This window comes from Chlorocebus sabaeus, chromosome 23 (genome assembly GCF_047675955.1).
Source record: "Chlorocebus sabaeus isolate Y175 chromosome 23, mChlSab1.0.hap1, whole genome shotgun sequence".
NCBI lineage: Eukaryota > Metazoa > Chordata > Mammalia > Primates > Cercopithecidae > Chlorocebus > Chlorocebus sabaeus.
Genome location: NC_132926.1, coordinates 45,893,107 through 46,028,282, shown reverse-complemented (window position 1 = coordinate 46,028,282; position 135,176 = coordinate 45,893,107). Strand labels below are relative to the sequence as shown.

General features: G+C 41.9%; 2 protein-coding genes and 1 long non-coding RNA gene across 10 annotated transcripts; 2 read left to right on the top strand and 1 right to left on the bottom strand.

Moving 5' to 3' along the window:
- The first annotated feature begins 62,313 nt into the window (after positions 1–62,313).
- On the top strand, positions 62,314–111,298 carry SMAD5 (SMAD family member 5). Of its 8 annotated transcripts, none has more exons than XR_005243511.2 (8): positions 62,315–62,452; positions 82,238–82,809; positions 89,539–89,790; positions 91,993–92,112; positions 101,102–101,323; positions 103,005–103,261; positions 105,930–108,243; positions 108,359–111,298. XR_005243511.2 is itself a non-coding variant. In XM_038007540.2 (8 exons), the coding sequence occupies exons 3-8, from the start codon at positions 82,407–82,409 to the stop codon at positions 106,071–106,073; spliced, it is 1,398 nt and encodes a 465-aa protein (XP_037863468.1). In that variant the 5' UTR covers positions 62,315–62,448; positions 76,575–76,670; positions 82,238–82,406; the 3' UTR covers positions 106,074–111,298. The 8 variants fall into 8 exon arrangements, 7 of the variants coding, with proteins under 7 accessions (XP_037863471.1, XP_008012729.1, XP_037863468.1 ...); XM_038007540.2 differs by adding an exon at positions 76,575–76,670 and having other exon boundaries at positions 62,315–62,448; positions 105,930–111,298; XM_038007537.2 differs by adding an exon at positions 76,575–76,670 and having other exon boundaries at positions 105,930–111,298.
- A 9,303-nt stretch (positions 111,299–120,601) lies between these two features.
- Positions 120,602–121,667, bottom strand: SMIM32 (small integral membrane protein 32). The gene has a single exon (XM_038007528.2). The coding sequence runs from the start codon at positions 121,026–121,028 to the stop codon at positions 120,717–120,719; it is 312 nt and encodes a 103-aa protein (XP_037863456.1). The 5' UTR covers positions 121,029–121,667; the 3' UTR covers positions 120,602–120,716.
- A 101-nt stretch (positions 121,668–121,768) lies between these two features.
- LOC140709917 (uncharacterized) lies at positions 121,769–134,782 on the top strand. The gene is made up of 3 exons (XR_012090697.1): positions 121,769–121,937; positions 122,766–123,013; positions 133,854–134,782. It is a non-coding gene; the product is annotated as an uncharacterized lncRNA (long non-coding RNA).
- The last annotated feature ends 394 nt before the right edge of the window (positions 134,783–135,176 follow it).

Genomic DNA, 135,176 nt, shown 5'->3' with positions numbered 1-135,176 from the left:
ATATGAAAACTTGGAAATCTACTCGTTCAGTCTTACCCTTCATGTCAGAATCAGCAGCTCCTTCTAAACCCCCATGCATGTGCTGCCATAGCCCTAAGGACTTATTTGGGTTAATTCCCCACTTCTTGTTTGGTCTTCCCTGCTAGGAGGTGAGCTGCTCAGAGGTACGTAGGGCCTCCACCCAGTGCCTAGCACAGGGCCTGGCACACAGTACGTATTCAAAAAGTGCTATCTCAGAGCCTGGTTTCCAGAGAACAAATGGCTCCTTCAGTCAACAAGGTGGGTTCAGGCCCCTGTTTCTCTCTAAAAAAAAAGGAAGAAAAGGCTTCTCCAGACCCTTGAGGTATTCTTCTGGGGTCTCTCATGCATGTGGGCTGGAGGAAGCCTGCAACTGGAGCTCTCCTCGGGTCTCCTCAGGAAAGCAGGGTGGCTTGTGGGCATCACCATCCCCAGGGAAGCCTCCTGCCCAGCTATGTGTGCCTCAGTCCTCTCTGGCTAAGACGCCCTAACTGAGAAAGGGCACCCCTGGGTCAGCAGGCCCTGGCTCAGAGAGAACATCTGGGCCCAGACAACAGGTAAATGACTGCTGAGTCACACTGCAGAAGGGCTGCTTCATCTTAAGCAAGTGACTCGACCCTCTAACCCTTCTGGGGAGGAAGTTTCATGCTTGGAGGGTTTCTCCCCATTCCGAGTATCCTAATTGTGTTAGAAGAAATTCTGACATTTGGTAGTAGCAGAGACAGAGGGGAAAGATTATGATTAAATATCCTCATTTGAGCGGAAATGAGTTTTTGAATGAACAGATGGAAAACTACTCTCTTCTCCTGTCAGTGGGGCGGGTTAGTCCCTGCGGCTTCTTGGCAACAGCTTATGAATAATTCAAGTTCAAGAAAGCCATCTGCATGCAGGGACCTTTTCCTGCTGACAGCTCTCTGTTGGGCTTCCAGAATCGGAGAGTGAGGGGAAAAGCCCTGCTAGAGGGGCTGTTTTCAGCCAGCTTTGGAGTGAAGAAGGCTTGGTCCCTCCTATAGTGGAGGGAGGAGAAAAGAAGGGGTATACGAATAAACACTCCTGAGTCCTCAGTTGTTCAGTGATGCCTGAGAACTAAGGAAGAACATGGTCTTTGAACAGTCAAGATGTAGCCTCAAATCCCAGCCCTGCTTTGAGAGGAATCACCTACAATCAGATCCTGTTCACTTCTAGACTAGAACAGGATTCCTAGTCTTCCTTAGGCCAGGGACTCCTGATAAAAGCCGTGGATGTCTCCTCAGGAAAATGCACAGGTATAATAAACATGATTTTGATGACCACTCCCCCTTGAACCCTGTATTACTGCATTTTCATATTGCTGTGAAGAAATATCCAAGACTGGGTAATTTATGAAGAAAAAGAGGTTTAACGGACTCACAGTTCCACATGGCTGAGGAGGCCTCATAACCATGGCAGAAGGTAAAGGAGGAACAAAGGTAAGTCTTACATAGCAGCAGACAAAGAGAGCGTGTGCAGTGGAAATGCCCTTTATGAAACCAACAGATCAAGTGACACCTGTTAACTATCATGAGAACAGAACAGGAAAAACCCACCCGCATGATTCAATTACCTCCCACTGGCTCCCTCCCGTGACATGTGGGGATTATGGGAGCAACAATTAAAGAAGAGATTTGGGTGGGGACACAGCCAAACCATATCAAGCCCCTACTCAAAATACATTTCATACAGACGTGAGTTCCACAGCACCATGCGCTTCTTGCTTGCAGTCAACAAGTCCTCTACCCGCAAAGCATCAACATTAGACATTGCACACAGTAGGTCATGCATAAGCATAGAAGAAGTAGGCTATCCAACTGCAGCCCAGTTTCTTTGCCTGCAGCAGGGCATAGAGGCTATCCCCCAGTGGTGCAGTGGCAGCCTAAAAGCAAGATAGAAAAGAGAAGAGCCATAGCCAGGTGGGCTGTGGAAAGGCCCTCAGAGCTCACGGCACTGCTCTGCTTAGTAAATCATGCTGCAGAGGAGAAACCCTGTGATGTCAGGAATGTAGACGACCTTTACTCCACAGGCAAAACTGTTTCAATATTGGAGAATTCATGGGCTGGGAAACCCTGAGAGCTTAAGTAACATGGAAGCACTTTCTTTATGGTTTGTTATTTACATACTCGAGAGAACTCAACCAGGAAGGAAATCTTCAAACACATTTTTCAGTAGCCTATCTCTTGTTTGAAGAGCATAGAATTTACACAGGTGAATGATTAAAAATAAAAGCCTTTTTGTCATCTTTCTAACCAGATTTTTAGAAAAATTGTATTTGTGAATTTAGTTTTATTTCCTAATGTGTCTATTGTGTTATTTTTAACTTTTAAATTCAATTTGAATTTCATTTCCTCTAAGATGGAAATTCAGGGTCTTAATGAATTAATTTCACCTCAAAATTTTTATTCCACCATCAGAAATGTATCAATTATTTCCCTATTCATTGTATTGTTATGCCTTTTTAGAGATATGTTTCATTATTCGTATCAGCTTGTGTCTCTGGGCTACAATATCTGTTCCTTTGATCTACATAACTGTGCTTGCACCTGGATCACACCACATAAATTGGTGTTAATTTAGTATCTTTTAATGTCTCATATAGTCAGATCTCTTTGCTTTTGAAGATAACTTTTTTCTTTTTACAAAATTGACACTTTTTCCTTGTGGAAGTTTTAGAGAGTATAGGCAAGCAGAAAGAAAAAAGTAAACCATTATCAAATCACTAGAGCAGATTCTTTCAGATACTGTGTTTGAGGAAAACATAAGCATATATAATATATTGCAGTCTTCCCCTATTGTGCTATAAGTTTCAGAATAAAAAGAAGATAGGTATTGTGGTAAGCAGAATTTTAAGATGGCTGCCATAACTTTTGCCCCACAATGTTACTCCCTTGATAGCAAAAAGGAGATTATCCAGGTGGGTCCAATCAAATAACAGCCTTTTAAGCAAAGCCTTTTCTCTCCCGCTGGTGGCCGAGGTAGAAATCAGAGAGACTTGAAGCCTGAGAAGGACTTGGTGCAAGGTTGCTTGTTTGAAGAAAGAGGAGCATGAGAAAAAAGAATGCAGGCAGCTTTAGGCCGTCAGCCAGTGAGGGAATGGAGACCTTGGACCTTCAGCTGCAAGGAACTGCATTCTCCAGTAACCTAAATTAGTTTGGAGAGGGAGTCTCCTCTCGCACCTCCAGAGAAGAGCCCTGCTGTCACTATGCCTGTGAGACCGTGAGTAGAGAATCTGGTTGAGTCCACCCAGAATTCTGACTTTAAAAATTAGGAAATCATTGATGGGTATTGTTTTAAGCCACTAAATTTGTGGTAACTTGTTAGGCAATAACAGAAAACTAATATAGGCCTTTAAACCAGTGGATGATAGAAAGAAATGCCCTTTGTCATGTTTCTTACTATATTCCTAAGAAAAATCATATTTGGGAATAAACCTGTGAATTTTGTTTCATTTTCCTCACTCTGCCTCTGCAGAGACCTCTGAGTATATGGAAAGTCTGAGTCCTGGGCCTAGGCATCAGGGCCAGGCCCTGGGAGGCATTACTGTGAAGGAAAAGACCCTTAGGAATCAGGGTGATTCCCCAGCCCTCAGATCCACAGGGACCTGCCGAGAGCTAGGGTACAGAACTCCCCTGGGGCTCTGGCTGCACCTTCTACCACATGTGTTCCTGGGCTTCTGCCCTGGTAAGCTAGCTGACAGCCTGAGGACATCCACACACATCAGGATGACATTGACTGACAAACTGTCATCCCCATCAGCTGGGCCTGTGAGATTCCACAGGGTCTTCTGGGAATAAGTGTCCACTTTTGTATTTTAACACACTGAAGTCTTCAAATTTCTGCTCCAAAGCAGTCAAGGGTGACTCTAGGGCTGGCTGGAGAGAGAGAGAGAGACTGTGTAACAAAGGGCCCTGGAGCTCCTCACACCCTCCAATCAAAGCCATCTCTTATTGAAGGCCTGGTTTGCACAAAGTCTCATTCTCAGTAGTTTACACTCACGTTCTCATTTGTTATAATTTTTGTTTCCAGTTTACAGAGGAGAAAACTGAGGCTCAGAGAGATTGAGTAATTGCTATGGACTGAATGTCTGTATCTTTCTAAAATTCTTATGTTGAAAATGTAATCCTCACTGCGATGGTGTTTGGAGATGGGGCATCTGGGAGGTACTTATGTGATGAAGGTGGAGCCTTCATGATAGGATTAGTGTCCTTATAAGAAGAGTGGAGAGAGCTTGCTTCCTCCCTCCACCAAATGAGACTACAGCAAGAAGGCAGCAATTCCCACATCAGGAAGAGGGCCCTTTCCAGTAACCGAACTGGCCAGCACCTTGATCTTGGACTTCCTAGCCTGCAGAACGGTGAGAAATACATTTCTGTTGTTTAAGCCACCCAGCCTATGATATTTTTGTTATAGAGGCCTGAACTAAGGCAGGAATTTACCCAAGGAAGCATTGTTATATAAGTGATGAAGTCAGGATTCTAACTCAACTCTGACTCTAGGTTCTTTTAACCACTACCTTGGGTGGCCAATGACAGGGTGTGCATTCAGCAACAACACACAGAGAAGTGGTTCTCAATCCTGACTGCATGTTAGAATACTCCAAAGAGCTCATTAAAATTCTGATCCCTAGACCAGAGATTCTGATTTTAATTGACCTTAAGGAAACCCAGTACTCAGCAGTTTTAAAACCTCCCCCAGGTGATTTCAATATGTAGAGCAAAGGCTCTCCAATATTACCATGCATCAGAACCCCCTCAGAACCTTGTTACATGTACAGATTTCTAGGCTGTACCTTGTCATCCTGTTTCAGTTATGTAGGGAGGACCCCAGGAATTAGCCTCTTTACCATACCTCCCAGCTCCGTGTTTCTCAGACTTGTTCAGATGAAGATTCTGACTCATGAGATCTGGGATAGAGCTTCAGATTCTGCATTTCAAACCAGTTTTCAGTTCACACTGCTACTGGTCTAGGGGCCACACTCTGAGTGGCAAATACTTCAACAGGTGTGGAAGAGCTTCCCTAGGCTAAAGTTTCTAAAAGAGTAGTCCTGGGACTGGCAGCATCACCTGGGAACTTGTTAGAAATGGAAATTGGGAGACCCCCCTCAGCCCTACTGGATCAACAATTCAAGGAGTGGTGCCCAGCTGTTTGAAAAAGTCCCCACCCCAGGTGATACAGGGTACAGTTTGGGAACCACCACCAGGGGAAGGGACTACATCTGCTGAGACAGCCACTCAGGGCAAGCAGAGTGCAAGGGTCTTACAGGTCTCTTCTTTGCTCAAAGGCAAAACTCTGTTTCCCCAGGGGGCCGAGTCAGGTTGAGTAGTAAGAAGATTAGCGTCCTATCAGCCACATCTGGAACCCAGCATGAATTCTCCAGTTTCCTGACAAGGTCGGGGCAGCCATGTTGGTATCATTATGTAAATATGCAAAAAGCAACATTCTTGAAGGAAAGTGCTTGACTTTGATTTTAATGAGATCTGGCTCAGTCCTCTCTCCAGATGTCTATTTACTGGCTTACCAATAGCTGCCAGGGAGATGCAATGCAGGGTTGATTTTTTTGTTTTCTCTCAATTTAATGCATCAGTTTCTGGAGCCTAAATACCCATATCTGGAAAGCTGTGGGATTTCCATGGCCTGGGAAAATACAGAAAGTTAATACCTTCTTGAAAGGAGGAGTAAGATTATCACTCTGAACATGTATTGATTTATTCATTCTTTCAGTAATCGTGTATTGAATACCTGTTGTATGCCAAGCACTATGCTAGGGAGAAATGATAATACCCTTTATTGTGTTAGTCATATCTTTATCATTTTCACATCTCACTTCTATGAGGTAGACAATATTATTAACCTCCCCTTGATTTTGTAGATCAAGGAGTTGGGGCTCAGAGAAATCATCACTTGCCCCCCAGTCACAGGTTGATTGTGGGGCCATGAGGCAGGGAGGAAAGTGGGAAGTAGGGTGGCTTTATCCATTACCTTTGGGCCTGCAAAACTGTGGATTGAGGCACTTGTTAAAGATCCTAAAGCAAATGGCTACTTGTGCAGAATTAGCCAGCTTGTGTCTGCTAGGTTGGCACACAGTGACTCCCTGTGCCACTGCCCCATACAGGTTTATACCATCCCCAGGAGAGCTAGAGAAAAGAAGAGCTATTGACTCTGAATGTCCTCCTGGGACAACCGCCATTTGGTAAGCCGTCTCTAATTTGTCCATTTATTCACTGTCTCTTCATTGGCCCCTACTTCATGCCAGCAGTTTCTCATCACAGGGGAGTGAGAAAAACAAGAGAGGGATGGAGAAGACAGGTTAGACTCACTGGTCCACTTCTCAGGATAGGTGGGATCCCACAGCATCCTCTTCCTTCTCTACTCTGAAGAGATCCATCCCACCAAGCCCAAACCCCGTCCAGGGTTCAGGTGCCAGGATCCCCTCCCCCAAAGGTCATCAGGTACCCTTTTCAGGGGTCTTTGGCCTGGGCAAGAAATCTAAATAAGCTCCCTTAAAAAGCAGAACCAAGAAAGGCTGTGCCTCTCTGAGTTGGAGCCCTGGCCCTCTGAAGACAGCGTGCTCAGTTACAGTTGAATGTGGAAGGAGAAAGAGAGCTGGACCTCAGGATGGGGGTCAGAAGTGGTTCCTTCTGCTTTCTCGGAAAGTGGTTCCTGTCCTCCAGTTTCCCACCCATGGGCTCTGGGGAGATCACATGAGTCTCCCATTTGAAGCTCAGCTGCTCTGCCTGGCCCTGAAATGGAAGCTTTCAAAATCCAGGACACCTACAAGAGGAGCCAAACAGGCAGCAGGGCACAACCCCACCGAGAAGTCTCTTATAGCTGAGGGATGAGTTCCGCACTAAGAAGTTGTGTTGCCATAATGCTGTTTCAAGTCTGAAACAAAGGGAGCATTAAGAACCATACATCAACAGTTTCAGAAGGCAGCCAGTTAGAGTTCCCTTTGAGCAGGAAGAGGAGAGTGCTGTCTCCGTTTCATCTTCTGCCAAATACATGCATTTTTCATCATCCACTGGTTTCCTGCCTGAGGCTCTTTTGAATTAAGGTGGGGTGTGTCTCCAGCCAATCTCACAAGGTTCAGATGTAGGGATTTAAATAGACTCAGAGCATCTCACCACATCCCTCTAGGCCAGCTAGCTTCTATATCCCAATATGACCCCAGGAGCTTTGAGCATTTCCTTGCCTTTTTCATAAAAGAAAATTAGAAGGAAAGGAGGATCAAAATGGATCATCAGTCCACTCTACTGTGTGAGGAATGGGCCAAAGGGTGCTCACAGAAAGCAGGGAGCCCAGATAAATGGCTGTTAAGTAGTCCAGGTGAAAAGGAATGGAGTCAGAATTTATTTGGACCAGGTTGCGGTGGCAATGATAAGTGATTGAATTCAGGATGTATTTTACAAGTAGAACCAACAGGACCCATCCTCCCCTCCCAAAGACCTCTTGTCTAGAAGCAAGTAGTCACCAGGGTAAAGGAATATATGTCCCTGAAAAGGGAATGTGGTGATCTTATGAGGGAAGGGATCCTGGCACCTGACCCCTGGAGTAGGTGTGGACTGGTGGGATGGATCTCTTCACCGTAGAGAAGGAAGACCATGCTGTGGGATCCCACCTATCCTGAGAACTGGACCAGCGTGTCCAAGTTGTCTTCTCCATCCCTCTCTTGTTTTTCTCACTCCCCTGTGATGAGAACTTGCTGGCACGGAGCAGAGGCCAATGAAGAGATAGTCAATACATGAATCAGGTAGGGACAGACAGGCTTTGCCATAAAGGGGACAAAGAAATAGATGTTGTCAGGAAGGGACATGGGTTAGGGGAGTTTTGTTTGTGTTTTACTTCGTTTTGTTTTTGCTGTGAGGGGGACCATATTAAGGCGAGTTTGAAGGTTGATGGGAATATTTTGGTAGAGCTGGGGAGCTGGTGGTGTGAGAGGTTAGGCAGGGGTGTCCAATCTTTTGGCTTCCCTGGGCCACATTGGAAGAAGTAGAATTATCTTGGGCCACATGTAAAATACACTAGCACTAATGATACCCAATGAGCTTTAAAAAAATCGCAAAAAAAAAAAAAAAAAAAAAAAAGAAAAATCTCATAATGTTTTAAGAAAGCGTATGAATCCGTGTTGGGCTGCATTCAAAGCCGTCCTGGGCCACGTACGGCCACAGGTGGGACAAACTTGGATTAGGGGCTGGGATCTGGAGTTGCAGGAGGCGTCTCCTGTAGTGATGCCCGTACCCCTCCACTGGAAATGGTGAGAAGGCAGGCAGAGAGCCTAGAACCATTGTGGCAAAGATATTGGCTTTGATGGTGGGAAGGTGAGGAGACTCTCAGGTTTACACAAATTCATTGCATGAAATAAAAGGCAGATAAATCAGTTTGGAAGAATGTTTGAGGAGAGGAAATATGAAATAGTCATACTAGTGTTCTTTAAAAATGCAGGTTCCTGCGCACCACCCAGTGATTCTGATTCAGCTGTCTGGGATGGGTCGGGGGAGGAAGCTGAAGTTTTTAAAAGACCCTCAGTTGGTGCTGGTGTGGGGCTTGTCCCTTTCCTACCCACAGCAGGAAGGATTTGGTGTTGGTTTTATTTTACATTAAGTAATCTGTGTTCTTTCTGGTAAACTGGAAAATGAGGATTGACCAAATGTCGAGTTGAATCCCCCTACTCCCTCACTCCGCCACCACCATCACCGCTGCTGATGTCTCGGCTTCCACCATAGGTCTAGCTCAGTAGTTTCCCCTTAGCTCAGTTTCTCTCCCTTAAAAGGTTCAAGTTTGGGCTCTTCTTTCTGTGCCTGGGTTGCTTCTCTCCCAGAGGGAGGTGCTCGCTCCTGATGGTTCGCTCTTCTGAAACCCCAATAAGGATCCTTCAGTCAAACCTCTTGGGTGGGGAACAGAGGGGGTCCGTGAGTCTGCAAAGGCCTTCTCCTGCTTGCCAAACTGAGGGAGGAACTCCCACTAGCCCTAGGTGTAGCAGGGGGCCTGCCAACAGTCCCTGGGGCTCTCTGCTTGGGGGCGGGCGTAGGAGGGGAGGCGCACACTGGAGGGGAGGCGCGTGGGACCGGAGGCGCACACCGGAGGGAAGGTGCCCCCACCAAAATTTAAGTGCGGCACAACGTGCACCACAGGTAGGGGCATTACCGGGCAAAAAGACTTGGTGAATGCGAGGGCCGGGCCTTATCAAAGGTGCCTGTGGTGGTACCAGAGCAAGGCAGAAGAGCTGCTCAGTGGTCCCCAACCGGGTCAAGGGACAAGAAGACAATTCTGGATTGTAGGCCGCCCGAGAGCATCCCCAGGAGTCCATCACTGTGAACACCCACTGCCTCTGGACTTGCATTCTCTGCCTCCCTAGAGACGCAGGCATTTTCTCCCCTGGGAAAGACCCCTCCCCATACCAGCCCAACCTTTCAAAAGCCTTGAGTATAGGCAAGTTGTGTTCCACAGTTCTACTTACAGGAATTTAATATGAAAAACATGTGTGCTTGTCCCTGTGCATTAAGCTACTTAAGTCAGCTAATACTCAAATCTGGTCAACAATGTACTAGATGCTGTGAGGACAGCAAGGGCAGAGGCCCCTGCCCTTGTGCGGCTTCCAGCGAAGAGCCCCCACACTAAAGGTAAAGAAAAATTGCATAAAAGGTGTGGACACGATGCAAACAGGTGAGAACAGCGTAGGCACAGGCCACCAGGGAGGAAGAAACTTGGAGCTTTCAAAGATGTAAAGAAAAATTCCAAGCGGGTCTCACTCGCTGTGGTCCAACAGGCAAGTCCTGGTGGGCGGCAATATATGTGAAGAAAACAGTCGTACAGATAAAATAATAGACGGCAGCTATTGCTGTTAAACTTCCACTCTACTTGGGACGAAATCCGTAACGCACTCCGCGGTCCGAAGTTGTGGGGTCTTGGAGCTTCAAGGTGTGTCTCGTGAACTGCACGAGCATTTTTTTCTCCCCCTGCATCCCACCTGGCAGTACAGGCCGGTCACGCACGCCCTGTAAGACCAGTGGCCCATCTCCATACTTTCTGTCGCACCATCAAAGCGGCACCAACTTATGTTATCAACCTATTAATTTAGCAAAGTTAAAAGAGACAAAAAATAACAAAGTCTTCAAAGTGACAGAGTATACCGAATTTAGTGCATAAAAGGGTCAGTAAGCACCCGCGGGTCTCGAACCCCAGCACAGAGATGGACAGTTAGAAAGTCCGGCATGGGGAGGTAACCGCTTGAGCTAACTCCGACCCGGTTAGAAGTGTGCGATTGAAACTTCTAAACCATAGAAGAGTGACGACGTGGAGAGGGACGGGCTGCATGTGTTCCCCGCCCCCAAGAGGCCTGCGTCATGCGGTCCCGCCCGTTCTGCGCCAGGCGTCCTGCTAGCGTGTCCTGGAAGGCCTCTCAGTTCCTCCCGCTCCCATCCTGCGCAGGAACCGTGGAAGGGGGCACAATCCATCGCAGGAGGGGAGGCGACGAGGGCGCAGGGGAACATGTGGGCCGCCTACCTAGGTCCAGCAGCCAGGCTGCTGAGGAGTACCACCGCCAAAGGCTTTTTGGGGTTCTCTCCAGCAGACCGGGGCAGCCTAAGGCCTCCATAAAACTGCCCCCAAGCAGCCTATGAACTTGCCGAAGGCAGGGATTCTGTGGTTTCATTTCTAGCCAGGTCCTGGGCTGGACCCTGGAGACGGAGTTCATGATCAGCAAATCCTCTTTGGATGGGGAGTTGAATGAATTAATGAGTGATTATCAGGGCGCCAGGGCCCAAGGAGTAAGCCCAGAATTGAGACCACAGGCTGAAGACGTAAAAGCTTCATAGCTCAAGATAAACGCTCTGTTAAGGCTGAAGGAGAATGAATCATTCCTCTTTTTCCCCAACCCACCACCTTGTCTACACTACTTTTCTTTTGAAAGATTCAGGAGCTGGATGGAGACAATTGCTAACAAAGAAAATGGGACCTTCAGGATATTAATAATGTCCCTGTTTGCTGAGCACACACACACCATGTGCCATGCTCTGGGTTAAACATTTACCTCATTTCATGGTCAGAACAACTCTGTGAGATCCATAATGTTGCCCCCATTTTGCAAATGAGTAAACTGAGAATCAGTGGTCATAAGTAACTGAAATGTTAGGAATTACAAAAAGTGACATATTCAGGAACAGAACCAAAATTTGAACTCTCAAGAAAAAGAGTTGCCTGTAGTGTCTGTTTGTCTGCCTGTCTTGCTTAAAAGTATCTCAAACAACTGGTAAACTGCACTAGACAGGGATCTTCCATTCTGTCCTTTTCTGTCTCTCTATATCCTCCTCAGTTCCTAGCCTGGTCCACAGTGGACACTCAATAAACATTTAAGTGAGTGAGTGACTGGGAATAGTAGGACCCCATTATACTAGAAACTGTGCTGTCCCTACCTGGATTTGAATCCAGCTTCTCCTCTTCCTAGCTGTGTTTCTTTAAGCTTTTTAATAATTGCTTATCATATTCATTTTGTATTAAACAAAAACCACGAGTACAGTAAAAATTAAAACAGTAAAGGTAGTGAAAGCCAGCCACCCTTGACCTAACTGCAGCTTCCAATCCAGATCCCTCCCCAGAGGTAACCACTGTTTTTTAAAATTTTGCTGTATCTCCTTCTAGTCCTCTATTATATAAAGATAAATAAAAATATATAGCTTTATTTGGATTATGGCTGTGTTTTGATATGAAGGACTGCACTGTACACATCGTTCTGCATTTGCTGTGTGGGAAATTCCACAGCATGCCTGGGAGGTCTCTCATTATTTATAATGGCTCCCAAGAGTGCATAAAGCGTGATTTGTTTTGCCATTCCCTGTTAAGGCTAGACATTGAAGTGGTTTTTGTTTGTTTGTTTGTTTGTTTCCATGAGTTTACCAATAGCGCTCCAATGAACACCTTTGCACAAGCCTTTCTGTGAACATGGGCAATTTCATGAACGTGAGGATAAACTCCCAGAAGTGGAATTGCTGGGCTGAATAGCATATACGTTAATTGTAATTGCCACTCAAAAAATTGTCATTCAAAAATGGGGCTATTGATAACACACCGCTGATGGAGGGAGGTGTGAGAAGTTATGCTGAAATAACACATTTTATTCAGGCGAGGTACCTAGTAGTCTCGGTAAACAATTACAAAAATAACTGCCAATGACCGTTTTCCTGCTAGCTGTTTCCAGCCCCTGATCTGATCCAGCCCTGGCTTGGTTGCCTGGAGCCTGGGTTTAGGAATGAAAACTGGCCTGCAGAAAGGAAAGGACCCAGCGGGTGCGTTCCAGGTGCTCCCCCTGGTGGGGAAATGTCCCTGGACAGTAAGGAAAACCCCCGTCTTTTTACACTCTAAATCAAATCGCACCCCTCCCAGCTCAGAACCTTGAAAGACCTCCTTTCATACTTATAATCCAATCCAGACAGGATTTGCTGGATGATTGGGTGCCCACCTAACTTTCTGACGGTACCTGTTGCCCCTCTCCTCTTTCCTTGCTCTGCTGCAACCACCTTGCCTTCTCTGGTTCCTCAGGCATGCCCTTTCCATTCTGTTCACTCTTTCTCAGAGATTCCCCACCCTCCAGTCTCATTCTTTAACACTCAATTCTTATGTCACCACCTCAGAGAACTCTGTTGAACATTGTCTAAAGGGCCAGGCCACCTCTCTCCTCTCCGCACACCCTCCTTACTGTTTGTCACATCAGCCTACGTCTTTCCATCATTAACAAGACATTGACCCAGACATTGCCAAATGCAGTAGAGACAAGTCTCGTGAAGACAGAGACCATATCTGTCTTATGTATGCTCCTTGTCTCCCAGTGCCTGCCACAGCACCTGGTAGTAGAAAGTGCTTAACATTTGTTATATGAATGGATGAATTAATTAATAAATGATACCAACAAGCAGGAGTAGAATTGAAATTGAAGGCTAGCAGCGGATGAGGCAGGACATACCTCCCGGGGGTTTGTTTCCTCCCCTTCATATGCCCTTTCGTGATCAATATAATAATTTTTTTCCTGGGGTAGCCTTTAGCCAGAGGCATTATCCTGAGTGCCCTGGAATAGTGAAAAGAAGATAGAGGAGCTTTCCACACCTTGACTTCCATAATCTTCACCAAAATCTGCAAGGTAGACCCTTTTATTTGCTGGATGAGTAAACTGAGGCTCAAAGGCGAAGTAGCATGTGCAGCTAGTGTTGCGCTCAAAGAATGGGAGTACCTAGTGAGGGGAAGGTTAGGAAACAGTCTCTTCCTCTAGTCCAAAAGGACATATAGCCCAAAAGGACATATAGCCCAAAAGGAAGTACAACCTCATGCTTGTGGAATGGTGGTACTTCTTCGCAGGGAAAGGTATACTGGCTAAAATTCAGTGGCAGGCTATTCAGCACATCTTTAAAGATCATCTACTTTGTGCCAAGCCCTTCAGAGTTGATTAAGGGGGTAATGTCAGCCTTCAAAAGCCTTACAGACACGACATGTAACAGATCATTGTTCTGTAGGATGTCAAGTGATATGTTTGGAGTATGTACAGGCAAGGCTATCACACATGGCCAAGTTGTGCATAACTCAAATTTGGGTGTTGCCCTTCAGAATGACTGTGATGTGAGTGGTACTCTGTGGAGTTATGCAGTGTACAACCTGAGCAGACATACGTGGCTGCCTGTGGGAATGGCCTACGTCATCTGGATTTAGGGGCACAATCTGACGAGTGAGAAGAGAAGAGAAATGAAATCTCAGAGGAGTGTCAATATGTAGGGTTCTATGGAAGAAGCAAAAGTTTAGAACCAGGGCGTTAGAGAAGTCAACAGAACAGAGACCAAGATGGAGGTGAGGCCAGCAGTGCCAGAGACTGCAGAGAGTCAAGCTCCCAAATGACTGGCAACAAGGAGTTTGTTGTTCACCTTGGCAGGAGAGGTGAGACTGAGAGTCACGTTTTGATGGTTGAGTAATGAATGGGACATGGGACAGAGTGAGCGTGTTCAGCTGTTTCTGGAAGTTGGGCTGTGAAAGGAGAGAGGGAGCAAGGGTTGTAAGGATCTTCAGGACTAGGGAGAGCTTTGTTTTGTTGTAGGTTTTTCAGATGGGAGCCTTGCGCATGTCTAAACATTGTTGAGAAGGAGCAGTAGCAAAAAAAAAAAAGTTGAAAATACATTAGAGAATATTTTAACTAGCATAATTCATGTAGGAAGGTTGCAGAAGAAGTGGAATTCATAGTAGGCAAGGATTCCAAATGATAGCTAGTCAGGATTCCAGAAGGCTTCATGGAGGTGGCATGCCTTAGTCCTGGGCAAAAGGGCCCCTGCCCTAAGCCTAATGCTTTAAAGACCCCTCCCTGTAACCCTCTCCACAGTGCAATAAGGAACTGTGAAGGAACCAAGGGAAAGGTTTGAACTATATCTCCTACCATATACAAAGTGCAACCATTTAGAAAATAAAATTTAGGTAATGATAGAGCATAGATTTAAATGTATAACCTAACCCAGAAGTCTTTTAGATCATGCTCTACATAACCAGAACACTCAAATCACCTGCCAGAATGGCCCTGTGCCTGCCTGCTTTCAGCATCTATGTGGGCCTTTTTCTCAGGGCATCCTTCCAAAGACAGAGCATGCCAACAGGGAAGCCAGCTCATTTTATGAGCCAGACAAGCTCATTATAAGAAAACAGCAGAAAATGTCCCTCATGAACATAGATGCAAAAATTCTAAATAATAATTTAGCAAATAAATCTAACAATCTCCACAAAGGATAATACAACGTGACTAAGTGGGGTTTATCCCAGAAATGGAAGGTTGGTTAAATATCTGAAAATCAACATAGTTTGCTATATTAAGAAACAAAAAAAGAAAACTCATATTATCATAACAATAGATACAGAAAAGGCATTTGAACATTTTAACATCAGGAATGCCTGATTTTTTTAAAAAACCTCCCAGCAAACTAGGAATGATAGGAAACTTCCTTAACCTGATAATGGCATCTACCAAGGGGATACCGCTAATACCATACTGAAATAGAAAAGATTAACTGTTTTCCCCCTATGATCACAAACCAAACAGGAAAGCCTGCTCTTACCGTTTTTAAATATCATATTGAAGGTTTTAGCCAGTGCAATAAATCAAGTAAAAGAAATAAAGGTTATCCAATTGAGAAAGGAAGAAGTAAAATTGTTGGCAGAATATAGAATATCTGATGGAATCTAGAAAAAGCTGCTAGAACTAGTGAGTGAGTTAGCAAAGTTGCAAGATACAAGATCAGCATACAAAAATCAATTGTATTTTCATTTATTAGCAATAAGCAATTAGACATTGAAATTTTTAAAATACCATTTATAAAAGCCCAAAAAACTTATGAAATACTCAGGAATGGATATGACAAAATATGTGCAAGACCCATACACTGAAAACTACAAAACACTTCTGAGAGAAAGTAAAACCTAAATAAACGGAGAAACATCTTGTTCATGGGCCAAAACACTCAATATTGTTAGGTTGTCAGTTCTCTCTCAATTGTTCTGTAGATTCAGTACACTCCTGATCAAATCTCAGCAGGCTTTTTTGTAAAAAGTTGACGAGCTGATTCTAAGATTTATATACAAAGTAAAGGACCTGCCGGGCGCGGTGGCTCAAGCCTGTAATCCCAGCACTTAGGGAGGCCAAGACGGGCGGATCACGAGGTCAGGAGATCGAGACCATCCTGGCTAACACGGTGAAACCCCGTCTCTACTAAAAATACAAAAAACTAGCCGGGCGAGGTGGCGGGCGCCTGTAGTCCCAGCTACTCCGGAGGCTGAGGCAGGAGAATGGCGTGAACCCGGGAGGCGGAGCTTGCAGTGAGCTGAGATCCGGCCACTGCACTCCAGCCCGGGCTACAGAGCAAGACTCCGTCTCAAAAAAAAAAAAAAAAAAAAAAACACACAAAGTAAAGGACCTATATTAGCCAAACAACTTTGAAAAAGAAGAATAAATATGGAAGCCTATCACCACCCAATTTTAAGACTACAGAAATCAAGACAATGTAGTATTGGTATAAAGATAGACAAACAGTTCAATGGAACAGAATAGACTCCAAAAATAGGCTCACACATATATAGCCTCCCACATATATAGATAACTGATTCTTGACAAAGTTGCAAAGGTAATTAGATGGAGAAGGTGTAGTCTTTTTAACAAATGGGGCTGAATCATCTGGTTATCCATATGCAGAAAAATAAAGTTTGAACCACACTTCCTGCCATACACAAAATGAAACCATTAAATAAAAATTAAAAGTAATGCTGAATCACAGATTTAAACATATAACTTAAAAAGCATAAAGCTTTGGTTGGCCATGGTGGCTCACATCTGTAATCCCAACACTTGGAGAGTCCAAGGTGGGAGGATTGCTTGAGGCTAGGAGTTCCACACTAGCCTGGGAAACATAGTGAGACCTTACTTCTAAGAAAAAATTAATTAATTAAAAAATATTTTAAAAGTAAAAACCATACAACTTCTAGGAGAAAATCTCTTTGACCTTCAGTTAGACAAAGATTTATTAGATAAAAGATCAAAAATCAAAAGAATCACAAAAGAAAAAAACTGACCAACTGAATTACATCAAAATTTAAAACTCTGTTCTCTAAAAGATGCTGTTAAGAGAATAAAAAGACAAACCACAGACTGAGAAAATATTTGTAAATGGCATACATGACAAAGGGCTTGTATAAAGAATAAAAAACAACTCAATAGTGAGAAAACAAACAGCTCATTTTTCTCCCTGGACCAAAGATGTGAATAGACATTTCACCAAAGAAGATACATGATAGCAAATAAGCACATGAAAAAAAAAAAAAAAATCTCAGCATTGTTAGTCTTTAGGGAAATGTAAGTTAAAACCATAGTAAGATACTACTACACATTTATTAGAATGATTGGAACAAAAGACCATTTTAAGTGTTGGCAAGGATGTGAACACATACGCTGCTGATGGGGATGTAGAATATCATTACTTTGGAAGAGAAAGAGTTTGGCAGTTTCTTAAAAAGCTAAACATACACCTATGACATGATCCAACCATTCTACTACAAGATATTTACTCAAGGGAAAAGAAAGCATATATAGAAACAGAATCTTGTACATGAATATTCCTAATGCCTTCATTTATTATAGCCCCAAAGTGGAAATGACTCAAATGTTCCTAAACAGATCAATGGATAAACAATCTGTGTTATATTCATACAAAGGGATACTACTCAGCAACGAAAGGGAATGAAATAGTGATCTATGCATCAACGTGGATGACTCTCATAACAATTTTGCTGAAAGAAACCAAATGAGAAGAGTACTACTATTTTGTTCCATTTATATAAAACTCTTAAAAATGCAAACTAATCTATTTTGACAAAAGTAGATGCAGAGCAAAGGTTGCCTGGGGCTGGAGGGTGGGTATAGTGGGAAGGTGGGAGGGTGGACTCACAAAGGGGCAGAGGGGGGATCTTTGGAGTGTATTTGATATGTTCCCTACCTTGATTGTGATGATGTTTTCATGGAGGTATATATGGGTATATACAATGTCAAAATCAATCGCAGACAGTTTACTGTGTATCAATTTCACTTCACTAAAGCTATTAAAAGACTATATAGTATATGAGTCTCCTTATGTACTCTAGTCTGGGGCTGCACAAATGTTAGGAACCAGCTTGGTGATAGGACATCAGTGGAAAAGAGTTAAACATTCAGAAAGGTGAGGAGCAAAGAGCCTTTTCTGAGTGTGTCTGTGTGAGTGTGCTGTGTTTGTGAGAGACAGAGAAAGGATGTTTTTCTCAATTGCCCAAATACCTGGAGGTTTCAAAAATTCACTGGTAATATAATTAACAGCAAGTATTTATTTGGAAACCACCACGTCTCCAGCCTGTGTCAGATTCTTGACAAACTTGTACACTAATCATTTTGATACTCCCAACAAATTTACACTATTTTGGCAGTTTAGAAAACCGAGGCTCAGAAATCTCAAGTCAGCTGTCCACAGTTGAACCACGAGGAAATGACAGGGCCAAGACCTGGACTGACAGGGCTGGACTTGTTTCCTCTCCCTTTCTCCGGCCCCTCCCTGCAGATAGCTCCCAGTTGGGCGGCTCCAAGTCACTGCACGTGGGCGGGTGCTGAGACAATGGGCCAAGCCTGTCCAAGTGCTCAGCCCTCCAAGGTTAGATATTGTGTGAGGAGCTATATATAGCTGATTGTTGGGAGGAAATAGAAAATAAGATTTACTTTTTTGGAGGCTCAGAGGATTTGGACAACTTGAAGGCCTTTGCAGGACAGAACCGAAAGATCATTGTCTAAGGACAGTTGGAGTGTGGTTTCTTGGCAGGGGGGAGATGTCCTGGCCCAGGAGGTGTGACACGTTCCTCTGCTCAAAATAGAGACAGGCCATTTCCTGAGTGAGAGTCAGCTGAGTGTGGGGCGGCAGCCCCAGCCCTACAGCCCTGGTGGGGAGTGGGAAATGAGGCGAATACTCAGGGCCCTGAGGTTCTGGGACTGGGGTTGGGGGATGCAGACAAGGCCAATGGGATAGATAGTTGCTATATTGCAGAAGGTGCCGGATGTGGCTCCCACCTCTGGTTCGGCGGGGGTGAAGAGGAAGGGAGCATGGAGTGAGCCTTGAGACTCACTCAAGCTGGCTCGCAGGGAAGAATTTCCAGGGAGAGACTAGTCCCTGCAAAAGTGTGAGAGTGGAGGTGGTGTTGAGGCTGCCAGCCACTGGCTGTGGAGGAATTGATGGTTCCTGTGCAGGAAGTGACTAAAGAAGGGGTCTGGATAAGGAAGCAGAGGCCAGATAATGACCCTGATGGTGTGAGTGAGCATTCAGAGGTGATTTTCTAACTGGGTGAGCACCAGCTGCACCCTTGGGTTTAGATCCTCCGTAAGATCCAACTTAGTAGTTGGTGGTGAGTTGGTTTGCACTGGTATAGCCATTCTGGTAGTTAAATGTAGAAATAACTGGGTGGTAACTTGCCACTTCCCAGATCCCCCAAAATGACCCCCCACCATGATGGCCAACCTTGTCCTCCCCCTTCATCCCATGGGCTCCTCCTCTTCACTTCCCACAAAATCCAACCACCAGAAGGTTAATGCCTAGCCTCCCTCTGATTGGTCAGTGCCAGGGTTGCTAAATATTTCAATATCACTTTCGCTGGACCCCAAAGAGCAACAGCAGTCATTTATATTTGCTATGTGCCAGGTACCATTCCAGGGGGTTTACCTACATTAACAAAAACAACAATAACATTAAGACAACAACAATAGCTAACAAGTATTGGGTGCTCATTAGATGTCAGGTACTGTGCTCTATTTGGCATTGATTATGATCCTTAATGCCTACTCATTCACTATAACCCTAAATGGTAGGTTCTGATATTATCCCCCATTTTCAGAAGGATAAAATGCTCGAAGCCTGAAAAGGTTAAGTAACTTGCACATAGATAGTAAGTGGCAGGGCCTGATCCAAATCCAGGCATTGCTGACTCCAAAGCCCATGTTCTGCAATTACTCTATGCTGCAAGAAATAATCTGCAAATGCTCATAAAATTGTCTTGAAAACCATGGTTCTAATATTCAAAGCACTCCCTTCTCTTCTGATCTGAGAGTTTAGCACCTTCATTAGGCAGTTCCTCCAACTTCACTGCTTAACATTCCTAATACATTCTCTGAATTTGGTGGACACCATTTGCATGCTGTGAAAATAAATTTGATTGTACCAAGAGTTTCCCACTTAATCTGATTTAACAGTGGCCTGTAACACTCTATATAGGAGATGTACGTGAGCCCTGGCCATTCTCTGCAAGGGACTGATAGAAACACAGAGCCTTCCCTAGTTCCATGCCATTCATTTGCTCTTTAGACGCTAGAGCTTTCCTGGAAACTCTGTTTCCGGATTCTTTTTTTTATTGTTGTGCTGAAGTCAATGCAAAGGCCATTAATCTCTGCAGTGTCTCTTTGGCAAGCCTCATAAAAGATGCCCTGTTCCTGAAAGCAGCCCTCTTGCTGACTGTGTTCCAGGAACTGTCCAGAGTATTAATGGCTAGCCATGAGCATGCACTCATCCATTCCTCAACCATCTAGAGAAGGTCAACCATGTGTCGGCACTGGGGACCAAGCTATGGGCCACATAGACACATAGACGCTGTTCCTGACCTCATGGGGCTTATAGTCTAGGGAAAGAAGTAGATATTAGGCACATGAATACAGAAATACAGGTAACTATGTAATTATGTTTTGTGATAAGTGCTATGAAAGAACAGTGAAGAGCGAAATGAGAGCTGATGTCAGATCTTAGAATGGAGTGTAAGAAAGTAGGAAGAAAGAAGATTACAAATAATATTCGGACTGACATACGAAACGTCAGCCAAGGGAAAGGAGAGGATCTCAGAATAAAGTAAGTTCCGGGCAGTATGAACAGCATGGTGAAGGCCCCAAGGTGAGGTAAAAGTTTGGAATTGTTGAAGTCAAGAAAAGAAATCATGGTGTCTGGAGTTTAATGAGCAGGGGCAAAAGTGAAAGAGAATGAGGCCGGAATGGGGTGGGGCAGATCTCCTATGGATGGGGATCTCTTAGGAGGTGCAGATGAGGATTTAAGACCTGTGGAGAGAGGGGAACCATCCCCAAGCAACACCTGTGGGAACAGATAACCCACTTGATAATGGCAAGATGAGGAGCCCAAAAAGACTCTCTATGCCCACAAGGAGGGTGAGAATGGGCAGTTCATTTCATAAAAAACTTATCTCAGGCTAAAATCATAACATACTGGCAAGGGAAAGCATTCTTGATTAAAATAAACCCAAAGAAGTCATGATAGAAATGTGTTCCTGACTTTTAGGGGCTGGGACATTGCCTGAGTCAGGATTCTTTTAGTTAAATGATGGAAACCAACTCAATTAGCTCAAGTGAAAAGATAAATGTATAGGCTATGACAACAGAGGAGTCCAACGAATAAACTAGCAGAGTAGAAAGGTTCACCTTGTTCTCAGTTGTCTTTCTCTGTGTCTTTCCTCTCCCTTACCTTCTCTCTCCTTGCCAATTTATCCTGACATGCCTTCATTCCTGCACAGGTAAAGATGATGTTGTGCTACTTCAGATAAAAGAGTTGGATTGTCCTCTGAATTCTGAGTGTCTAACTTGGATCATGTGCCTGTCCTTGAGCCAACTGCCAGGAGAACAGAGCAGTCTGGTGGCTTTGGATCAGTCCCACCCAAACCAAGTGGATCAGACTGGAATGCCAGGAGTGTGAAATGTGAGAGGGGTCATTCCCCAAAGACGTACTGGCAGACAAAAATAGACCACCTGGTATTGCAGAAAACAAAATTTGTCCTTGCTTCCACATGGAGAATTTTAGTGTTCTATTATATATATGCTTCTATATATATTGTTCTATTACATATATATAGAGAGAGAGACTGAGTCTCACTCTATGTATATTATTTTATATATTATATAGCTCTATATATTATATTATTCTCTATATGTTCTATATATAGAACATATATAGTTCTATGTGTATTGTTCATATATATACACACACACACATATATATATATTTTTTTTTTCCAGACTGAATTTTGCACTGTTGCCCAGGCTGTAGTGCAGGGTGCAATCTCAGCTCACTACAACCTCCACCTCCTGGGTTCTATATATATTATATTGTTCTATATATTCCATATATATATAGAATATATAGAGAGAATATATATAGAATATGTAGTTCTATATATATTGTTCGTATGTATATGTGTGTGTGTGTACATATATATATATGTATGTAGAGAGAGAGAGAAAGAGACTAAGTCTCACTCTATTGCCCAGGCTGGAGTGCAGTGGCATGATCTCAGCTCACTGCAACCTCCGCCTCCTGGGTTCAAGCAATTCTCTTGCCTCAGCCTCCTGAGTAACTGGGATTACAGGCACCTGCCATCGTGCCTGGCTAATTTTTGTATTTTTAGTAGAGATGGGGTTTCACCATGTTGGCCAGGCTAGTCTCAAACTCGTGACCTCAAGTGATCCACCCACCTCAGCCTCCCAAAGTGCTGGGATTACAGGCTTGAGTCACCATACCTGGCCTGTTCTATTATTTTTATAAGTAAAAAAGAAGAAATAAATTACCCATACTTCTACCATTTCTTGTTAACATTTTTCTGTACATCCTATCAGTTATACACATACACACACACACACAGAGATACATATATTTTATTGGTTTGTTCTTTTTTTTTTTTTGAGATGGAGTCTTGCTCTGTTGCCCAGGCTGGAGTGCAGTGGTGCAATCTCAGCTCACTACAACCTCCACCTCCCAGGTTCAAGCAATTCTCCTGCCTTAGCCTCCCAAGTAGCTGGGATTACAGGTGTGCACCACCATGCCTGGCTAATTTAGTATTTTTATTAGAGACAGGGTTCCACCATGTTGGCCAGGCTGGTCTCAAACTTGTGCCCTCAAGGGATCCATCCGCCTCAGTCTCCCAAAGTGCTGGGATTACAGGCTTGAGCCACCGTGCCCAGCCTATTCTATTATTTTTGAAAGTAAAAAAGAAGAAATAAATTACCCATAATTCTACCATTTCTTGTTAATATTTTTCTGTACATCCTATCAGTTATACACATGCACGCGCGCGCGCACACACACACACACACACACAGACATATACATATTTTATTGGTTTGTTCCTTTTTTTTTTTTTTTTTTTTGAGATGGAGTCTTGCTCTGTTGCCCAGGCTGGAATGCAGTGGCACAATCTCGGCTTACTACAACCTCAACCTCCCAAATTCAAGCAATTCTCCTGCCTCACCCTCCTGAGTAGTTGGGATTACAGGCGTGTACCATCATGCCTGGCTAATTTTTGTATTTTTAGTAGAGACAGGGTTTCACCATGTTGGCCAGGCTGGTCTCAAACTGTTCCTTTTTTTTTAAAGTAGCCATTTGGTAGGAGAATTTAATTCTGATAGTATTAATATTTAATTTTTTCAAAGAAGCTTAAACCTATATTCTTGTAATCAGTGATGTCCTAAATGAAACTTCCGTTGGCACTCCTCTATGTAAACATCATTCAAAAGCTTTAACTCCCTCCTATCTTTCTTAATACTTAACGACTATTACCACTATCCCCAGTCATATTATCATCATTGGTTTGATATTTAATCATAAATCTTACCGTGTTCATGTTCCCAAATGTTTTTTAACTCGTCGTCTTACTTTAATTTGCATTCTTCATTTTGTAATTTAAATTTAACCTGACTAGAATACTTAGTACTTTTTACCTAGGAAACACTAGTGTACTTTCCAAGTCCTGGTACAGTGAGAAAAATTGTTTTTACATATGAATGATAACTTGGTTGGACATACAGTTCTTGGAATGTAGTTCTCTGTTCTCAATGTCTGGTATCATTGTTTCACTGTCTTCTAATCTTCACTGTTGTCAATGAGAAGTTTCTTACCAATCTGATTCATTTTCCTTCATAAGTAAACTTCACCTGGCAAAGTGTTGAATTTTCTCTTTAATCTCAGATTTAAGAAATTTCACCAGGAGGTTTTGGGCTTTTTGTGCAGCTTGGAATTTGATTTGCAGCCATTTATTTCTTAAAATGCAAAATTTTCTACATTTAGAGTTATCTTGCATTGTTTCTTTAATATTTTTCTCCTTCTGTGCTTTTTGCCTTAAGGATCTCCTGTTATTTATCAGATCTCCCAGACCTACTTGTTATGAATCTTATCTTGTACTCATTATTTGCATTTATTTGTGTATTTGCTTTTGGTTTTAGCGGATATTTTTTGTCTTTTGTAAGTGTGTGGGTGAGAGATGCTTCCTTTATTTGATTTTCCAGAACACAAATTCCATTTTAATCAGTAATTGTTCTTTTCCTTTGTTCCTTGGTTAATTTAAAAAATTGCAGTTTTTACATCATAACTTCCTTAAAATATTCAATTTTAGAGACCTCTTCTTGTTCTTCCATTAGAACTGCTTCCATAGGTGTAATCCGTGCCTGTTGGGGACATGGCTTCCCTCCTTAAAATAGCCTGTGAACTTACTTTCTCCAAAACATTGAGAGTTTTGTCTCCTATTAAATTGTCTCCGCTATTTAGTATTGTTGAGGAAAAGTCTAATACAGGCCTGATTTTTATTCTTGTTTTGGGCTCCAGTATTTTCCCCCAGTGCTTAGAAAGCACTCAGAAAGCAGTGCCTATAATGGGGTGGCTCATGGGGCAGCTTCTCTATTAGAAAAAGAGATATCTTACAAGTGGTTGCCTCCACTGAGATCGGTTGGAAACTCCATTATCTCATTTATCTCCCCATTGTCTCCCTGCAGCCCAAACAATCAGCCTTTAGACTTTATCCAGGCTGTCACAGATGGAGAGTCCCCCTGACGTCCAGAATCATTGCCCAACAGTCTGGTGTCTAATGTTCTAATGAAATGTCATATTTCCCTATATGTTTGCATGGATATGTCCATGAGAAAATGGTTTTGGAAGAGGAGAAATGATTCAGTATAATAGTTAAACTGCTTAATTGCAAACAATATAAACTCTGTTATTTTATTTGATAGTTACTGGGAAGCTCCAAGAAGGGATGGACAGATTACAGAAGCAGGCTTGGAAAATGGGTAGGAACCAATGGAGGTGGGATGGCGGGGAACTGCACTACGGAAGCAGTCTGATTATGACATGTTGCCAGTTCTGCTGTTCCCAGACACTCACCGTGCTTCTGCTGGACTTTGAGCTTGGCTACTGCCACCATAAATAGTCACTGAGTGTGCCTGAATCTTTGTGCCACTGCCTGGCCTCATATGCAGCAGGCAGAGTATAATTATTCCCCATTTGGGCTTTCTCAGTGGCAAGGGGGCTCAGTCTCTCTCAAAGACATGCAGAATAAAGAAGTCTCCCCCAAAGAAGGGAGTTTCATATTCTGGGCTGCTAAAAATTGGCATGTGTCATCTAGGCAAACATCAGTAGACTTCTGATTTCTATCACTAAGTAGCAGTCTTCAGTTCTGTTGGAGACTGTGATCCTTCCCAAAAGATGACGAAGCAGAGGTTGTCACTGCCCCGCTCATCCTCTCTGCACTCACCCCTACCAGGCAGAGGTGATTCTTTCCAACACCTGCAGCTCTCTGCCAGCTGCAGAAGCACACTTGACCTCTCCCTGGAACAAGTGGAAAGAGCCAGATACCTGAGGCCCCTTGATTCAGTTCTCATCCAACAATTCGATATGGTCATGATGAATGAATACCACAGCTTCTGTGTCTCACCGCTGGGGTAACTCTGTGGTGTTTACTACACTGTTTTCCTGCAAGATTAGTCCCAGCTGCCCACAGTGAGAAGTGGCATGATAAGACACCCATTCTTACCTGTCTCACTTCTGCACACCCCTACTTGTAGGCCTGGAGATCTCCTGCCAACTAAGCTACTGGCACTTGAATACTTGCCTTAGGGTCTGCTCTTAGATATGCTCTCACACTAACACAGTTGGTGAAGCCCTGTTGAGTAGTCAAGAGTACTTGGAATAAAAGGACAAGGCAGAAAAGAGTTCCTGATCTTATTCTTACTTCCTACTTAAAGTTTTTGAAGAAGTGGATTATCCTGAAATTCCACCTTGTGTAAGCCTTTTGACCCCGTCTTTTCCCTCCTAGTCATTTATCCTACAGAAGGACTTACACTTATGTGCAAAAGTAACACAAAATGATGTTGTTTGTGGCTTTGGCTGCAACAGAAAATAAATTGGACGCACCTAAGTGTTCATCAGTGAAGTTAAATAAATTACAATGCATCCCTACAAGGTAATACAAAGCAGCAATTAACAATGATGCCACCAATTTCTAGGAGCTAGTAGGGAATGAGGCCCAAAATATGTTGTTAAGAGAGAAAACCATATTGCAAAGGAGAATTATAGTTTTATTTTGCCAACAGATATTTCAATACATATTTCCTGAGCGTCTACTGTATGTCAGGCTTTCACTGTCCTGTTCATAAAAATTTCATCTGTTCTTTTGCCTGAACTGTGTTTTGTTTGAAAAATTGTGTCTCTTCCAATAGTATTAAAAGAAAAGGGGAGAGTATGCTTGAGGGTAGCTTTTGAAAACTGCTTAGAGTTAACAGTGTGAATACCTTATAGAAGCATTTTTCTCCAATTTTTCATAAATGACCTAATTTGAAGATAAACATTGTATATGTGTGTGTGTGTGGAGAGGGAGGAGTGGGGGGGCGGTGGTGGAGAAACAGATTTTCTGACTGTAACAAAACTTAAATCACCTTATGCCTTCTGCACTATTTGAATTTTACCCTGAGGATGAATTACTTTCATAATACAAAAAAACATACTAATTCAGGCCAGGTGCGGTGGCTCACACCTGTAATCCCAGCACTTTGGGAGGCCAAGACAGGTAGATCACTTGAGGTCAGGAGTTCGAGACCAGCCTGGCCAACACTGCGAAACCCCGTCTACCTCAGCTAAGTGCAAAAAGTAGCTGGGCATGCTGGTGCGTGTCTGTAATCTCAGCTGCTCAGGAGGCTGCAGCAGGAGAATGGCTTGAACCCGGGAGGCGGAGGCTGCAGCGAACCGAAATCATGCCACTGCACTCCAGCCTGGGTGGCAGAGTGAGACTGTCTCAAAAACAAACTAGTTCATTTAAAAAGCTTGACACACACACACACACAGAGTTTTTCTTTGTAACAGAACTCTGTCTTCAGTGACTTGCTATTCTCTGGAAGCTTTGCCCTTTCTCATGCACTGCCAGATGCCTCAAGATCTCCTTTGAACTGTCTGCCCCACCAGGGAGCCGTATTCAACCACCCTGATCTGTTGGTTTTCTTTTTTCAGGACCCTAACAATTCTATCTCTTTCAAAGACGTTCCAAGAAGATGAGGAAGAATATAGGGGAGTGTTTTAGAATCGTCTGAGTTTCTCTCTTGCATACCTTAATAACAGCTTTAAGAAATGTTTTTCTTCATAAAAGCCTTCAGCTGAAGAAAAACATGCGCTGAAATAATTTCCTAAGCCCCACCCTGTGCATGACTGGCGTAAGGAATTGCTCATTGTAAAGCTATTGGTTATTCTAACTCTTTCCGCAAATTAATTTACCTCAGGAAGCCATGTTCCTCCATAAATGGGGGGAAACAATGGGGTCTTTTACATTCCCAATAGTATGGTGCTCATTAGTTAAACACTGACTTTTTGGGCTCTGGAACAGAACAAAATATCCTAAAGCAAGGTCATGACTGTAGCAACAAGGGAAGCAAGGGGACCATGACACCTGTGTCTGAGCCCTGGTAGGGAAGGAGCCAGGCTGACTGGTCTAGGACAGGAGGGATGATACCCAGGTATTCTCCTCCTCCCTTGTATGGTGAGGCCCCAAAAAGCCTGGGCCCAGAGGGAGCACTGACGGAGGGAGGGAGAGCGGCACCTGTACCTCCTGAGCCAGAAGTGCCAGAGGGTCTTACAGACTGGTGGTCTTCACACTGGTTTTTTCCCCCTCACCCCCGCAGGCTGTTTTGATCACAACTACTTCTATTGATAAAAATGTCTCAGCATATAATTCTAATGTATATTGCCATGATATATTGAATATCTTATAAGCCAAAAACTGTCAAAAATTTAAAGGATACAATTTAAATATAAAGACCACTTCTATAGATGAGGCAGGAGCAGTGCCCATGGTCCCCATGATGTCTACTCAGTCATGAAATAATCCTTGGAACTTGAACTTTTAAATACGGGCAAGCAGCTTTGTACTAACTCCTATCCCAAATTTCCCACCAAAATACCCCTGAAGGTACAGAAAAGGCCCCAAGGCTCACAATGCCTGGCAAATAGCCTATAAATTGAATTTGGGGAGAATTTCTACCAAACACAGGGCAAATGGAGTAAGACTAAGGGGAAAAACGAAGCCAACTGTGCTCACCCATGAAGCAGGGCATTCCTGCTTCCCCAAAAGAAGGCAGAAAGAATCTTTGGCAATCTCTCTTTTTCCCCGCTAGAGGTTTCTGCAACAGCCGTACAATCAGGCAGGCATTTCGGAACAGCAGGAGGCTGCCTTTTGAGGTGCTCTGAAAACTATCATTTCCCACTCCCTGCTGACACCACATGTTTCTACCTCCATTCAGAGTGCAAATCCCAGAAAGGAGGGAGCAGGGAGATTGGGGGTAGGCAAGAGAGAAAGAGGGGGGATGGAGCATTTTAGAGTGGCAGAGTCCCAAGGTCAAAGCCTTAAAAAAGAGAGGAAATCTTCATAACAGCACATGATGAAGGTTCACAACTCTCAGGTATTCCTTCCTTTCAACTCTTCAGAGAGCCAAGAACTGGGAAGCAGGAGAAAATGTGCCTTAGGGCAAGAAAGGCACAGGACAGGAATGCTATTCTGAGCTCTTATCTGTCACTTCACTCAAGTGTTTATGATTGCATAGATTTTTATCTTGAGGTTTTAAGTAAGGTATTTTTCTGAAAAAAAAAAAATGTTTTACTGAAAGCCATGACAGTTATTCCTCCTGGACTTTGGAAATTGGGTCATGAGCTATTCCAGCCACCTGCTCTGCTGCTGAATTAATGGGAAGTTGGGCTGGGCACACGTCCACTCATCTGTCCCCACAGTTCCTTCTTTGTGCAGAGCCAAGTGGAGCAGGGGAATCCTGACAAGGAACAACAAAAACCCTAGTGAAGACGACAGGAACACCACAGGAAACAACAGCCTGAAAATTCTGAAGAAGAGCATCACAATGAAAATAACTTATGGCAAATCCCAGAAGATTTTAGAAAACTGTTCGGCACTTTCCATAAACATAACTTTTATAAAAATGGAAGTAGAAAGCCATGAGAAGAAAACTAGATGAGATGAAAAGGGCTATAAGAAGGGCAAGGAAACTCATATATTAATGATAAGATTAAAATCATCAAATTAGAGGCAATAAAAACTATAATTAATGCCAGAAAATTAAATCATTCACATGGAGGATAAATTTCAACAGCCTTTACAAAATGCAAAGGAAATGGGAAAAGCAATAAAGATTATGAGAAAGGAAATGATTTACTTGGAGGGCAAATAATGGAGGCAAATTCCAAGAAGTGTAGGTTATCCTAAGTAAGAATCAAAATATGAGGGTGTAGAACCAATAAAGCATCATTGAATAAAACCTTGCAAAGATGTTTTTAAAATTTTTGAGTATGTCAATCAAAACCAAAACCATAAAAAAAAGAAGAAAATACAGGTGGGGATTTATCTGATGTCAGAAGGGCACTAACTCTCTAAACAGATAAAAAACCTCAACAACAGTATATTATATATACTAATTAATTGTTTTTATATGGAGGAGGCTTGGATAGACACATTTTTTAAAGTTTAAAGAACATCCCAAAATTGAGCTAAATAACAAATTTGGAAAAATGTCTATGATAAATGTGACAGAGAATTAATACACTGACTATATAAAGAACTTTTCAAAAATAAACAGGAAAGATACTACCAATAAAAAACTTAAGCACTTTGGGAGACCAAGGCAGGTGGATCACTCGAGGTCAGGAGTTCGAAACCAGCCTAGCCAACATGGTGAAACCCCGTCTCTACTAAAAATACAAAAAAAAAAAAAAATTCACCAGGCATGGTGACAGGGCCTATAATTCCAGCTACTCGGGAGGCTGAGGCAGGAGAATCACTTGAACCTGGAAGGCGGAGGTTGCAGTGAGCCAAGATGGTGCCATTGCACTCCAGCCTAGGCAACAGAACGAGGCTGTGTCTCAAAAAATAATAATAGTAATTAAAGACTCAAATGACTGTCACAAATATTTATATCTCTGAAAACAGATTTTACCTCATTAATAATCAAAGACATGCAAATACAAAATAGTACTGACATACACGTTTTTGCTTTTTACGTTTGTGGATTTTCTAAAGTTATAATACTTGAGCATTCAAGGTGATTCTGATACAGTTGGTTTTTGAAAAGCACTATTTGAATAGTACTGCCCCCCTTCCATTTGACAGACTCCTCTCACCATTTAGATTTCAGTATTACCTTCACTTCCTCCTGGGAGTTTTCTCTGACCACCCAGGCTAGATTCTGTCCTCTTACTGAGATTTTTCATTGTACTTTACACTATGTGGCATTTATCTCAGTCATATTGTGATAATGTGTATGATTTATTTATTCAATATTTGGCATTCCAATGAGACTGTAATAATGCTTATATTGAGAATTTGCTTTGTGCTAGGCAATTTTAAATGCTTTAATTTCATTTAATCCTCTCAATAACCTTATACTGAAAGGACTTACCTGAAGCTTAGAGAGTACCTTCAGTACCCTGTTCTAGGTAACAGGTCTGATACCTACTCCGTCTAAATTGATCACACAGAAGCAAAGTTCCCTGCCTCTAGGAAGACACCGGATCTTTCCTTTCCTGAGCTTCAGGCAGCTCCATAACACCTTCTTCTGAGGCTACACTAGCAGACCGAGGTTACTTCTCAAAGATGTAAAGCAAGTAGGTGAATTAGAAAATACTCAAAATCGATTTACCTTCATGTGTTTGTTTATTTCAGGAAGCAAAACTTTTGCCCCTGGCAATCAAATCCATATTCCAAGATGTCACATTCTGCCATGAAGATACAAAGCAAAACTGGGGCCACTGCATGATTCAAGTGTCCAGATCCTTCCTCAGGTCTCCAAAGGAAAATACCTTGCCACTTTCATAGGCTGCTTTGTAAATGTCAGAAACATTTTTTTTTAGGATACAAGGCACATTAGAATGATTCAAGGTAAATGCAAGTGAAGACAGGGTTATGTCCCTTTGTTCACAAGGAGATAGACATGAGCCTCCACCATGGTATGGGCTAGTGCCAGGGGCTTTGATTTTGGAGGAGACGGGTGAGTGGGCAGTTGGAAGAGAGAGAGGGGTTGTCCAATGAACATCTGTAACTGACGGGAGCAGAGGAAAGCACACTATTTTATAGGATGGAAACACTTCTACGCTCCTCTAATCTGCCACAACTTCTTTAATGCAAGATTCATACAAAAAAACAAAGCAGCTGGGGCAATTGTTTAAGAAGCAGACCTTCATTGCTAGAAAGTTCTGAGTTTGAGTCAGCTCTGTAGCTTTCCTGTGTGCCTATGAGCAAGTTTCTTCGCCTTATTGAGCCCAACTCTCCCATAAAATTAGGATAATAAAAAAGACCACTTTATATGATTGTAATAAGAAGTACATGAGATAGGTAAGAAAAGTGCTTTGCCTAGAGCCTGGTATAAGTTTTCAATAGGCATTAAGCATATTTCATAGAGGAAACTTGACCTGCCAATGAAAAGGACCCTTTCCTTTATATCTTAATTATTTTTAATGGAAACGTTCTAAACTGAAGTGGATATTTTCCAAGCTCATTAAATAGAACATACTGAATGATTTTGTTTTTGTCCAGCTTTTGTTATGGTTAATATACCTTGCTGTACAAACATAAACAATGCAAGAGTCTAGGCAGTCAGGGCTGAAAGTCTGCCTGGGCTGCTCCTATCCTCCAGGAAACCACCCTTAACAGTTATGGCAAAGTCCTTCCTGACTTTGAATTTTCCCACAAGCTCGCTCAAGTGCTGTGATGCAGAGAGGCTCTATCTAGAGCTGTGACAATACATGGGGCCATTCACCCTTACACAGCATGGCCTGGCCAGCCAATCCCTGCAGGCCCCAGGCCTGCTTCTCTATCTTCTTGCCTGACCCTTGACGTCAGCTTTGCAGCAGATGGGTCAGTTTTCCCCAGTGCTGCTTCCCGTATTCATTATAGTTTCTAATCTCCTTTATTTGGGAAATTAAAACTTGTGTTGATTATAAGGGTGGGCTATTTGGATAACCATTTCAGATATTTCTTATATATGATATTTCTGAGCTTAAGATTATGCCACTGAAAGAGAGGTAGTATCCCAGAGAGAGTTCTAGAGGAGAAATCTAGGGATCTGATTTCTAGCCTAGCCCTACCATTTAACACCTGTAAGAACTTGGAAAAGTTGCTGAACCCTGTGAAGCCTCAGTTGTCCCATCTGTAAAATGGGATTCATTAATTCCTTAAACTCATAGTTACTGATTGCTTACTATAGGCCTGGCATATTTCTAGATGCTGTGCACACAACAGTGACCAAAAGAGACAGGTTTCCTCAAGTTTACATTCTAGAAGTAGGAAAAGAGGTGATCAACAAAATATATCCATGAGTTAATATCCAATGGTGCAATCAGATAAGCACTATAAAGACAAACAGGCTGGTATAATTGACATGGCAGGTTGCCTATCTCCCAGGGTTGTCAGGCCTTTAAGTTTCATCAAAGAGTTTTTAAGACTATACAACATGATATATTAAATAGAATATACTTAAATTCTTAGAAAACAATAACGTGCCCATACATTTGTAATACCAGTGACCCAAGATTCTGCAATTCTAGGAGGAGTGGTGTACCAGAGGGGAAATGACACCCAGATGGCAAAGGGTGGAGAAACGCTGCTTTACAGTTGGTAAAACACTTTTGCTCATAGTTATCTTAATGTGCCTTCTAAGCTTTCAAAAAGTCTTCCAAACACAGAGGCAAGGAATGATATGAGAAAAGAAAAAACTTTTTTTTTTTGAGACAGGGTCTTTCTCTGTCACCCAGGCTGGAGTACAGTGGCGCAATCATGGCTCACAGCAGCCTCAACCTTCCAGGCTCAAGCAATCCTTCCACCTCAAGCAATCCTACCCACCTTCCGAGTAGCTGGGCCTACAGGTGTGCACCGTCACACCTAATTTTTAAAAAATTTTTGTAGAGATAGAGTCTTGCTTTGTTGCCCAGGCTGGTCTCAAACTCCTGGCCTCAAGCAGTCCTCCTGCCTTGGCCTCCCAAAGTGTTAGGATTACAGGCATGAGCCACTGCACTCTGCCAATAATGTTTTCTTCTACACACAAACAGCAGCCTTATATATTACTAATGCTAGACCCCTACCATTTGTACTGGAATGCTTTTGAGTCATAAATTAGAGGGTGACACAGCGACTAGGACCAAAGTTCTACGGCATCCCTGCATGGTGCAACCCCTCACGATTTGTGTATGGATCATTTAACAGTTTAGGGGCAGGAATAACCCAAAGCAAAGTGCTCCAGCCACCACTGATGAAGGTGGGGAAGACATTACAATGAAGCAAAGCTGGTGTGATGACAAAGGCACATTTGCATATCTTGATTTTGGATTTGCATTTTACTGGGCTGGAGCCTAATCATTCTCTCAAACATCTGGTATGGTTAGTATCACTCTCCTAACTTTACAGATGAGAAAACAGAGGTTCATAGTGCAAACAGACTCCACAATGTGTTCCTGAATGCATTTGTTGGTTTAGCCACCCCCTGTGGAGCCTCTTAGGAACTCAGGCCACGCTGGTGTTCCCCAGCTCCAGCTCCTGAGAACAGCCTGTCTTAGCCTTTGCTGGTATCTTCCTATTGTTTATTCCTCTCTCATGGCCTCTTTGCCTCCCTCTTCATCTTAAATACAGGCTCTTCAGTTAATTTTTTTCTACCGTAGCACACTTCATTTCTTCTAGGCACTTATGAAGACTTACTGTATTTTCAGATGTGTCTATTTGTGTATTGTCAGTCTTCCCCATCATGAAGTCAAAGTTCTTGCCTGTATGGTTCACTGCTGTGTCCCTAGCACCAGACTCAGTGCTTCATAAATATCTGTGGAATGATGAATGAAAGGAGAGAAGAAAGGAAGGCCAAGGCATCACTTTTATTTGAAGGTTTAAATATAAAATAGAAACTCTTTTCCCAGATATTGTATTAATATGATAATGCTTAAACATTAGAATGTTGAAAGAATGGTGTAGCGTTGATGTAACAATTGTTAATATAAAATAAGAGCTAGTAATTGGAGTTTATTTCAAGGAAAACTGAATTTAAAGTTAGGTTGGTTGGTTGTGACACAAATATTCATTGGGTCAGAAATTACTCCAAAATGCTACAGGAGTCATCAAGATCAAATAATTAGTTCTACACCATGTGGCTCAAAGCAACACTTTGGACAGAATGCTACAGGGGCCACACGCAGAGCTCAGGCTTCTTTACAGCTCCTGGTGACCTGAGATATTAGGGGACAAGTTTGGGCCTGGAGACCTAATCAAGGCCTGATAAGGCTCTACAATGTGGGTCGACTTGCTTCTTTTTTCTGAGCCAATTTCTTCTGCTGTAAAATGGGGGTTAATAGTCCCAACCTGCCTAGTTTAACTCCAGATTAACTCGTCCTTCATCAACATGGGATGGTTGGAATCGGATGTAGGGCCTTGTCCTTTGTAAAAGCATAAAACACAAAGTGCTGTTAAAATCTGAAGGATATGGCAATAAGGCACGCACACACAAAACATCTGGGTATCTGTTTTTTCCCTTCTCGCTAATCTGCAGTGGTAATAAAGAATTCCAGGTTAACTCCTAGCTTCTGTTATCAGGCAGAACTTTGAATTGCAGTCTTGTAGCTCCTTCTGAAAATGCAGACTTGAGCCAAGAGCAAACCTGCAAGGGCCTCTCGGATACTGCTCACTCCCCGGAAGCTGGATTGCTTTGAATATTTTGCCAAATCTCCTTCCCACTCTTGGAAGAAGATTTGAGTCGAAAGCACATAGAACAGTTGTCTTTGCCTGTCACTTCCCCCTTCCCCGGCTGCAGGATTCCTGTCTCACAACTACCCTCCTACTCCCTTTCTTCTCCTCCGTCCCAGACCCAAACTTGTAGGGGACCTTTTGCCCCGAATTTCAGCCGGAAACACAACCAGCAACCAGATGTCTGACTTTTTCACCCCATTGGCAAGGATCAGCCATCTTCCCTGTAAACTTCCGGCCTTTCCTCTCTGTTAGATCTTTCAGCTTCTTCACGCTCCGTCTCCTTTAGCTCAGATGCATGAAAACCCTCCGGAAGAGAAACAAAAGGTAGCCTGCAAAGTGCCGCAAACGTGCACAGTATTTATATGCTCTACCCAGCAAGTGGATTGTTGGTGGATGTCGGAGGGGGTGGGGGTGAGAGGGTAGCAATTCAGCTTTTAGATTCATTTGGTCTATCAGTAAATTCAGATCCAATGAAGAATAGGTGGCTTTGATCAAAGATAAAGATAATTAAAAGAAGTTAACAACTTAAAATAACGCACCGAGGGAAACAAACACAGATTCCGTTACCATCAAAGTGTTTAAGTGTGATAAAATAATAGGTAAGGTAGCTTTCTCAACTTCAGGAATAATGAGAGACCCAGATCTTCTTTGACACAGCAGAGGACTTGGAACTGGGGGAGACCTTAGACCTCATTCAGTTTCTTCACTTTCCAGGTGTAGAAACTGAGGTCCTATCTGAGTGGAAGGACTTGCCCCAGGTCCCTTGCTTGATGGCAGAGTGGGGTGTCTCCGCTCAAGCGCCCGCCCCTGGCACTGCTCGTACCTCCCCTGAGACATTTCTGGAGAAGGATGGTGGTCACGGGCCTCCGCTTGATCTGCCGACTCTCTCTGCCTCCTGTCTTCCTGCCCTTGGGGTGGTTGGCTGGTCCGCCTTCTCAGGAATCCAGTCTAATCTGCGGCTCTCGGCCATGAAGCAGCAGCAGTGATGGGGCTTTTTTTCCTGTGTCCACCAACCATCTAATACACCCCCGAAAGGGGAGAAGCACAAGCCTTTTTTTTTAACATCAGAAACATACCAATAAACATCTCTGGTTGTCAAGTCAACACTTGTTGACTATCTATAGGCAGTATGGAGCAAGTGTTTCTCAAAGAAATGCATGAAAAGCAGGTGAGGAATCAGAGGAAGCCTTCAAAATAAGATTTTAAGGAATTATCACTCAATTGCACAAAGTCCTGTATTACCTTATCCCCTTCCTCCCCCGGCCTGACTTTCCCTGCTTACCTCTGTCTTCATTGGTGTAAATCACCATTCCACCAATCCCAGATGTGTGGCTTGGGGCAAGTTTCTGCCCCTGTCTGTGCCCCAGTTTCCTCACCTATCAAGTGAGAATAATAGGGCCAGGTGCAGTAGCTCACTCCTGTAAGCCCAACACTTTGAGAGGCTGAGGTGCGAGGATCACTTGAGCCCAGGAGTTTGAGACCAGCCTGGGCAACATAGTGAGACCCCATTTCTAAAAAAAAAAAAATCTTTTTTTAAATGAACCAGGTGTGGTGGGATGTGTCTATATTCACAGATACTCAGGAGGCTGAGGTGGGAGGATCACTTGAGCCCAGCAGTTTGAGATTATAGTGAGTTATGATCATACCACTGCATTCCAGCCTGGGTGAAGGAGTGAGGCCCTGTCTCTACAAAAAAAGAAAAAAGGCATGGGGGAATAATAGTTCTTAGGGATATAATTGCCCTGGGGTGATATGAAATGAGGGCTATCACACTTAGCATATAGTAAAAGTTCAATAAGCTTTAGTTCTCTTCCTTCTGTAATGGGAGACTATACACATGTCCCTTAAGCAGTGGGTCCCAACAGAACAGGAGGGTGTCCTCTTCAGCAAGTCTTATGACACCCCGCCTTCCCACACACCTGAATCTTTGTCCTGCAGCCTTGGCTGCCAACAAGAAAGATCAATCTGATGCTTGAAGGATGTGTTCAATTCTCCTGGGTAGCATGGGCACCTCATCCTGGTAGGGCCACAGTGGAAAATGTTTGCCTTTTCTGTCCCAGGCCCACAATCAGGGGCTTTAGCCCTGATGTTTCTAATTGTTTACTTCACAACACTCGAATTTTCATTCTAAAAAAAAAGGAAGGAAATAAAAAAGAAACCAGGGCCCCAAGCTTAATGCAAATGAATCCCAAGGGGAGCCTGTTACCTTTGGGCTCAGAACAATGAGTTAATTGAAAGTGGTAATGGGAAAAAGCAGCTGGCATTCATAAACCCACGGGCCAATGAGCAGTTCAATTCCTGGGCAGCAGGTGAGAGCCAGGCTTTCTAGACAACCAAAACGTCAATTTGTTTCTGAAAATAATTGCCCGAGGAATACCAAGCCGCCAGCAAGGACTCAGCCTGTCTACGGGTCCTGTCACCTGACTGGGGGCCACCTGTGATGGCCCCAGCACCCAGACATTCAAGTCTTGAGAAAACTGTGCTTTGCAGACTTACCTGAGACTAAGGACACACACCCACGATGGACACCCAGCTGGAGAGTTGTGTGAGAAGCCCCAAAGTCAAAGGACTTGCTTCACATTCCAGCTCTACCACTCCGGTGGGGTGGGGCCTGAGGTAAGGCATGCCACCATACCTCAGTTTCCCCACCTGTCAAATGAGTACACTAATACCTGTCCTCCCAGTCTCCCAGCATTGCTTTCTCTGAACATCAAATGAGATGACATATTTGGAATGCTCTGTAAAATAAGAGATGTGTTGTGAAAATAGAAAAGTCCAACAGAGTGAACTGAGGGGTCAGACTACCTGGTTAACTAAGATGAGACTCAGAAAATGATTCAGACCTTATGAGATTGATGAGAGAATTTGATAAAATTGTGTGTGTGTGTGTGTGCGCGTGTGTGTATGTGTATAAACATACAAAGTATTTGGAAAGGTAAACACTGATGTTTAGCACATACGGTAAGCCCTGAATAAATGTTAACTAATATTGATTATGGGTTATTATTTTCAGGACAGCCTCAACTTGTAATGACTAAGCCAAGCTTATGTCAGATGCCTAGTTTGGGTTTCTATGCACTTTGCTTCATTTTCTAATCATTTCTGGCCGCATGAGTCATATACCCACTCTGCCCACAGTAGTCCTGCATCATACAAAGAAGATTAGGCTGAGCAGACAGAGCAGTAGATGGTTTTAAAGACAAAATGATTCACAAAACAGCTGAGATCTAACCAGTTGAGATGGCATGTCTTTCTAAGACCGGAAAATTACACTACACTGTGAACTCATTGCAAAATGATTCACAAAACAGCTGAGATCTAACCAGTTGAGATGGCATGTCTTTCTAAGACCGGAAAATTACACTTCACTGTGAACTCATTGCAGTCTTGTCCATCTGCTGGGCCATGGAGCGGTGTCATGGAATCTCCAGGGAGTCTTTTATTTGAACCACTGATGTAATCCAGAGCACAAGAACCTGGGAAGTGTGATTGTGCATGGGTGTGTTTGTTGGATGAGAGATGTGGAACAGCCACCAAGAAAAAAATCATATGCTCTTTGGATAAGACAGAGGATACTTCACACAAGGGTCTTCCTGGGTGTCTATCTGCCCACTTCTCCTGCCTCTGCCTGTCTCTTAGAATATCTCAGAATGTCCTTCTGAGAAAGTCCCCTTAGATCATGTCATTGTTCATGAGCAACCTCAAGTGGGGCTTTTTGGCAGGTGCTAAGGGATGTCAACCATACTCTGCTGAGCATCAGTCCCACAGCAAGTACAGGAATAAGTCTGTGGGGCTGTGTCTTGGCATGTCCTTCAGTAAAAGCCAAGGGCATTATTAAAGCACAACTGCGTAATTCACATGCTGCCAGTAGGAGTGAAAGTTGGCACAACCTTTTTAGAGCACAATTTGGCAGTATTTTTCAAAATTAAAGATTTACCTACTCTTTAACTCAGGTTTTACTTCAAAACCTCCGTTCATCAGAAGAAACATGCCCATGCATGCACAGAGGCATAGGCACAAGCCTGTTTATCACAGCATGCCAGTAATAGGAGACAACTGGAAACAACCCAGGTACTCATCCAAGTGCACAAAGATGCAAGGATGCTCGCTCCCTCAGGTTTACAATAGCAACAAAAAAGCAAGACGGTGCAAACTCATTTGTAGGAGCTTTTTAAAAAATTGAGGTGATTTAGTATGTAGCCTACAGTGGCATGGAAAGGCTCCAAATATATATTAAGTGGAAAAAGTAGATTGCAAAGTGTTAAATGCAGTAAAATCTTTTTTGATAGTATACATATGGAAACAAGATCTGAATGAATGTACGGAGAAGTATTAACAGTTGTTATCTTGGTGGGGGAGGGTAGGGAGGTTACAGGAAACTTGTACTTTCTACAGTTTTTATTTCTATAGGGCTTGACTTCTTCATGATGAGAATACATTAATTTTGAATTTTAAAACAGTAAGAATAATTAAGGAACTATACATAAGCAAAACTGAGGATAAATCAATCCCAGAGCAGAGGTTATAGCAGTATATGCGTGACAGCTGGGTTAGAGCGCAGTTTCAAAGACCCAGACAGGCGGTTTGATTTGGGCTTTTTTGTGAGATCTTTAGTAGGCAGTGGTCAAGTTTTGCTAGAGCCCAGGAGATAGGCAGTTCAAGGGCTTGTTCCCCATTGAAGGCAGCAAACACCAACCAACCAGCACCTTTCAAATCACTCACTGATAGGGGAGCTCTGAGCATCACAGCAGAGGGGTAGTTGTCTGGTCACTTAAACGCAGGGGCAGCCCCATTTTTTTTCTTCCCATGGAGCTAGGGTGCAGAGGACGTGGTCAAAGCCTGATTGCCCCTTGAGAGCAGACCTGGGTCTGAGCCAACAGGGAAGGAAGGGTTTCCTTATAGCTCCATCCGTCACCCAGGCTGGGAACACTGAGCAGATGATTTTCCATTCTTTCCTTCCCCCAGAAAAACTTTCATGTTTCCCTTTATGGCTCCCTAGTTCTTCAAGTTTTGATTCAGGGTGAGCTAGATGAGAAAGATTGGATTACACACTGGGGGTGGGTCAGTTCTGGGATCCAGATGGCTGAGCAGACTCTGCTCACAGCTTCTCATGCTCTGCTGCTGTCTTAGTCTGTTCAGCTGCTGTAACAAAATACTCTGGACTGGGTAAGTTTTAAACAACAGAAATTTATTGCTCCCAGTTCTTGAGGCTGTGCCAGCAGATCCATGTGCCAGCAGATTCAGTGTCGGGTGAAGTTTCTCACAGATGGTATCTTCTGTGTCCTTGTACGATGGAAGGAACAAACAAGTTGCCCCAGGCCTCTTTGATAAGGGCACTAATACCCTTCATGAGGGCTCTGCCCTCATGACTTATTCACTCCCAAAGGCCCTACCTCTCCATTACCCTGGGAGCTGGGTTTCAACATATGAATTTACAAAGAACACAAACATTCAGACCATAGAATCATTTCTTGCAGATAAGCAAGCCAGGACAGAGGCCTCCTGCCTAGCAAGACATTATCAACTTCTCTAGAACCTGAGTCTGAGGAACAGCACGTGTGCCTCTTTTGACTCCGTAAAGTCAGCTGGACCTGTTGGAAAGGTGGCATGGGGTGGGAAGTCTTTGCTTCCCTTAATTCTGCCTCATCTGAGATCTGCTTCCAAATTTAATGTTGTTTCTGGGGAGAGGCCCAGAACTGTCTCTGAGGCTTTTTAACAGTGAGAAGATTTATACAAGTCATGTGAACTTTCCTCAAATATTTAAAAGCTATCTCATGATAGAAGATCTTAGATCTATTCTGTGGGTTTCCAGAGGATATGGGATACGTATGCTTGTCAATAGTGGGAATGACCACCCTGGGCAACAAAGCAAGGTCCCATCTCTATAAAAAAAAAATGTAAAAATTAGCCGGGTGCAGTGGTATGTGACTGCAGTCCCAGTCATCTGGGAGACTGAAGCAGGAGGATCTTTTGAGCCCAGGAGTTTGAGGCTGCAAGTGGGTTATGATTGTGCCACTGCACTTCAACCTGGGTGGCAGAGCAAGACCCTAAATCAAAAAGAATAATAATGATAATAATAATGGGTATGGGTTATAGGGGAAGTGGGGCATTTTTGACTCACTGTAAGGAGTTACCTAAGAAACTGAGTATAGAAAGGAATGAACCATTTCCTGCAGCAACAGTGAGTTCCCTGTCACAGGAAGAGTGTAAGCAGAGAGCTGATGGCCATCGTCAGGCCTGTTAGAGGATGACTAAGATGCTCTAACAAGGAGGGAATGTTATTCCCTTCCAGAATTTCATTCGAGTGTGAGATTTGTGAGAATGCGGGCTGCATCTGCTTGTCCATGGTTATATACCAATTACATGAGCAATGCTTGTGTAGAGGATGTTTGGTGTGTATTTTTGAACAGGGAAGTAAAAGAATGAATGAAGGGAGGAAACTGAAGCTCCATGTCATCTTTGCCTACAACACAGCTTGTTGCATAGCAACAGAAACTTGCCTCTCAGGGTGCCTACTTGGATCCTTAGAATTCTCTTCTTTTTCCACAAATCCAAGTTAATAGTCCTATCATCTGGAAACCTGGATGCGCTATGATCTTCAGCATCATTCAAATCTGTTTGAGTTTCAGAAATGACTACTCAACCTTGTGGATGAATTAGGCTTTAAAATATTCAGATTTGGGCTGTTCTGAATATATAGCAGCATAGTAAGGCATCAAAGTTTTGGGCTTTGGATTCATACAGACTTGACTCTATCACTTAAAATTGTGACTTTGGCTGGGTACGGTGGTTCACACCTGTAATTCCAGGACTGTGGGAGCCTAAGACTGGAGAATCACTTGAGCCCAGGAATTTGAGACTAGCCTGGGCAACATAGGGAGGCCCCATTCCTACAAAGAATAAAAACAAATAACCCAGGCATGGTAGCATCTGCCTGTGGTCCCAGCTACTGGGGAGGCTAAGGTTGGAGGATCGCTTGTGTCTGGGTGGTCGAGGCTGCAGTGAGCTATATGATTGAGCCACTGCACTCCAGCCTGGGCATCAGAGTGAGACTCTGTCTCAAATAATAATAATATGACTTAGAGCAAATGACCTTCTCATGTTGCTCTCAACCTCAGTTTTCTCACCTGTGAAATAGGGGCAATAACAATACACTTAACAGTACACTCAAATTACTGTTAAAATTACTATTTCATATGCCTGTCTCACAGCCATACGAGGGAAGGATCTCTATTCTAAGCTGCTAATCACCCTAAGCTGCTAGTCCCAGGATCAGAGCTTGGTGGCAGCTCAAATTGCAGACCTAGAAAAACAGTTTGGGAAGAGACTCAGGACTCATCAGGCAGTTGTCAGGCAGTGAAGATCGGTGAGTAGAGGACAGGACTGTCACCCACCTTGATATAGTTTGGATGTGTGTCCTTGCCCAAATCTCATGTCCAAATATAATCCCCAGTGTTGGGGGCAGGGCTGTCTTGTGGGAAGTGATTGGATAATGGGAGTGAATTTCTTTCTTTCTTTTTTTTGAGACAGAGTCTCACTCTGTCACCCAGGCTGGGGTGCAGTGGCATGATGTCAGCTCACTGAAACCTCCACCTCCCGGGTTCAAGCAATTCTCCTGTCTTAGCCTTCTAAATAGCTGGGATTATAGGCATGCACCACCATGCCCAGCTAATTTTTTGTGTTTTGGGTAGAGATGGAATTTTACCATGTTGCCCAGGCTGGTCTTGATCTCCTGAGCTCAGGTGATCTGCCTCCTCCCAAAGTGCTAGGATTACAGGTGTGAGCCACCACACTCAACCAAGGGGTCGAATCTCTTATTAATGGTTTAGCACCATCCTCTGGGTGCTGTCCTCATGATTGTGAGTTCTCATAAGATCTGGTTATTTAGAAGTGTGTGACGCCCTCCCTCTCTTGCTCCTCCTCTGGTTATGTGACATGCCTGCTCCCATTTCGCCTTTTGCCATGATTGTAAGTTTCCTGAGGTCTCTCCAAAAGCTGACCAGAAGCCCGCATCATGTCTCCTGGACTGCCTGTGGAACCATGAGGTCATTTCGTGACCTCTTTTCTTTATAAATTACCCAGTCTCAGGTATTTCTTTATAGCAATGCAAGAATGGCCTAATACACACCTGTAAACACTTTAGGAAGCTCACTAGGGACAAAAACAAGGTGCCTTCTTGTCTTCAGATTCCTTTATACATCAGAGAGTTGGGAGGGAAAGTTGTCATGCTCAGAATTTCACATGGGCCCTTGCAAAGGGAACATGTTTTTCTATAAGAGGTGAGGCCAAAGAGATTGTCAGTATGGGAAAGTGTCCCAGGACTCTTGATTCACAGCTAAGGGAAAGAGGCAGTGGAGGGGGCAGCAGCCTTTGTGAACCTGCAGGCAAGGGAAGCCCCTAGAGGAGCAGTTGGTTAAGTGGGAGTTGAGGGGCCAGTTTGGGGTATGGAGAGTACCAGGAAAGAAGCAGCTCTGGGGGAAATAGTCCTTGGAATCTGCTGCCTTCTGCCAGCTAGGGTTCAGTCCATAATCCCAGCCCTGGGATTAGGAAGGCTCAAATGTCTTCAGTGTCACCATCACCATGAACTAGAGCCAAGACCAGCACCCAGGTTAGCTGATTTCTGGGCACTGTCTGTTCCCTTTAATTCCTGCCCTCCCAGGGGACACCCGGAAAGCTCTGGGGTCCTGTGGCAATGGGGTCTTATTCATTTGATTTTGGAAATATTTACTGTCATTCACTCTGTTCCAGGCCTGGTGGTAAATTTGGGGGATACAAAGGAGAGCAAATATACTCATTTATTCACTTGATCAGTGAATAGTGAGTGGAATTGATGGGCTCTGTACTATGTGCTGTGCTGGGTTTGAGGACAGAAAGACAAGTGACTTTGTTCCTCCTGTAAGCACACATTGAATGCATGTTGTATGATGCTGGGAACAAAGATAAACCTGAGCCTATATTCTGCCCTCAGGGAGCTCACAGTGTCAGGGCAGACAGACACACAAATGCAGCGGTGTAAAACAATGCCAGTATGGAGGCATGGAGGGAGAGACGCTCTCCAAAGAGGGAGACCCAAGGCGAAGTTGCAAGTGAGGCTGGTGAGCCAGTTTGAGGGTCCTGGGGAGGCGGTGGTAGGAGATGGGGCTAAAAGATGGTTCATGCCTGATTGTAGGGACCTTACTAGGGTGTTAAAGCTGATCCTTAGGCAGGAAAGACTCATTGAATGATTTTTAACTCAGGAAGCAACAGACTGAGACTGGATGTTTATAAGGGGCCTCCTGCTGTTGTGTGGGTTGTAGACCATAAAGGAGAAGCAGAGAGGCAAATATGTCAGAGGGTAGCAGCTGCTATCCAGGTGAGAGAATCAAGGCCTGTGCTGGATTTGGGGGAGTAATAGAGATTAGATTCTGAGATCCCTTCTTCCCTAACAGGACATGATCCCTCCATCCCTGCCCTCACCCTTAGCACCTGGCGTAGTGTCTGGGCCCCAGCAGGAGCTCCATGGATGTGTGGGAAGTAACTCATTGATGCCAAAAACCATCCCCAAAGTCCTGCCCCCAAGGTCACTGTAGGAGAAGAGGAAGGAGCAGGAGGAAAAGAGAGCATAACAGGGTACTGCCAATTTCTGTCTCCCTAGCTATTTTAGGAATCTGAGGGACAGGAAGACGGGACTTAGGGGAGCTAGAAGCAGCTTGAGTCACTTATTCAGTAAACGCAGCCTGTTGTCTCTGATTTGCCTTCCTCCTCAGAAATCTTATCCCATCAGCCATGCCCAGGGTTTACTGTCCTCATCCAACTTGACCCAACTTTACCTCCTGCCATTCTGTTCACTATTCCCTCCTTGAAATACTGTCTTCCTTCAGTGTGCACAAGCCATCGCTCCTGGATTTCCCTCAATCCTACTCACTGCTCCTCACCTACTCGGCCACCCCTCTTCCTCTAGTTGTTGTTTAATGATAGAACCTCCTCAGAGCTCTGCCCTTACATGTTTACGCTCTTCCCTGAGTGAGCTTGTCATACTACTATGGTGTAGTGGCTTACAAGGCAGCTGCAATCCCTCCCTCTCTTCCCTGTACACATGCCTCTTCGCAATGTAAATGCCATTCCTCTTATCATAAGGTAGAATCCATTTCTCCAGTCTTTAGAACTGGGCTTGCTTTGGTCAATGGGTAATTTTTAAAAGTGATGAAAACAAAGACTTGAAAAGCATTTGTACATTGGTGATTGCCCTCTCTTGCTGTGCTTTTGGACACTAAAACCGTCTTGTAAATGAGCCTAAGTTAGCCCATAGGAGTGGCCATGTGGAGGATAGCCAAGATGCTCTAGCCAACAGCCTATCAAACTTGTGAGTGAGGCTATTCTCACCCAAGAGAGATCAGCAGATGAACCACCCAGCTAATCCCAGATGAAACTGCCAACTTACAGAATTGTGAGCTAGTAAATAACTGTTGTTTTGTGTCACTAAATTTTTGGGTAGTTTGTTATACACCAAAGGATACTTGATACTCATGGCTTTAAACAATATCTTTATACTGACAATTTCTAAAATTTACATCTCTACTCCAGACAACTGCCTAAGTTCAAGATGTATACTATCCACTTACAACCATGTGAATATCTCATAGGCATTTCTAATTTAACATATCCAAAAGAGAGCTCTTGATCTTTTCTCAGAAGGAATCTGCCCTTCCTCTGGTTACTCTCATCTGTACATGACACTTTAACCACGTAGTTACTCAAACTAGGAACCTGGGAGTCATTCTTGACACCTCATTATTCTTCACCACCACCCCACATCTAGTTTGTCACTTAGTACTTTCAACCAACCCTACTTTGAAAATTCTTCTTTAATTTGCCTTCCTGTCTATCTCCACTGTCACCATCCTGGTTCAAAGCAAGTGACGATTCTCTTGCCTGGACAACTCCAATAACTTCCTAACTAGTCAGCCACTTCCATTCTTACCCTTTGCAATCCATTCTCAGCCCAACAGCCAGCATGAACAGCTCATGTCACCCCACCCCCAGCTCACTTGCACCTTCCAGTTTTTTCCCATTGCATGTAGGAGCAAGTACAAACTCCCCTTCATGTTCTCTGACACCTGCAAGAGTGTGGTTCTAACTCTCTGGACTCATCTCCTACTGTGTTCCCCTTTACCCGCCCTTTCTTTTCAGCCGTGTCAGCCTTCTTTCATTTCTTCGAACTCTTCAAACTTTTCAAGACCTTCAGCCTGCCTATATGCTGTCCCCTTCCCTGAAATTCTTTCCCCTCCTTTCTCGGCCTGGCTAATTTTACTCTTGCTTTGGTTGTCATCTCAAATACTACTTCTTTAAAGAAAGCATATATATTTTTCTGACTAGACTGTATGTCCCTTGAAGACGGGGATCTTGTCTGTTACATTCACTACAGAATACACAGCACCTAGCCCAGAGTCTGGCACCGAGTAGGACCTCAATAAAATTTTTGTTGGATAAATAAATGAATAAGTAAGTAGTTGCTGAATGCCCTCATTCATTTATTTGCTTGATATATATTTCTTGAGTACCTGCTGGGGACCAAGCCCCATGCTAGCTTCCAGAAGTACACTGATGAGCATCAGCAGGAATATCCAACTTCATAAAGCTTACAGTTTACCAAGGGAGGCAACCTGTGATCACATAATCCCCATGCTGAATGTACAATAGTGAAGGGAGAGATGTGGTCTGAAAAAAAAAGTTATCTGGGAACCTAGAAGGAAGGAGCCACTCGAGACTGAGAAATCCTGAAAGGCTTTTTCTTAAGGAAGCTATGCGGAGATCTGAAAGGCAAGTAGGAGTGGGTGGTGGGGGAAGTATATAGTCCAAGAGCGGGGAGGGAGAATGTGCCCTGCAAGGAGCCAAGAGAAGGCCAGTGTGGAGGGATGCAGAGCATGGAAGAGGGAGGAAGAATTGAGGCTTGAAAGCTGGGGAGAAGCGAAGGATGCCGTTTATCCTAAAAGCCAAGTGAAGACTTTTGAAGGGTTTGAATCTGGGAGGGGATGGGGATTTGACAGGATTATATTAGCAGTTTGAAAACATCACTCTAGGCCAAGTGTGATGGCTCATGCCTGCAGTCCCAGCACTTTGGGAGGCCAAGGCAGGTGGATCACCTGAGGTCAGGAGTTTGAGACCAGCCTGACCAATATGGTGAAACCCCATCTCTACTAAAAATACAAAAATTAGCTGGGTGTGGTGGCATGCAACTGTAATCCCAGCTACTCAGGAGGCTGAGACAGGTGAATTGCTTGAACCTGGGAGGCAGAGGTTGCAGTGAGTCGAGATCACGTCACTGCACTTCAACCTGGGCAACAAAGTGAGACTCCATCTCAAAAGAAAAAAATAAAGAAGAAAATGTCATTCTGCCTACTGTGTGGAACATGAATGGAAAGAGTCAGGAAGAGATGGAGGAGGCTATTGTAGACCCTCCAGCCAGAGAGGATGGTGCTGTGAGTTAGGGGCAACAGGAAGAATGGAGAGAAGAGGACAGAGGAGGGAAGGGGGCAATGAGAAAGAGAAATGAATTATTTTATGAAAATAGGTATGACTACCAGGGCAGGGTGCGGTGGCTCATGCCTGTAACCCTAGCACTTTGGGAGGCCGAGGCAGAAAGATCACTTGAGGTCAGGAGTTTGAGATCAGCCTGGCAAACATGGTGAAACCCCATCTCTACTAAAAATACAAAAATTAGCTGGGTGGGGTGGCAGGTATCTGTAATCCTGGGAACCTGTAAGCTACTCGGGAGGCTGAGGCAGGAGAATCGCTTGAACCTGGGAGGCAGAGGTTGCAGTGAGCCGAGATCACACCACTGCACTCCAGCCTGGGCGACAGAGTGAGATTCCATCTCAAAAAAAGAAAATAGGTATGACTACCATGACCACTGCCCCCTGCGCGCGCGCGCGCGCGCGCGCGCACACACACACACACACACACACACACCCTCTGCATATCTTACTTGGAAACAGATGGAGGGTGAACTTATCAAGACCAAAGGATTCCTCAGAGGGCTGGAACCTTTCCTTTACTAAACTATTCAGTTCTTTACTGAGGGAGAAACTAACAGTTGGAGTGACTCAAATGCCTGCTCATTAAAAAATGATGAGAAATTAAGGATCTGAAATGAACATGACAGAAATGCACACTGGGTCATCTGGTTTAATCTTTGTCATTTTTACTGGATGGGAATCTAAAATGCCAGCTGTCTGGTTCAATACTGCATACTCTTCATCCGGACTCCTGGGCCCTCTTCCTTCCTCAGGAAACCTAGGTCATTGCCCGTGGGCTCAGACACCCAGACCCTTTCTCTCTTCAACCCAAAGAGCTCTCAGCTCAATGCTTGGAGACTTCTCTCTCTCTGCCAGGTAGCCAGCCTTCCTGCTGCTCTCGCAGACCCCAACTCCTTCCTGCTTGTCGACTCTGAACACCTCTTTCTGATCACACCTCCTCCCAACATGCAGCCTCCTGTTTGCCAGGCGAGGCCCTCCTCACACTCGTCCCATGAATCCCTAACTTCCCCTTTCCTCACATGGTCCCCGTCCTTGGCTCAATACTTCACGTCACCATTTTATTTTCTTTGTCTGGCATCAAATTCAAAGGCCCCTCTGACCAGACTCCCCAGGTTGGAGGCTGTGAGTACATGGGAGGGAAATGGGAAGGACTTGCTCAATTTCCCCACCCTGGAAGAGGACCAGCAGACCCTCAACTCCCCACCTCACATCCTGCCCCTTTCTCTCCACTTCTTCCTCAATTGCCAATCTCCCAGCAGAACCAGGATCCATCGTGCTGCCTGGGACAAGGAAGGATGCTGTGGATATCTGAAGATGCTCTCCTGGTACTAGAATCCTGGAGTTTTTTGGCCAAACAGTGCAGAGCTTTGGCTTGGATGTGGAAATCTCCTAGCAGAACTAGTTGCGAATTCTGCTTCAAAGAGGGACAAGTATTCTCCCAGACAGAGCCACCTTTTATCCCTACAGGGAGTTTCCTACTTTGTCACTTCCATTCATGGATTTGGTGGGCCACTGTATGCCAGCTGTCTTTGTGGGGGTTCTGAGATGATCAAAGAGAAATAAGGCCACGCTCAGCTGGAGTTCTGGAAGATGAGATAAAATGTAAAGAATATCTTATAAAGATAAGAGGTTCTTAGCTTCTTGGGGATCATAATCCCTTATGACAGACAAAGGGTTCTCTCACCAGAAAAATGTACATGTGCAAAAGCGCCCAAGGCTCTGCACACAGCAATAGGGCCCTACCCTCTCGAGGGCCAAGAGAGAGCAATTGGCAGGTAGGCAGAGCACCAAGGCCCCCTCCCCCATGCAGAGAGGGTAAGGGAAACCTGGCCCCATCCTAGATTCAGTCTCCAGGTCCTGGTTGCAGGAAAAGAGCAGGCAAATGAACACATTTTTTTCTTTTCTTTTTGGGGGACAGCCCCATTAAACAGGGGCCCTTCATCCCTACTGTTATTTAAATTGGGGCTCCAGAGCTGGGATTTTCCTCCAGGTCCAGAGGTGAGTAAAACACTCTTCACAGTGTTTCATAAGGGAACATCTACATAATTCTCCCTATGGCCTTGGACCAAATCTGTTACTCCTGACTGGTGAGCCAGACCTGGGGCCTTCCTAGGTTACTAGAGAGAAGACTCCCTAGACAGACACACTGGTGCACAGACACATATGTGCACAGACACACACACACATAAACACACACATACACACAAATACATAAACATAAAGGGCCAAGAGATTCATCTGCACAGTGAAAACTTCTCTGGACTCTAACCTTTACCAAAGCACTGGCCTGGGCAAAATAAACGAAGTCTCCATAGTTAAAACAACAACAAAAGACTTAAACCAAAACAAAAACCAATGTCTTATAAGTAAATGAGAGCAAAGTCTGCAGGAGCCCCATTTTAGTCCAGAACTTCTCCACCCATTCAAAGCATTTATAATGGACTCGTCTACCTAACTCTCGGCACAAGAAGTAGGATGGTTTTCACTGTTAATTTGGAGTGTTCTTCCCAGGTTTTTCTCTCAAGGTAGTAAGAGAAAATAAAAGGGTCTTTCATATGTTTTGCATTTATAATTCAATTAACAAATATTTACTGTGGGTAGACTATGTGCTAGTATGTGCCAGGCACCACAGCAAAGAATTGGACAGACATGTCCCAACCCCTACCCCACATTACAGAAATAATTTCAGGTGCAGTGAGTCTTCCCACAGGTGCTTCAGGCTGTCTTTTCATCCAGGAGTCATGGAAGGGCCACCCGAAGGGAAGTGACATCCAACACCTGCTGGAAAGTGAAAGTAGCATGTGGGTCTCAGACCTCCCGTGGGGTCTGTGTGCCCTAGATGTGCCTTCTCAGTGCCTCTGACCTTCCTTCTCATTCTTGCCCTTCATGGCAGCAGGTATGCATGTGGGCTGGGAACTTGGTCCCTACAGTTATTAGCCTGTGGCACAGGGAGCTGTGCAAAGTTTTGGGAGTATCAGCTGTGGTAAATTTGGGGTGGCAGAATGGTCCCCAGCTAGCCTGGGGTCGGAGTCACAAGTGAGATAGGGCTGTTGCTGCTGAAATGCTGGGGGAGAGCTTGTCCTTTGAGCAACTCCGTCTTCCTATCTCCTTCTCCTCTGCACCTCCAACTCTTCCCTGATACCTCTAGCCCTCCGCCTCACTATGAAGGCAACTGCCTGAGGCCCAGAAGAATCCAGTAAACAGTCCTAACATGTGAGGCACCATTAGGATAATTCCAAAATGCCACCCATGGCCTACACGGGTTGTCCTGCCCCCCTCTCCAGGCCCATCTGCCCCTGGCTTTCTCTGTCCAACACATTAGTTTTTCTTCAGTTCTCATTGTCACCACCATGTTCCCCCATGTTGTTAGGGTCTCCATGTACACTATTCCCTCTGCCTACAAGGCTTCCTCCATTCTCATCCCCACCCAGATTTTTCCATCACTTCACGAGGTCCTGTTCAACCACTAGGTCTCACCTCAAGCACCTACATGTCAGAGCAGCCCACGTTGTCCTTTGGTTCTGTGCATTGGTGACCCATGCTCCTTTTGATACAGTGTGGTTATCCAATTATTACCCATTCCTCCTGCTAGGTTATATGATCTGTATGAGCAGGGACAGGTCTGCTGCTCACCACTGTGTCTGGCACCTGTCACAAAGCCTGCCACATAGTAGACTGTCTGTAAAAGTATGAGTGTTTGGGTGGATACATGAATCATGGAAAGTCTTGTATGGGGAAAGGTAGTCATGCCGAGCAGATCTCCAGCCCTCACTTTGTGTGCTGGGCTGGCAGTGTTGGAGTCCAGGAAGTCCATGGCGTCTACCATGCCTATAGTCATCAGGAAAGTGACCTGAGATACTTTGTTCCTGGATCAGTGATTTTGGCTTATGTCATGTGGTTCGAGTGGTAGCAACCCTGTAGCTCTGTCCATCATGGCCTAGATGAGGACTGATGTGCCTACCAAATTGCAAAAGGACTGGGTGTGAGATAAACCAATGCTTTCTAAGGAGGCTTGGCATGAACTTCTAACCAATAGGGGTGCTTCACTTTGGGTAATGGCAAACTTAGGAGTTTCTTTTGAGACAACTAACTACAAAGAGCTCTGTAAAAGTTCCAAAAAGAGAAGAAGGGCCACTCTGGGGCTGGCTGGATCCCCAACTGCTGGACAACCCAGCCTCAGTAGACGGATACCATAAAGTGTGTCTTTATGGTCAAGGAAACCGTGTTCTTTGTCATCTCACACTCTCATGTGTCCTTACAAAATGCCTCTTCTACCTCTGCTAACTTGTGTTCACCCCTTCCTTTCCATTATAAGGAGTAAGAAGAAAACAAGTATAAGGATGAGGAATGAGTTTCTCTTCGTATGTTTGTCTTCATGTGTGCTGTGGAGAAAAGGACTTCATTAAGGCACTTTTTAAGGCTTCCTACTTAAGGGTGCTAAGAGCCTTTGAAGGTAGCAGCCAGGCCAGGCACAATGGCTCATGCCTGTAATCCCAGCAATTTGGGAGGTTGAGGTGGGAGGATCCCTCAAGCCTGGAAGGTTGAGGTTTCAGTGAGCTGTGATTGCGCCACTGCACTCCAGCCTGGGTGACGCAGCAGGACTCTGTCTCTCAAAAACAAAATTAACATAAAATAAAGGTAGTAGCCACAAACTACTCAGCATACGACCTATGTCTACTGTCTGTTTTCCTGTGCAATTTAGCTATAGGGGATTAGCCTGCTGATTACATTGTTTATCACATCCTAGTAGTTCTAGAACTGTTGGAGTCTTCAAAGTGAAACGTCACAGCTCAATGATGACATGACTTGCTTATGAATCATGGTAATCATCAGCACCCTGGGTGCTAAATCCTTCAAGAGCCAATGTAGATGCAGGTGTTTGGGTGTCTGGCTGCCTTGTTACTCCAATTTGTCTGTGGCTGTGTCAATGTTACAAAGACAACAAGCAAGCCTTGAGAATATCTGTTTCTCTGAGGCTGGTTATAGGCCTCAAAAATGAACTCCAGGTATTGATGATGAGATGAGTAGAAAGAGAGAAAAAAATACAGTTTAAAAAGTTAGCTTAGCCAATGCTGATCAGAAAAATAAAAAGGGTGTTTGGGATCATCTTATTTAGGCAAACTAGAGAGTAAGTGATTTATGTCTGTCTCCCTGACTTGATTTTATTCCCTGAGAGCAGAGGCTTTGCCTGTTTTTACTCTATAGGGCATTCCCCAGGACCTGGCACATAACAGGTACTCAGCAAATGTTTGTTGAATGAATAAATGAATCAAAAAGGGAGTTGTAATCATGATACTACAGATTAGGACAGAGAACTGACCGAACGAAGAGATGGGGAAAGAGGTTCACTGGGAGAGGTGCGTATTCTTTTCCACTGATATCTTTGTCTTTGAATATCCTTGTTTTTCATGAATAAATAGAGAAATGTATACAATAATTTCTTACCTTATAATTCCTAGCATATAATGGAAACTCATCTAGCAATCATAAGCAGGTAAAGTAAATATTTACTCTTATATGAGAACAGACTTCTTTCCAATGGTCCTAGAAGCCAGAAGCAGTCCCCAGATGGTTTTCGCTCTGACCTCAGAGACATTACAGCCAAGACCACTTTGGAGCTCAGAAGTCAAACAAATTCTCATTTCTGACAGAATGACCTGGCAGGGGGCTCTTTCTGCTCCATCTGTGACACATATGAAGCAGAGGACTTTGTTGACTTTCTACCCTCTTTTTAAAATGTTTGAAATTTAGTTTTCAGTACACAATGCAACAGTGCTCTATCAAAGCAGGTCTGTGGAGGCAACACAGATGAGATCAACATCCCTGGACTGCTTAGCATGGTCCCTCTCTGCAATGGAAACCTTACACCACATGAGGTGGGTAGCTAGAGTTTACTTAGAAGAGCTTAACTGATTTGATTCAACACTTTAAATCACCTCTAATGTGGCACATTAGTAATGCCACCATATTGTAAATGATACATCCACAGAAGCGTTAGTCATTATACAAATAGAATGAATAGGTTTCACTACACTTCAAGATAAACATGTCGAAACACTAACTCCATTCACTCAGGGCCTTTTGAGCTTGCTCAGGGCCCTTACCTGGCTGTTAGAATAAATACAGTTTTATGGCTTACTTTCTCTGTATGACTTCACCATCACCCAATACAAATTCAGGTTAGAAATTGCAGTTGTGCACATTGACACATTTATTTATTCATTCTCTTACTTAGTAACCTATTGTTTTCTCAGCTTGGTTTACAGAGTATTGTAGTTCCCTGACATTGATCACAGGATTCATAAGTACCATTTTTGTTAGAGTGCAAAAGTTTAGAATGATTCTGTATCTCAAAAAGAGTGAGTCAAGAGAGCAGGAAGTATTGTGTCATGATTAGAGCAAAAGCTTGAGAGTTAGGTTCACTTGGATTTGAATTCTAGTTTCATCGCTATGTGTATAAACTCAGGAAGTGACTTCACTTTTCTGAACCTCCATTTTCTTATCTGTAAAATGACTGTGAAACCCTCACCTCTTTCCATTTCAACATTGTGCATGTCTTTTCCTTTTTACGCACCTCCCAGAATATCAAGCATCAAGAAAAGATCTTTGAGAATCAGCCAGATCATGAAGGAGGAGGAGAAATGTAAGGTGGCCTGGGAAGGAAAGGTAGCACTGGCTACAGGAAGGGACATCTCCTTTAGTGATTACTATAAAAGTAAAGCTGGGCCAATGGCAACATGATGGCTAGGTAGGAGATGCGAGCAGTGGGGACAGCAAAAACACCAGTTTAATGGCAAGGAAAAGGAAGGAGAGGTTGGAAGGGACTGAGCTGTAGAAAGCAAAGAATGCAAGATTTTACATAATGTAACAAAGAAAGGGGCTTCGTGTACAAAATATTTCAAACAAATTCTCTTATATCCTTTAATGATCAACAAAGCGTTTTGCAAACACCAGTTTCTAAAAAAAGGCAGCTTCCAAGGCAGGTTAAAAACACTTCTGAGGGTTGGAAACCCACACAGGCTGTAGGAATATGTGCATTCACAGCAGCTAGTTCTTTAATGGCTTTTGCCTTAGTTTCTTCCTTTATAAAAAGGAGAATGATAATGTTGGTAATTATGACTACATTGTAAGGTTATTGTAGCATTTTGTCAAATATAAAAGGCATGTCGCTCTGTACTTTGCATAAAGTGCTTAATCAATATCAGCTATTTATGTGTGTGTGCGTGTGTGTGTATGTGTGTGTGTGCATAAAGAGATGTCTTGTAAGATGTTGCATCAATGTATTGACCGTGGTCATTTCTGATTCATGGGATTTTAAGTAATTTTTACCTTTTTTGAACTTTTTGCTACAATTTGAATTTTCCCAATAAACACGCATTATTTGCATAAAAACTATAAAGCGATTTTTAAAAAATCCATACTTAGCAATGAAACATTTCAGATAATGTAGTTGAGTGGGATGCAACTTTACTTGTAACAGCCTTTCCAATGATCAGACTGAATAGTTAACCCTTCAGTGCTAAAAACTCTATTTCGGAAAAAGCTCCTTGTTTCACATTTTTCATAATTAAAGGGTCTATTATAGGTGGGAGCTTTTTACAAAACAAGGAGTTCCTTAAAGGTAAGAAGAGTCTCCTCCACTGAGAATACGTAGGCTTACAGCTTTGAAAGGATACATTTTTGATTTTTAGTCTGGGAGTCTTCCAACCAGTGTTCATGGATTTTGAAGACAGAAGACAACAAAACCTCCCCCAGGAGACTGTTAGCTTTACTAGGGTAGGGAAAGTATAATGCACCTTTGTATTCTCAGGGCTTGACACAGTGCCAGGCATGGAGTAGGTACTATATAAATATTTTTATATTGAATGAATAATTGAATGAATGAATGATAACTTTAAGGGCTGAGTTTCTGCTTGGGAGATGGAGAGAGTCACACCCTCTTACATACTAATATTTGAATAGGAAATTTAGAAAAATTAAATAGGAGCAAAGTAATTTTAACTAGGAGCACATATAAGACCAAAATTGAAGTAGAAAATTCAATGCCCCTTTATTGAAGGCCTACAGCACACGAGGCCCTGATCTACGTGTTGAGGACAGTTGTGAAGAGGAGCTTAATTACAGTAGGGAATACAGACTTTGATCAAGTCATGACATGTGGGAGCTGAGTCCCAGCAGGGAAAGAGCTGGATGCTTTGGCAGCATATGATGGGGGCACCCAGTCTAGGCTGCAGTGGGGAAAGCAGCCATGGCCAGGGAAGGCCTTTGTAAGAAATGGACATTGAAGTTGAGACCCAAGTTTGATGAGAAGGAGCAAGAAGAGTCAAGAGTGGCAGGCAAAACATTTCAGAAGCTTCCAAGGTGGAGAGAGAGAACAAGCAAGGTGACCACACATACAATGATCCTAATCTGGGGAAGAATTTGTGATATGTGAGGAACAGAAAGAAGGTCAGTGTGAGCAAGGCACCTGCAAGAAGTGGGCCATGGCAGGGATCATATCACTCAGGTTAGGGCCCATGTGGAGAAAGTCAGGGAGGAAGTTGGGATTTGATAGGAAGTGCAATGGGAAGATCTTGAAGAGCTTTACTGTGACAGTAACCGTAATCTTATTTATATTTTCAACATGGAATAGCTGTTGGGTGATAGGGGGCGTAGAGTGAGGCTGAGTGGAGGCAGAAGATAGTACAGGTGAGAAATAAGGGTGACCCGGACTATGACCTGGGACTTTCTGTAGATAATAGACATAGAGAGAAGTGGATGGATTTGAGCTATGGTTTGAAGGTAAAACTGATAAGACTTGGCACTGGATTGAAAGTGAAAGGGCAGCCCTATTTAACTCTGGCTGTTCCATCTAACAGCAGCCATCCTTTCTCATCCCAGCACTCTCTCCCTCAACCTCTGTTCATGGTTTTATTTTTCTACCAGGTACTTGTTACCATGGGACATATTAAGTTTTATTTGTTTTCTCACTATTAATAATCTGTTTATTACAGCTTTAACTTTTGTCTGTTTTGTTTAATGTTTTATTCCTGATGCCCCAAACATTCTTGATACATATTAGGTATTCAATAAATATTTATTGCCTTATTGAATAAGGGCATTAATTTAATAAATGAATAAGTAAATGAGGGTGAGACAACATAAGTGAAGAATGTTTTTAGTTGACTATTGCTTCATAACAAACAAACCTAGAATCTCTGTGGTGTACAACAACAGACATTACTTTTTCTTACTCTTGGGTCTGTGAATCAGCTTGGGTAGCTGTGCTTCAGGCTTGCAGGTCTGTTGAGCTAGGCTCTGGACTGTGGGTTGGGATCCACTCTGCTCCATGTGTATTTTCATCTTCCTTCGACCAATGGCTACCTGGAGTCTGTTCTTCTAAATGGTGGGTGGCAAAAGCACAAAAGACCAAATTCAATTTCAAATGAGCAAGGAAGCATATTTCACCTTCTCTAGTGGAAGATACTGCATGGCAAAGGGTATGAATGTGTAATTCCACAACAGGGAGAGATTGAGGGTTAAAGACCTGTAATCCAGTCTTCCATTATGACAGCTAGGTATGGCTTGAACAGCTACATGGATGGAACTGCCATTTATTGGTATGGGGAAGACTGGAGCAGGAACAGGTTGGGGAGAGAGGATAAAAATTAGGAGTTCAAATTTTCACCTGATAAATCCAGTGAGACTGCTGATGACAGGAATCACAAGTGGTAGAAATGTAACTGGCTTAAGCAAAAGCAGAATATACTGGTGAATGTAATTGGGAAGTCTAAGGAGGATCTTCAGAGCTTCAGGTACAGCTGGATCCAGGGACTTAAAAATTTTTGTCAGGGATTTGACTTAGCTTCTGTTTCTTTGATCTGTTTCTCTCTTTTGGCTTCATTTTCAAGCAAACTGCCTCCACATGGTGGTGAGATAGCTCCAGGCAGCCTCAGAGTCACCCTTAGCTTAGCAATGATAGTAAAAAGAAGGACTTTTCTCTCTCAACATCCATATATCAGTTTAAAAGATGATACTGTTATTTTGCTTATGTCATATGTCCATTTATCAACCAATCACACTGGCCTGGGTAGCTGGGGCACTATGATAACCCTCCTGGGTCATATGCCCATCTCTGGGGTAAGGTGTCTTGTGCTGTAGTTAATATAGTAAGGAAATGATATCACAAAGGAAGCAGGAAAAAGATGATTGGGAGGCAGACAAAATCCAAACTACTGCAGTCTGGTAGAGATGGTAAGAGGGTAGTTGAACTTACGGGTCTGGCATTCATTAGCCACATTCAAGGTGGAACCAGAAATTTGGGAATTGTCTATAATAGATGGTACTAGAGGCCTGGGAGTGAATAAGATTACCTATTGGAGTATGAAGAGAAGAGGGTTTATTGTACTGTAAAATGAATACACATTTTATATGACAAATAGATTTGCTAATTCATTCTTAGAAATTGCTGGCATATCAGGACAATACATATGTTTTTTAAAATAAACACCTGTATAGAACTTACTATGTGTCAGGAATTGTTCTAAGAACTTTGCAAGTCTGTATGCATGTAATCCTCATAATTCTATTAAGTTGATACTACAGTTAAACCCATTTTACAGATGAGGAACCTGAGGCAGAGATTGGATTAAGAAACTTGTGCATAGTCAAACAGGTAGTGAGATAGTCTGTGTTCAAATGAAGAAGTCTGGCATCAGAGTTCTCATGATTAAGACTTCATGTAGTTAAAGAGCTTCCTAGAGAACATGAAGTTTTCATCTCTTTCCCCTCTCCTCAATTCCATAACACTTTCAGATTTTCACCTGCTGCTCTGGATTTGTGGTGGGGTACACATGTGGTTTGGCTCATCTGATACTATGTTTCTGAGATGAAAACTGAGAAGGTAGAACCCCGGAGGTTATTCGAGTTAACTTGGGGAGTGTTCGCCATCAGGAGAAACAGATGCTGTTTAAGTCAGGAAGAAATGAGTGTTCGCTCCAAGGACTGCTTCAGAAAGCCTCTTTGTTTTATGACTCTGGGTGCAAGCAACCCTTTTAATTTTGTGTCTTGGATTCCAGCCATAGGAGGCCTTCTTTAATGTGGCAGATGGCTGGAGACAGGCAAACCAGGTTTCTACACTCTACATTAAGCTGCCTTCCCTAGAGAGGAGTCTCCTAATTATGTTGCTCTGAAAAAGAGAAGAAAAGATACCTTAAAATGGACACATTAAACCTATACCACGTGTAAAGTAACCACCCTCTTAAGCATCTGCAAACATGTGGAGGTCAGGAAACCTTTGAGAATCTGATGAAAGCTATAGGCTTTTTCTGCAGAAAATTTGTATGTAGGTATATATACAAAAATGTGCACATTAATTCCGGGGGGTGGGGTCACGGATTCTCTGATATCCTTCCCTGAAGCTTCAAGGAGTCTGTGGCTGCCAGATTCCTGTGCTTTGAGTGGAGGCAGCTGTCATTCTTTTACTTTTTCTTTTTCCAATACATTATGATCTCAACTTCTGAGTTATGAAAATAAAGGGTCTGTGGATTATAAGGGAAGTGTTTCACACCAGAACACCAAAATTTTACTGGAAAAAAACTCCTTTCAAATATTGGATAAAATTACTTTTCCATATTCTCTGGTCAGCCTGGAAGCTTGGCTCATTCTGTTAAAGACTGACATGAAAGCTCTTCTGAGAAACATGATGAACTTTTTCTTTCTGGATTGTGGGGTGTGCCTCTGCACATCATTTCCTTGGAACCTCACTCATCTCAGAACTCCTCAGTTGAGTTCTGGTTTCTGCACTGTTTCCAATATTAAGAATTGTGTGCAGTTGGCAGTCTGTCAATTAAAGAATAACACACAATTCTCAGAATTTGGAAAGGAAGCTTTATTGTTTCCGAGGACTCTGCTGGAGGAGTCATACATACTTTGCCATTTCTTCCTCTGATGTCCAGTTGCCATGATTGTCTGAGGAAGGGAGAAAAAGTCTTTGAAGTGGCTACCAGGATCCTTTGCAGATCTCTGGGATGTCATTGACTCATCTTCTATGGTGGGTGACTCCCAACATCATCACATTCTTCCAATTCTCCCATTAGGGTATGCAGTAGTCATATAGGCAAAGCTTTCTGAGCTACAGCAAACTACGAAATTAAGATATTTATTAAAGATTTTCAAACCAAAAACAATTTGCCTCAATTACCACACATTTTAAAATAAAAAATACAGAAATATTTGTAAATTATTCCAGTTCTTCATCTTCCATATGTTGTCTCACCTTTCCCAAAAGTTGCCTCCTTCTTAGACCTGAAAAACTCAAGGTGGGAGTAGGTCATGGGCTAAACATTTAGGCTAATTCTGTACATCAGATTGATAATATAAAAGATTATTGAAAAAATTCAAAGGAAAGGATTATTTCTTCCATAAATATCAACCCAACCCAAGAAAAACTATTTGGGATTTAAATCAGGGTTTCTCAACCATAGCAAAACTGACATTTTGGGTTGTCTAATTTTTGGTAGAAGGAGGCTGTCCTGTGCCTTGTAGGGTGTTCAGGAGTGTCTCTGGCCTCTACTCCCTAGATGCTAGTAGCACCGCCCTCCTAGTTATGACAACCAAGAACATCTTCAAACATTGCCAAATGTCTCCTGGGGGTGCAGTCACCCCTGGTTGAGAATTATAGGCCTAAATTGTACAGAAATGGGTTTCTCTACAAGTAAAGTAAAATTGAGTATTGGAGTTGCTTTTATCTGGTCTTCTCGATCAGGTGAATGGCTGAACGAAAAAAGCAATTTGTCTATTTTGATGCCCCACTGACTATGTCGATCTGTTCAGATCATACTGTTCTACATTTGTTCTTAGATCCCATTTATTGCCAAAAACAGGGACTTCCTTACTTCATTCTTATGGTTCTGGGATGCCTATTCATTTGCTATTTTATAATGTTTTTGACTATATAGATATTTAGTGATCCCTCTGATTTTCTATAGCCTTTGAGGTCTAGGTAATTTCTTAGACCTTCAGAAGGCTGCTGGTTTGGTACTAAAATTTCTAGTCCTCCCTTCTATGTTATCTCTTCCAACTTTAGACCTAAACTGAGCTCAAACAGCAATTTGGAGAGGTTGGAGTCTCTGGTTGATTTGATCAGTATGTGGACACATAACTTAGGAAGCAAAACTGTTGGCTGTGAGATTACATATGTGATTATGAAAAGGAATCTCATAATCACAAATTCTTCTGACATATGTATAGTGACTGCAAAACAGCAAATAATTTGTTTTGGGAAGGATTTTACTGGCTGTTTGAAGTGAGGAGTATCTCTACCATACAAAATATTTAAACCAAATTGTTATGTCCTATAATGTTCAACAAAGCACTCTGCAAACATCAGTTCTGGAAAAAAAAAAAGTATCCTCCAAGGCAGGATTATACACACTTCTGGGAGTTGTAAACCCATGCAGGCTCCAGAAATATTTGCCTTCCAAGGGCTGGAGACTTCTGAATTAACAACAAATAATCAGTGAGTGTGACAAAGAGTTAAAGTACACAGACTTTACTTTCTCAAAGTTTATGATGTAGTAAAGAAGTTTAAGATGGAGACCTGAAATTGCAAACTGGTGGCCAGTAGGCTAAATCAGGACCATGGATTTGTTTTGTTTGGCTTGCATGTAGCTGGCCTCCAGAATGGCTAACACAGTGAGAGGAAGGGACGGGGGTGGGGGGGTGGTGGTGGCGGGAAGGAGACAGGCAAAGAGAGAGAAAAATAGAAAGAAGTTGCTAAACAGATATAATTGAGATTTTTGCATAAAAATATAAATTTCCAGCTTTACTTGAAAAATCAGAATATCTGCCAACACTGGGCCCCTATTCCCACATTTCCCTATGGTAACGGTTGGTTGGAATGAAATAGCAGTGACCCCTTTGGTCTCTGGAACTAGACACTAGCTCTCTGGTCTCTTCCCCCACTTCCCCTTCACTCTTTTACTAGGCCTCTGTCACCATTTGAGATGGCCACCCCTAATGCAGAGACTTCTGGAACATTTATTTAGTTTCTTCTCCATTTAAATAAACTTCTAGAGCCTGGAGCAAAATAGCAGCTGAGGCATTTGTGTGTCAGATGAGATGACCCTGGCTCAGGCCATGGAGGTGGCAATTGAGGTGTGAGAAATGGTCAGATTTAGGATATATTTTGAAGAAAGAGTTAGTAGAATTTCCTGATGGATTGGATCAGAGTGTGAAAGAGGATTCCAAAATGACTCCGATTATGATTTTTACTTATTTTAAAAAGAAAAGCTATACTAGAACATTGGAGAGCCAGTATTGACCTTTTAGAATAAAAACAAAAATATTCAAAAGCTTTTTCTTACTAGCACTCTTCAAAGCGGGTTTGCTATGTGGTACTAATATTATATTCTGGGAAATGCTGACAGTTTTGGAAATTTGGAGGAAAAAGCATTGAGAAGAGCTCCAATTACTAAGAAAAGAGAGTCCAGGAGACAGGGTGGTGTATATAAGCCTATGGATGGCATCTCTGCACCTCAGGGGCCCTCCCTGTCCAGGGGCTGGGTCCCCATGGGATCTCCCTCCTCACAAGGAGCTGGAGAGGGAATGTGTCTTGAACAACTGGGGTTGCAATCCAGTGTATGGACAGTCCCACTCCTGGAACTCCAGGGTGGGCACTCGCTCCATTTCCATAGGCCCGCAAGGGTTCCAGGATTGCTCCGTGGGAGGGGTTTCAGTGCTGCATCTAGTAAGAAGCTGTAAGATGCTCAGAAACATGTTTTGAAGCTACTTTGCGCAAAAAGAAGATTCTTCATTCAGATTTGTATTACAAATCAATAAAAGTAGCTAAGTAGTATCTGAGGATGTTTTTGTTTACACTTTATATATGACAGAAAATCTCCAGTTGTCTGTATCAACGACAATTACTTAATTTTATTACAATGTATGCTGATTTGGTTAGTGGAAGCTACTAGCGGCTACTGTGGTGGTGGTGGGAGCTATCTGACTCCCATTCCCAGGCCTGGCCATCGACGCGAAGGCCTCCAGCTGATCGGAAGTCGGCGCTGGCCGGCGCGGAGCCAGGCGCGCAGGCTTCTTTCAGCCGCTCCGGCAAGGCACCCCTCCCTCCGTCCCGCAGCGGTCACTCGGCCTCTGGCGCGCATGCGCCGACCCCAGCGGGCGTCCTCCCGGGCTCCCTTTCCCTCCCTCCCTCATCCGGGTCCTGGGCGAGCGGGCGCCGTGCGCGTGTCCCGCGGCCGAGCTGCTAATAAAGTTGCAGCGAGGAGAAGCGCAGCGACGGCTTTGGGAGAGCGCGCCCAGCCGGCCCGTGAGTGAGTGAGGGTCCCCGGCACGCGCGGGCGAGCGGAACCAGGGGCTGCGGGCTCTTCCCCGGCGGACTCGGGCCGAGGTGGGGGCGTTCGGCCGCGCACGGAACGGAAACGATCCGGGGCCTGTCGGGCGGGAGGTAGGCCGAGTCCTGGCCTGCCGGGGTCCCGGCTGGCGGACACGGTGCGGCCCAGCGGCTGCGGAGGCCTCGCCGGCTGGCCTGGGCGTCCTGAGGCGGGGCCGGGGCTGGCCCTTGTCCCAGCCCCGCCGTTACCGCCCAGACTTTGGAGGGAGGCGTCTGGGACGCCTTGGAGGGCACCCCCTGACCCCGCTCTGTCCTGGGGAGCGGTTTGCTTTCCTAACTCGTCTGATGTACCACCCTCGATACACACCCCTGATAGGACTGCGGTTCTCGGCCGAACAGCCTAGGCTGCTGCACTGCGAAGTTGTCCAATGGCTCGATGAATCCGTGCTGCTGTCGCTTTGTGTTTCAAAGATAAGGATCCGCGCTTATCGGTGGGAATTACACTCTGGGCAGTTGTGACCGGCTACTGCAATCAGCTGGTGGTTAGACCTGGTTTCCGCCACTTGCCATGTCAGTTTGCACCACTGCAAGGATTTCTTCTACTTCATGTAAACTCTGTGCTGCAAACAGAATGCCAAAGCAGCGTCTTTTTGCCTTCATCATATTCAGCCGCTGGCCGGGTCCTATACTTTAATATCAGGGCTTAAATTAATATTCTAGTCTCTTCCCCTCCCCTTTTCCCCTCTCCCCCTTACAGCTGCTGTTACTACGTGGAGTTTGGAGCCTAAGCTTTGAAAACTCCCATGTGGCGCGCCCGTCTTAATTCTGAGCATGCTCAGTAGCCACAACAGATTTTTGGTTGCAGAACTCGGGCGAGGATAGTTGGGGTATTTGGACGTTTGCCGGCTTCCTAACAGAATGTTCCGATTCTGGTGGTGATGGCTTTGGAGAATGGAGCTTAGGCTGGTCTGTAGGTGAGGAATGGCTGAACACCCTGAGCCAGATCTTTATCTTGATTGTAAAGACAATGTTTCCTGACCAGCTGGAGCTTTGGGGGGGGGGGGGGGGTGGTGTTGCGGGGGAAGAAGCAGTTTTGGCTGCTTGTGCATTTAAATGGGTGTGGTGCTAAGTATATCTTGTTTACCTTATCTTTCTGTGGAAAAGTTTTGATGTCTGGGTTTGTCACATCATGCCTGTTAGCCTAGCACTGCCAAAAGAGTTCTTATCTAGCAGCAAAGATTGGATAGGTGGAGGTCGTGGCTTGGCCTCACAGAAGTTGAGAGGAAAGGATACTTGGGTTGCGTTTTTTAAAATTCGTATTTAAAACTAGAGTACTTGAATTTCCGCAGAATACCTGAATTGCCCAGAGTGAATTAGTTTTTAATTTTAATTTGAAAGGCAAAAGTTTGAAAACCTTAGTCCCAGTAGGTTTAGTAACCTTCCAAATAACTTACAATTTCTGCTAGATGCCAATGCAGTAGTGTCCGTTGTGGGGAAAACAGTACCTACACTCAGTGTGACAGTTTCACATTTATTGATCCAAATATCATCATGAAATTAGTATTCCAAATTCCATAAGGAGCTATCTGCAGATGTGTAACAAATTATTTTAATCTTTTATTCCTTTGGTAACTATTAATATTTTTTTCTCTACGGTGAAAATTGTAAAAATACAAAACTTAGAAGAGACAGTTTAACAAAACTTAATCTTCATAAAGGTTGTAGATATTGTGTTTAGATTTATAAAGTTTAATTTTGATGATTAGTTGTATGATTATTCTTATTCATCTTCCTTTCCTTCCCTCTCCACATTGCTGCTCCCTCAGTCTTTTTTACATTGCTGCTGTTAATTTACCCATGTACCTTTGTTAAAAATACCTCATTCATCATTTTGTGCATTCCTTTCAGATCATAGCTGAAATAAGCAAGAAAAGTTAGATTAACCTTCTCAACTGACTTTTCTCTCAGGTTTTAAAGGCATCCACATGATATGGTCTAGTTAAAAGGAGGAAGAGAGCAGCAAACTGGAAAAAAAGAATAAAATATTTTCGTAGGTTCTGTACAGATCTGGTAGTAGTATCTGCGTGTCTGATTCACTGTGGTAGGCGCCACAGAAATGGGTAGATTGATAATGTGTTGCATTTCTTTCCCCTCTGGCAAAGTCAGCTATTAATTTCAGTGGGAGACAGTGGCAGAATGTTGTTACTAATGAGGTTTGAATCAGATTGTTGTTTACTGTTGGTTATGTAACATGTTGCTGGGAGTATTATTAAAAGTTGCATTCTGTAGCAAAGTAGAGGCAAGTAAATTCTGCTTACCCTCTTCACTGGGTTTTAATTCTTGGCTGAACCTGAAGGCACATTAGACTACAACCATAATTATACCTGGGCAGCCTGTCTGTTTCCTGTTTTCATCATGAACCCAAACATTATGATTTGCAATGATGATCTTTTTTGTCCTTTGCATTGAACGGAGACAGTGTGTTTTCTCCCTCTACTGAAAACAGATTTGTAACTTGGTCAAATTAAAGATTTTAGTGTTTTGAAAACTAGGCAGTAAAATACCAGTTTTTCATTTCTTAATACAGTAACTTAAATTGAAATACCATCTAAAAAAATCTATTTCATATATATTCTTTGTATTTGTAAATTTTAATATTGCTAGTACTTTGTAGAGTTAAGGAAACTTTTTGTTTATGACATATCAGTGTTTATTATTACCAGATGTATATGTTGGTCCTGGCAATGAGCCACACATCTGGGTGAATTTCAGAGCTGACTTGAGTACACTTGATGATATAGGTGTCTATTCTCTTGGTTTATCAGTCTTCTCTATTTTTATTTCTAGAGGGTCTATGTTACTTGTATCTGTCTGTCTCTCTCTGTGTACACTAAGCACAAAGAAGAAGGCAAATAGTTTATTTCTTCAGGTGTTACAAGCAGCTTATATCCTATGGTTTGCCAGTCTACTCATAAGGTCAAAGACATTGAGTAAGATTCCCTTTTATAAGTGATACTAGTAGCCTGAGGAATGATTCTTATCTCTACCAGTCTGGATATTCTAGAGAAAAGAATACCTGGGAAGGTAGGGCCCAAGGAAGCTGGGATGCAATATAGGGTGCTTTCCCATCAAAACAGATGATGAAGGACCCCTGGAAGCTGACCTGTGTCTTCCCCCTGCCCGACGGAGTCTTGCTCTGTCACCCAGGCTGGAGTCCAGAGGTGCGATCTTGGCTCACTACAACCTCTGCCTTCTGGATTGGAGCAGTTTTCCTGCCTCAGCCTCCCAAGTAGCTGGGATTACAGGTGCCCGCCACCACTCACGGCTAATTTTTGTATTTTTAGTAGAGACGGGGTTTCACCATGTTGGCCAGGCTGGTCTTGAACTTCTAACATACTTTGTTTTTTCCAATTCTGAAGTTGATAGAATGATAGTCATTGGAATTTGCAGTTCGTTGGTGTTGTCACATACCATTTACCTGTAACCAGAACTCTGAATCTGAGAAGTATGTTTACTAAATGGGAGGTCAAGATTTAGAACTCTTTTGGAAGAATTGTTAAAAACTAGATTGTTGTTAAGACTAATCTCATAGGCCACTTTCATATTTTAACAGCCTTTGTTGTTTTCCAACTTGGAAAGATGGGGTAATTACAGAGTTCTTAGGTTTTTCATAAATTATCAGCTAGTTCTGGGCTATTTATTTGAGAGTATCTCTCTCTGTAGCCCAGGCTGGGGTTCAGTAATGTGGTCTTGACTCACTGCAATCCTGCCTCCGGGGTTCAAGCGATTCTCCTGCCTCAGCCTCCGGAGTAGCTGGGATTATGGGCACCCACCACCACATCCAGCTAATTTTTTATATTTTTAGTAGAGATGGGATTTCACCATGTTGGCCTGGCTGGTCTCGAACTTCTGACCTCAAGTGATCTGCCCGCCATGGCCTCCCAAAGTGCTGGGATTACAGATATGAGCCACTGTGCCTGACTGGGCTCTTTATTTACTTTTGATTTTTTTTTTTTTTTTTTTTTTTTTTTTTTTTTTTTTTGCCTTGGGCAGCTAGGTGGGGAAGTTTTTAGCCCAATTCTAGTAGAGTGGTGTTTTCAGTGACTTTTCTTTCTCCTTTTACTGTATCCTAACTTGGTTGAGATGATATTTTGCAAGAAAGAGTTCTTTATTAAGTCAGTTCTGTATGTGTAATACTGTAATTGTAATTCACTTTTGGAAGCTAGTTATTAACATACATTTTGTAAATGGGTTTTGCTTTTGAATTTTTTGGGACCCCCCCCTCGTCTCTTCCTGTAGCGTATATGTAATTTATAGGCTGGTACTCTATAGAAGTTTGAAAATGACTTGACCTGTTAAGATTTTAGCAGGGTTTTTTTTTCTTTCGATATCCATATATGTTGTTTTGTTATACTGAAAATAATATTTAAAAACTAGTGTCCCATTCCCACCTTTTCTCTGAGCATAGCAACTGGAGTCTTGGGAGGAGGCTTACATTTTTCAGATTTAACTATGATCTCAGAATATGGCTGGTGTTTTCAAGGCAAGTTTTGTTTTGTTCAGTTTTGTTTTCATGATGTGTTAGGATCTGCCTAGGATCCTATCTGGTAGGCTGTATAACTTGAGATCTAGTTATTCTGGTTTGTGTGTTCCCAGGAAGAGGGAGTTCTGCAAAAATATTTAAAAGCCAGTCTTCTTCTATTCTTCTTAGTCACATCTTCTGCCCACTTGTCTACTTTACTCATTGACCATTTCTTCTTTGGAGTTGAAAGTGTAAGTTAAGTGAATGGTGACACTAGAGCTGAAAATGTAGCCAGAGCCATGTTTATTCCCTTTACTTCTAAGCAGGGAACTAGAACTCTGGGTGCACATGAGCTATCTGGAGAACATCTTCATAATGCACTGTAATATATGTCGTGTACACAGGTTAGCTCTTTGTGCTCCAGAGACACATTTTACAGTCATAATTTGGTATCTGCACTTGATGGTTTTATAATTTAAAGGAAATCGCTACAAAGATTGACCAGCTCTGTGTCTGTTCCTGTGCGTACACGCCTGTACAAGCATACTCAAACACATCTGGTAGCGATGTAGGAAATCTTGCAGGCTCTGTGAGGGTGAGTGATACATTTAGATCAGGCTCTGTTTAATTAGGGGACTTAGGGGAGTAGGTGAAGCTTAAAGAATGATTAAAAACTGGGAAACAAAAGTCTGGCTGTGGGAGATAATAAAGTAGAGAATTCTGTGGGCACAGAGAGAATAGGCAAGAAGATTATGCAGTGAGAAGTATTGGGAATCATGAGTTCAGCTCCTGAAGGGCTTTGAAATCTGCTATGAGAAGTTCTGATGTCTTTGGAAATCGCGAGCCACAGTTGAGGAAAGTGGTGATTTAAATGTTTCTCTGTGAAAATAATTTTGGCGCCCATGTAATTGTATCCTGTCTTTCTTGTAGATGTTCCTGTAAAGAATAGGATTTCTGAATCTAGAAGAGCTGTGAGCAGACATGCTTTTGGTTTCCTTTTCCTCTCTGTGCAGTTGTGAATGTGGCTTACAAGTTTTATAGCAGTTGTATACCTGGATCTAGGGATGGTTTGACAGCGGTGGTGGTGGTGGTGGTGGTTGTCTACTTGCTGACACTTGGTGAATACTATTGATAATTAGAACCACAAGGGTAAGAGATTTTTAAAGCTTTACCCCCACATCCCCCCTGCCCCCAAAAGTTACCCTTAGGTTGTATGTATGCAAGTGTCTTTCTTCCATTGCAGGGGATCTTGAGCACCTTGGTTCTCAAGCCTGCTGCGTGGTCCGAGATTCTTGTTAAAAATGTGGGCAATAAGGCCCTTTTGCCAAGCCTAGTGAATCTGAATTTTGAGGGCTGGTTCTAAGGAATTCGTTTATTTAAAAACCCATGTCCAATTCTTTTGTATAGGTTTGAATTAGAATATGATGGGTTGCGACCCATATGGGCATTTATTTCATGGGATGATGTGCTCAGGAGATTTTTGGCCAATAGTGTTGAGGAAAATTTGGGGAATTGGTTTGCTTGCCTTTTTATTTCAGATTGAAGCAGTCATAGAGATGTTGGAGCAGAAAGTGAAGGAGTTGTTTCTGTGAATTTACTTTAGAAATCTGGATATGAGCTCTGTGTGTGTGTCTTTATGTATGTGTGTCTGTATGTATGTGGGAAGGTATTGAAGTCAGTTTGTGTGGGTGTTTATTATGAAAGTTGGTCAGTATGTAGTACTTCCATGACCTGAGGTAAGAACAGGACCTTTGGGTTATTGATTTAACATGAATTCATTTGAAATAGAAGCCTTGTGAAGCTTAGCAACATTTTATTGTATGGTTAATATGTATAAAACTTAACCCTGAATCTTCCTTTAGCTTTCTTATCTGCATTTTCCAAATCAGTTGAAGTCAAACCCCATTCTTCCAGTTGTCCAGACTGATACCTTGGAATCATTGTTAACTCCTTTGTTCTCACACACTCCATGATCTCCTTCATCAGGAAGCTTACTGTCTTTCATATGTCTGCTGCTCACCACCCCACTGCTATCACCCTGGTCTAAGCCATCGTCATCTTTCCTCCCTCCCCTAGATTACTGCATCTCTGAGCTGGTCTCTCTGCTTTTATCATTGCTGTCCATCTCTCCTCCTGCTTATTCTCAACATACCAGCCAGGATTTATTTGTTTATTTATTTTGAGACAGTCTTGCGCTGTCACCCAGGCTGCAGTGCAGTGGCGTGATCTTGGCTCACTGCTACCTTCACCTCCTGGGCTCAAGTGATCCTCCCACCTCAGCCTCCCAAGTAGCTGGGATCACAGGCATGTGCCACTGCACCTGGCTAATTTTTAAATTTATTTTAATTTTTTTTTTTTTTTTTTTTTGTGGAGACGGAGTTTTACTATGTTGCCCAGGCTAGGCTCAAACCCCTGAGCTCAAGTGATCTTCCTGCCCTGGCCTTCCAAAGTACTGGGATTACAGGCGTGAGCCACCATGCCTGGCCCAGGATAACTGGTTTTTTGTTTTTTTTTTTTTTTTTGAGACAAAGTCTCGCTCTGTTGGCCAGGCTAGAGTGCAGTGGCTCACTGCAACCTCTGCCTACTGGGCTCAAGCAATTCTCCTTCCTCAGCCTCCCAAGTAGCTGCGATTACAGGCGTGTGCCACCACACCCGGCTAATTTTTGTATTTTTCGTAGAGATGGGGTTTCACCATGTTGGCCAGGCTGGTCTTGAACTCCTGACCTCAGGTAATCTGCCCACCTCAGCCCAGGATAATTCTTTAATAATGTAAGTCGAGAACTATCATGTCTGTTCTCAGAGCTCTCCACTGAGTCCTCAGTTTCGTTAGACTACTGTAAAAGCTAAAGCCTTTATATCCAGCATGGCCATTCTGGCTCTCTGGTACCTCTTTGACCCCACTCCTTACCTTTTCCCCCTTGTACACTGTATTCTCAGGCTATACTGGTCTTCTAGCTCCTTAAGTATGCCAGACATGCTCCTACCTTAGGATCTTTGCATTGCCTGTTGCTTTTACCTGTAATGGTTTTCCCCCAGATTACATGCCTGTTGGCTCACTCTTTTATATCCTTAAAATTTCAACTCAGTTGGCACTTTCTTGGTGAGACCCAGCCCGGCCACCCTGTTTAAAATTACACCTTTCCTCCAGGACTTCTTACCCACTTTCCCCTGTTTTAATTTTTCTCTATAGCACTTTTCACCTAACAAACATACCATTTACTATATCTCGTTGGCCTCCTCCTGCTGGAATATAAGCTAAATGAGGACAAGTGTTTTGGTCCCTTTTATTAACTTCTATATTCCCAGCTCCTAAAATGCTACCTTAATAAATACTCTTTCCATGAATGACTTGAATGAATTTAACAAGTTATTGTAATGTATGCAGTACTGTTTTTTAAAGATTGTATTCTAGTATGAGAGACAGAAATAAAGTTAATGAACAAATTATTGTGAATCAGTTAATACTGTGATAAAATGAACATAGTATTGGATTAGAGATTAGGGAAAATCTACTTTATATAGGATTACAGGGTGATCAGGGAAGGTATCTGGGATGAGACCTAAAGCTGAGACTTAAATAATGATAGAGCTAAAAATTAGTGGCCAGGGATTAAGAAAAGTGGTATAAGCAGAAAATGGCATTTGTAATATCTGAGGTTCAAAAGACATTCCAGTGTAGGAAGATAAATGCTTTTGAAGAATGAATTCTTACTAATATTTTTTGGGAGCAGGAATAATGCTTCTGGAGTTTTATTTCATTGTTTTGAGGAGCAACAACTCATTTGTAGTAAGAGGACACACTGTGAAAAGTGCTAGATACCTGGATTACATGCCGTTCCTTTGTCTCTCTGTATTTCTGTAATAACTTGAGTGTATCTCATTGTGCTTACATATAGGGGTATAGTTTGGTGTCTGTCGTGCTACATTATTCTGTGAAGGGAGATTCTGTCCTGTTTGCATTTTTGCTCTTCCCACTGTTCACTCACATAGTACCTTTGTATGGGACTTAGAAAACGGCCTTCTCATTTATTTATTCCTTCACCCCTGCCCGGTCCTGGTAAACCCCCGCATGTCCTACAGTGTCTGCTAGATAGTAGGTGCTCAATAAGTGTTTGATGATTCATGGCTATTATAGCTGTTGAGTCAGTTAATGCACATGTACTTAAAGAAGTAGGTGTACTTTATGATAATCATTTCTGTATTTCTGTTGATTTACCTAGAGTCCTATAGTTACGGAAGTATTTGTACCTAGTTTCTGATTTGATTTTTCTTAGTTTCAGCCTCCAAATTTGTATAACCCCAAGTATATTAGAGCGAATTGTTTTGAAGCATGAATGACTCATGATAATGTGAATCCTCTCTTTAGTAAGGGTTCATAATATGGCTGAGGTATAGCTGCACTTTAGTTTTGAAACTTATTTTTCCTCTGACTCTACAAGAAATAGGTTTACTTTAAAAAATATAGAATTGGATGAAGCAGAAAGTGGAAAGTACACTTAACCCCACCACCAGAGCTAATATCACATCCCCTTTCTTTCATTAAACAAATATTTATTGAGCATATGTATCACTAGGCTTACAATGATGAGTGAAAACAGATACAGCTCTTCTTGTGGAATTTACATTCTTGTGGGGACAGACTGGAAAGGTAAATGTGAAAACATAGGTGTGGTAAGTGCTACAAAGTAGCAGTATGTGATGCAGTAAGCATATAAAAGGGGGACTTCTTGCCAGGACGGTTTGGGAAGACTTCCCCAAAGAAGGGATGCTTGAGCTGAAAGAGAGGTGAGGTGTGTGTGTGTTTTGTAATGTGATAGGTTCTTTTGTAATTCATGAGATACCATAATTTTATAAGGTTTTCATTTATGGCTGAGGTACCACTGCATCTCTTTTGATTTACTAGTGACATTCTGTGTTGTTCAATCAGCGGTTGCAGTTTTTCAGAAGAATCAGGGAACCTCACATACATAGGAATTTCTAAATATTATTACCTTGGTTTTCTTTCTAGCTTTGAGGTCATTTCTCTAAGAAATGACAAAATACATCAATAAAAGGGTATTATTAAGTCAAGTCTTCATAAACCAAAGGTATACTATGAAAGGCCAAGATAATAGCAGATAATGGGTTCATAGCTGTTAAGTCCCTCCAGTTTCTAGTATAAGAAGTAGCATATATTCCTGTCTGTTCAATTATTGGCTCTCTGTGCTTGGTGTACATTTTTTTAAGCTCAATTTTAATGCCCTATTTCTGTTGGCTATCATATGGAAATAAATCTAGGATAAAACTAAGTGATAGGTTAAATGGCATATGAAACTCTTTATAGCACTTGTTCTTTTTTCCATTACTCTCTAAGATCTTACAGAGATTATGGGTAGTGTCTTTTAAGCCTGAGTTCCTAGCATGGAGTATTCCTGACATAACACTAGTGGACACCCAATAAATTTTGAATAAATCAAATATCTCCTCTGTCTAACATCACAGTTCATCTCTCCAATTCATATGATCCTCAAAATCTACGTATTTATTCCTTTTTTCCTTGAGCTTTTCTCTTCTTCCACTTTCCAGTTATACTGTTCTTTCTGTTCCATGTATGTACTCTAAATACCTCATAAACCAGAGGTATACTATGAAAGGCCAAGATAATAGCAGATAATGGGTTCATTATCTGAGTCTGAAAGTGTTTGATCACTCAGATTTAATTCCATTCATTCATACGGCAGTTTTGATGAAAATTGACTGTCTCACCTAACACAAATTGTCCTGTGGGTTTCCTAATGAGATTTTAGATTTAGATTTTGGGGGATTCTCTGGTTTTCAAGCTAGAAGTGGGAATTTCCCTGAAAGGTTTCATGGACACTGTTCAGTTTAGTTTGTGTTTTTCTTTTATGATGCTCATGGTTAGCCCGTTCTGAATTTTTGTACCAAGGCTTGGCTTTTAAAGAAAAGGCTGTTTGACACTTAACATCCTGAAAGTTTGGTTTAATACGGCCCTAGTAAGAGCAAAAAAGAGAAAGCAGAATTTGTCTTCTATCCCTGATTATATTATTGAAATAAGACTAACATTTATAAACAACTGTTTTACAATAGGTTTCTATGGAGGTTTATTGCAAAATAAAATAGCTTGATGATTTAAGTTCTTTGAAGCCTATTGACTTTTTGGTTTTCTTAGTAACTAAATATATTACCTCTTTATATCTTTAGATATATATTAATATGTCTTACTATATTGGTATATATTAATATATATTATTCCCACTAGTGTACTTTAGGATAGGTATGTTAGGTGACTCAAGATGAGGATTACAGAGGTGCAAATAGAATCTGCTCAAAAGCCAGATTGTCCAGGGCATTATTTCACCTATGTGGACTGTCAGATGCATCTTCCCTTGACTTACTAGGGAACTCAGAAGTAAGCAAGCCCTGGAGCACCTGAAAGTGCCAAGGATACAAATCATGTATTCTATGCTAATTGGGTTCTTTTTGAGACAGAAGAAAAGTTCATTTTCTTTAGGTAATTTGTCAAGTTTCTCCAAAAGCAACACTGAGGAATATAGGAGAAGCTATGAGAAATATAGAAAGAGAAAAGAAAAAAAAGAGTTAAAAGAATGAGAACAAAGGAAGGGGGTTGAATGACAGATACTGGTGGCAAGTGATGGGGAACATCAGAAAGGACTTTGAGAGAGGAAAAAAGAAAAAGCCACCGTATTTCTTTTACGATGTACTTTTGTTTTTTCACCTCATAACATAACAGTAACTGTCGTACAGTTAATGGCGTCTGAGTATTGCTTTTGGCCAGGTGGCAGTTTTGATCTAGTTGTCATTGTACAGGCGTAGCTCTGACTTGCTGTTTCTGTTGCCCTCATTTCAGTCTCAGTGTGGACATTGTTTTAACTTCTCGTGTTGAGTAATTGCCACTTAAAATATTTTCTTAGTTGTTGTTTTCACATCTTCATTTACATGCTCTAGGAGCACCAAACAGGCACCAGTATCAAAATTTGCAGGATGGTTGTCAGTGGCTTAAAAGACAGTCCTGGAGCAATGTCAGAACATTCGTCATACTTACATTGTTGATGGCAGAAGGTTGATATTGTGAAGAAAAATTTTAAGTGATAAGAAAGCATTATGCTGTTTAATTTGCAGCTTTTTCTTCCTTCAGGGTTCATAAAATAATGCAGACTCTTAAAGTCCATGACTGTATGTTTGTTGAAATAAAGGAGTCCAACCATTTATTTAAAGTCCTCAGCCTGATAGTGACAATGTTCATGATTATTACAACAATAATAACTACATTTGCCCTTTATTGAGTATGCACTGTGTACTGAGTTAAGTGTTTCTCACTTAATTCTCAGAACCTTTTAGGGCTATGGTATTCACGATACAAAATAGGAAGAAATGGAGATTTTGGGTGTAAGTGCTAGATCCAGAATTTGAACCCAAGTTTATTAGGCTTCAAATGAGGTGCTGTAGCTCCTTATCCTGGTAAATAAAATATTACTTTGTGAAAGACATAGAAGTTTTTATGCTTAAGATAAAATTGTCTGCCTTCATCCTTCTCCCCGGAAGGTCATATCCTGACTTCCTTTTAGCAGCCTTTACATCTTTAGGTCAACTCCATTCTCCACTGTGTATCGTAGATAGATATGGGCACATTTCAGTTGTTCTATTAATTTGTAACTATTTAGAGTTAGTCTGGATCTGATTTATATTTCAACTGTTTATTATCTAGCTTAGTGCCTTGCCTTTTATAGGCACTCAGTAAATATGTGTTGTATAAATAAGGCTATAATAAGTGGGAGCTTAAGTTTAGCACTGGTTATTATGTATATTTGTGCCTCAGTAGACTCTGAAAGCATTTAGAAAAGGAGTATAGAGGACCAAAATTTAGCTGTCCAGTAATCTGTAATGTGTAAAGACTGTAGTTGCTAAATACAGTCTTTTGGGATTTGTCTCTATTATTGGAATAAGTGTAGAGATGATGTAGAAGTGGGGTATTAGACACATAGCTGATTTAAATTGAAGATGGGTGTTCTCAGTGTTTCTAAATTTGTTTTATTTAGTGAAAGGCAAAGGGGGCATGAAAAATCAACTTTTCAGGAAAGAGACTCATAAAATTTTCAGAGGTATTGCAGCTTCACTTGTGGCTTGTGTAGCATGTGCTAATATATGCAAATCAGAGCGTATTTTATTTTTTGTATACATAATGAGAAATTTTTTCATAGCTGAGTACTTATGTGAGGATACTAAAGTAAATCTATTGCTGTAACCCAAGCTCTCTGATTGTTTTATTTCAAATTGTGGACCAAGGTGTTATTTTGAATATGGTATAGTCTGCAGAAAAGACTATAGGACAAAATGCATCCATTATATGGGTACTATAAAGAAGTTTTAATCTCAGTTTAGCAATTTTACTTTTACTATAGGTGGTTTAGTTCCTTCAGAAACCTAGGTGTTAAATATTAAGAAAATACATGAGTGAAATATGATTGCACCATTAAAGGCATTTAAAAAAATCTATATATTGGGGTGAGGGAAGAGCAAATGCTTGTGGTGTTAAATGGAAAATGCAGAATACCAAGTAGTATCATGGTATATCCTGTTATGGGCAGTTGTGGGCAAGACTATATATATGCAGAGGAAACAAATATAAGCATATCATATGTTAATGGTATGATTATAGGTGAGTATACTTAGGAAAAATATTTTTTAAGGAAAAACATTTTTTAAAAAGTGGTACATTTTCTCATCATTTCTGAGATCATTGTGTTCTAGTGATAAGTGTGCTAAAAATGTCCTAATGATAATTAGAAAGGCTTTGGAGTAAGACCACCATAAAAAAATATGTATTTTTATGCAGTGGTAGTAAGCATATAGATAAACCTTTCATTCCTGCTGATTGACCTAGCACAAACCTGGAAAGGTTGGGTTAAAGTTGATAGGTTGATGACATACATTAAGTGGTATAAAAATAAGTTTGAAAATGCGCAAATTAAGCTGGATTATTCTTGATCTCTTAAACTGTACAGTCTTATGATAATGTTGAACAATTTCAATGTTTTGGAGAAGTCAAAGGAATATGGAGAACAATTAGAGACCTTTAAGGGAAGAAAATTCCTTGGCAGGCGGCTTTCTTTTTAGGAGGCAGTGTGTACAGTGGTTAGGAATATAGATTCTGCAGCTGGACTGCCAGGGTTCAATTCTCAGCTCTGTTTCTTGCTATCTGTATAATTAAGCAAGTTGCATTTAATTTCCGTTTGCCTGTTTTCTCATCTGTAAAATGAGAATAATGGAATTTACTTTATATGGCTGTTTTGAAATTTAATGATTTTTGGTTTCTAAATGTAAAGTCCTTAACAGTACTTGGCATAGTGAGTGCTCAATAAATGTTAGTGGTTTATTATTATTATTACCATTATCAAAGGAATATTGTGGTTCCTTTGCTTAAGCAATTGATTTTGTTTTAGAAAGGAAGCTGTTGAAATTATTGAAGTACCTGTTGCTATATTCTAAGAAAGTAAAATGTACAGACATCTGCCTCTGTAAGTAGCCTTTTAAGATCATTCATGCCCCTCTGTTTCTTTAGGCGGTAACAATGCAGCCCATGTTTTATGCCTTCTATAGAGAATTTCGTTTAAAATGAAACCACTGAAAATTGTCGACCACCATTTTATACTAAATGGTGAGTAAAAGGTCTGATTTTATCTTGAAGAATGAAACTAAAATTCTAGGAAAACATTGGCTTATAGTAACTGTAAACATGCATAAATTGTTATAATGAACAAATAATGGATCAAGTGTGAATGGATAAACAATTTTTCCCACAAAATAATTCAGTATCATGATATGACAGTCTTTAATTTGACATTTGTGGCATTAGCATTAAGTTGTTTTTTTTTGCAAAAATATAAAAATGTATATACATTTTTCCAAGGACCTCTGTTAATTCTTTGATAGTCAAACTTTTCTTACCCACCCCCCAAGAAAGAATGTCTTGCTTACTGATTACTATAAAAGTGGTAGATTCTCCAAGCCCAGTGTTCCTCATCCGTGCATCAAGACTACAAAAAAGCACAAACTAATACATAGAAAACATGGAGAATCTTATAATACTGAAGGAAAGATTACATGTTATTCCTTCTGTACAACATTTACAAACAGGCAAAACTATAAAAGACATCACATTATCCCCATGGGTCTTGGGGACAAACAAAACCTCAAATATGTTGATGCTTATGCTGCTTGCTGTCCCCTGAGTAACAGAGTTTCTAACCCAGGAGCCTCATGTCCTTTGGCGACATGCAGAAGACAGTAACAGACTAACTTGTAAGTGGGGTAAAATTAAATGCTAGATCCTACATTGTTTTCCATCATTTTTATAAACTTTGGAAATCTTGCAATTTTTGCAAAATCTGTAGTCTCACTCATTGGTTCATGAGCCATTACGGTGAGGGAGACACTTGTGAATAGGGACTGATTTTATAAGTGATCAGTCACAAGTATGTTTTAAAAATATTTTAAAAAATTGAAATAATCATATAGTAAAGCACACAAATTGTAAGTATACAGCTTAATGAACTTCTGCATATGGAGAAGTCATCTGTAGAAGTCATCTTCTACATATGCATGTCATCATCACCCAGATCAAAATATGGAAAATTTCTAGCTCCCTAGAAGGCTGTCTCATGACCCCTTTAGTACTCTTCTGGCCTTGATGGCATAGGTTAGTTTTGCCTGTTTTTAAATGTTGTGTAATCTTTCCCTAAGAATATATGAGAATTCTCCATGTTTTGCATGTACTAGTTCTTTCTGTAGCTGTGAAGTATTCCATTTTATGAATTTATTACCAGTATTTACCTGCTCTACTGCTGATGAATATTTGGGTTCCAGTTTGGGGCTATTATAAATAAAGTTGTTAGGAACATATACTTGTCTTTTGGTAGACACAACACTCATTTCTGTTAGATATATACCTAGGAATGGAATTGCTGCGTCATAGGGATCTATGTTTAGCATTAGTGGATACTGTCAAACAGTTTTCTAAAGTGACTGAACTAACGTATATTCCTACTATCAACATGAGAGTTCCAGTTGTTCTGTATTATCATGAACAGTTAATCTTTTTTTTTTTTTTTTTTTTTTTTTTTTTAAGTGTAGCCATTCTAGTAGGTACCGAGTGAGATTTTACTGTGGTAGTTTTTGTTTTCTTTTTGCATTCATGTGATAACTAATGATATTGAGCCCATTTTCCCATCCAATGGCTATTTTAATGTCGTCTTTTGTGAAGGATCTGTTCACATCTTTTGACTCTTCACTAGTGAAGTTAATTTTTATGATGAATTTTTTTTCCTTTTGTAACTTTGTAAGTTGAGACGTAGATAACGAGTACTTGGGAAGTATAGAAAACATTTTTAGAAATAATTTCATCAAAAGTGCTAAATTTTTTAGTCATTCCATATTTAAAGAGTTGAGTGTAAGATTTGCTCCTCTCCCTGTGCTAGTTATACTAGTAAGAGTTCTAGCTTTTTAAAACTGACACCTATTGTTCTTTTTGAAACTAATCTCTTGAAATTTAGTGGCATACCCATTCACCAAACTCACTGGCCTTTTCTTTGTTTACATTCTCTTTAAACTCTCCCATATGTTTAATCTTTTGCAGTACCATTGTATCTAGTTCTATCTTTTTAATAATGCATTATCAGTAACTCATTATCAGGAAACTCTTTCCTAACAGTGAATGCTTCCTAATATTTAGGTGTTTACTTACTGTTCTTTTCACTGTTGAAAACATATATATATATATTTGTTTCAGCTCTTTGTGCAAAATCTTAAATCTGTTTCTCATCTTTACCTGGCTAAACTTGTATCTCCAGTCATGACCTTTTCCCAGTGGAGTTTACCACCATCTCTACTGACAAAGCTGCCTTATGAGTGTTTTTAATTCTGTGGGTAGAATTCTCATTTTATCATTATCTTAGTCAACATGGGTTTAAAATTTGAAGTTATCTCTGATTTCAAGATACAGTTAATAGAAAAATGAGTGACCATTTATTAAGTATCATAGTGTGTGTTATGGCACATGGAATGGTCCAGGTGCTGAAGACTACTTCTTAGGAGGATTTTGTACTGTATTTGGGAAGTTAGGATATTATTTATGTCTTATTAATTAGTTTTTATTATAAATGTTCAATGACTGTAGCCTCTTCAGCAAGGGGTGGTAGAGGAAGTCTTCACAAAAGGGGATAGATTAGAGCCCATCATTAAGAATGACTAAGATCTCTCTTGGAAGACACAGATGGGCAGAGGGGCAGGGATTTGGATTGGATCAGAAGGTGTGTCTAGTGGAAGAGTAGTGGGCAAGGTTAGATTCTTGGTTCTTCTTCTTTCTGAATACTAATGATTGTAATTCATGTTTGAATAGTACGGTTGAGTTTGTAAAGCTTGTGTTAGATAGACATTATTTATTACTTCAACATTTCTGTGACTTAGGAACCATCATCTCTATTTTACAGAAAAGTTAATAGGCTTTGAAAAAGTGATACTAGTAAAGAACAGAATCTGGTGGGCACAGTGGCTCAAGCCTTTAATGCCATCAACTTGGGAGGCTGAGTCTGGTGTGTTTCATTTCTAGGCATATTTTTATTCTTTCATATCATAGATATCCATAAATAACAATTTTTTTGTTTTAAGTTTGATATAGACATCCTTAGAAAGGTATATATGTATTTTTACAAATTGCTTTTTTTACTCATTTATTTGATAAATGGACAGTATTCTAGGTCCAGGGCATCCAGTGGTTTTGAGGGCAGATGAGGCTACCTGCATACTAACATGTCATTGGGGAAAACATAAAGTAAATAAACAAAATTGATAATGTAATATCAGATTAGGGTAAATGCTTTAAAAAATGAACAGGGTTGAGGATAGCGAATATTGTGAGAATGGGCGTCATACTATTTTCAATCAAGTGGTCAGGGAATTCCTCTTTCAGGAGGTGACCTTTGAACAACTGAATTAATTTGAATGAGTATACTGCGTTAAGTTACAGGAGAAGAGAATTTCAGGGGAGGGAACATCAGATGCAAAGGCCTCAGGTAGAAATAACCTTAGAATACTTGAGAAATTGAAAGAAGTCAAGTGTGGTTAAATGCAATTAGGTAGGATAATGGTTAAGAAATGAGTAAGGAGAAGCCAAGGGCCTGATCATGTATGATATTGTATTCTGAATTCTGGTCTTGAAGCTGCTTTCTTTTTTTTCTCCCTCTTCCTTAACTGTCTCTCTGTTGCTCATACACATACTCTGTCACACATACGTACAGCACCCTATCTAGCCCCCCATTGTATTCTAGTGTTCATGAATAAGGTATCAGTCAGCCAGCCCTGTCTCTTATCTAGCCTAGGAAATGCTCTGTTCGTGTCTGCCTATATATACATATACATATACATATATATATATATATTTGTTTGTGTGCCTTTACCTTTGACATTTCCCATCTCATCTCAGGCAACCAAACCATGGTTTTACTTCCTGACCCACATGGATTTTACCATACATCCTTGATGTAGAGGCAACTGAGTTCAGCTCTTCTTACAGTTCGTTTAGTGTATAACACTGTATACTCTGTGACCTGTTAGTGACAATTATGCTTTCATTCTCTTTGTTATTATTTCTCTAGTTTAATGTGGCCAGTTTTGTTTGCCTAGCAAAAATCATCCTATATAGGGCTGGGCAAGACAAGGCACAAGGCATATCCATACACAAGGAGGATATCTTTACTTCCCTGTACCCTTCCCCACCATGGTTCCAGCATAGCAGACTGGATAGCTGCCAGTAGTTGATCAGCATCCAGAACTGTATCTGGTACTTTAGTAGGCTCTCAGTAAGTATATTTTGAATGAATCTATCGACTGTTGAGATTAAACCCTATTTGGCATAACTTTTTTTAAAAAGCCCCATCATGGCTATTCACAATACATGGGACGTAACAAAGAATCAATAATTATTTGTTGAGTGTATGTCAGTTTTAATTTACTCTGTGTGTTTACATTATCTTTATTTACTTATGTTATTGTCTGGGCTTTAACTGAGCACATATATTCTTTGCTGGGAAGACACAACCCAGACCAGAATAATATTGTTGCTAGAATTTTTCAAAGACAGATCTATAGCATTTGGCAATTTTAGGCACAAGAAAGGAAGCATCTTTTGTTACACCGTTTTTCCAAACATTATTCTTGTTACTTCAGTAGGTATTTATTGTCTGTGGTTGGCTGTGTAGTGATCTGCAGGAGATCTTACACATTCTTTTTATTCTTTATTTAGAGATGGGGTCTCACTATGTTGCTCAGACTGGACGTGATAGAATTCCTGGGCTCAAGTGATTCTCCCGAGTAACTGGGATTATAGGTGTGCGCCACTGAGCCTGGTTTTTACCAGCTCTTATCAGTGGAGTGCCTGTCACTTCCTCCTGTCATCATCAGGAACTTCTTAATGGTGCAGAATAGTGGTTTACCTGGAGCAGGCTCATTAACCAATATGCTTAAAGTATCACTTAAAATAAGCCAATAGGAATTATAAAATTAGAAACTGACCCTTTTAAAATGAATTTATTCTCTTTAAATTTATTCAACATACTTAGTTTTAAAAATAGATACTTGCCATTTTACTAGCAGTTATAATGATTTATTTCAGGGTTTGGTACATCTTATACAACCATGAATACAATCTGCATCTAATAATGTGACTTCAGTAGTATCATGGTTTTTGTCCAAACCTTCTCAGTCTGGGAAACATTTTTTAAAGAGAATAATGACCTTAGAGAAGAGCTGGATTTCTTTTAAGACTTCTGTTCAGATCAGAACATAATCACGTTCAAAACTGACATAGCATGTATCATGGATTTCAATGAATAAAAGTACTTCCGAATCAAATTTTAGAAGAGTGTTTTAGGGTTTAGTGGCCTAATCAAAGGTAGTCCAGAAGCTATTTTTGGATAATACATAGGAGGGTAGAGCAACCTGGTTTTGCTTTTGGTTATCATTTGACATTGCCAGTGTCTTACTTGTTCATATTATGGAGAAGGAATTGAGTGGTCGCAGAACTTTTGGAGAAAATTTATCAATTTTTTGTTTACTTCGTAATGCTTTTCTGTTCTTATTTAATAATAATATACCTTTCAGTTATATTAATTTAAATGTATATAAATTGAATTGCTTTAAACTAGGATCCTTTCCCCCTTTCTCTTTCAGGACTTGACCCAATGAAAGAAGCATATGGCATTTGTGAAGATCAGTGTCACTCCTCCCTTTTTAATTGGAACTTCCGCTTAGGACCTGTGTATGACGTTTCACCTGTGATCTGTTCTTTCAGTAGCCAGTGACTTTGAGTTACAGGAAGGTCTCTGAAGATTTGTATCAAATGACGTCAATGGCTAGCTTGTTTTCTTTTACTAGTCCAGCAGTAAAGCGATTGTTGGGCTGGAAACAAGGTGATGAGGAGGAGAAATGGGCAGAAAAGGCAGTTGATGCTTTGGTGAAGAAGCTAAAAAAGAAAAAGGGTGCCATGGAGGAACTGGAGAAAGCCTTGAGCAGTCCAGGACAGCCGAGTAAATGTGTCACTATTCCCAGATCTTTAGATGGACGCCTGCAGGTTTCTCACAGAAAAGGCTTACCCCATGTTATATATTGTCGTGTTTGGCGCTGGCCGGATTTGCAGAGTCATCATGAGCTAAAGCCGTTGGATATTTGTGAATTTCCTTTTGGATCTAAGCAAAAAGAAGTTTGTATCAACCCATACCACTATAAGAGAGTGGAGAGTCCAGGTAGGTCTTACTCCTGAGAAGAATTTAGAAAAACAAAAACAAAAAACCTCTCTTCCTGATATGCATGTAACTAGATTTAGTAATGAAAATGTTATATTAGCTTTGTGTTTCCATCTTAAATATTCTAATCTTGGAAGGACTATTGGATTTTGAGTTTAGCTGTTTATATGCAGGTGATGCAATTCATTATTCACTGTAAGCACCCATATATCTACTCTGCCTTTTCCTGTGGATGACCTGTCTCAGTTTTATTTAAAGTCTAAGCTCCAAGTGTGTACTATATCCCATTCCTTTTTGTCAAATAAAGAACTTTGTTCCTACAGTTATCATCCTTCTCTCCAGCATTGTTTTCCCTTTCTACCACAGTATTTCTGATAGCATACAGGCATGCCATGAATCTAGCCATCCTAAAATAAAACTTAAAAAAAATTCTGCTTTTCACCTCATTCACATAACCCAACCCCAATCACTGCACTGTTTCCACTGGTCCTTTTAGAGGATTCTCCATTTATATTATCTTTATGTTTCATTTTTTTCTTGTGACCTCTCTAGTTAGTCTTTCTTTCCTACCATTTAACTTGTCAAGATCACTAGTGACTGCCTTTTTATAGGTCAAGGGGTCATTTTTCAGTCTTACCTTACTGTCCGTTCAACTGCATTTGATACAGTTGATCTCCTTCCATCCTACTCAAAACTTTTTCTCTGTTTGGCCCCTAAGACAGTATGCTACCCTGGTCTTCCTACCTCACTGACTGTTCTTGTCCCTCTTTGCTGGTGTATTCTGCTGTTTTCACAGGAGTCAGTCCATGGACCCTTTCTCCATTTGTATTCTTTCTTTATGTGCTTTCATGCTGTCACATGTCTTAAGATTGTCTATAAGCTGATGCTCACATTTTGAAGTCAAGTCAGCTTCTCCCTTGAGTTTTAGACTGGTGTATCCAGTAGCCTACTTGACACTTCCACTTGAATATTTATTAAACATACCAAATGTAATATGTCTAAGCGAAACTTCATTTTTTTCCTCTGGTTTTCCCTGTTGAAGTGAATGGCAACAGCATTCATGTAATTGCTGATGCCCTAAACCACAAGTTCATCTTTTATTTTTCTTAAGTCCTGTATTTAAAATATGAACAAATGCTGTTTGCTGCACCTTCAGAATATATCTTGATAGTGTCACCTCTCATCATTTCTGACGCCACTACTTTAGTACAGTACATCATCATCATCACTTACTTTAAGTAGTGTCCTAATTGGTCTTTCTGTGTCTATTCTTCCCCTTAACCCATTGTGTTTTCTACGCAACAGCCAGAATGATTTTTTAAAAACATACTAAATCATGTCAGTTCCTACTGAAAACACTTTCAAGGCTGTCACACTTAAGAGATTTCTGTAAGACTCTGTATGACCTATCCTCAGAGTTCTGTGTTTGTTGGACTTGCCATACTCCTGTTTCCAGGCTTTAACTCTTGCTGTTTACTTATTCTCCCCCAGGATCTTTCCATGGCACATGTTCTCATTCCGTTCAGTCCTTGCTTAAATATCCCCATCACTAATTGACTCTGTATGAGATATTTATTTTGTTTATTGACTGACATGAGCAGAGTCTTCCCCTATTTCATTCATTACTCTATCCTTAGTGCTTAGAATAGTATATTGTTATCTGGCACTTGGTAGGTGCTACTCAGTAAATATTTTTTTGTAATGAATGGTATAAGCTGAGCTACTAGCTGAGTGCATTAGTCATTTATTGCTGCATGACAAATTGCCACAAACTTAGTGGCTTAGCACAATGCATGTTTATTACCTCACAGTTTCTTTGGGTGAGGAGTCCAGTCACACTTAGCTGGGTCCTTTGCAAGGCACTGTAATCAAGGTGTTGGTTAGGGCCGAGGTCTTATCAGAAGCTCAGTTAGGGAAGGATCTGCTTCCAAGCCCATGTGATTATTGACAGATTCAGTTGCTTTCACATAGCTTTCTTTATAGCTAGTTCACATTCATGACAGCTTCTTCAAAGCCAGTAAGAAACCGAGGGTCTTCTGGCAAGAAGGGCATTATATTCTTATGGAATGTAATCATACACACCCTGCCACCTTTGCCGTATTCTGTTGGTTAGAAGGAAGTGATAGGTCATACTCATACTCAAGCAGGGAGAATTAGCCAATGGTTTGAATACCTGGAGGTGGGAATCATAGTGGTCACCTTAGAGTCTCTCTGGGTTTCACATGGAGGTAATATAAACCCATTGTGGTAAAAAGACTGAAAATAACATTGGATGTGGAGACTAATAGAAAGGATAGCAGATAGCAGTGATTATGCTATCTGGGAAAGTTCAACTTAAGAGCTTTAGAGTGACTTTAGACCATTGGTATGATGTGATTCTCAGTTTCTTACTGAGTCCAAGGAGAGCTGATAACCTGAAGGAATTGATGAAGAAAGGAAGATACGAGGATTTAATAGAGAAGTATAGGCTGAAAAACTCCCAAGCTTGCTGTTTGCTAGGAGTAAGTCTAGGAATTTTATGTATTCCCCTATAGCCACAGTGTAACTAATAATCAACCAGCCAATGGAAGTGTCTTATTTTTTGTATACATTTTTCTCAGCTATGATGCATTCTATAGAAAAGACTGGGGCATAGCTCTGATGCTTTTAAATGTCTGAAAATTTCATGTTTTAGTAGTTCAACTATTGGAAAGAGACTATAGAGACCTCATGTTTTGCTCTGAGTCCAAACATCTTGGGGGAAGGGACAGATTACCCAGCTGGATTAGCTTGCTGACCCCCCATGATTAAGCAGCTATGACACAGAATGGATCACTTCATATTACCAGTATAATAAAGTAGTAGAAGGTGGTGGTAGTGGTAGTAGTAACAGTGACAGCAATTAATATTTATTGAGCACTGATGGAATAGTGATTCCTTCATGGGGTTAGAAAAGGGTACTGACATTTTATACCCCTTTCCGTTTACTTATAGGTTTATAGATAAGGAAATGAAGACTTAAAAGGGAAGTAACTTAGGCATACTCACACAGTTAGAATATAGTGGAGTAAGTTTGCAAAAAGATAAAAAGATGGAGGATAGTTGGAAAGAGATAATGAACATAAGAAAAATAGAGGGCCAACCTAGGTGGCCCTAGGTGTTTAGTTGAATACAGTGCTCCCTAAGCTTTTTGGCGCCAGGGTCCAGTTTCTTGGAAGACAGTCTTTTCATTGAACAGGTTGGGGGATGGTTTTGGGATGATACAAGCACATTATATTTATTGTGCACTTTATTTCTATTATTATTACATTGTAATATATAATGTAATAATTGTACAGTTCACCATAATGTCAAATTAGCGGGAGCCCTGAGCTTGTTTACCTGCAGCTAGGTTGTCTCATCCAGGGGTGATGGGAGACAGTGACAGATCATCAGGCTTGAGATTCTCATAAGGAGCGCACAACCTAGATCCCTCACATGTGCAGTTGGCAATAGGATTTGCTTTCCTATGAGAATATCATGCTGCCACTGATCTGACAGGAGGTGGAGTTCAGGTGGTAATGAGAGCAATGGGGAGTGGCTGGAAATACAGATGAAGCTTCGCTCACTGTCACTCACCATCACCTCCTGCTGTATGGCCTGGTTCGTAAGAGGTCATGAACTGGGGGGGTGTTTAGGGACCCCTGATGTAATAGACAGTATTGTCTAATGATTAGGACTGTGGGTTCTGGAGCCAGGCTTTCTGGATTTGAATCCTGGTTTTACCAAATACTACCTCAGGCCTTAACCTTTCTGAGATTTAGTTTACTCATTGTAAAATGGGAATAATACTACCTACATAATTGGTTGTTATGAGGATTAGATGAGTTGGTACATTAGAAAGTACTTGTTAAAACATTAAGTGGCCCAGAATCAGTTTCAAATTAAATATCAATTCTAATAGAATAATATATTCTGGAAATAGAGCATTGAGGAAGATGGCAGAGAGAAAATTTTCCAAGAAATAATATCAAACAATTCCCCAAACTGAAAATTGAAAGGACTCAGTGACCAAATAATCAGAACAAAGGATAAAAGAAGCCCCACATGAAATTTTAGTGTATCATAGATTAAAAAAAAAAAAAATTCTGTAAACTTCCAGAAAGCAAAGACAGGAAACATAAAGGACTAGAAATCAGAATATTGGATTTCTCAGTGCAGTTCTGGATTCTAGAAGAAAGTAAAGTAGTGCCCTCAAAATTCAGAAGGAAATGTTATCTGCCTGCAGACAAGCAAAAAAAAATAAGATTTTTGTACATGCAGGAAGGCAAGAACATTTAACTTTTTACTTTCTCTTGGGACACTAATAGAGGATGAAGTCCAGGAAATGTGATCCAGCAGTACAGAAGGGAAGTCCAAGGATTTCAGACTTGTAGGAGACTTGAGCAGTAACCAATGTAGGTTGGAACAAAAAGATGGAAGATCCCGGTCGGGCGCCTGTAGTCCCAGCTACTCGGGAGGCTGAGGTAATCCCAGCTCACGCCTGTAATCCCAGCACTTTGGGAGGCCGAGGTGGGCGGATCACTAGGTCAGGAGATCGAGACCATCCCGGCTAATACGGTGAAACCCCATCTCTACTAAAAATACAAAAAATTAGCCGGACGTGTTGGCAGGCGCCTGTAGTCCCAGCTACTCGGGAGGCTGAGGTAGAAGAATGACGTGAACCCGGGAGGCGGAGCTTGCAGTGAGCGGAGATTGCGCCAATGCACTCCAGCCTGGGCGACAGAGAGACTCCGTCTCAAAAAAAAAAAAAAAAAAAAAAAAGGGAAGATCCAAGGGAAAACATGGAGTGAATATAAATTATTTGATGATTTGTTATATCCAAGAAATAGTGATGATAGGCATTTAACAGATTTGTTGGAATTCTGGCAATATTAGTGGAATGTACTTAAATGAAGAAACAAGGCAATGGTTAACTTTAGTGAAAACACTGTTCAAGAAAAAGTAGACTCATAGTACACTTGGTTCAGCAGTGGATTACATATATATGAATACTGGCTATTGATTTAAGCAAAATGTTATATTTAACTCTATTTTGGAGATGGGAGTGGGATAGAATAATATAAGAAAGCTGCCTCATTTGCCCTAAGAGCAAGTCTACAAATAATATCTTAACTAATAGTAGCAATATAAGCATATTATTTAGCAGTACACAAAGTAAATGTTGTAAGAGATGGCTAAGAGTTTAAATTTGTTTTCTATAGAAACAGTATACGGGAGGGGGCTAGGAATTGCAGTTTTTGTTGTAATCTCTAATAGCATGTCTTTTTTAAAACTGTCCACATATTAACATTATTTTGGATGAATATAAAATAATTTTTAAAAATCATGTGCATAGATAATGTACAAGTAAAAGAGAAACCAGTAATTTTAGCATGCCTCTAAAAAAAAAAAAAGAAGCAAAGAAATTCATACTGAACTGAATTCCTGAGTAGTTATCTCACTAAGTCTCTCAGATTGCTAGCCTGCTATATGTAGAAATTCTTGCTGCCTAATGCCCTCCTCTCCAGTGGCAGCTGCCTCATTGTTGTGTAAAGGGAATAGCAGTTGTTAACACACAGTAGAACAAAACAATTGTAGTCAGATGTTAACCACATATTTAGTATACTAATGTGGTAGAATGAAATGAAACAATAGACAAAAATAGCACAAATACTGACTTAACAGGAACACTGAATCGTTGGGTACATCCCTACTTCAGGGAGGTGAAGTATGACTTAGGTAGCTTAAAAACAAACTCATTTTGTTGATGCTGAATGATAACGGAATCAAGTTGAGATTTTTCTAAGTGAAATTACATTGATAGATACAGGACAGTTGTTAATGAGATGAATTGTAAATGTTTGAAGAATCAGGTTTGTTTCAGTTTCCTGTAGGGAAAGATAATCAGATATTTGAATGTGATTGGTCACTTGGGTCTTTAGAGAAAGTGAATATTTGAATAAAGTTTATCTCTTAAAAATGTATCTGTTAAAAATGTTTAGACTTTGTTGTGTATATTTTCATTATGATCATATTTAGAAGACTGATTTTGATTGGAAGGCTTTTACCTAGAGCATATTACCATTTTCAGTATGGAAAACCATGCTGAGCAACGTAAAACATGAGATCTTTCAAACTAAGAAAGATCAAAGTGTTCATAATTGGAAATGTGGACGTTTTTAGGGCATTCACATAACAGGTTCCAACTTCACTCTGTAGTCTTAACTCCTTGTTCAGTACGTAGGCCAGCTAATTTTCTCATCTCCTCTGCCACCTTCCTCTTCTACCTCTTCTCAGCCCCAGCACTCCCCTGTGAAATCCTCCTGTATCTTTAAGGTTCAGTCAGGTATGTTTTTTTCTTGCAGTATTTTGTTTGATTCTCTGCTAGCTGGGAACACTCACCTCTTTTTAACTCCCATTGTGCTAAATTCTCTGTTTTATGGTTGTTTTTTAATATCCTTTATCTCATAGGACAGGAGTATGGTATCTTTCTCTGGATTTTCTGTCTTCCAGGGTACCTTATGCAGGCTAAATGCTTACAGAGTTTTGGATTTGGTTATTATCTAAATAGAGATTCAGGGCTCTATGAAACAACCCTTTCTAAAATTAAATTGTTTTAATAGGTTTACAGTTTTAGCTTTACATGAATCCTTTCTACCAACCCATTAGTGTGGATGGGGCATATGTTTAGTCATTCCTGACAAATGACTTTTGATTTTTGTTTTTCAGTCTTACCTCCAGTATTAGTGCCTCGTCATAATGAATTCAATCCACAACACAGCCTTCTGGTTCAGTTTAGGAACCTGAGCCACAATGAACCACACATGCCACAAAATGCCACGTTTCCAGATTCTTTCCACCAGCCCAACAACACTCCTTTTCCCTTATCTCCAAACAGCCCTTATCCCCCTTCTCCTGCTAGCAGCACATATCCCAACTCCCCAGCAAGTTCTGGACCAGGAAGTCCATTTCAGCTCCCAGGTAAGACTTTATTTTACTGATACCAAAAAAAAAAAAAAACCTAACAATCACAATTATTCCTACTGTGGGCCCTCTGGGTGAACTGTTACATGCCAAAGTATAGCTGTTCTGACTCTTTATTTTTTAGGTAATTGTTTGATTTCCAGAAGAGTTTAGATTTTATTTCGCCGAGTACCATATGTTTAAAAAATGGAAGTAGCCTTATTTGACTTAAATATTTTCTTATATTTTATGACACTCAGTACCATTTATTGTCTTTTATATAACTGATACTGTGATGAAAACTATGGCATTAAATTTAATCTTCAGAATGACTGTGTGAGATAGATATTCCTATTTTACCGATGGAAAAAGAAATTCTAAAGTAAATTTTAAACTTTTAAGTACCTTACCTAGGGTAGAGCTAAGAACTAGAGGTTCAGACCCAGGTTTGTCTAACTCTAAAGTCTATGTTCTTTCAACTTTACTGTGTGGCTTTTCAAATTATTTAAGACTGTAGAAGTTTAAAATGAGTCCTTGTTATCTTTAGTTAGATAACTGATGAACTGATTTCACTGGAGAAAGATAAGTAGATTTTGTGAAGTTCCTAAATTTTGTTAATGTCATGTCATATATGGACATATCATTATGTCACTGTCAAATATTTGAACACCTACTGCTGATTTGTAATAGCTGCATATGTAAGTACAGTAAGTCCTCACTTAATGTCATTGGTAACTTCTTGGAAACTATGACTTTAACTGAAACAGCATATTACAAAGCCAGTTTTTTCATAGGCTAGTTGATATAAACAAGCGTTAAGTTCTTGTGGTATATTTCTGGTCACAAAAATATCACTAAATTTATAAATAAAGACCCAAAATTCTTCTAATATTAAACATTGAAATAAATGTGAGCTGTACATATATTTAAGAAAGATCAATAAAAACAACTAAGACAGTTATTTACTTAATTATTCTAATTCACAGTCATAGGTAGCCAGAGCGCATTCCAGCAACTCAGAGCACAAGGTGGAAACCAGTCCTGAAAGGAACATGATTAAATCACAGAGTGCACTCACACACCCCTGCACTTACACTGGGACCGTTTAGACATGCATGCCAGTTCATCTAATGTGCATGTGTTTGGGATGTGAGAGGAAACTAGGGTAACCAGAGAAAACTCAAAACAAACATGGGGAGAATGTTCAGACTCACACAGAGAATGTCCCTGGCTGGAAATGGATTTTTTTTCTCATCAATGTCATAACAAAATGCAGCTGAACAAAACAATATTGAACAAAACATTATTCGAAGACCTACAGTATATCCTTTGTGATTTCTCTACTGCAGCAAAGTATCAGTTGGTAATACAGTTTTTTCTTTTGAAGAGAAGTTAAGTGCCAGCTCTTTAACTTGCTATTAGGAATTTGCTCAAAAACAAATTTTCATAGTTTATCTTAGATTCAGTGCTGATTGTAGTTCTGTGTCAAAATACATCCTGTACAAAACATTGGGATAAAAGACAAATTCGGTTCTTATTTATAGTTACTGAGACACAAAAGTATAGCTGTAGCTTTTGCGAAAATTTTCGACTTTGAGTGTTGAAACTCAAAAGATTTTCTGGTTAACATTTAGTTTCCTAAGGGAATTACCTAACCGTTTAATAGGATGCAACAGCCATGTTTGGATGTTGCACAAGCATTAGACAATTGCTGTTAGTATTGATGGCAAATTTTGAAGGGACATAGTTTTACTTTCCAGTTTTAAATGACAATATACAGTATGTACTGATCTTAATAATTTAAAGGTGTCTCTATAGTGTGTGTATATATATATATATATATATATATATATATACACCCAAATGAGGATTATCTGTCCTTCAGATTGATTTGTAATAGCTGCAGTTTCTCTGAACACATAAAAATAAAGGCAAAATTCTTGACCTTGAATTCTGTTTTACTGAATTTTAGGACTGATCCTTGTATCCTGGATTACCAGGGATCTGGGCTAAATAAACGGGGACTTGTAGTAGGTTTTCAATTGCTATTAGGTGTGCTGTCTGTTCTCCTTTTCCCTTGCCCTAGGATAGTATCCAACATTTTTGTGTGTGTGATGTTCGGTAATGAAGCTTGCTGGTAATCTTAAGAATTTTCTAAAGCTTTTAGAGTAATAATTTTGAGCAGAATGAAGATTTTAACTATTATTTTTTTCCTCTTAGCTGATACACCTCCTCCTGCCTATATGCCACCTGATGATCAGATGGGTCAAGATAATTCCCAGCCTATGGATACAAGCAATAATATGATTCCTCAGATTATGCCCAGTATATCCAGCAGAGGTAAGAGAAGTACTCACTTCATTTATTTTGTGGTAGTAGTTGTTTTTAACTTATTGGCTACTTTTTTAAAAACAGCTTTATTGAGGTATAATTTATGTGCTATAAAATTTTTCTGTTTTAAGTGTATGATTCAAAGATTTTGGTAAATACACAAAGCTTTGCACCACAGTCTAGGTTTAGAACATTTCCATAACTCTTTAAAAAGGTTTCTCTGTGTATTTGCAGTCTATCCTCCTATCCTCAGCTCCACATACCCTCTAATCTGTTTTCTGTACCTGTAGATTTTATCTTTTCTGAACATTTTATATAATTGGAATCATGTAATAATGTAGTCTTCTTTCACTTAGCATGTTTTCAAGGTTCATTCATGTTGTAGCATGTATCAATAGTTTGTTCCTTTTTATTGCTGAACCGTACTCCTTTATATGTATATATCCCATTTATTCGCCAGTCAGTGGGCATTTGAATTGTTTCCATATTTTGATTATTATAAACATTTGCGGCCGGGCACAGTGGCTCACACCTGTAATCCTAGCACTTTGGGAGGCCGAGGTGGGTGGATCACTTGAGGTCCGGAGTTCAAAACCAGCCTGGCCAATATGGTGAAACCCTGTCTCTACTAAAAATACAATAAAAATAAAAAATTAGCTGGGCTTGGTGGCAGATGCCTGTAATCCCAGCTATTCGGGAGGCTGAGACAGGAGGATCACTTGAACCCAGGAGACTGATGTTGCAGTGAGCTGAGATAATGCCACTGCACTCCAGTCTGAGCAACAGAGCGAGGCTCCATCTCAAAAAAACAAACAAAATCGCATGTAAGTCTTTTTGTGGACATTGTTTTATTTCTTTGGATAGATATCTAGGAGTGCAATTGCTGAATAACATGGTAAGTTCAACTACTTAAGAAAACTATAAAACTTCTCTGAAGTGGCAGTACCATTTTATATTCTCACCAGCAAAGTATGAGGGTTCTATTTTCTCTACATCCTCCTAACACCTATTATTGTCTGGCTTTTTAATTATAGCCATTCTAGTGGGTGTCAAGTACTTATTGTGGTTTTAATTTGCATTTCTCTAATGAGTAATGATGAGCATTTTTTAAATGTACTTGTTGGCCATTTATGTATCTTCTTTGATGTGTCTATTTTAAATCTTTTGCCCATTGGGTTGTCTTATTGAGTTGTAAGAATTTTTTATATATTCTGAATATGAATCCTTTATCAGATACATGATTTGCAAATATTTTTTCTCAGTCTGTGGATTTCTTTTCATTTTCTTAATGATGTCTTTTTGAGGTGTAATAGCTTTAAATTTTGATGAAATCCATTTTGTCAGTTTTTTCATTTCTAGATTATGCTTTTGGTGTTGGATTCAAGAAATTTTTGTTTGTCCTAAGGTCATGAAAATATTATTTTATGTTTTATTTTAGAAGTTCTATAGTTTTAGCTCTTACATTAGGTCAGTGGTTCCTTTTGAGTTAAGTTTGTGTGTGGTATATGGTAAATGTCTACATTAAGTTTTTTGCATATAGAAATCCAGTTGGCTTTACCATTTGTTGAAAAGAGTATCATTTCTTTGTTGAATTAATATCTTTGTCAGAAATCAATTGACTGTAAATGCCAGGGTTTATTTCAGGACTCTGTTTACTTATATATCTATACCTCATAGTCTTGATTACTAAAGCTTTCCTATAAAGGTTTTTCTCCCTAGTTTTTGTTGTTTTGTTTTGTTTTTAATTTTTAAATTATTTATTTATTTTAGAGGCAGAGTCTTGCTCTGTCATGTCCAGACTGGAGTGCAGTGGCGTGATCATAGCTCACTGCAGCCTCAAACTCCAGGGCTCAAGTGCTTCTCTGCCTTAGCATCCTGAGTAGCTGGGACTACAGACATGCATCACCATGCTTAGCCAGTTTTTTTGTTGTTGAGATGGAGTCTTACTGTGTATTTTTTTTTTTTTTAATTATGGCAAACTATACATAACATAGAGTTTGCCATCTTAACTGTTTTTAAGTGTACAGTTCAGTGGCATTAAATCCATTTATAATGTTGTGTGACCATCACCACTATCCATTTCTGTAGCTCTTTTCACCTTGTAAAATTGAAACTATACCCATTAAATAAAAATTTCCTATTCTCCCTTTCCACCAGCCCTTGGCAACCACCAGTCTACTTTCTAATCCCTATGATTTTAACCACCCTTAAGTAAGTACCTCATATGAATGGAATCATACAATGTTTGTTTATTTTTTGTGACTGACTTATTTTTCCTCAGGGCTCATCCATGTTGTAGCAATGTCAGAATTTCATCTCTTTTTAAGGCTGAGTAATATTCCATTTTATGTATATACCAAATTTTGTTTATTCATCCATTGATAGACACTTGGATTGCTTTCACTTTTTGGCTATTGTGAATACTACTACTGTGGACATGTGCATACACATTATCTCTTTGATATCCTGCTTTCATTTCTTTTGAGTACATACCAGAAGTGCAATTACTGGATTACATGGTAATTATATTTATAATTTTTTGAGGAATAGCCATACTGTTTTCCACAGTGGATGTACCATTTTATATTCTCAGCAACAGTGCACCCAGGTTCCATATTCTTCACATCCTCACCAGCACTAGTTTTCTATTTTGTAGACATTGACCATTTTAATGCATATGAAGAGATATCTCACTGTGGGTTGTGGGTTGTTCTGTATTTTTTTTTTTTTTTTTTTTTGATAATTGACAAATGAAAAATTTTATATCTTTATGGTGTCATTGTGGCTTTAATGCCACTTTGAGACCTAAACCTCCTTAGTTTGTCACAAGTTTAGAAATATGTACTGCTATTTTATACGTTTCTTAAAACAGTGTGTTTTTATGCGTTTTCTATGTTTGTGATAATACTGAATGTGTGTTGTACTGAGTGCTCTGTATTCCTAGGAGCAGTTAAATTTCCAGACCCCTTATAGTTTTGTTAATGTTTATATAATGTCTAGAATTTATCAAGAAATCTCATTATGTTAATTTGCCTATAATTCATAAAAATCTACCTTCATTTATGATAAAATAGAACATGAATTTCTGGATTTGAATTCCTGTTTCTCTACTTATTTGCTTTGCAATGTAGGTAGTTTTTAAGTCTCTAAGCCTGAGGTTCCTCATTTATAAAATAAATAGGTATGATACACTGGAATTATTAATATGTTGATTAAATGAGACAATACATGTAATGATCTTGGCACACAACATTAGGCCATACACAATAAATAGTATGATTATTCTCCTTTTGAAAATATGGACTGTATTTACTCCACTTTATTCTCCTTTTGAAAATATGGACTGTATTTACTCCACTTAACCTTTTCCTTTTCTTTTCTCCTGATTTTCCAGAGATCATAGTGCCACTTGATAGTGTTATATGTTTAGATGTCCATTGGAATATAATTTGTGTCAGCCAAACAACTGAGCCCTTAATTGGAACTTGATACTCACATTTTCTCACTCTTGTAGATATCTTTTTTCACTAGAATTTCTTCTCATTTCAGTCAGATTATGTGTATTTTCTCCTTTCTTTTTGACAAGTGAGAAAAAGAAAATCAAAGTTAAATGGCAATACCTGGAACCACCTGTTAGCAACAATATGTTTTCTGCCTGAGCAGAGGCAGTGCTTTTCTGGTTCTTCTTTTCCTTTTAACCAAAATCGCCTTTTTAGTTTTGCCTAGCATTTTTTTTTTTTTTTTTTTCTGTAACCTTCTGCTCGTTCTTAGCTCTAGTCTTCCTGATGCTATTCTTATAACTTCCTGCGGCTCATTTGTACCTGTCTTTGGTTATGGGCCTCTACATGTATGAACTTTAAAATCTGCGCTCTTAAGACTTCTCTCTATGGGTTTACATTGGTTTATTTTCCTCTCTTCCTTCTCATCTGCATCCTTTGCCATTGAATACTCAGAATTGATTTATTTTCTTCTCATCTGAATTCTTTGTCATATAAAACTCAGAATTGAGTTTTAAAAGTTAAACTATTCTATTAAAAAAAAAAGTTGGCTGGGCATAGTGGCTCACTCCTTAATCCCAGCACTTTGGGAGGCCAAGGCAAGCAGATCACCTGAGGCTCAGGAGTTCAAGACCAGCCTGGCCAACACAGTGAAATCCCATCTCTACTAAAATACAAAAATTAGCCGGGCGTGCTGGTGGGTGCTTGTAATCCCACCTGCTCGGGAGACTGAGGCTGGAGAATCACTTGAACCCAGGAGGTGGAGGTTGCAGTGAGCTGAGATTGTGCCACTGCACTCAGTCATGGGTGACAGAGCGAAATTCCATCTCAAAAAAAAAAAAAAAAAGTTAACCAATTATTTTAAATTTCATACATAGATCATGTGATTACTCTTACGTTTTCCTTGGTGTTATTTTATTCCTGCCCCTTTTTTTTGAGACGGAATCTCGCTCTGCCACTCAGCATTGAATGTGGCAGCACAATCTCGGCTCACAATTCTCCTGCCTCAGCCTCTGAATAGCTGGGATTATCATATGCACGCGCCACCACACCTGGCTAATTTTTGTATTTTTAATAGGGACGGGGTTTCACCATGTTGGCCAAGTTGGTCTTGAACTCCTGACCTCAGATGATCTGCCCACCTTGGCCTCCCAAAGTGCTGGGATTACAGGTATGAGCCACCGCACCCAGCCATATTCCTCATTTTTTGAAAGAGAATTGAGGGTCCATGATTTGTTTGCTTGATTTCGGCTCCAGGAAAGGTGCTGGGATGTAGAACTTCCAAGTGTCTCTTCTATGCTTTGTGTCAATTGAGATACTGACTTTTATATTAATGAGTTTGGCCAGTATTTTATATTGTTTATAAACCTTTTTCTGTAGGCAATTCTGGCATGTAAAATTTAAACATATACCTCTATTTACCCAAAGAAAATGTTCATTTAGTTGTTTTTTTTTTTTCTTTCTTTCTTTCTTTATAAATAGACTTTATTTTTTAGTTCAGTTTTTGGTTCACAGCAAAATTAAGTGGAAGGTACAGAAAATTCTCACATACTCTCTTCTCCCACACAGGCACAGCCTCCTCCATTATCAGCATCCCTCACCAGAGTGGTACATTTGTTATAGTCAGTGAGGTTCCATTGACACATGATTATTATCCAGTGGGGTTCGTTCTTGGTTTTTGTACATTCTGTGGGTTTTTAACACATGTATCCACCCTTATGATATCATATAGAATCATTTTTTACCTCTTAAAAATTATCTATGCTCTGCCTGTTCACCTCTCCTTCCCCACAACCCCTTGCAAGCACTGATCTTTTTACTGTCTCTATAGTTTTGGTTTTTGCAGAATGTTGTAGTTAGAATCATACAGTATGTAGCCTTTTCATACTGGCTTCTTTCACTTAGTAATATGCATTTTAGTTTCTCCATGTCTTTTTATGGCTTGATAGCTCATTTCTTTTTAGCTCCTCCATTAAGGTTCTCTAGAGTGACAGAACTAATAGGATATATGTAATATATATGAAAGGGAGTTTATTAAGGAGGGTTGACTTATATGATCACAAGGTAAAGTCCCACGATAGGCCATCTGCAGTCTGAGGAACAAGGAATCCAGGGGTGGATCAGTCTGAGCGCCAAACCTCAAAAGTAGGGAAGCCGACAGTGCAGCCTTCAGTCTGTGGCCAAAGGCCCAAGAGCCCCTGGCAAACCATTGGTATAAGTCCAAGAGTCCAGAAGCTGAAGAAGTTGGAGTCTGATGTTTGAGGACAAGAAGCATCCAGCACAGGAGAAACATGAAGGCCGGAAGACTCAGCAAATCTGGTCTTCCATCTTCTACCTGCCTGCTTTATTCTAGCCATGCTGGCAGCTGCTTAGATGGTGCCTGCCTAGATTGAGGGTGGGCCTGCCTCTCCCAGTCCACTGACTCAAATGTTAATCTCCTTTGGCAGCAGCCCCACAGACACACCCAAGAAACAATACTTTGCATCCTTCAATCCAATCAGTTTGACACTCAATACTAACCATCATAGCACCAAATACTATTTCATTGTCTTGGTTGTACCACAGTTTGTTTATCCGTTCACTTACTGAAGAACCTTTTGGTTACTTCTGAGTTGGAGCAATTATGAGTAAAGCTGGTATAAACATTCATGTGCAGATTTTTTATGTGGGTGTAGTTTTCATCTCATTTGAATAACAAGCAGCACGATTGCTAGATTTTATGGTAAGAGTATGTTTAGGTTTGTAAGAAACTGCCAAAGTGCCTTTTAAAGTGGCTGTATCATTTTGCATTCCCAACTATGAATGAGAATTCCTGATGCTCCTCATCCTTACCAACGTTTGATGTTGTCATTGTTTTGGATTTTGGCCATTCTAATAGGTGTGTAGTAGCATCTCATTGTTGTTTTAATTTGCAGTTCCTTAATGACACAACATGTTGAACATGCTTACTTGACCAATCTGTAAGTCTGGTGGGTTCCCTGTTCACATCTTTTGCCATACTTTAATCAGATTGTTTTTGAGTTCTTTGTGGATTTTGAATTATAGTCCTTTATCGGATAGATCTTTTGCAGATATTTTTTTTCTTAATCTCTGGCTGGTCTCCTCATTCTCTAGACAGTATCTTTCTCGAGCAAAAGTTTTAAATTTTAATGAAGGCCAGCTTATCAATTCATTATTTAATGGATTGTACCTAAAAAAAAAGGCATGATCATACCAAAAGTCATCTAGATTTTCTCCTATATTATTTTCTAGGAGTTTTATAGTTTTGTATTTTACATTTAGGTCTGTAATCCATCTTGGGTCAGTTTTGTGAAGAGTGTAACGTATAGTCTAGGTTTACTTTTTTGATGTCCAGTTGTTTCCTGTATCATTTTTTGAAAAGATTATTTTTTTCTTCCATTGCCTTTGCTCCTTTGTCAAAGACCAGTTGACTGTATTTATTTGGGTCTGTTTCTAAACTCTGTTCTGCTCTTTTGATCTGTTTGTCCTTTTATTTCATCATGATCTTGATTACTGTATCTTTATATTAAGTCTTAAAGTCAAGTAGTGTCAGTCCTCTGACTTTGTTCTTCTCCTTTCATATCGTGTTGGGTATTTTGAGGCTTTTACCTCTGCATATAAACTAAGAATCATTTTGTCTATATCCAAAAAATAGCTTGCAGGGATTTTGATTGGTATTATTACTCTATAGATTAAGCTGGGAAACACTGCCATCTTGACAATATTGAGTCTTATTCTTGAATGTGCAGTGTTTCCGCATTTATTTAGTTCTTCTTTGATATCTTTTATCAGAGTTTTGTTGTCTTCCTCATAGAGCATGTTCCTACTTTTTTATATTTATGCCTAAGTATTTAATTTTGGGGGATGCTAATGTAAATTATAATTATTTTTGTTATTTTAAATTTCATTTGTTTATTGTTGGTGTATAGGAGAGCAATCAACTTTTGCATATTAACCTTGTGTCCTGCAACCTTGCTATAACGCTTACTAGTTCCAGGAATTTTTTTGGTCAGTTCTTTCTTATTTTTACGTAGACAATCATGTCTTTTGCAAACAAAGACAATTTCCTCCTTTCCTATCTGTGTACCTTTTATTTCTTTATGGCATTAGCAAGGACTTCCAGTATGATGTTGAAAAGGGGGAGAGGAGGCATCTTTGCTTTGTTTTTGATCTTAGCAGAAAACCTTCTAGTTTCCTACCATTAAGTATGACGTTAGCTGTAAATGTTCTTTATCAAGCTGAGGAAGTTCCCCTCTATTCCTAATTTGCTGAGTCTCACTTAATTTTGTAGTTTAACTTTTTGTTTAAAATAATTTTACAGATACTGATTAGAGTTAAATCTTTCAGGTCTCTGAAAAAGAATTTTTTGTCTCAAATTTAAACCCGAATTAGTTTATGTTAGAAAAACAATTAAAAATGTGTTGTTGCTGCTATGTTCTGAATTGTGTCCTCCTAAAATTCATGTATTGAACCAAGGCCTGGGCACCCCCTCACTCTACCCAGAGGGTTGGGAGGGTAGAACATCAAACCAAAGAGGTTTATTCTCCAGTCTTAAGGCCTAATGGAATTTGCTTTGCTAGGTTTTCACCTTTCTTGACCCATCATCACTCCCTTCTTTTCTGTTTTTCCATTTTGGAGTGGGAACGTCTATCCTGTACCTGTCCCACCATTATAGTATTGAAGCATGTAACTTACCTGGTTTCATAGGTTTACAGCTGGAAAGGAATTTTGCCTCAAGTCTCAGTCATATCTTATGTAGATGATATTTAGATGATACTGGGCTTACATTAGAGTTGATGCAGAAATGAGTTAAGATTTCAGGGGCTGTTGGGATAGAATATATGTGTGTATTTTGCATGTGAGAAGGATGTGAATTTTGGGTTGCTGGGGTGGAATGCTAATGGACCATGTTGAATCTCCCTAAAATTCATATGTTGAAGTCCTAACTCCCAGTGTGATGGTATTTGAAGATGGAAATAAGTAGGCTTGAGAGTGGGATTGTCATAATGAGATTAGTTCCCTTACTAATCTCAAGAAGAGAAAAAGAAGAGGAAAAGAAACAGATCTTTCTCTAAGAGCATGCACTGAGGAGGGGCCATATGAGCACACAGCGAGAAAGCGGCTGTCTGCAAGCCAGGAAGCAGGTCCCCTCTAGTTACCAAATCTTCTGGCACCTTGATCTTGGACTTCCCAACCCCCAGACCTGTGAGAAATAAATTTGTTGTTTAAGCCACTCAGCCTTACGGTATTTTATAGCCCGAGCAAGCTAAGACTATTGCCAATCCTGCTATTTCTATAATTTTTTAAATCGTCATATTCAAGCCGATTTCTAGTGCCTGTTTTCAGATATAGATTCACAGCTAGGAAGGACAGTGAGACTTGTGAAATATCTGAAAATTTTCTTTTTCATGTAATACTTGGGTTGGGTTAAAAGATAAACACATGGACAATCTAAGTTTCTGATATTTATTAAACTTTTTCTCTGTCTGGTTTGTTCACAGATGTTCAGCCTGTTGCCTATGAAGAGCCTAAACATTGGTGTTCAATAGTCTACTATGAATTAAACAATCGTGTTGGAGAAGCTTTTCATGCATCTTCTACTAGTGTGTTAGTAGATGGATTCACAGATCCTTCAAATAACAAAAGTAGATTCTGCTTGGGTTTGTTGTCAAATGTTAATCGTAATTCGACAATTGAAAACACTAGGCGACATATTGGAAAAGGTAATCTTGTCATTTTCCTACATTTCATCAACTTCAATCATTTGTTGTACTTGCCATGAACCATGCGTTGTGAAAGGTGCTAGAAACATACAAAGAAGTTTAACACATGGCCTCTACGTTAAGTTGCCAATATTGAAGAATGTGTTAATCAAGTAAAGACATAATCTTCCCTCATTTTTTTGTCCTGCTTAGTTTTTCTTCCCAGTGCTAAGTTTCTGAAATCACTACCACTTTGTTTTTTGAGTGTTACCCTGACTGAAACATAAGCTGTACAGGAACTTGCCTTGTTCACAACAGTATCCCCAGTAGCTAGAAGAGTGCCTCAGTATAAATACGTGACACATATTTATGGAATATTGTGTATGAAAGCTGGTGAAGGATTAGAATTTTATAATTAAGGTATTTGTGGAGTATTTTGGGTTGAGATGACTTGTAAGTGTTACCATGATGTGAGAGGAGTGGAATTAGAAATGGGAAATCTAGTGTGAATGATGTTCCAATAGCTTCACCACCACTGCTCCCATCTTTTAAATTTAGGCAACAAGGTTTTATTAATAATTTGTCCTGCAAGATAGTTGCCACAACAAACTGGACCCTTTTCATACCGCAATAAAATGTCAAAGTCTCATGCATCAAGTGATCAGGAAGGAAACCCATCCCAGGTAGAGTGTATTGCCTGTTTCTTGAGACGTTTTGTTTTTACCCCTTGCTGCGTTTTGCTTCTTTAACTTGAGGGAATCTTGGTCCAAAATAGTCTTATAGAAGTGATTTTTAAAAATCCTATGGCCAAAAATAAGTTGAGAAAGTTCTCATTGTCTTTTGAGTTTACTGCCAACTTGCCTTAGTTTTTTTCAGTGAAGTGCCTCACTTCTAGGCATTTATTTATTTTTTTTCTTCCATCACAGTAGAAGTAATTTAAGGGAAATCTATTTTGTGAATTTTGAAATTCTAGAATCAGATTTTTCTTTTTCCCCAGCATATAGTTCTAGGACCTTTTCTTTCATGGGTTAGTTTTGAGGTGGTAGAGGGATATGTTGGGAAAATACTAGGTGACTAGCTTTAGTTATATAATTTGAATATTTAATGTTAAAACTATTTCCACATATTTATGTATTTTTAAAATTCTTTTTTTTTTTTGCCCTCACGTCTTGCAAAGGAATACATATATTTTTAAATATAAATTTTAAGTAAGATAAATCTGCCATTTCAAAGCTCTTCTTGTGACCTGAAATTATATATGTAACTTTGGGTTTTTTTTAGTATTGCTGTCCTCTTTGTTAGCACAAAGAGTACAAAAGTCTGTCAAATGACTGTTTATGATAGTTGATAGCACTGAGCATTTGTTTGAAAGGACTCATCAAAAGAAGGTTTGGGTTTTTTTTTTAGTCCTCTCTTTCTCTTACAGAGATGATAAATAATTGTTGGAAAAAGAAAAAGAGAACAACCTAAAAATGGATAACTTAATATGCTGCCTATTTGAGACTTCACTCTTGTAGATGCAGGCAGACGTTAACCTCTTGATTATCTTTGGCAGCAGAAGGCCATCTAGTGGTAGAACTTCTGTCTAAAGACTCTTGGAAGTTTGCTGTGGATTAATGGGTACTTCGTTGCTCCATACAGTTTATTTGGTTTCATTATACTGATTCTTTAACCTGACTCTTGTGATGCTTGTCTTTTTAAGGTGTTCATCTGTACTATGTTGGTGGGGAGGTGTATGCAGAATGCCTCAGTGACAGCAGCATATTTGTACAGAGTAGGAACTGCAACTTTCATCATGGCTTTCATCCCACCACTGTCTGTAAGATTCCTAGCAGCTGCAGCCTCAAAATTTTTAACAATCAGGAGTTTGCTCAGCTTCTGGCTCAGTCTGTCAACCATGGGTTTGAGGCAGTATATGAGCTCACCAAAATGTGTACCATTCGGATGAGTTTTGTCAAGGTGAGTGAGTTGTGATCTCTAACGTAATTTGAGTCACTATAAATATGTATATTATGACTTTAGGTTATAATTTTAAAAAATTATTTGTTAAATGAAAGTTGATAATTGCTTTTGACCTGATTTAACAGGGTTTTAAATAAAATTATTGAATTTGTCATTTTAACTACATAATCTAAGATTTCATTTTGTAATCTAGACGTTATAAAATGCATGATTGGTATTGATTTTGATATTGAATAGAGGCTGAGATTAAAAGGAATTTTAGTTAAAAGACTAAATTTCTAGAAGGCATTTGTATTAGTCCATTTTCATGCTGCTAATAGACATACCCAAGACTGGGTAATTTATAAAGAAAAAGAGGTTTAATAAACTCACAGTTCCACGTGGCTGGGGAAGCTTCACAATCATGGCAGAAGGCAAAGGAGCAAAGTCATGTCTTACATGGTGGCAGGCAAGAGAGAATGAGAGCCAAGTGAAAGGGGAAACCCCTTATAAAACTATCAGATCTTATGAGACTTTATTCACCACTATGAGAGCAGTATGGGAGAAACTGCCCCCATGATTCAGTTATCTCCCCCTAGTTCCTTCTCACAACATGTGGGAATTATGGGAGCTACAATTTAAGATGAGATTTGGTTTAGGACACAGCCACACCGTATCAGCATTTAATATTAAAATTGCTATTTGAGGCTCTTAGCTTCAACATTTTTGATTATTATTATTAGATTTCATTAGGGTGACTTGGTGGAATTCTTTAGAATACTAGAATTATTTCATTTCTAGCTAAGTACTGTTAGTAAAAGTAATGGCAGAAGCCACAATTACTTTTCCACCAGCCTTAATGTTAAGGATTTGCAAATTTCAAAGGAACTTTTCAAGTTTATCATCTACTCTCTTGACCTAATCGTATTGACATTCCAAAGATTTGTGCTTAAAATTTGAAAAGAATTTTAGTCATGTATTTAACTAATCTGTACTATATCTACATGGTTCTTAAGAATTTAGCACAAGAAGAGTACCTGTCACATGCTTTGTGTGGATTTTTTTCTTTTTGGTATTCAGCCCCAGTCCAGTGTTTTCATGATACTTTGCTGTAGGTCTATTGTATACATCAGTTTACTGGTTACCCTGAAGGCATTTCTCCCTTCTTGTACCGTAGTGTGACTTTTGCATATTTATTTTAATCTGTGCTCCCCAATCTTCTTCACTCCCTTGACCGCCCTCCCTCCCTGACCCAGTTTTCCTGGGCCAGGACTATCGTAAGCAGTAAACCAGAGAACTTGATAAATCCAGGAAAATAAAAGTGAAAAATTTGTATTTTAATTTTTATCTGGAGTTTTAGGCTAAAGGTTTCATCTCAGTTCATCCCAGTAATTTCCCACCTTAAAGGATAATCACTATGTGATTGCCACATTAAATTATACATGCATGTATTTATCAATATCTACTATGCCTTATCTGATTTTCAGACAACTTGAAAATAAAAAATTTTTGGTTTTAAAAAAAAAAACCTGGGCCAGGTGCGATGGCTCACACCTGTGATCCCAGCACTTTGGGAGGCCAAGGCAGGTGGATCACCTGAGATCAGGAGTTCGAGACCAGCCTGGCCAACATGGTGAAACCCTGTCTCTACTGAAAAATACAAAAATTAGCCAGGCATGGTGGTGGATGCCTGTAATCCCAGCTACTCAGGAGGCTGAGACAGGAGAATAGTTTGAACCTGGGAGACAGAGGTTGCAGTTAGCCGAGATTGCGCCATTGCACTCCATCCTGGGCAATAAGAGCGAAACTCCTTCTCAAAAAAAAACAAAAAAAAAGTCTGACATGATTTTACATAAGGCTATTTATGAGTTTTATTTTTATTTTTTATATATGATTCCTTTATTAACATTTAAGTGACATCTTTTTACATTTTTTAGTGGTTTCTCTGGGAATTACCACACATGTATCTTTAACATACCCCAATCTACCTAGAGTTAATATTGTACTATTCTTAAAATGTAAAATATGAAAACCTTGCTGTTGAAGAGTTTTAATTACCTTGTTTTATTCTTTGTGCTATTCATAAATTTTACATCTGCACATTATATATCTTATAATACTGTTATAATTTTTCCTTTGAATAGTCATTAAGTCTTACAAAGAAATTAAGAGAAAATAGTATTTATAAATATTTGGAGGCAGATTCTTTGGGGCTATGTAAATACACTGTTTCTCCTTTATATTTTACCCACAATTTTTGCATTCTTCAGTATATCTTGTCTACAGTAATTATTACTGTGGCGCCCTAGTGGTGATTTTCTATTTTGCATTTATCCCATTTAGGGAGAATGTATCTCACTGCAGAAATATTTGTTTTAATTATGAGATACTGTACTGTGTTACCTTTTTAAGATTAAAAAAAAATATGAAATATAACTAATTCCAAGGGTTTCTATTAAGGGAATTATATATTATTTTGGAATTCATGTATCTTTAAATAATGTAGCTGTTGTCTTGCTTTTAATTTCATGATGAATACTAAGACTGGTTTTGTGATCGTTATTCTGTTTACGTAAATTCTACATATCTCTACTGTTAAAAGCTATCTTTTTGTTATAGTAAAATTGGTTTAGAGTGGTTAACAGTTTAAAGAGGGATTTGTGATGATATCTGTTCATTTTCATAGGGTTGGGGAGCAGAATATCACCGGCAGGATGTAACCAGCACCCCATGTTGGATTGAGATTCATCTTCATGGGCCTCTTCAGTGGCTGGATAAAGTCCTTACTCAGATGGGCTCCCCTCTGAACCCCATATCTTCTGTTTCATAATGCAGAAGTATTCTTTTCAATTATATTGTTAGTGGACTTGTTTTAATTTTAGAGAAACTTTGAGTACAGATACTGTGAGCTTACATGGAAAACAGATATTACAGCTTATTTTTTTCTACATAATTGTGACCAATACATTTGTATTTTGTGATGAATCTACATTTGTTTGTATTCATGTTCATGTGATTAACTCTCAGAAGTGTTGTAAAAGATGCAGAGTAAGTATTATGCCCCAGTTCAGAAATTTGGCATTGATCTTAAACTGGAACATGCTTTTACTTTATTGCCCTAAAATTTTTTTATTTGATAAATTTATTTGAAAATGCATCACATGATGAAAAGTTATAGTAGCTTATAAGAGGGTATATACAGTGAAGAGTAAGTAAGTTTTCCCTCCTACTCTTAATCTTCCAGAAGATGTACTTTTACCAGTTTCTTTGTCCCACCAACTTAAAGTATAATTCATTGTTTTGCAAAAGTGTATGGTAGGGGCTTAAACGAAACTATAAACAAAGTTTTATTTGAAGGAACACTATGCACTGCTCTAACCAGTAGTGTTCAGTAAAAGCAAAATGATAGTTTTCTAGATGACATAAAATTTACATTTAATACAGATAAGTGTTCTTCAGTGTAATGTGACTTCATGCTATATATCTTTTGTAAAACATTTCCTTTTTTAAAAAAAATTATTGCAAATAACTGATCTCAAGTATATGTCATTTACTCAAAATCTGTCATAAGCATTACTTTATAGCAAGTGACAGTGCATGCACAGCCTTGTTCAACTATGTTTGCTGCTTTTGGACAATGTTGCAAGAACTCTATTTTTGACATGCATTAATCTTTTATTTTGCACTTTTATGGGTGACAGTTTTTAGCGTAACCTTTGATAAAATACACTCAAGTGACTTGGACTTAGATGCTTATCCTTACATCCTTGGTACCTTTTTTGTATTAACAAACACTGCAATTTATAGATTACATTTGTAGGAAGTTATGCTTTTTTCTGGTTTTTGTTTTACTTTCAACCTAGGTTATAAGACTGTATATTCTATAGCTCCAACTTAAGGTACCTTTTTAATTCACTACAGTTTCATGGGTGTTACCAGTGCTGACGAATCATGTAGTTAATCCCATTGCTCTTACTTGCGTCAGCCTCCCTGTGCAAGGACCTATGCACTGGAGCCGTAGGAGGCTCTTCAGTTGGGCCCCAAGGATGAGACTACTGATCTGATACTAAATGAATCAGCAGTGGATGTAGGGATAGCTGATTTTAAAACACTCGACTGGGCGCAGTGGCTCATGCCTGTAATCCCAGCACTTTGGGAGGCTGAGGCAGGCGGATCACGATGTCAGGAGTTCGAGACCAGCCTGGCTAATATGGTGAAACCCTGTCTCTACTAAAAATACAAAAATTAGCCAGGCTTGGTGGCACGTGCCTGTAGTCCCAGCTACTCAGGAGGCTGAGGCAGAAGAATCACTTGAACCTGGGAGGCGGAGGTTGTGGTGAGCCGAGATCACACCACTGCACTCCAGCCTGGGCGACAGAGCGAAACTCCGTCTCAGAAAACAAAACAAAACACTCATTCATCAACGAATATAGACTCTTCTCTCATTTATCAATGATGCTCTTTTTCCATTTTTTAAGTACTTACGTGGAAGCTAGTCTCCCAAAACACAATCTTTAGAGAGAAAAGACATGAATGAAAACTCTAAAATATCCATTTAATCAATCATGTTTTTGGCTTTGGATAAAGGACTTTGAACCAGTTTTTTTCTCGGGAGCCGTCAAATGGACACTTAGTTATGACATGAGAATGAAGAAATTATTTTGGAAAAAAAAAATACCTAATTTACCTATCAGTGAAAGCTTTATTTTCTGGTGCCTTTCGAAAGTATATGGAGTCATGTAATTCTTCTGTTTAAAATGTTAGTTTGGTTTGACTTTCCACTTTGTCCTTTCTGCTTTTGTGAAGAAAAAAAAAAAAAAACATTTTCGAGGAAAGAATTATGCAATTTCTTTTGTTTTCTGTGTCATTATTTATTGCTTTTTCAATGTGCAGCCAGTGGATGGTTTTAGTTCTTTCAGATGAACTGCCATTTGTGTTTCAGCTCACAGTTCTTTGCTGGGTAAAAGAAATACTTTCTGACAGTCACCTGAGCCGTAAATGTAAGTATTACATGACATGCATTCTGTTTCTTCCAGAGTTCTGTCGGCCACATGAGAGAGAATATTTGCTTACTTGATAGAACTTTGACATTTTCATCATTCTTTTACTTACCAGGCTTACGGCACGATCTCTGGAACAAATTTGTGGAAAAAAATTACTCCGATTGAATAACGGATGTATGTAATCAACTTCATTGGGCTGCAGTAAACTAGTGGAAATTAAAGAGTTGATTTATTGGTGTTTTCTACTGTGAGTTAATTAAAAATTGTTTTTATTTGAGGTCATTATGTCACAGTATTGAGTTAAAAAGATCTTACATGATTGGCTTTTTCTTTGTTTTCTCTTAGGAGTTGTGTCTCATGAATGACAGTACTAAAGTTGTTAACAATTAAGAGTTTGACAGAGAACTATAAGCCTGTTGTATCTCTTAAAAGTTGTCAACTCCACACCCTTGGACTTTAAATGAAAACTTTATTCAGTCCAGCTATTCTTACAGTCAGTCCCTAAGGATTTTCATTTATCTATGTATAGGAAATAAAATTTGCTAGTAAGATTTTTAAAAACTGCTAGTGAAAGTACCTCTGAAAGAAACCATTTTAGCAAATTATGGTTATACGTTTTAATCTACAGAATGTTTTATAGTAAAATTCTAGCACTACTAGAATAATCACATAGCGTGTACAGTATGTTTATGTTGGCTGAAAAGACAGAATCTGGGAATAATAAAATTGCAACCAGTTTGGTAATGCAAAAAGCAGAATAGAATGAAATCTCAGTAATGAATTAAAGCAGCAAAAAGATGTTGATTGGCAAAAAAGCAAGATATAAGAGATGCAATTGCTTAACATCTCTACATAATATTTATGGTCTGGTCAGTATTGGTCTGGTCAGTATTGCCTGGCTGACATGAAATGTAAACTAGTAGGCACATTATTGATCTGCTAACATTAACCTTTTTTTTTTTTAAAGAGGAAATTTAAGGAAGACGTCAATCAAAATGTCAAATATGTGTGTCAGAATATAAATAATTTTTCACATTGTATTGTTGCTATATTAAAACAAATAGAATTGGTTGGGTTTCTGAGGTGAAATCCAGAGTAAGAGTACTAGACAGTTCAACAAACCACATCTAATAGCACAGATAGAGGATGTAGCTATTTTATACCTTTCATAACAGTTGAGAGTAAGATATCCTTCAGGATATGATCATTAAGTACTCATACCTGAAATCTGTTGTCAAGATTAGAACTGGGGGTTCATGTTAAAAACCTTCCATATTACCTGAGGGTACCTGTGGGGAACAGTTCCTTCCCGTGTGGTAGTATTTTGTTGAAAGAGAAAGTTTATACGAAAAATGAAATTCTACCAACAGCAGAGAAACTCTAAAAAGTTTGATAGTACCTATCAAAGTGCTGTACTTCTGTGATAGAGAACATCTGATGTACCAATTTAGATCTATTTCTTGATACTTTTTCTAGTCATTTGCTTGATAGTGCTTTGGATCATTATCACCTTTGCCACTTAAAATATATAAATACCCTTTTCATAAGGAAGGAAGAATTTTTTGATAATTACTGAGTTCAGCCTTTTGTGATGACTTATATTTTGGACCTATATTTTAACTTTAAAGAATGTCAGATCCCTTCTTTGTCTTACTAGTTAAATCCTCACCTATTCTCTTGGGTATAAATATAAATGTATGTCATCGTTATATTGTTCAGCTAGATGAGCAAGTGTCTTAGGGTAGTAGGTAGCCTGGTGGTTTTAGAAGTGTTTGGTGATTTTTATGGAGAGAGTTTTCCTAAGTGGTGGTTTATAGGTGGTATCAGATATTATTAGGGCAGCTTTTGGGGGACTAATCTCAGGTCCCCCAGAGCAGCAGCATTTTTCTCATTGATATAAGTAAAATTCTTAACTTTTCTTATCATATAAGATGCATGAATCGAATGTGAGAATTGAAGGCATTTCTTCTGCATAAGCAAAGAATTCAACCTGCTGGAAAGAAACCTGGACAATTCTTTGGAATTTGCTGAATTGCAGTTTAGTATGTCCTGATTACAGAGTGACAATATTTATCAAGCCTTTGTTATATTGGATTATCTTATCTCCTAAAATACAACTGTATTATAATTGAAATGACAGCCCAAAATTGGATGGTTTACCAAAACCAATGAAAGGGATTTCACACATCAATTTTTATTTCTGTTTTGAAGAGCACATGCTATATAATAATTGCTAGTAGCAATTGCAGTAAAACAGGTGATAAGTTATTTTCTATGGAAAGATCCAGTCCTAGAGCAGGATTCTTCGATCATTCATGGCAGAGTGAAAAAGGTTTGTATGGTTCTTGTCCAAATAACTCAGTTCTTAAAATTCTTAAAATGATCATAAACCATTATCCTTTAAAGGTTTATTTGAAGATGCTGTTAAAGTACATAATTTTGTGTACAGGTAGATTCCCCCCCTCATTAATAGTGCCTTCTTAATTAATACAGACTGGTGTTAGCTATAACAAAACTCCAGTAAGGCCAAAGAATCCGAAGTTCTTTGTAAAAAAAAAAAAAAAAACTTTTAGGGTCAGATTTTCCCTTCTAATATCATTGGAGATAATGTTGCGTTGATTTATTCATAAAGTATTTTAACTATAGGAACTCTAGAAGATAATGGTTAGGGAAGTGATTTTTTTTTTTTTTTAACATGGTTGGCGTAAGTTGTATTTTGAAATTCACTTATTTTAAAATTGAAGAGGATTGTAATCATGGAAACAGATGTTTGTGTCTACCTGCCCACATTTTCTTAAGATATTTCATATGCAGATAATGAAGACCAAGCTGATGGCTGCACTGTAGGTCTGCTGCTTATTTGTATTTGTTTTGCTTCTGTTTATGTTGTAGAAGCTGAAATTCTAGCAACATGCTTCAATTCTGTTATTTTGATACTTATAAAAATGTATTAGGTTTTACTATATTGTGCTTTTCAAAGCCATAACTCTAAAGAACTTTGTTTTTGCATATTGTTTGCTAATTCTTTATTTTAATAAACCTCAAAACTTGCTTAATGTGTCTTTTTTTGTTTTGTTTTGTTCTGGAGTTGGCCTGCCTGCGTTTGAGTCATGGGCCTCATAGCTTAGACAAGTTGCTTAACCACTCTATGCCTCACTTGCCTGACCTGTAAAGGAAAAATCTACTTCATAGGAAGGATTTAAGGGACGATTAATTGAAGTGTAATACAAGTACAGTATTTAGAACAGTACTTAGAACGTAAGAACTCAAATCTTAAAATTATTACTATCTTTTACATTTCTACTAGTTCTTTAATTCAGAATAATTACTTCTGATGTTGCTTAACCTCAGTGTATCAACCTTTGATTATCCACTTTGTGAATTTACGATTTTTTATTTTCTTTTGTCTTCTTTTTTGAAAAAATTTTAAATCACAGTCTGACTTTGCATCGTCACTGTGGTGCACACTTTCACCAACCTCTGAATTACATATAGAAGACGTGCAAACTCATTCTAATTAGAAAGGAATGGTGAGCGAGGCGTGGTGGCTCACGCCTGTAATCCCAGCACTTTGGGAGGCTGAGGCAGGTGGATCACCTAAGGTCAGGAGTTCAAGACAAGCCTGACTGACATGGTGAAACCCCGTCTCTACTAAAAATACAAAATTAGCCGGGTGTGGTGGCGCATACCTGTAATCCCAGCTGAGGCAGGAGAATCGCTGGAACCCAGGAGGCTGAGGCTGCATCGAGCCACGATCATGCCATTGCACGCCAGCTTGGGCAACAAGAGCAAAACTCCATCTCCAAAAAAAAAAAAAAAAAAAAAAAATGGAATGGTGAAAAATCATGTGCCCTTGCCAGAAATGTAGAAAAACCAAACTACATATTTTAACCCTAAAAGGATAAATGTAAAAGCACTCGTTCCCTTTTTTTTTTTTTTTTTTTTAAAGGAAAGACTTCCGGTATTCAAGCTTGTCCAGCCCGCACCCATGAGCTGCATGTGGTCCAGGACAGCTTTGAATATGGCCCAACACAAATTGGTAAATTTTCTTAAAACATCATGAGATTGTTTTGCGAGTTTTTTTGTTTATTTGGTTTTTTTTTTTTTTGCTCATCAGCTATCATTAGTGTTTAATGTATTTTTAAATTATACTCCATTGTGGCTTAGGGAAGCCAGAAGATTGGACATTCCTACCAATTTCTGAGAATCAGTTCATTCCTATGTCTTTTTACTTAAAAGGCATTTTGTAAGGTATTTTGTAGCAACATCACTGGTTGTTTTAGAAGTGTATTTTTTTAAAAAGCACATTTGTCCTGCAGAAGAAGGTTCAGTGAGCACTAAGGATGTTGGCTTCTCTTGGGTTTAAGATAATTAGTTTTCAGGTTGCTGTAGCCAAAACAGTTCAGGTGATGAGGGGGTGGGACAGTGGCTAATACTATTTGTATTACAGGAGTTTTGAGGTATTATTTTATAAACATTTTTAAGGTTGTCAGTAGGCTGCAGCAATGTTTATAAGGGAGTACTTATTTAGAGCTCTATAGTATTTATGATTGAAAGAAGGAAGCATTTTTAAAACACCCCTCCCATTTAACGTTTTAAATATTACTGATTTTTGTCGTCGAATTTGTAAGTCTATAATAAACTTTGCAAAAACAAAAATAACTTATTCTTTCTATCTAAATTGGTTTTTGTTTTGTTTTTTTTTTTTAAAGGGTAATGGGCAATACAAAGAAGAGCTATGGGCCGCTTGTTTAACCGTCTCCATGTTAAAGTATGTCGGATGGGAGGTGGGAAGAGGGATTTAGACTGGTGGTTAAGACTTATTATCCATATTGTATCAAGTGGGTGTGTGTATAATTCCTAGTGAGAGATTTTCTGAGGCAGTTTATTGATGTTTAGAGATGGATTTTGAAAAGATGCTTATACTTTGTCTTAATCACCCCTTCCCCATCTAATAAGTTGCCTCCATTATTTCATTTTAAATAATACTTTCATCTGAGATAAATGCTGAGAATTTTAACGGTGAGAAAAGTAAACACTGAAACCCCCAAACCAGTAGCAAAGGTTTATGAGTGTGCCCTTCTAACCTGTTCTGGTAGTCACTGTACATTGATCCTTGGCTTTCTTTCACAGATACTTTACTGATTATGGATGGAGCTCTAGCTCCTTTTTTTGAAAGAGTTCTTAGAGAAGTTGGTTTGGTTCCAAAGTGTTTCTTGAGTTCTTTGTACCTAAGAAAGCTTTTCATTCTGCGTAGCATTTATCACCATCCTACATATTATATATTTATTTACCCTGTTTATTATTATCTTACCTCATGGGAATGTAAGATCTGTGAGGATAAACCTATGTTGCCACTGCTAGAACAGTTCTTGATATAAGTAAGCATGCCAGTATTTGTTGAATTAATGAGAGTACTGAAGCAGGATGTGAATTTTTTAAGTATTTAGAATTTACCTTTTAAATAATGTAATAATATACTTCTTAGTTGAATTGTTTCTAGCTCAATGTTTTATTAGATCTCTTTATGCCTGAGAAGTGGTTTGATGTGGGGTGGGGTATTGAGAGGGTTGGCTAAAGTATAATTGAGAAGAAAGGGGGAAATTCAGCTAAGAAAGCTCTCATATCCTTTCTCTTTGAACTTTTGGACTTTGCTCCAAAGTTACCAAATTCTTGGAATTGTTGCTTGTAGAACCTGCAAAATTAATAGTCAAGTTAGAGCTTTAACCTGTTAACATTTAATATTTTCCCAAAGAAAGTAGACAGGGCATAGTTTCCTTGATACACTTGATAAGAGAAAATAACCGCAAAAAGTGTGCTTTTAATTTCAGAGCTTACAGAAGCTGGGGTGTTAAAAATTTTGTAGTGTGATTTTAGTGCCATGGTTTAGACTCCATAATATCCTTCCCTAACTGTTGTACATAAGGGGCAAGCCTTTCATTGCACTCAGGTGGGAGTGGGAACATAAGATAAAACCAATATATGAACCATATTTGTGCTTCAGAATAAAAGATTAATTTTGCTGAAGAGTGTGTGTGGGTGATATAGGGGGAGAAGTTCAGGAAGAAGAAACAACAAAGGGTCTGGAGGGCTTTTTAGATTTTATCCACTTTATAGTTTTGCCAACATTAGTTCAGAAGTGTAATTAACAGTAGACTTTCCCTAATTGCCTTTTGTTTACATAAAATTTTGTGAAATGTGGTTTTCATTAACTTAGAATTGTTTAGACCAAGTTAGTGAATTCAGTGAAGGTGAAGAATGCAGGCACAAACTAGTAATGTGTAAATAGTAAGGCTGGAGAGATGATGTTCATATGAAAAGAAGGTCCTTTCCTTTTATTGTCTGTTTAATAAACTACTGTAAGCTTACCAGTGCCCATTTGCCCTTTCATTGCAGAACACCTGTGTCCAGCTGGATACCACATTTCCTAGCTTGCTTTTCAGCTAGGTATGGTCATGTGACTAAGCTTGGCCAGTAGAATATTAGCAGAAGTGATAGGCACCACTTCTGCATTATATCTGGAAGAGGAATGTACCCCTTGCTCTTTTCTCCTTCTCTGGCTGGAATGCAGATATGAAGGCAGGATCTAGAGTATGCACCTTGAAGTGGACATGGAAGCTGAGGGATGAGGATAACAGTTGTGCTACCCCTGAAACAGTACTGTGAGAAAGAAACTTGAGTGGCGGGTGGCTTTGTTATAGCAGCTTGGACTGTAACCCGATTAATACTAACTTGCCAATTCAGTGATTACTACAAGTCAAGCTTTATGCTAGGCAGTAGAGCTGGAATCATAGTTCTTGTCCTCATGGAAAGTGAAGCTATAACTGAGTAGTTCCAAGTTCATTAGGTTAATCAGTTTTGGAGGGTGGAGAAGCAGGACCCACAAATGAGGGAGATTTTAAACTATAGACTCTACTCCTGTGTTTCTGAATATTTTTATTTTTTCTGGCCCTGAGCCGTATGAGCTTGTTCATTCATTTGACTAATATTTGAGGGCTTGTTAGATGTCAGACTGAGGAATAAGAGTGGTTAAAACAAAAATTCTTTCTCTTGAGGATCTTCATTCTGGTTAATGAAGACACCAAACAAGGTAAATAAAATATATGTGTGTGTTTACTAGTAAGTTCCAAAGAGGAAAAAAAAAAAAAAAAAGCAGGAAAGGAAGATACCGGGGTTGGGGAATTATAATTTTAGATATAGTAGCCAGGGAAGGTTTCACTGAGTAAATAATCTTTGATCAAAGTCCAAGAAGATGAGGAAGTTGTTATGTGAAACAGTGATTTAACCAGTTCTTATTCAAGGCAATTCAGAAGGCATGTGAATGTTACTGCAATAATCTGTGCTTTTCTGCAGGAAAAGGAGTAATTCAAGCAGAAATAGCTAAAGGTACAAAATTTTAGATTGCTTGTTCTTTAGTCTCTGCAGGAGATACAGTAATAACTGAAGTGTTACCTAGGTGGAGACAGGAAACGTTAGTTGCTAACAACTTTGGATTACCACCCCTAGGAAACTAGCCACTTGGAAGACCAATCAATAAAGGAATGTTCAACTCAGTATTTCACCTGATACGAGGTTAGTTTAAGGTGGAAAATCAAAGGATATGTGCTTAGATGTAAATACACCTTTCAAATTTACTTTAACCTCTAGCTCTGTTTTCCCCACTATATTTCATTCAATATTTATTGCCTATTTTCTGTTTAAAACTATGCTAGGCATTGAGAAAACAGCAGTGAACAGGACAGATGATATCCCTGTTCTCTGTTCATACAACTTACAGTTGCTAGTGGGAAGAAGCATTGGGCTACTAATTATGCAGTTATTTAGTAGCTGTGATTGGGGAGGCAATATGGGGTTTTGAGCGGATATAATCTTACCTCAGGATTTAGGCAAGCCCTTTTTGAGGAAGAAACATTTAACTGGAGACATGAAGGATGAGAAGGCATCAAGCCAGAGGAAGGAGAGACAAATAGCTTAGGCAGAGGAGCCTTAGGGATTGAAAGGCAACTGGAGTGTAAGAGGAGTGAGAGAAGACGAGGCTGGTGGGACCAGATGATTCTGGTCCTTATTAGGCTTTTGTGTTTAATCCTGAGAGCAAAGAGAAGCCATTGGTGTATATGCTGGGGCTGGAGGCAGATGTGTTTATTGAGTGAGGAGAGACAAAAATGGAAGTAGAACTTTGAGTTAGGGTTGTGATGGTGGACATGGACAGGAGTAGAGTGGTGCCTAGGGGGTGATGAGTTACATATTGGAGGATGAGGAAGAGTTTAGGGTCAATAATGACCACCATGCCTTTTTTACTTTGGGCAGCCATACGCTGGTGCAATCTATTCAGATGAAGACTGAAGGAGGATCTAATTTAGACAGATGATGAGTTTTAGGCTTGTTGAGTTTGAAGTTTCCCATGAGATACCCAAATGGAGGTGTTGAGTGGGCTCAGGGATAGTGTGGAGAGAGTCATCTGAAAAGCAACTGAAGCCATGAGAGCAAATGAGATAGTTTAGGGGGAAAGTGCAAAGTGAGAAAAGACCCAGAATAGCTGTCCTCCAATTCTGGGCATACCTGTTGGGAAGGACAGACCTCTTTACTGTTTCCTGATAGCACATGGCTGATAAAGGACAGGTCACTGACAGGAAGCAGTTGTTTGTACCGCTGCACACACTTCTGAAATGGCCATCCTGGTTAATAATGATAGCTCACATTCAGGGCATTTACTACATGTCAAACATGAGCTGAACAGTGTACTGATCATGTTTCACTCCATATTGAAAATCCTTTGAAGCAGGTATTGTCATCTCTATTCTACAGATGATGAAACGGGCTATCAGAAATATGATGGAGGCATGGAGTGGACAACCAAGCTCAGGTCATTGGCTCCAGGACTCAGACTCTTGGTCACCACTATGCTACCTCTCCTTGGCTCCTAGCATCTGCACCTACCTCCCCACCATGATCTCCAGCCTCTCCCCCAACCCCCACCAACAAAAATGTCTTCCTCTACCCTCTTGGCTGCTCATGGTGGCTGGTTATAGCAGAGGAAGCCAAACACCTGTGACATGGGCCCTATTCCTATTTTTAGCCTGCCATGCCCTGTCTCCAAAGGTGATTTCAAGACATCTTGGAACTGGTGGGAAAGCAAAGGGCAGGAGGATGTGTGCACAGGTCTACTCCCAGACAGTCATCTCTCTTAGCTTGGGCTGCTTCAACAAAATGCCATAGACTGAGTAGCTTAAACAGAAATTTATTTTCTCACAGTTCTGTAAGCTAGAAGTCCTCCAAGATTAGAGTTCCGGCTGAGTCGGTTTCTATTGAGGGCCCTCTTCCTAGTTTGCAGATAACCATCTTCTCAGTGTGTCCTCATATAGCCTTTTCTCAGTGCCTGCGCCTGACCACAGTTGAGAGCTCTCTGTGGTCCTGCAAGGACACTAATCCTATCAGAACAGAGCTCCACCCTTATGATTTCATATAACTTCACTTTCTTACTCTAAATACAGCCACTCTCGGGGTTAGGGCTTCAACGTAGGAATCTTGGGAAGACATATGCGTTCAATTTTAACACCATCTAAATATCCAATCACCACATTGTAGTCCACTTATTCTAAATATCTGTAGAGGGCAGATGTAAATTCAGACACATCCCTGCTGCTCAGAAGAGAATCTGGGGCTGGGTTCAACATGAGAAAGAACCCATTACCCCTCAGTCCAATACTATCCTAGAAAAGAGAACCATGTTACTTGGGTTTACAATGCTGGCAGATAGTACCCTTACTGACCCTGTGTGCTTTCTAGATTCCAGGTCTGTGCAGGCTCAATTACCCAGAAACTTATTCCCAAAGTATCTATTCATTTGAAGTGGCCAAGCATTTGACTTAGGTGGTTGAGGCCACTGCAACCCTGTAGAGACATCAGAGAGATCCCAAAAGCCTCCTGGATTACTCTGGTTTGAGCTGATTCTGGCCCAGGAACTACAAGTGAATCCTAAGCCAGTCATGAGTAGATGATGTTCATCTACTCATGTTCTTCCATGAAGGAACCAGTCTTTGCATTTGTTTGTGGTTGCAAAAGACAGTGGGCCCTAGTGAGAGCACATCCTGTTGGTGGGGTCTCCTTCTCCCAGCAGCAGTGCTGCTTCAAGCCTATAGCTCAGTTCTACAAATAGCTATCATTTGGACGCTCATTTTGTACAAGCATTATGCTAGCATGTTATTGGTTATAATAACTTTGGTTATACTCTATTATTCAAACTTGTAGGGCTAGGTGATATAATACCCATTTTGCAGATGAGGAAATAGGCTCAAATAGGTTATTTGCACAAGGCCATACAGCTAGTGAGAGGTGGAGCTGGGATTTAAAGCCAGGCATTTGAACTCCAGAGCTTGTACGTTTGACTGCTCTGCATACTGCCATCAGATCTGGCCACCACCACATGTGGTGGAGGGATACTCTGCCTCTACATTAGTCTCCTAATCCCTCAGACCAAGCCCTCAGACCAAGGCTGAAGGGTCCCCCATTTCAGCAGCCTGTGATTTTGTATGCCAGCCACGGACCCTCATATTTCTCACATGTATTTCCATCTAGTCCTCCCTGCAACCAAGGTTCATGGAGATTAGCTTGGGTTACCTTTATTATAGGCTGCAGAGGTTTGGCTACCTTTCTGAAGACCAAACTGAAATGCTGTATGAGGTGATCATAGAATTGGCATTGTTAGGACCTGGCGGGTATTAGTTCTGGAAGGTGTGGAGAATCAAGCGCAGGGAGGCTTTTCTGGTTTCTATGCCTCCTCTCCAGTGCTTCCTGGGATAGGAGCCAGGAGGGAATCTTGGGCACTGACTGAGGAGAAGTGGTGGGCTGGGCTGGGCCTCAGGAGCCCTGGCCAATCTCTCTTCCTCAACCTCAATCTGGCCTCAGGAACCAGTTTCAGTGTCACAGCTCTTAGAATTGTTGCAGAATTTTGTGCCTGTACGCATTTGGCCAGAGCCAAGAGTCCTTAGTTGTCTAAAGATTGCCAAAGCCCAAGTGACCCTGGCGTGGGTCAGAATGACTGGATTAGCCAGTCTGTCAAATTCATTTTCAGTCAAACCTTCTCTAAGCTCTAGTGCTCCAGAGCCAGGTGACTCCTGAAACGGTTTTAAAGCCCCATAAAAAGACTCCCTATAATTGGGTTAACTTTGGTTAAGGTTTTTGTAAGGTTATCACAAGCCTTTCTAGTCCCTCTCAAGTTCTTTGAAGTTGTTTTCCCCTTAACTGGGTTTATGCATCCATTTCCCTCCTGCCAGGTTCTCCAGGGCAGGCCCCCATCTCCTTTGGGAGGAAGTGCCCCCATCTCCTTTGGGAGGAAGTGCCCCATCTCCTTTGGGAGGAACTGCCACCACCTGACCTTCAGGCTCTTCCTTCACCAGATGGTTCTGGTCCAGATATGGCTCTTCAGGAGTTTCAGGCCCAGGGAAGCTCAGAGCAAAAGGGAAGATGCCAGGTGGAAGGAACTGCCCTGCAGAAAGGGTCCCCAGGAGCCCTGTTAATGGGAATTTATTCAGCAGGTCAGGCAGCAATTTTCCCTGGAGACCATCCTGAAAAAAAACTTCCCGAGGAAGTAATTGACGGACCCTGGGGAAAAGCTGAAGAGGGAGTAGTATCATCAAAATATCCTGGGAGGGGAGGTGGGTCTCCCTTGGGTCTCCTACTCGGGATCGATCTACCCTTATCCCCTTTTCCAAAGCGGCGCAAACAATTACCAGCACGTTCTCAGCACTAGGTCTAATTGGGTGAGTTTTTATTGTAGAAATGCGGCCCCTGAAGATGTGAGACGCGTAGGTGGGCCCCTGCTCCTTTCCACTGGCCTCCCACTGCCCGTGCCCACAGAAGGAACACAGGGTCCTTAGACCCGGGCGAGACCCACTGAAACCCCGCGTTCAGTCATTTCCCCAGGGGGATGCGGCCCCGGAGTGCCAGCCTTCCAAAGTTCAGGTGAGTTCACGACGCTCAGATCCTAGTGGGGTCCTCCTCGGTGTCAAGGAGCAAGAGAGGCGGTGGCAGCAGTGGGGAAACAGCCACAGGGCCTGCGAGTCCAGACAGGTAGCTCCAGGCTAGTTGCACGCTCGCGGTTCCTGTCCCTTCCGTGTGCAAAATAAGGAAGTCAGCAGGCGGCGAGCAAGCCTTCTGTGCCCGGGCTGGCGCGCCGCCTTTCAGGAAGGTTTCCCGACTGGACCCTTTGTCTACAGGAAGAAAGATTCGGCCAGGGGATCAGAACCACGGTACCTACAGGTACTGGAATCGAGACCCCACACAGCCTCCCGACGCCTCGGTCTCCCTTTCCGCTCGGGTTGCCACTCTAGTTCAGGAAGGGTCTTTGGGTCAGGGCGCAGTGTTCCCTGGGGCCAGCGATCCCCGGCGTCATGCCCTCTCTACCAGGCTCAAGCTGGCTGCTCTTGGCTAGGTCGGGACGGGGCGCCCGGCGGCCGTGGCTCAGTCCCACACTACACCGGCCGCGTCTTCCAGGGCGCGCGGGCGTCGCGCAGCGAGCGGTCGTGGGGCAGCGCGGCGAAGGCCGAATGGCGCAGCTGGCAACCGATGAAGAGGACGACGAGCGCCACCGAGAGCAGCAGCAGGAAGAAGAGCAGCAGGTAGGTGGGCAGGTCGGGCTTTGTGGCCGCGCCGTCCCGCATACCGCGCGCAGTGGCCAGCTCCAGCGGCAAAGCGCCTTCTGCCTTGACCGTGGCTCCTGGGGCCAGCGCGCTGTCTACCGCCGCCTCGGGGCCGCCCGTGGCGTTGAATATGTCGCCGTACATGGCCCGCGGGTCCCGCCGACCCCAGCCGGACCGCTTCACTTGGCCTGGAGCATACTGGCGAAACCCGGCACCTCCATGGCGCGCCTCTCCCGCCCTGCCGCGCTCAACTGACCGAGAGTCGGTGCCTTGGGCTGGCGGGGACTGCAAAGACCCCAGGACGCGTCCGCTCACTCGCCTCTGCGCTCAGCTGCCTTCCCTGCCGGCCGGCTGACCCCAGTGCTCGGAGCTGGAGAGTTCTGTGCCGCGCCCCTCGGGCTCACTGTTTCTCACCGTCGCCACCAGGACAGAGGTCCCAGTCACTGACTCGTCTTTCGGCTTTACAACAGCCAGCTCAGCTCGGACTCTCAGCTCCAGTGAGCTCCAGGTGCTGGGCACCTCTGGGCTGCGGCTGCTGGGAGAGGCACTCAGCGAGTGCAGCCGCAGCCCGGGGTCTCTGCTGAGCGCTGGTGGCAGAGCGCACGGAGGGCGGGTGGCCAGAGAGTCCTCCACATCCTCCGGCGCTGCCGTCACCGCAGCGTCTCGGAGCAGTCCTGCAGCCTCGGGTCCCTGTCGAGACGCCCGGTGTTCGGCGAGCTTGTCCCCACTCGCTCCGGCTGCTGCACTCCTGTTTTGAGCAGGAGACTGAGCTTTCTGGCGGCTCTGAGCGCGCTCTGGTCCCGGGCGGGGGTGCGGGGGAGGGGCGGGACTGGCGGCGGCTGCCGGGGGGAACGGCTGCGAACCAATGAGGGCAAGAGAGGACGCGGCTGCGACTGCCCCCGGCCTGGCCTCACATCACTCACGGACAGAGGGACAGAGACAGGGACAGAGAGAAAGAGAGAAAAGCACAGGGTCACAGGAAGACTGACGGGCAAAGACACAGTTACAGACCTATGAACAGAACCACACGCCAAACAGGGACAAACCGTTGAGGTAAGCAAAGCAACTCAGAGACAAAGCTCAGCCGAGCGTGCACACCTGCATTCATCCTACTTGACAGGCTCCCTCCAGGCATGGCCTGGTTTGTTCCGAGTGCCCACTGGCTGTTGGGTAGCTCAGGCCGGGCACACCACCTCCAAGGGTGTGCAGATGCGCTCCCAGACAAGCATATTCAAGCTGAGACTGGTTCCATGGACCCCGTGTCCTCTCCGGCTGCGTCCTGCCAGTCTGTGTGCATTCCGCACCGTGTGCACAAATGTTCAGCTCTCTTTTGCCTATTCTGCCTGGGCACAGAGGGGCAAGAAAAGGGCAAGAAAAGGACATGGCGCTAGTAGTTCCCCCCCCCCACCCCCCCGCCCCGCTCTTGGCAGCCCTGGAAAGGCGAGGTGGCCAGGACAGAGGTGTGCAATCAATTGGATTGAGTGGGGAGGTATCTCCTTTCCCAGGAGTCTGAACTGCTCACTTCCTCTGAGAATTCTTCCAGGCCCCCCAGATCAGAGTGGGAACAACTACCCTGGACCACCACAGCCCCTGCACTTCTTAACAAGCACCACCCCTCACTTCTGGCCTGGCATTTTCTTTCAGGGCCAGAATTAGGGGGAGGTGGGTGAGAAGCCTAGGGCGCAATACTGAGTGACACACTCACTCTGAAGAGCCCACAAGTGCAGGGCTGGGAGTAGGCATCTCCTTCAGTTTTGCCCCTAGATGCATCACCCCTCACCCTGGTCCCAGCCCTGTTGTCTGCTTATTTGTCAGAGACCCTCAAAGGGTCAGCCAAGTTCACATCTGTGTCTTCTCCTCTTTTCCTCTTCCCACATTCAGGTGTGCAATACATGGGGAGAGCTTGGTGACACTGGCTGAGAAAGCCAGTAGAAAGATGAGTTCGTTATTCTCTCTTCCCACCTCATGCCTGGCCACCAGCATAACAAGAACAACCAAGGTGTGCAGACCTTGGCCAGAGCTCATACCCACAAATCCCTGCTCAGCCTGGCAGAATCACCTCTGTGAGCTCTTTGTCGAAGTTGAAACTGTGGTTCCAAGTCCTGACTCTACAGTGTTTACCAAATGAGGTACAAAAATGCCCTCTTTGATGTTTTTCACTTAGTCCCAGAGATAGGCCTGTGGGGGTTTCAGCAGGGCTTGACAGGATTCAGCACTGCCTCATCTGCCCAATCAGCATCCCAGACAGAGCCCTCCTTGGTCCTGGGGGGCTGCCCGGTCTGCTTCCAGTGCACAGGGTGCTGGGCCCCTCCACGTGGCTGCTGCCAGTGCCTCATTTTCCAGATGGCAAAGTTGGCTCTGGGAGGGTCCAGGGCTTATCCATGTTAGCACAGGACAGCCACCATGTATCAGTGACATAGTAGCAGCAGTGGCAGTGGGCCCTCGGGAGATGGGGGGAGTCCCTTTCTCTGAAGACCTGACCTGTTTCAGACAGCATTTTTCTCAGCCAGCAGCATGCTAGAGAACATTATGTGAAGCCAGAACAGGCCTACTCATCAGGACTTTCAGCCAGGGGGAGACTCAGCTCGTCAGTTGGATGGAGGGGGTTGGGATGGAGGTGATGCTCCTGCTGTCAGTAACTTCCTGGGTCCTGGGAAGGCATGAATAACTTCACCAATGAGTGGTGAGACCTGATTCAAAAATAAACGGCATAACATTCACCAGTCTGGTGAATCTCGAAACTGACTCCATCCCATCACCTGATCTGACCAGAGACTGGCCCGCTGACAGGACCACAGGACAGAACTGGAGACACCCTTTCTGGGATAGGAGACAAAGCCCTTTTGGAGCTTTCTCCTTGCAGAATCCTTTCTCCCTCACACCCCATCCTCTCTCCAGTTACCCCACTCCACTAACCAAACTGCAGCCACTTCGAAAGCCCTGGCAAGACCATTCTCCAAGCCTCCTATGGACTATTCTCATTAGGAAAGCTGCTTCATTCCAGAGTCTGGGCTTGCTCTACTTGCTATTTAGTTATTAAAATGGTTATTGTAGGCCGGGCGTGGTGGCTCACACCTGCAATCCTAGCACTTATGGAGGCGGAGGCAGGCGGATCACCTGAGGTTCAAGACCAGCCTGACCAATATGGTGAAACCCCGTCTCTACTAAAAATACAAAGAAATTAGCCAGGTGTGGTGGCTGGTGCCTGTAATCCCAGCTACTTGGGAATGTAGGACTTGGGTTGCTCAGTTTGGGCTTTGGCCTAGAATTTCCACCTGGGGTCTATATGGGAAGTGGCATGGCCTACCTTCCCCACTTTCTCTCAGGTCCACCATAATCCTAGATATGAACCCAGGAGGGGGACTTACTGATGCCAGGCAGCTCATTTGGGAGGCTCTAAGTGGAATCTGGGGAAGGCCTCAGCCCTTTGGGCTGTAAAATGAGGGGTGATGGTAAATAAGTGTTTTCTGGTCCTCCTCTGGAAACACGCTGTGATTGTCCAGGAAATGGTGTGGAGCGGGGTGTCTGCAAAGGGTTTGGTGTGGATGAAAGGTCCCTGCAGCTCCGCTGGTCACAGTGGCAGGACGGGGATGGTGGTGAAACAGGGGTGGTGGTGGTGGTGGTGGTGTTGGTGGTGGTGGGCAGGGAAGTCTTTGAACCTGATGTTCCCAACACTGCTCGTTCCTTCCCCACAGCTGGTGCTGTTCCCAAGCTGCATTTTATAGAAATGACACATGCAAGGTCTCCCACCTGTGAATGAAGAAGCTGGGACTTGGATGTGGAAAGTGGGGCTCCAGAGTCCATGCACGTAGCCACTATAATGAACCATCTGCCGTGGCAGAATGATTCTAGTAACTAACATTCCTGGCCCTCTTACCACAGGCTGAGCACTAGGTGGGGGCTTAGCATTCATCTTTCTCCCCACAGCAACCTGTGATAGGCACTTCTATCACCCTCATTTTCTTAAGGAGAAAGCCAGAACCCCAGGAAGTGGTGTCACTTGCCAAGATCACATAGCTGGTCATGGTGCAGGGGACCCTCCAACTGTGGTCTGTGCTTGTCCACTTAGTCTGAAGCTGCATTTTGTAAAGAGAAGCTCAACAGAGAACATGTGGTCAAACTGCCTTCCCTTTTAGTACAGTCGGAGGAGGTATCTTGCCTTTTGGGGGGGCCCTGAAGTGGGGAGGGTACTGTTTCTTTTCTGAAAGATGTTCAGGGCCCTGAGAGGGCAGTCACGTTCCCTGCACATCCCCGGGCAGGAAATTAAACAAGGCTGGTACTGAGTAAATGCAGAGATGAAGTTTACACAGCTCTTTATACAAGCCAGAGTGACTTTCCATTAAGGGAGCTTTGTGTCCCCATACATTTAAGTCTTTGGAAAAGATTATAAAAAGGGGCTTAGAGGTTGGCTTTGACAGGCAGAAGTCACAGGGGTGGGACCTCAGGGCAACCTCTTTCCCATTACGTAGTTGTTGAGTGACACGCTTTTCTTCCCTGCTGACCTGTCTGCAGAGAAACCGAGGGAGGCAGGCAAGGGTGCCTTTCCTGCTAGTGAGAGCCATTTGGCAGCTGTTTAATGGAAACTTGGGAGACTGGGAGCATTAGAGGCCCAGGATTTCATAAACTGTGCCACGCAGGCCTGTGGTGCCTGGTGGAGCTATTTCTGTTTCTTCCACACACCAAGGGAATTATTATTAAACTACTCAGCGTGACGCAGAAGCTGGGGGTGAAGATCAAAGGTGAAAAATCGCTGTCTGAAGGTTGAAGTCGGTGGCTGCTGGCGTGGTTTCCCTGTGTGGTGTGAGTCTGCCGGGTTGGGGTCGGTGGCTGCTGGCGTGGTTTCCCTGTGTGGTGTGAGTCTGCCGGGTTGGGGTCGGTGGCTGCTGGCGTGGTTTCCCTGTGTGGTGTGAGTCTGCCGGGTTGGGGTCGGTGGCTGCTGGCGTGGTTTCCCTGTGTGGTGTGAGTCTGCCGGGTTGGGGTCGGTGGCTGCTGGCGTGGTTTCCCTGTGTGGTGTGAGTCTGCCGGGTTGGGGTCGGTGGCTGCTGGCGTGGTTTCCCTGTGTGGTGTGAGTCTGCCGGGTTGGGGTCGGTGGCTGCTGGCGTGGTTTCCCTGTGTGGTGTGAGTCTGCCGGGTTGGGGTCGGTGGCTGCTGGCGTGGTTTCCCTGTGTGGTGTGAGTCTGCCGGGTTGGGGTCGGTGGCTGCTGGCGTGGTTTCCCTGTGTGGTGTGAGTCTGCCGGGTTGGGGTCGGTGGCTGCTGGCGTGGTTTCCCTGTGTGGTGTGAGTCTGCCGGGTTGGGGTCGGTGGCTGCTGGCGTGGTTTCCCTGTGTGGTGTGAGTCTGCCGGGTTGGGGTCGGTGGCTGCTGGCGTGGTTTCCCTGTGTGGTGTGAGTCTGCCGGGTTGGGGTCGGTGGCTGCTGGCGTGGTTTCCCTGTGTGGTGTGAGTCTGCCGGGTTGGGGTCGGTGGCTGCTGGCGTGGTTTCCCTGTGTGGTGTGAGTCTGCTGGAGCATGGAATGGCCGCTCCCTCTGTGAGTGCGGACGATGCCCTTGCTTGCAGAATCGTTCTGTTTGTTTTTCAAATCATCACCCTGTTAGTGACTTTCTGTTTGTTTGTTTTAGATGACTTTGGCAACCATAGTGGTTGGTGACTTTAAGGTTCCATTTTAGAATGACCTTTTTTTTTTTTTTTTTGGAGATGGAGTCCCACTCTGTCGCCCAGGCTGGAGTGCAGTGGCGTGATCTTGGCTCACTGCAACCTTCGCCTCCCAGGTTCAAAGTGATTCTCCTGCCTCAGCCTCCCAAGTAGCTGGGATTACAGGCACCAGCCACCACACCTGGCTAATTTCTTTGTATTTTTAGTAGAGACGGGGTTTCACCATATTGGTCAGGCTGGTCTTGAACTCCTGACCTCAGGTGATCCGCCTGCCTCCGCCTCCATAAGTGCTAGGATTGCAGGTGTGAGCCACCACGCCCGGCCTACAATAACCATTTTAATAACTAAATAGCAAGTAGAGCAAGCCCAGACTCTGGAATGAAGCAGCTTTCCTAATGAGAATAGTCCATAGGAGGCTTGGAGAATGGTCTTGCCAGGGCTTTCGAAGTGGCTGCAGTTTGGTTAGTGGAGTTGGGTAACTGGAGAGAGGATGGGGTGTGAGGGAGAAAGGGAGAAAGGATTCTACAAGGAGAAAGCTCTGAAAGGGCTTTGTCTCCTATCCCAGAAAGGGTGTCTCCAGTTCTGTCCTGTGGTCCTGTCAGCCTGCCAGTCTCTGGTCAGATCAGATGATGGGATGGAGTCAGTTTTGAGATTCACCAGGCTGGTGAATGTTATGCCATTTATTTTTGAATCAGGTCTCACCACTCATTGGTTAGCACCTCAACATTTTTTTTTATGGTCTCAATGACATGTGACCTCATCTGCCTCTCTGAGTCCCTTTAGCAGTGTAACCTCAAGTCAAGTAGGTTACGGCCTGTAGGATTCTGGGACTGATAGACTGATTGTCACCCCCTGGACCCAATCATCTTGCCCTCTCTAGGAAGGGCAGAGGTTTGCATGGTGGTGAAACTGCATTGCTCCTGCTGCCAGGGCTCAATTAGGGGTATTGGCTGGGGTCATGGGTGGGGTTGCTGCATGCTAAGGAATGAGCCGTCACTCTGGCCAAGGACTGGCAAGGAGACTAAAGCTGGGATAGAGCCGGTATATGGTCAAAGACTGGGAACAGGACTGTTGTTTAGGATCAGTTGCCAGGCTCAGGGGCCCCTGGTAGTCTGGCTAGCATCCTCAGGTCCCTGTCCCTGGGCTTCCAGGATAGGGAGCCTGGCCTTTGTGGTTACACTTATGGAGAGACTGGGAGCCAGAAGGAGTGCCTTAGACCCGTAAATGGAGACAGGTAGCAAGGCAGGGAGCAGGTGTGTTTAATCACTTCAGAGGCGCCAACTCATCTATGGCACTGATGCAGGACTGCTTCGTGGAAAGGTCTGGGACTTGGTAGTGAGGCCAGGGCAAAAGAGCTCCTTCAGAAAATGTTTGGTTTTGTCTAGGATTGCATTTTCCAAAATTTGGCATGAATACTTCAAGTGGGATGCCATATTACTTTAAGTAGTGCATGAGTGCAGTATTAAACATCATGAATCACACAATGACAAAGATTCTGTCTTTTAATCCTGTTTAATTATTCTGATTATGGCAAGAAGAAAAATTCAGTCTGGCTCAGTGTCATCTCAGGTCCTCCAAGAAGCACATGCAGAAGATGTATTAGAGGAAACAGCTGTGATGGGTAAAAAAAAGGGACATGAACAAGAGGCATCAGGGAGAGCACTGAGGTCACAGTACTGCTCTGACCCGTGAGAGGAGAGAGGGAAGAAAGGACTCGGTAAGAAGAGCCTCAAGCTGAAAGTGTCTCAGTCAGTCTGTAAGGAATTCCTAAGCAAACCCCACCTGTTAGGAGCCCCCTGCCAGGTGGGACGTATGAAGCTGGTGGCACTGTTGCCCTTGTTAGCCAAGCATGGAGTCGTCTTTCCTCTGCTGAGGTTGGGGCTGGTGAGCCTTTGCAAAAGGCTGTCAGGTCCTAGAGGAAGGGGCAGGTACCAAGGTTGAAGTGCCAGCAAGACTCAACCCTCCCAGGAAGCCCCCTCTCCTAGCCTTTGGCCCCAACTAACCCTTGCTTTCTGCCCTCTCTTTAGTGGATGAGACCCAGGCAGTCTCCACCTGATTACTGCTGGTCTCAACTGTGTGCCTCATATTCAGTCTTCCCAGGATGAGAGTGAAAGAGTGAACTTCATTCTTGGGGTTGGACCTCTGAGTCTGGGCTTAAGTCAGAGCCCAGGGTGTCAAGCAGACCTCCCTTGTGGCTAGAGCTTCATGTCTGTGGTCAGCAGCGTCAGGCTCACGTGTGTCCTGGGCTGTCGTCTCTGCTGGGCCTTCTCCCTCTCCTTGCCATCAATATTTCCACAAGGCTGGCTACTGCCCAGGCCCAGAGCCCCATTGCTGGACACTGAGACTATAGTAGCCTCTTGCGTTTCACTCACCCTGTCGTCCATCCTTAGGGACGGTTCTAGGTCTTTTGAAATCTGGAGCTTGTACATCTTAGGGGCCCTCTCTGAGAACAAGAGCAAATCATTAGGTTTTAAAGTGAATATTTATTTAGAATGAAAAATGGAATCAAAATGAATTGAAATTTTTAAAAATCTGACAAGGATTCAAAATATGAAACAAAACACAACAAAACTATCCAGATTGGCTTTTGGCCACAAAGGAAGGACTGGGAAGGGCCATCAGGCTCTACCTTCCTAGGGTTCAGGAGCAGGCTGGTTGGGAGGCCAGGGAATGGCCCCATTGACTTATAACCCCCACCCATGGCTGAGGGCAGGACCAGCTAGAAAGACTGGTCTTAGTCAGCAATAAGCTCTAGGACTGGGAACCTGCCTTCTCTCTGCATCCTCAGGAGTCAGCGGTCTGGGCCAGCCTGTGGCGGGCTGGGGCTCGGGCTGGGAGAGTGGGCAGCAGGAGGTGCAGGCTTGAGCTCTCTGCATCCTCAGGAGTCAGCAGTTTGGGCCCGCCCGTTAGGGACTGGGGCTGGGAGAGCCAGCAGCAGGTCGTGCAGGCTTGAGCTCTTTGCCTGTAGATTCTCCTCCTGAGCTGGGGACCTACGTGGGCAGCTAGAAGCCTGACTTCCCTCTCAGGGGATTACTCTTGGCCCTGCAAGGACAGGCACCCCCTCCTACTCACCCCATTCCTCCCCAAACACCAGATCAAGCCTACAAATCCAGTCCTCTAGAGAAAGCTCTTTCCTATGAGGGGCCCTATCTTCCTGGGCATAAATCCTGAGGTTGCTTCCCAGATTAATGGGAGCCTGGGATAGAAGAGACATCCTTTGGACAACATTCTCTCTTTATGCCCATCCCTGCCCCCCACATGCACTGAAAGGGTAGGGAGGATTTCTACCCTTAATTAGAAAGAGGAAGAAAATCCAAGTTTATGAAATTCAGGCATATATTTCTTCAGGGTGTGAAATTATGTTTTCTTTTCCTCCCAAAGTTCTAAAAGAAAACCCAACTACCTGGTTTCTTTTTGATAAAACTACCAGGGATCTTCATTCTCTTGTCTGGATAAGTCCCTCCCTACAATCAAGCACCCCCTGCTTCAAACCTTGCCTTTGGCTGCTGCCCGGGCAGCTCTCATGTCTTTCCCAGTCCTCCCTCCCGCTCTGTCACTGGGCAGCAAGTCTTCTTTCACGGGGTGTGGCAGAAGTGTCACTGGTTGCTCAGTGGCCCCAGGCAGAAGGGGCTGTGGACCTGGGGTCAGGGCAGAGAAAGTCCCCTGTCCAAAGAATCGGCACACAATGATCATGAAAGGTCTGTGGAAGAGGATGCCTTATGCTCTGTGAGTCCTTGATGGGGAGGAAGGATGAATATGCCCATGTCCTGATTCATGAGGAAATGTGATTATTTTTAAAAAGTTTTAAGTGAGAGAACTGAAGCTGTCCTTTAAAGTGGCATTTTAAAACCTAAATTGGAAACTACATTAGCATTGCCATTTTATGCTGAGGCAATAGAAATTCAACATGCTCCTGTCAGGCTCCCAGGTCAGACGTGAGGTTGTTTCCATCCTGAAGGCTTCCTTTGAGGAGGCATATGGGGTTCTCTGTACCCCAGTTCTGCTGGGGAAGGTGATTGTCCCACCCCCTCCCACCAGGAGGCTGCTTGTGGGCTGCCTGTGGATGGGAGAAGTGGACTGGATGGCTTGGAGTCATCTTGCCTCTTCTTGGAGAAAGCCTTTAAGATGACACTCCCCCAGAAGTGGTGCTGGGCTTCACTAGTGAGTGGACGGTCTCATCTCAGCTGGAACCAAACAGGGAAAGCAAGAAGATACTTGCGGTTGTTTAGGGCATTTTAAGATATGAAAAGCTGCCTTCCAGCCTGGCCCCCCAACCCCTGAATTCACCCATCCAGGTGAGAAAAGCAGCCTCACCCACGGCTCCCCACTGGGAGCTGAAGGGCTGGGGACAGCAGTTCTCCAGGGACTGGTCTCGATTGCTTTTCATGGGAATTCTCCCCAACCCCTTCGGAATTACCTGGCATGCTTTTAAAAATTCAAGTTTTGCCCCCTAACCCCAAAGATCTGAACCTAGCATTTGGAGCTGCGAATGGGCATATACATTTGGGCATGCTATTGTCAAGTATTAACCAAGGCATCCCCCTGCATTTCCTGACACCTGTGGTCCTTCCTTGCAGCCAGACAGCAGCCAGACTGCTCAATATTAATTGCTTCAGGGAAGGGAGGGCATCGCAGAACTCGGCTAACAAAAGAGTCAAATTATTAGCTTTTGAGTTTCAAAATCTAGGCCCGGGTATAGGTTTGGAACAAGACATGACGAGTAAGGGCAGCACTGTGGCTCACACACATGGTACCTTTGGGCGAATTACAAAAAGGTGCCCTTTCCCTGGGCATGGCATGTGAAATTTCCCTGTTGTGCGGTGCACACACTGCTCAACTTTATATGGCAATCCTGCATAAAAGCAAATTTTCCCACCTCTGAAGTTAAAACAGAATCTCCCTCATCTTGGGGCAAGGTAGAGCAGGAGGTGAGGAGAAGAGAGTTCATGGGGACACAAGGAGACCTTAGATGTGAGGAGGTCTCTGAGAGGGGGTAGAGGAGTGCTCTGCCTGGAGAGAGATGACAGAAGACCAGATAGTTTGGGGGATCAGCGTGCAGAGGGAGATGGTAAATACCTTTCTTAGGGAGCCCTAAGGAGGCAGAAGCCCTCAGATCATTCCTGCAAGCTCACCTCCTACATGCCTGCAAGCTCACCTCAGTGTACATGAAGTGCTGAGGGGCCACAGCAAGCTGCCTCCAGCTCCAAAATGATTTGGAGACAGAAGGGCTTCTGAGTCAGTGCTCTGAGAAGGGCATGAAAGAGGCAAGCAGGCGTTCTGCAGCTGTCTTTTTGATGAGAATGAGGTTCCGTGCAGCAGCGACCCACAGGACTGACCTTTAGGAAGCAGATAGACAACAGAGGTTTGCTGGACATCAGCGCAGGCAGAGAGGGCTGTGGGTGGGATGATCGCCTGCCTTAAGCCTGCGGAATTCATCACAGGGTCAGGAAAGTGGGTGTGGGACTCAGAACTCAGCTGAGATTTCTACCACCTCCGAGGAATGAGGGACAGGGGGCTCCTAACAGAGACTGACTGGTAATCTTTCATTTCTTACTCACTTGAGTTTGTGGATTAAGATTTATATAAATATGTAAAGAGAACCACAAGCAAATACCTCCTAGTAATTATCTCTAGGTGGCTGGATTAACAGTGATTTTCATTTTCTTCTTTTCTGAACGCTGAGGTTTTTGGAAATTTCTCCAGTGACCATGGTTTACTTTTGTAATAGAATAATATTTTTAAAGAAACAATATAAAACAAAACAGCAAAAGTAATTTGCATTTTAATTTTTCTCCCCCGTCTCCTGGGCCCTCATTCCTTAAGGGCCTCATCCATCTTGCTTCCTTCAGTCCCCTCTGCAGAGGCCTGGGCACTGGCTGAGAGATGGGCTGGGGGATGGAGGGGATGGAGGCAGTGTGCTCAGTTGGGAGTCCTGGAGCGCTGGGCCTTGATTCACAATGACAGCGGCAATAACATCTCAAAGGACAATTTTCTATCCTCCCTGCGCCCACTGGAGAGACAGGAGGAAAGAGAACCCTCTCATCATTTTGGCTTTCTGGAGATGGTCTCCTCCCTGTGGTGGGAGGGTCCGGTTGGGCTCTGCTGAGCCAGAGGGCGAGTGGGCTGGGCTTGCTCACTGTCTAAGCTCCTGAAATAATGCCCTTTCCTGGAATCGGCTTCTCGGGTTCCTTAGAGCCCTGGTTCAGAACCTTACTCTGAATCACAACGAAGGGAAAGGCCCGCCGGCCCGCCGGCGAGGGCCCCAGTAGGACCATTTGGAAAGAAAGGAAAAGGATGACAAACCAGCCGGGCCTCTTTAAGGGATCCCCACCTGGGAGGGGACAGGGATGGAAATAGAAGCGAGCAGGCAGGAGGGGGAGGTTTAGTGGGCTGGTGGGAGAAGCCTGCTGGTTATTAAAGAGTGAATTACCTGGGTCTAATTATGAACGCATAAGCAGCACATTTCCTCCTGATACAGATCGGAAATGGCTCAGTTTTAGTCACAGAGAAATAAAAGATAAATCTCAAATGTGAGGGATCGCCCCCCCACTGCCCTGTGTGTTTTCCTCCCTGTCTGCCCTTACCCCACGTCGGCTTGGTTGGGAAGAGGAGTGGACGCCCCACCCCATCTCCTCTTTCATTATCTCTGGCTCTGTTTATTATCTATGTTAACAAATATTAATGTATAATATCTATATTAATATTAATACTATTCTTATTTATATTAATAAATTAATAAACAGTCTGTCTCTCTCACACACACACACACACACACACACACACACACTCCCTACTTGTTCAGCCTGGCTGGAGCTTTTCTCCCTGCCACCTTTGTCCACAGAACCTGCTGGCATGATGTGGGATGAGGCCCTGTCCGCCCCACTCTGGTACTCTAATGGCAGCACACCCTGGAAGCCTGCTGTCCTGGGCAGGTTGTGCCCTCAGTGCTCTGCCACCTGACATTGGGTGAGTTCTCAGTTCTGGGAACAGAGTGGGAGTGGACCTTGCCCACGCCCCAGTTCAAGAATGACATTTCCTTACCTCCAAGAAACAGGAGACAAAATCGAGACTGGGCAATCCCTGGAGTTGGGGTTATTACCCCAAAGCCTTGTTAGCATTGGCTGTCCCTTTACTATTAGTTTTTAACGTAAAAACAAGGCTGTTGAGTCATGGAGATGCAGCACAGGAAAGGGTGGAATTGAGCTATTCACCCCTGTTTTTTCCTTGATGCCTTCAATGCTTTATCCTTTAGCTGTCTGCATGCCCAACTTATTTATTTATTTATTTATTTATTTATTTATTTATTTATTTATTTTCAGAGATGTGATCTCACCCTGTCGCCCAAGCTGGAGAGCAAAGGTGAGATCATAGCCTACTGCAGCCTCAAACTCAAGTGATCCTCCTGGACTCAAATGATCCTCCCGCCTCAGCCTTCCAAAGTACAAGGACTACCGACATGAGCCGCTGTGCCTGGCCCCAGATCTTACATGTCCTTCCAAAACTGGATCAGTCCCACCTTAGGGAACATCAGAGAACTAGCTAGAGCACTGGCCCAGGCCTGGGGGCCAGTTCCATCTCTAGTGCCCACCAGTCAGGTGACCTGATAACCATGCCATCTGGCAAGGGGAACTCTGTGGCAGGTGTTCAAATAGAGTTGATCATCAGAGTTGCCTGGGGACTTCTTACAATAGAGACTCCTAGGCCCAACCCTCAGCTGTTGAATCTACATTATCAGTCTGTGTCAAGGGATTCTGAGGGAGGAGGTCCCAGGACTGTGTGGAGAAATACCCCATAAGGAATGTCCCTCCTGCCCAGGCTGCCTGCTAGGGACAGTGCCTCTACACTTGCTGCCTAGCCTAAGTGCATTCCTCCCACTCAGTTCTGTTCATTGCCACTCATTCTATGCTCAGTCCAGTTTATGGGCCCAGGACCCCAGGAACTGAACTTCCAGTTCATGCTGTACTTAAGCTCTTTCTAGGAAAAGGGGATCTTGAATCCTGCCCTACCCACATCACTGGGCTGTTGTTTTAAATCAATGAAGTAAGGGATGTGAAAGTGCTCATCATATAGCTGTAAGATTAGAAATCAAAAGGGATGTTCACCAACTGCCTTGTGATATCTCCTCTGTACTGCCCACCACTCTTGTTAAAATCTCACAAATCTGCTTACCTATTCCCAGGCTTGTCTCTTTTCTCTTCAGTGAAACCGCAAACCCCTCAGAGTTGGAGTCCATTGGATCCTTCCAGCCCTTCACACATTACAATACATTAACTGAGGTGATGACTGAGTTGACTGGCTGTATTTAACTTGTTCAACAAAACGTGCATCCTTCTGCTGGATGGCCAGAACTACTTTTGGAGGGTGTTGGGGGGTTTCCATCAGTGTCCAGACACAGGGTTTCTTTTTAAGTGGAGCAAAGCCAACCTGGGGAGGTTGGAAACCCTGACTGTGGCTTCTTAAACAACTGCTGATTCGCATTCATAGGCTGCTGTTGTTTGAGGCACCAGGCCTTATGATTCAGAAGTAAATCATTCTTTTGGGATGAATGGGTGGGATTGATTACTCTCCTGCAGATAGGCTAAAAATGGTGTGAAAAGTTCCTGGATCCTTCCTTAGCCCCTTTGTTTTAGCTATTAATGGGT

Bases quoted from the DNA above. Each gene is read 5' to 3' on its own strand.
- SMAD5 (XM_038007543.2), top strand. From the start codon at position 82,407: ATGACGTCAATGGCTAGCTTGTTTTCTTTTACTAGTCCAGCAGTAAAG. The intron at 89,791-91,992 runs GTAAGACTTTAT...TTTTCCTCTTAG, and splicing joins AAGTCCATTTCAGCTCCCAG to CTGATACACCTCCTCCTGCC. The intron at 92,113-101,101 runs GTAAGAGAAGTA...GTTTGTTCACAG, and splicing joins GCCCAGTATATCCAGCAGAG to ATGTTCAGCCTGTTGCCTAT.
- SMIM32 (XM_038007528.2), bottom strand. From the start codon at position 121,028: ATGTACGGCGACATATTCAACGCCACGGGCGGCCCCGAGGCGGCGGTA.